We start from the raw sequence: 144179 nt of genomic DNA on the forward strand, positions 1-144179 counted from the left end.
ATGCAGGGTCAGAGCTGTGTGCTGCTGGGCAGTAAAGAGGACAAATCGTTGGTGTTCTTTCTGCACGCACACCTAGAAAGCCTAGGAAAAGGAAGTAGCCCAAGGGGAGGCAGGAAGCAGGTTGGCAGCAATTAAGCAAATGATCCAGCCGCGTCCCACGTTGCTCAAACTGAGCAAATTTGTTCTAATCCTGAGCAATTAGAGTGGAAAATGGGCCTTGATATAGCCACACACACGTACATGCACACAGTACAAATGCATACACTCTTGGTCCGTCCCCCCGAGGCTCTGTTCTCAGTGACCTGGTGACCCCTGTGAGGAACGTGAAGGCAAATAATGAAATAAACTGTGAGGAGCGTTCGGCTGACTCCAGCTCATCGGACGGACAGAACTGCTTAGGTGGGGCAGATGGAGTGTGAGTCTATGTGTGTGTGTGTGCTTGTTTTGGTGCACTTTTGAGTTAAATATATATGATATATTATGTTGTATATTATATAATATTGTATATGAAATGCATATGGAACATACTACATAAAGATACTTACATATGTACAATACAATGTATAATTTTTTCGAGACATCTTATAACATACAAGCTATATATTGTATTACATTGAATGTAAAATGCATATGTGACACATTATTGCTACATATAGGTACTTACACATGTATAATACAATCTATAATTTATTTGGGACATATTATAACACGTTATATATTATATTTCATTGTATATAAAATACAAATTGGGTATATTATTACTACATAGATGCTTACATACATATAATACAATATATAATTATATGGGACATCTTATTATAACATATGGGCACTTACATTCAGTACTATGAGGAACTCAGAGACCACCTTTCATTTATTTAATTTCTAGTCAAAATAGTAATTAAGTATGCTTTATTAATTTTTCAGTGTAAGGAAAAATGCAGAAAACATATTTTAACAGAATTGTTTGTGCACTTTCAAGTTAAAAATACATTAAATATTACATTATATTATGTATGAAATATAAATGAGACATTATTACTACGTATAGATACATACATACATATAACACAATATATAATGAATATGGGACATCTTATTATAACATAGACACTTACATGCAGTACTGTGAGGAAGTGAGAGAGAACCTTTCATTTACTTAATGTCCAGTCAAAATGGTCATTTATTAATTTTTCAGTGTGAGGGAAAATGCAGAAAACATATATTTAATAGGGAAACGGCACAAAAGCTTCAGTATCTAAAGATGATATCTGATTTTTCAGTATTTACTGTGTCCACTCTTTACCTTTATTACAGCTTCTGCTCTTTTCAGGAGACTTACTTTCAGCTTTTCAAAGAAATCTGCAGGGATATTTTTCACACCTCTAAAGTTCAGTCTTAGAAGTTGGTTTTGCATTTTCTGCTTCTTATGATCCAAATAGTCTCATACACATTCAGTGGTGTTGAGGTCTGGACTCTGGGGTGGTCAGTCCATTGCTCAGCTTCTTTGTGTGATGTGTCTGTCTCCTTTTCTCAGTGAGGTTCTTCTTGACAGCTACACATCCTTTCAGACCCATAGCGCTGAGTCGTCTTCTCACAGTGGAAGGTTGGACAGAAACACCTGTGGATGTTTTCAGATCTGAAGCAGCTTGATTTTCTCCTCTCTCTCAGAGATGAAAGCTTTAAGTGCTGTTTATCTGATGGGGGCAGTTTTGGTGTCTACCAGGTCTTGCATGGTTGTTATGGGTTCCATTTCCTCTAAGTTTTTTAGTGTTTCCTTGAACTTTTTGGAGGTTTTGAAACTCCTGTTATTTTGCTTGTTTCCCGTTGACTTTGTGCTTCCTTATGCAAGGAGATTATCGTCTATCTAATCTCATCAGAAATTTCTGCTGTGAAATTAATACCTTCATAGAACTGCATTTCACATCACTGTCTAAATGAAAAACATATCTTCAAATAGTAACTTTACAGCCTTCTCAACTTTCAATGTAGGTTAATCGAAAGCGGTTTTATTTGGAGTGATTTTGAAACATTGTCTCAGACAATGTAAAGGAAAGCCAGTATCTTCAGTGATCAGTGATGAGTATATAATTCATTTGGTACATATTATTCTTACATGTAGGCCCTTATTTGACTCCATGTCATGACAAGGGTTAAAAACAAACCTCTGTTTGTGAGTGTGTGTATGGCTTAGTAGGATGGATGGGGTCTTAGATTTCCCCCCAACAGGAAGTAGATTAGAGCAGCATTACCAGGCAGAAATCTCCTGTTTCTCATGGAGTGCTCCACTCAGCAGGAAGTGCTGGCTCTACACCAGCGCTTGTCAGCCCAAATGCTCAAGCTGGACTGCGCTGGAGACGACATCCACACAGCCTGCCTCTACAGCGCACACCCAAACTCAACCTCAAGCTGCTCTCTGCCTGCTGGGCCTTTATCTTCATACAGGATTTAAAAAGTCAGCACCATGGACAGCAACACTGAACGACACTGAGAGCACTGGCAGGCAAAAAGAACGGCTCTAATTGTTTTATGTAATGATCACTGATACACATTTATTCATTTACATTTACATTTATTCATTTCGCAGATGCTCGTCTTCAGGGCGACTCACAAAATGTGCAGACCGAGACAAAGCAGCCAGCAGGACTCAGAAATGGAATAAGTCAATCGGTTTGCTCTGAGCAAAACTAATAATTTAACTTATGACTCCAACATAATGTTCCTAAACCTGTTAGAACAAAAGATAAACCAGTTCATTTCATTTCGTTTAAGACCTTCTTTCATATAGGCCTAATATAATGAAGCAGGTGGTCAGAACAATGTGTATATTCATAAGGTTTGTATTGATTGTTTGTATTGATTCACAAATTACTCCAATATATATCTATGACACAGCCCGCAGTAATAGACCACAATAGTCGTGCATCATTCTGTAGTTCGCGTTATGCCCATATTAGAAACTCTGTGTCTAAGCTCCATTGCTCTATGGCCAGAATGAATAGGGCTTACAAAAAATCGCCTCTGTCGCACGCTGTGTTAAATAAAAACATTCAGAACCACTGGATCCTCCGAATTACGAGGTCGTTAAAGAGCCTTAATACTAATATTGTTAAATGCAAGTTAAAGCTACTGTGCATTGATCTGATATCACTAAGCTACATGAAGCTAAGGCAGGCTGAGGTGGTGCTCTGGTGAGTTCTGCAACCTTATCGAAATGTTCTACCGTAGCACCTTTTTACAAGTATTCCCATAAACAGAACCTCTAGGTGGAACATTTTGATAGCCTAACACTCCTTTTCAAAAAAATACTACCAGTATTAAAACTACGAGGCTGAATTTGGCTTCTTTTTTGCCAGGTTTCTTGTGTAAACATTAGCAAACAGGACAAAACAATTCTAATCTGTTGGTTCTGTGAAACAGCAAAAATAAGTTACTGTTGCTCAGCTGTTAAGCGGAAATAGAGAAACCTCCTCATATCATGCCTTTTAACCCTCCGTGAAGCTGAAGTCAGCTTCTTTTTCACCAGCTGCTTGTTTGAATTTTCCCATTCCACCTTAAAAGTCGCAGCAGTTCAGCATGTAACTGCCGCACCATTTAAGGTGGAACAGGAAAAGTCGACCTAGAAGCTGGCAAACGTCCTGATAATTATTTTTAAATTAGGAGTCTATACTGAATTAGCCTGAGCGCAGGTCAGTTTATAGATCATTTCAAATCAAGCTGTGTACAAAAGGGAAATATCTATCATGATTCAGTGAATATCAGATGAAGAACAGAGAACTGCAGGGAAACCTGCTTCTTTTGTTCTGACGTCTTTTCATCTGCCCTCAGTCTGTGCATGGAAATACACTACCACACTGGCAAAGCGTGCTTAAGGAGGCTGCCAGTCTAATGATGTCATTTCAGTGCATAGTAGCATTAGCATTAAAATCAACTGGCACTAAACATTCTACATTAGCTTACTTTAAAGTTACTATTTTGGAGATACATGGTTTGTTCAAGCAGCAACAATATGGAAAAACATGCAGCATCTTTGAAGTCATTATGTATTTAAATGTTGTAATTACCAAATTAATCTACAGCCTAAGCACAAAAATACCATAAAAGTGGCACAAAATATTGTAAAATGATACGCTGTAAGAAATCACGTGAGTTGTGACATTGATCCCAAAACATTTAGGAACTTAGAGGTGACATAAATAAGAAGTTAGTGGGCTACAAAGAATGAAAAAATAATCCAAAAAATAATCTCACCAAGATTTCTAATGAATGTTTCAGTTCTGGAACTCTCTCAGACGGCTGCTTTTTGTTCCTAGCAAAATACCATTTATTTCCGGGTTTTCATTTTTGTTCCTCCAACTGGTTCATAGCCCTTGTTTCTCAGAGAATGTCAGGATTTATGACCTAACAGATCATAACAGATTAAAAAATCAAAGACAGATTAAGCACAGCTTTTTGAGCAAATGCAAATGTTAAATGCAGAAGGCAAAACAAGGGGCCTCATTCACCGATATATTCCTAAGTTTGTTCTTAAATGTGTTCTTGAGAAAGACTCAAAGAAAAAGTCTACGTCTGATTCTTGATGTGCTCTTATACTGCAGCATTGTTCTCACCTTTGTGCTGTTGAGTGTGTGTAGATTCTGTTCTTATCTAAGAACAAATCCCAAATAAGAAAACACTGGTGGATGTCAGAGTCTTCGTGAAAACTGCATAAGCGGGTTGTAAGAAACCATTTTGTCTGAAGAATTGTTGGTGAACGAAGCCCAATGATTAAGAAATGAAGTGCAATGGGTGACGCAAGGTGTAACTCTAGGTATCATCTGAAAGTACAGATCTCCAGACCATGGAAGAAACAGAAAGAGAAACTGTGGATCACCACCTTTCAGATCTGAGAAGCAGAGATTTGTATCTGATTCTTGCTGCCACAGAGAACCAATGAAGTGAGCTCATTAGAAGAGTCACATGAACTTCTTGAGGTTATGGGCTTGATGAGCTGCTGCATTCTGAAAACTTTGTAGAGGATAATTAGAGGAAAAGGCCCATGAATTTGAGTCTGGGAATGACTGGATGGAAGTGAGGGGGTCAGACAGGTCCAGTGGTGGAGAATGTTTTGCAGGTAGATCAATTCCTTCTTGTCAAGATTCAGTCTTAGGAGATCATCTCCATTCAGGACAAGAAAGGCTGCCAGATATCTTCTGAGTGGCTCAGGAGAAGAACTGGGTGCCAACAGTGTAGCAGTGTTAAGAGAAGCCATGTGACATTTATCACTCATCCCAGTGATTTTGGCTAAAAGGAGAAAAGAAGTGGGCCTAGCATTGACTCCTGTGGAACTTCAGCAGTGAGACTGTAGGAGGCTAAAAGAGAGATGTTCGAGGCTATTTGGTAGGATCGATCCTGAAGATAAGATAACTGAACGTCTGAAAGTGCATCTGGTGAGTCACATTGTCAGGGGAAGCCAAAAGGTCAAGGAGGATGATAACCGAGTACAAAAAGTGCCTCTGTTACAGGACAGGAGGCCAGTTTCTGTTATTTGGGGTTCTGGAGCCACATCACAGAAACTTCTTAGCTCTGAAATCTTATCTGTTTAGTCACCATGACAGCTTCAGTTAGGACTGAATTCAGGACAGAAGCTATTACAAAACAACAGTTCTGAAGTTTATAATCTTATCCTAAATTCAGATAAGAAAACAGTCTTACAGAAACATCCTGACTAGACAAAATTTCCTAAATACTAAATACTAAATACGAACTTTAAGACAAGCCTAGAGGCGTCTTAACTTTAACTGTTTTAACCAGCTGTTTCTATCATTTCATGCTGGGACAGACAGGCCAGTTTACTATAACTGGCATAATGACATCACATTTATCTACACTGAAAACGGTGCTTTGATTTGTGAAGTTTTTTCTAACAGTGTTTTAAAAATCTCAGATACTGCAGACACGATCTCCACCATCCCTCTTATTCATATATATATATATATATATATATATATATATATATATATATTATATATATATATATATATTTATACAGTCCATATGCAGTTTGTGCTCTTATTTCCTTTGTGTGTTAATGTTGATGAAAACTGTTCAGACACAATATTACAGTGACTGTGGTGAATAATGAGGAGACAGAGCTGAACATGTGTCTGTTTATTAGGAGGAATAACATCAGTGCGGAAACTGAGACTGTGGAGCGGCGACACTCTGATAAACAGCACAAAGCGCTGTCACAATATTCTTAACTTCAGGTTTATTGTACTTTAGTTTTATTTGACCTCTTTTACCTCAGTAATGTCAGCTAATGTGAGCTGTCTGGTTAACTAACTGCATTATTTCGTTTATGTGTTTATGTTTCAGCTGTGCGCATTTAATCAGTTGCTAGGTAACCGGCATGACAGTTGATTGTCGACTTTGATCAAGTAGGTTAAGATTTCCTAAAATTGGTATAAGGTGCTGTAAGATTCCTTCTGTAATATAAATTTGTGAAGAATCTTATCTTGACCTGTCAGATCTTAACCTAAGACAAAAACATACAAAGTTTGTGTAATACGGCCCCAGGTTTATATCCAGACTGGTTGGTGTCCCAAATTTTTTTTTTCTAACAAAAATAAAAGACGTGAAATGAGTCTGTTATATACCATATAACACATTAAAGCTGCACTATGTAAGATTTGTTGGCTAAAATTGAAAGAATTTTCATTACTGAGTCAAGAGGAAAAAAAAACAAAGAAATAATAGAGCCAGGAAACTGAAAGGGACAGCGACAAAGCTCAGACCAGGTCTGAAGGGAGTGATGCTGAATTCACTTTTTTATTGCTGAACAGGTTAGTTATGTTGGTTGTTTGCTACCTAGCTACCAAAAATAGCCAGCCAGATTGTTACTATTGTGGAATTTAATGTTACCCTTGTAATTGTGAATTGTTGTAGATGTATATAGCTAATGATAGCTGGCTAATTCACTAATATCAGACATTACATGGCTATCTGTGTGTTTTTTTACGTCAGAGTTCATTCTCTGTTTGGAAACAGTTGTCTTAACTGTATAGCTAACATTAGCTGGCTAATTCACTAATATTGGCCAATTACTTTGCTAACAGTGCCTTTATTCCTTTAGAGTTTGTTCTCTGTTTGGGAAACGTAATTGTGAAGTTGTTTTAGCAGCATCGATAATGCTATCCAGCTAATTTGCTAATATTAGCTGATTACTTTGCTAGCAGTGTCTTTTTTGATTCAGACTGTCCCCCTTTATTGTTTGATCAATCAGGCTAGCCAGTATTCTCCCACAGTTTCCAGTGCTACCGTCTTTCTCTTTTCGTAAACGCGACTAATATAGATCACCAGATTAATCTGCTCTGGGAAGACGGCAGCACAACAGACATTACGAAAGGTTTTCCACACATTTTATGCAGTTACATAAATCCACCAGAGAGGTCGCCAATTCCCCGAATTTGCAAACTTACAAAGTGCAGCTTTAAGAAGAGCTGGTAAACATCAGTGATCAACAAGAACATCTGAGCAATTCATTTTACTGAGAGAGCCAATGTACTGTAACTTTTACCGCATAGAAGCAGATAAAAATAATGACTACTTTCCCCTGTAGTCCTTCACCTGAACACCAAAGATGAAAAAGCTATATTAAAAATGACTCTGGGTTCTGAAAACATATCCCATTACCTGCCAAACACCATACCTAGCAATGTAATCAAAAGGATTATGCAATCTCTGTAGCATATTCAGTGATTTTCCATTACTTTTTAATTACTTTTCAGTTTGAAAGCGGTATATTGAACTTTGCCGTGTATTTCCAGCAGATGAAATACAGAGGCCATGCTCGCTGTCAGTGTGCCACGACTTACTCCTCTTTTTCATTTTCTTTTGTTTACACTTGCCTGAGATGAGGGGGAGCTGTCTAGCCTTTTTTTCTCTAGAACATCTGAATATGAAATCAGAAATAATCACCTTATTTCTTCACAAGAACTGTAATCCGATTACTTTATTCCTATTGTTTTTTTTTGCAAAAGATTAGTTAGTTTCTTTTTGTTTTTTGGTAATAAAACTAGGAAATATTCTCCCAATTCCTGAGCAGATTCTTAAGAAATGGAGCAGTGTTTTATCACCGTAAGATAATAGATATTGTACGTTCTGGACATTATGTGTTCGTGTGTGAAGGATTGGCAGTTTGATTGAATTTGACTGAATCAGAAAGGTAGCTGTGTTGGGATCTGACTGAAGTATGTGATGCTCCATCACTGTACTCCTCTGATGGGGTGTAGAGGGACGAACATTAAAACAGAGGGATGATGATGATGATGATGATGGTGATGAAGCTGGTCTGAGTGCAGTCAGGGCCTCAGGCTGCTCTACTGCTTTACTCTAATGGCCTCAGTGATCTGTGGCTAATGGCACGAGCACAGAGAAAAGGCAAAAAACTGTACTCTTCACATGCTCTCTTTCTCTCTCTCTCTCTCTCTTTCTCTTTCTCTCTCTCTATATCTTATTTCCTCTCTCACTTTCTTTCTATCTCCCATCTCTTTTCTTTCTTGCTACCTCTCTCTCCATCTTTTTACCTGTCTCGATATCTTTTTCTGTCTTTATTCATCTCTCTTCTTTTCCTCTTACTGCTCTCTCTCTCTTATTCTCTCTCTTTTCCTCTTACTGCTCTCTCTCTCTGCCTCATTCTCTTTCTCTCGTTCCCTCTTTCTCTCTCTCTGTCTACCTCTTAGTCTCTCTTTGTCTATTTCTCTCTCTCTTGTTCGCTCTCTCTCTCAACCTCAGTCTCTGCCTCTTTCTCTCTTTTTCTCTTTTTTAATTCTGCCTCTCTCTTATCTCTCTGTCTACCTCTTAGTCTCTTTGTCTCTCTCTCTCTCTCTCTCTCTCTCTCTCTCTCTCTCTCTCTCTCTCTCTCTCGCTCTGTCTATCTATCTTTCACAGACAAAGTCATTTTGTTGCTCTCTGTGAGAATAAGAGGGCCTGGCCAGGTGAATAAATTGAATTAAATAAATGAAAGGTGTCTGTCTGAGAAATTAGAGCCAAGAGAGAGAGAGTGTGTGTGTGTGTGTGTGTGAGAGAGAGAGAGAGAGAGAGAGAGAGAGACAAAGAGAGACTAAGAACTACAGAGAGAGAGAGAATGAATAAGGAGGTAAAAGAGAAAATAAGATAGAGCAAGTGGAAACAGAGAGAAAATAAAAGGGTAAAGAAAGGAGAGGAGAGAGAGAGAGAGAGAGAGGATAAAAGGGAAAGGCCATTACAGTCTTACAGAGGGCCGAGGGTCCTCTTTAGTTTGATAGTGTTTTTACCCTTCATTGTGTTAGTCACACGTGCATGCATGCACACACACACATACACACACACACATAAACACACACACCTACACACACACACACACACACACACACACACACACGCACACACACAAACACACACACACAAACACACACACATAAACACACACAGCAGTATCAGAGAGGAAGTTCAGGCTAATTGAAATGTACATAATCAGAAACAGGAAAACTGTGGATTTTTCTCTCAGCAGGATCACAGCATACACCACTCAGTCTGGATCAGCTGTGTGTGTATGTGTGAGAGAGTGTGTGTGTGTGTGAGTGTGTGTAGGTGTGTGTGTGTGTGTGTGTGTGTGTGTGTGTGTGTGTGTGTGTGAGAGAGAGAGAGAGAGCGAGAGAGAAAGAGAGAGAGAGAATGCATGTAAGACTATACAAATGTGCAGTTGCTTGTTCGCAAAGTTTAGGGAATCCGAGGTCAAATGACATGTTTGGTTGTCATATTCATACATCATCAAATATGGGCTTGAAATATCATTTGATACCTAAATGTCGGTTCAAAACCCATTCATTTTTAAGCAGTTATCTGCAGATGCTGAAATGAGCTTGGTAGCACAATGCATCGCTGGGTAACAAACTTGAAGTGCAACCTATTATCTTCATTTATAATAGTTACTGAATCAATAAAAGTAGTAATTGAATCATTTATAGTAGATACTGAGTCAATCATAATATTTACTTAACAATTTACAGCAGTTAGTGAATCATTTATAGTATTTCTTGAATCATTTATAATATTTATTAAATGATTTATAGCAGTTAGTCAATCATTTATAGTAATTATTGAATCGTTTGTAGTAGATACTGAGTCATTTATAATATTTATTAAACAATTCATTGCAGTTACTAAATCATTTATAGTATTTATTGAATCATTTACAGTAGATACCGAGTCATTTATAATATTTACTAAACAATTTATAGCAGTTAGTGAATCATTTATAGTATTTATTGAATCATTTAGTAGTAGATACTGAGTCATTTATAATATTTATTGAACAATTCATTGCAGTTACTAAATCATGTATAGTATTTACTGAATCATTTATAGCAGTCACTGAATCATGTATAGGAAGTTGTAAATAATTTATTGTATTACTAAATCATTCACAGTAGTCACTCAATAATAAAGTTTTCAAATTGATAATTGCAATTTAAGGGGTTAAATTACAGCGTGTTGCTGAAACTCTGTGCTGCTGTGACACAGATACAGTAGCTCTGTTACAGTATAAGAGCTGGGTGCAGGCCGGCTCTCTGTTCTGTGTGTATGTGAGACTGTTTGAGCTTTGTCCAGGTCCTCCAGCTCTGCTGGTCTCTGATAAACTTGCTTAAACTCTAAAACAACAACACATTATGTCAGACTGATGTGCAGCTTGTCAAGGAAGGTTTGTGAAAACTCCTCTCGCTCAGTGACAGCTGAAGACCTCTGAGGTCTCTGACCTACATCACACACACAAGCATACACCCTGTGTGTGTCACTCAGTGGTCAGTAGGGTCATGCGTGTATGATGTGTTGGTCATATATTTAGCTCTAGAGATGATGGAACATCTACAGTTGTTTGTTGTGGGGACATTTGGTTGCTGAGGACACTCATACAGAAGAACATGGAGAAACTATACAAACACAGGAACATACGTGTGTGTGTGTGTGTGTGTGTGTGTATGTTTGTGTGTGGGGGGTCTATAGTCAGTCGACCCCTTTAGACTGCAGAACTGTTCATTCAATTTATTAACCTTAAGACTTATTATTAATATACTGCTGTAAATGATTCAGTAACTACTATAAAGGACCAGTAACTACTACAAATGATTCAGTAATTACTACAAATGATTCAGTAACTACTACAAATGATTCAGTAATTACTACAAATGATTCAGTAACTACTACAAAGGATTTAGAAACTACTATAAATAATTTTGTAAGTACTCTAAATGATTGACTTACTATCATAAGTGATTCAGTAAGTGCTATAAATGATTCTGTAACTTCTACAAATAATTCAGTAATTACTATAAATTATATAGTAACTACTATAAATGATTGAATAATTACTACAAATGATTCCGTAACTGCTATAAATAATTTAGAAACTACTAGAAATAATTTAGTGACTACTTTAAATGATTAACTAACTACTATAAATGATTCCTTAACTGCTATAAATGATTCAGTAACTACTATAACTACTGAGAGGCGAAAAGTGGAAAGAGAGAGAAGAGTGTAGCGAGAGAAAGAGACAGACAGAGAAAGAGCAAGAAGAGAAATAAAGACAGACAGATCGAGAGCAATGTGGTCAAGCGTGTGTGTGTGTGTAAGAAAGGGTAAGAGAGAGAGAGAGAGAGAGAGAGAGAGAGAGAGAAAGAGGGGAATGATGGAGAGATGGGGAGAAGGCTGGCCTTTATCAAAGTCAGACTCTGCCCTTTTCTCCATCAGCGTTCTCTGTGAGCTTCACTGCTTAACTCTGTTGACAGTGCGTGTGAGATGCAGCAAATGTGTGGATTATGGCACATGACACAGACACACACACACACACACACACACACACTGTTTAATCAGTGGACGCTGAAAGGCTGAGAGCTCATATTTTGTCGTTGACCCCTGTTATCACTCTAAATGGTTGAACATTGGAACAAACACATTAGACTACAGCTCCGCACTCTTCTCATCATTTCTCTGCAGCACTGAGCCAGAAACTCACAAAACAAGCAAATACACGCAATTACTGGAGCTCTGACACTCAGATCAACTCACAGTGTGCTGCAAACACAAAAGACAGAAATGCAGGACTTTATACACTGAAACAGTAATAACATCTAACAGTATCAATAAAAGTAATATCTAACATATCAAATGTGCAGCAGTCAAAATGTCTAACAGTCAAAATGTCTAACAGTCTGAATGTCTAACAGTCTGAATGTTTGACAGTCTGAATGTCTAACAGTCTGAATGTCTGACAATCTGAATGTCTGACACTCTAAATGTCTAACAGTCTACATTTACAACAGTCTGAATGTCCAACAGTCTAAATGTCTAACAGTCTGAATGTCTAACAGTCTGAATGTTTGACAGTCTAAATGTCTAACAGTCTACATTTACAACAGTCTGAATGTCCAACAGTCTGAATGTTTGACAGTCTAAATGTCTAACAGTCTGAATGTCTAACAGTCTAAATGTCTAACAGTCTGAATGTCCAACAGTCTAAATGTCCAACAGTCTGAATGTCCAACAATCTGAATGTCTAACAGTCTGAATGTCTAACAGTCTGAATGTTTGACAGTCTAAATGTCTAACAGTCTACATTTACAACAGTCTGAATGTCTGACAGTCTGAATGTCCAACAGTCTGAATGTCTGACAGTCTGAATGTCTGACAGTCTGAATGTCTAACAGTCTAAATGTGTAACAGTCTAAATATCTAACAGTAATGTAAATATAAACAATACATTGTTACCGTTCTGTTTGTGGGTGTTAGTGTCACTATTTACCTAGTTCTCCTTGAGAAAGTCCAGTATTTACAGTTACCACCCAGTACTTATCTGTGTTAATGCATATTTGTATTTATTCTAATGTTAGAGAGAAAATGAGAAATATGGAGAGACATAAATTGAAGAAGAGAAAGAAAGTGAGACTGAGAAACAGAGAGAGAGAGATACACAGTGAGTGAGATGGAGAGAGAAAGAGAGAGAAGTAGGTAGGTATCTCTCATGTGGTAGAACTGCATCTCTTTTCTTACTGACCACCAGTACGTAGAAAAGCACTCATTTCTTCATCTCCCTTCCTCTCTCTCTCTCTCTCTCTCTCTCTCTCTCTCCCAGCAGCACAGAGCAGAAGCCTCCTCAACATCCGACAGAAAATTACATTTGTGCTGAAAGCCATAAATATAACTAACCTTATAGCAACATAATTTAATCACGCAAGATTTCATTTTCACTCATTTCAGGTAAAATCTTTTTTCCCAGCTTTCAAAGCTGCAATATAGCACACCTCCTTACACCTCCTCATGAGCAGCTGAACACCATGCTAAAAATGGATATTACAGACTCTGTATTATGTGAAGGAATGTTCATGTCATGTTGTTGTTTTAGTTCCTCCTGTTCTCTGGCCCAGCTTGACCACAGTTTGGGCCATTTGTGTGCCGGTCATCTTTCCTCTACATTTAAAAGCCCTAGTGGCTGATACCCACACTGTTAGAAATAAAGGCTCTGTGCAGGTACAAACAATGTAAATGTACCCTCAAACGTACAACAGTGGTTTTAAGGTCCAACTGTGAACTTTAAATACATTTTTCCAGGTGAAAAGTATAATCCCATTTCCAAAAAAGTTGGGACGCTGTGCAACATGTAAATAAAACCAAAATGCAATATTGTGCAAATAATTTAAACCCTATATTTATTTGAAAAAAAGCAACATATTAAATGTTGAAACTAAGAAATTTAATTGTTTTTTGAAAAATATTTGCACATTTTGAATTTGATGCCAACAAAACATTCCAAACAAGTTGAGACCCGGCAACAAAAGGCTGGTAAAGTTGTGTAATGCACACCTGGTGGTTGATTTGCAACAGGTCAGTAACATGATTTAGTATAAAAAAAGCATCTCAGAGAGGCTGAGTCTTTCAGAAATAAAGATGAGGAGGGGTTCACCACTCTGTGAAAGACTATATGATCAAATAGTGCAACAATTCAGGAATAACTTTCTCAACATAAAATAGCAAAGAACTTTTGCTTTTCATCATCTACGGTACATAATAATATTAAAAGATTCAGAGAATCTGGAGAAATCTCTGTATGCAAGGGACAAGGCTGGAAACCAGTATATGCTGGCCATGATCTTTGGGCCCTCAGGCAGCACTGCATTAAAAACAGACACGATTCTGTACTGGAAATCACTGCATGGGCTCAGAAACACTTCTGAAAACCCCTGTCTGTGAACACAGTTCATCACTGCATCCACAAATGTTAATTAAAACTCTAAAACGCAAAGAAGAAACCGTATATAAACAGGATCCAGAAATGCTGCCGCCTTCTCTGGGCCCAAGCTCATTTAAAATGGACTGAGGGGAAGTGGAAAAGTGTCCTGTGGTCAAACAAATCAAAATTTGAAATTCTTTTTGGAAATTATGGATGCTGTCCTCTGGGCTAATGACCACTCAGCTTGTTATCGGTGCACAGTTCAAAAGCCAGGATTCATGATGGTATAGTGGAGCATTAGTGCACATGGCATGGGTGACTGGCACATCTGTGAAGGCACTATTAATGCTGAATGATATATATATGTTTTGGCAACATATGCTGCCATCCAGACTGTGTCGTTTTCAGGGAAGGCCTTGATTATTTCAGCAAGACAATGTCAAACCACATTCTGCACATATTACAACAGCATTGCTCCAAATTAAAAGAGTTGGGGTGCTAAACTGGCCTCCCTGCTGTCCAGACCTGTCAGCACTGATAACATTTCATATGTTGTCTTTGTAGTATTTTCCGTTTTAAAATATGGTTGACGTGATTTGCACATCGTTGCATTCTGTTTTTATTTGCATTCTGCACAACATCCCAGCTTTTTTGGAAATGGGGTTGTACATATTTGTACCTTTTCATAACCTAATGTTTTAAATCAGAACAATAAAAGAAGAAGCCTGGAGATGAGACAGGGTGTGTGGAGTCAGTACAACTTAGAAAATATAATTCCAATGGACTATGGTACAGTTATGTTCCCTGACTAAAGGTACTGAGATGTACCCTTGAGGATGTACCACTTTTGAGTCTTAGTTCCTTTCAGTGGTTGTTTCTAATGTTCCCAGGAAAGTTCTGCTTTTGAGTCTCAGTTTCTCTTACTAGTTCTTATTCATTTTCTTAGGAAGTGTTTCCTATTTTTTCTTGGTTTTTCTCAGTGTTCCTTCCCCTTCTCACAAAAAGTTTCTCCTTCTGAGTCTTGGTTCCTCTCAGTAGTTCTTGCTCTTTGGTCTTTTCCTTCCTACATAACGCTACTTTCTGTTAGTACCCTTATAGGATTTCTAGTAGTATGTTAGTGCTAACCTTACATGGGTGCAAATGAACAGATGTTCAGAGTAAACACAGACATTTGAAGGTTGTAAAAACATTCCACATGTTTTATTTGAAGCTTGTAGCAAACATTAAGATACACTCTATGGACAAAAGGCCCCAAACTAATCCCACAAAGTTGGAGGCATAGAACTGTCCAAAATGTCTTGGTCTGCTGAAGCTTTAAGGGTCTAGGCCATCCCCTGAAAAACAACCCCATAGCATTATCTCTCCTTCACCAAACTTTACAGTTGGCGCAATGCTGTCAGGCAGGTAACATTCTTTTGGCATTCGCCAAACCCAGACTCATCCATCAGACCGCCAGATAGTGAAGTGTGATTTGTCACTCCAAAGAATGCGTTTCCACTGCTCCGGAGTCCAGCGGCGGCGTCTTTACACCACACCATCCGACGCTTGACATTGTGTATATTGATCTTAGGCTTGTGTGTAGCTGCTTGGCCATGGAAACTCATTTTATGAAGCTCCTAATACATAATTTTGAACTCTTTAGTGAGTGATTTAACAGAGTATTGGCACTGTACACTTGTATTTGGCTGCCCCACTCTGTGAGTTTGCATGGTCTACCGCTTCGTGGCTGAGCTGTTGTTGCTCCTAGATGCTTCAATTTCATAATATCAGCACTTACAGTTGACAGGGGCAGATCTCGCAGGACAGAAATTTCACTAACTTGTGGCAGAGGTGGAATCCTATGACAGTGCCATGTTTAAAGTTACTGGGCTCACCAGTACAACCCATTCTACTGCCAGTGTTTGTCTATCGAGACTGCAAGGCTATGTGCTTAATTTTATCCACCTATTAGCAATGGGTGTGGCTGAAACACCTGAACTCAATAATTAAGAGGTGTGTCCCAAAACTTTGTCTATATAGTGTATATTTTAACTTGTATGTACAAATTATATAGCCTTTTCGGTGAGGAGGTCTGGCATAAAGCTGCCGCCTCTGTTTTCCATTTCTAACATTACATGAAACCTGGTTAGGCTACAGCTTGTGTTCAGTTAGTGTCATATCTAGGACTCACGGAGGACCTAGAGTGACATTTATTCCACATGAAGGTAAGACAAAATTGTGTTGATGTGATATGTTATTCATGTGGAAATGATGAACGCACTGAATCAAGTAAATTCAATATGACTGTATCACCATATAAAGCACTATACAAATACAATTGACTTGAACTGAATGATCTTGTGGACACATCAGTAGGCTTGCATTTAGTACTGTAATCTCACCTCTGCATCCTACCCTGGGAAATGGGCCAATGACAGTGCGCGCAAACCGAGTGACTGCACGGGCTCAGTGCAGCGTGGATTCAGCAGCATGTAGCCAAGGGCTTCTGTTCACCTCTCTCTTTCTCTCTCTCTGGTGAGCAGCCAGAAGCAGCGGTTTGTGCAGGGAGACCGTGATGCATTGCCTCGTGGTGCTCAAATAAAGATGAACATGTTTGTGATGATCCAGCTGTCATAGTGCCAAAGGCCAGCAATGCTACGGTCAGCACATAGCGTCTATGTGTGTGCGTGCACGTGTAGATTTATCATTGTTTTCCCATTTTTCTGTTTACATGGTTGCATCTGTGCCTTTGTTTTTACAGGAAGGGCAAACGAGCTCAAATGCGTTTATTGAAAACAACCAATGCGTCTCTCTCTGTCTCTGTGTCTCCATAGAGTGCATTAAACTGCGAGCTCCTCTCACTCCTCCCCCACCCTGTTGACCAGCGTACACCACTGGGCCTGTGAGAAAGACAAGCTCAGGATATGTCACTCATCCACTGATTAGACTGACTCAACTACGAGTGATTAAATGTATGGTACATCATGATGTCCCACTACATGTTTTGCTCCATCTTATGAGCTTTGAAATGGAGTTCCCCCAAAAATTTCTGCATAATTCAAATATGAAATCGAGAGTCATTCAGAGTGTTTTGGTGCAAAATGATTAATTGTAGAGAAAGTTACTCAGATGTCTTTATAGTGGTGGTGACAAGAACTGGGGTCGCCATATATACAACACAAATATAACTATTATTTATAATCCAAAACCACTGGTCAACCTACACTCTTCTTCATATTATTGTATATCATGTTGATGATGGTAAAATAGTAATAAATGTTTAAAAAAAATTACTTTGGCAATGATTTTGCCTTAGAAGAACCGTATTCTAAAAAGAACTGTTTCATGCTTAAATAATGTGTTGCATGGTGAAATGTTCTTCAGATGATAAAGAATGTTTTGTATATGGTTTAAATAGAACATTTGAAAATATGGTTCTATATAACACAAAAATTGATTCTTCTATTGTTACAAGCTTGTTGTCACTCTTTTTGGGGCTTTGTAGAACTGTTTTCAAAAAGGTTCTATGTAGAACAATTTACAACACATTATCATTCTGAAGAACCATTTCACCGCCATCCACCTTTGAGTTCGTGGAAGCACCTTTCCTCTCCAGTCCGCTGGGAGGCACTTTCCCACTTCTGACACCAGTGTGATGTTGGCATAGATTAAAACACAGGAAACATTGCACTTTGAAGGTGAATGCTCTTTTACTGAACAGGCAGTAAGGGAGAACCGCCACTCAGCACTAGCTGACATGGCTGTGAAGCAGACAGGGCGGTTCTAGCCATAGAACTGATGTTAGGCACTAACACTGCCCTAACTACCCCACACAGAATAGCACAAATAACACATGTGCACATAATCAAGCTAAAAATAACAACTTATTTACAATAAACAAATGTCTCCCCTACTGTGAGTGTGGCACTGCAATAATTGTAAAAAAGACAATTTAACACATTTAAAAAACCCACAACTTCTGACGTGTACATACGTTTTTGGTTACCATATAAAGTATTTTATTAGATCAAACTGACAAACTATTTTTACAAGATACATTAATTCCAGCTAAAGTCCTTTATTTTCCCCTATCAGTCATCTGTTCATTAACTCTGAGGGACACTCGAATATCAAAATCAATGGAAATGCACATCTACATGATCTTTTATTGTAATTAATTAATGAGTGCACATTATTATCACTGATTACAATTGAGTGTCGTTGTTATCTCAGAAATGCTATACACTTCTGTAGAAACTTCTATAGATCTTGACTGCTTTGAGTGCACAAAACACTGAAACTCTAAAGTGCACACACACACACACACACACACACACTCACACACACACACACACACACACCTGTCTCGGAGAAGGATCACCACATTTCTCACTAACCACCAACTGTGGCCTTTTCAACTGACAACAACACGGCTGCCAAACCTCTGCCGTTTCCACGGCAACCAGTGACTCCTTGGCATTAGGAGCGCTGGCGGTGTGTGTGTGTCTGACCTTTCGGTCTAAACCTCTACAGAAAGTCACTGCCACTGGACGTCTGTGTGAGTGTGTGTGATTTCGTGAGTGAGTGTGCGCTCTCTCACACACACACACTCAGCTGTACTCATGATCACGACTGCGGGGCCAGACGTGATCTCGTTTCTCCATGAGAAATTCTGAGCTAAATGTGGGCGGGGACATAGACTAAGAATGAGAGTGTGAACTTTCTAAACCAATCCAAGGACTCGTGAAGGTGGAGATCAAAGTAGGGGGCGATGGTGTGTTCGTCAGCATTGAATGCACTTAATAATCTGATCATGCAGTTATCTGATTATTCAAATGGTCAGGTAAACAGCACACTCTGATTTCTTAGATCAGAATAAGGTCTAGAAATCTGATTAAGAAATCTGATAAAGAGAGCTGGAATTTAACCAAGTGATCAGATTTCACAGTGAATGTAAACTCTTACTCTGATTTCTTTCAGATTTCTCAGTCTGTGCATGTGCGAAAACAGACTGTGGTACCAGAAATAACCAAGTAGCCTTTAACACCATAAGCGCGAGACGGCAATAAAACACTTTTGGAGCGACACTGAAACCAAATACATACTTTATAGAATGATACATTTAAATTCTTCTTTTCATCTTCCATAGATGATATATGTTCATTTTTCAGGTAAAGTGGAATGTTTTAAAAAAAGGACGCAGCATGACTTTCACATTTTACATTACATTTGTATTGCATCTTATTTTGTGAGTTTATTGGCTGGTTGCAAAGCAGAAATCCAAATATTGCCTGACTCATATAGACCTGGAGTTTTTCCATTATCTGATTACCCAAGTGCATGTAAATGTATTAATCATATTACTGATCAAATTCTGATTTTCTGCAGTTATTGCATTATTAAGTGTATGTTCGTGCGAGGAAAACTGTTCTTGCGCATGAGGAAAACCCCTCGTTCACACGGAAATAACTACTTGCGCAAGAAAACCACACTCGCGCACATGCAGAGTTTGCGCAGAAGCAGAAGCCCTCGTGCGGTGAGGAAAATTAGCCTGACACTCCACTGTTCTTTCTGTTCTCTATGAAGCTTCTGCTCGCGCAAGAGTTTCATTCACATTTGACAGCTGTGGGCGGATCCCAACTTATGATTGGTTACTACTGATTTCTGGAACTTTGTTGTGATTGGCTGTCTGCTGCGTTACAGCGGTGTTAGCCACAACACTGCCTGTAATTCCTGAATTCTGCCTTTGTGAATGTTCAGTAATCACGATTAATTAGTTTTCCTCGCGCACAAGAACAGTTTACATATATACCATACGTATGTAACTGTACTTACAGTCCCACAGACCACAAGGCTGGTGTTAGCCTATACATGTCACATAAGTTAGCATAGCTGAAAAGTGCCCCCCAAAATAACCCAATTAAGCATGTAGATGTGAGTCGTATGTGCGAAAGACACATTACTTGCAGTAAAAATAGCTAACAACATCTAGCTAGTTTTGCTTGTGTGTTCTCTACTGTACTTCAGATATTAACAACATGAACCCAGTGGGCTGCTTGGCAACAGTGATATAAATTCAGTGGGTAAAACCAGAGCTTTCTGTGTGCTACCATGTTGTCTATCACTGCATAAAAGATGCACAAGGCTTTCTTTCTTATTGGATGCACCTCACTTCTTTTCAAGTGAGTATGCAAGCTCATTAAGAGTGCAGTTTAGATTGGTAAGAGCTTATTGTTGATTTGTTTAATCAGACTAACAATAAATCATGACTGTTATATGACTAAGGCTGAGTTCAGATGTATGTATATACATGGACTACATGGGCTCCACTCATTCCACAGATTTTTCTGCTGCAAAATGTTACGAACCGTATTGAAGATGTTCAGCTTCAACAAATAAGCTCCACTCATCACTTTTCATGAGGTAAGCAATCAAAGAGAGGTGGGGATGGTGGGGAAGGGAGAACCGTGAGTGAGTGGGGGATGGCGCATGAATCCCAAACACCGCCGAGGGACGCAAGTGACGGAGGGAGGAGGAGGACAGCTGCCAGAGAGGGTACGACGACGACGGCGGCCACAAGAGGCACGAGGGTAGGATGCGAGTCCCAAACTCCGCCACCCAGGGATGGGAGTATGCCATCCTGACATTGCTAATGTTTGCATGGGCTGAGTAGGATAAATGAAACCTGGTGGACTTTTCTTTTCTCTTTTAAAAACGGAGCACAATAAGTGCTAGTTTCTTAAATCTATCCTTTTACTGTGATGTGTGATGAAGTGTCGAGCTTCCCAGTGTCACGTCTCCTGCCGAGGACGCCTCATTTGTCTGTTCTCTTTCTCCTGCGGGATCAGTTGAGTCGATTGACTATGTAGAGGACTCCAACTCCCATGAGCCATTGGAAGATCATTTGACTCCCCTCACTTCAACATCCACCAACGAGTGTTCATTCTTTCATTTCTCCTCACTGGAATTCTCAATTCACACACCTGTTCATCATCTAGTCATTAGCTAGTCAGTATTTAAGCCCAGGCTTTAGACTAGCACATTGTGAAGTATTGCCAACCTTCCCGGTTGCAAACTGAGCGTTCTGTCTTTGTTGAGCCTTTTCGTGTTTTTTGACCTACGCTTTTTTAGTGTTTGGCCTTATGGGTTTGTTTGATCTCTAACAGGTTTCACTCCCCTGATGTCCCTTTGGTTATGGTTATTGAGCTCTCTGGTTTTCACCTTGAATTGTTACGACTGTCTTCCTCGTGATTCTCCTAAGCCTCCACGTAAACTATCACCTTGTTTTTTTAATTTAGTGTCTAATCTGTTTTAATTTCCTAACACCCAGCCTTAACACTGCCTATAAGGAACGTCTCTGCTCCTTCTTTGCTTTGCAAAACGTATCACAGGTGGCTTCCTTACTGTTCAGTTGCAGATTTTTTTGTGGAATAAAAGGCAGACACATTCCAGTTGATTTTCTTTTTTAAAAAGGTAGTTTGTGGTACAAACTGAATTAACATCAATGAAGTGTCGGCTTGTTAGATCGCTTTCTTTAAATGCAACAGTAGCATTCAGACTTCATGTAAATAAAACAGCAGCAAGCCATTTTTTTTGCCTTGGGCTTACAGGGCCTACACGGCCTAAAAGCACAGGATAGAGCAGGGGTGCACAACTCTGGACCTGGAGGGCCGGTGTCCAGCACAGTTTGGGGATGTACCTGCTGGAACACACCTGATTACACTAATCTGTTAATTGCCAGGTTAAGTGGCTGTGTTTGAGTAGGGAAACCTCCAAACTGCGCTGGACACTGGCCCTCCAGTACCGGAGTTGTGCACACCTGGGCTAGAGGAATTTGTGGGTGGGTTTTAAAGGGGGCGTACCCTTCTCTGTGGCAGAGGTTGCTGCAATCCAGCACTGAAGTTTAACAAGTTGCCCCAAGATGTTTATTCTCGGTATGAGACCTCGTCTGGTCCCATGAGACTACAGGGAGAGGAGAGCAGGTTAATTGTGCAAGAACTGTACTGGGTGCCGTTTGTATTATCAATAAAGTCTCTTAGCAATAGGAGCTTCACACTAGTAATTGTTGTGGCAAAACTGGAGTGTGTGTGTGTGTGTGTGTGTGTGTGTGTGTGTGTGTGTTCTTTGAGAGCACAGTGGTAATTGAAAAGAAGCGCATTGTGGTGGGCGCGCTGCCTAATTGGGCAGATGGCTCACTGAGTCTCCCTCAGTGATGCATGCGGCCCTTTAGAGACACATACACACACACACACACACACACACACACACACACGCACAGTATCACCGGTTCTTCTTTTGTCCTCTTCACCTTGTTTCCTGATGCAGAAATCTCTGCCTCTTTTCCTCACCATAACTTCCCTCTGCTTCCCACTTCCTTCTTCCTCACAGTAACTGTTCTTATACAAAGGTCTGTCCAGTTGGTGACAGTCTCTTATTTTTTAGAGGTGCATGACCAGGCCCCTCTACTAAAATAGAGGGGTCCTATTAACCCAAAACCAAAAGCCACATTAATGTTTCAAATGCATTTGAAATTTGAAATTGCTCATGAATCTGGCAAAGAGACTTGGATTCAAGCCTGACTCAAGTTGCATGCTGATGGACTTTGACTCGGACTCGCCCTTACCTGACTTGCAACTCGGACTCACCTTTAAGTGACTCATGACTTGGACTACTAACTTGCAACTCTTATTCGTTCTTTATTAACTGGTGACTCAGACTCACCCTTAAGTGACTTAAGACTGGACTCTGACTCGACCCCTTCACTGGCTTACAGCTTGGACTCGCCATAAATGACTCGTGGCTCATGCTCACCTTTAACTGATTCAAGACTGGACCCTGACCCCCCTTCACTGACTCATGGGTCAGACCCACCCTTCACTTACTCATGACTCAGACTCACCCTTAACTGACTTAAGACTGGACTCTAACTCTACCCCTTTACTGACTCACGACTCGAATTCGCCCTTAAATGACCCATGACTCAGACTCACTTTTAACTGACTCCTAACTGAGACTCAGCATTAACTGACTCAAACCTTAGACTCACCCTTAACTCACTCATAACTCAGACTCACCCTTATCTGACTCATGACTCAGATTAACCCTCAACTGACTGCAGCTCGACTTGGACTCACCCTTAACTGACTTATAACTTAGACTCATCCTAACAGATTCGTGACTCAGACTCACCGTTAACTAACTTGCGAGTCAGACTCAACTTTAACTGAATAGCAACTCAACTTGGACTCGCCTTTACCTGACTTGTGACTTGGACTCATCCTTAAATGACTTGTGACTGAGGCTCACCCTTAACTGACTCATGGCTGGGTCAGTTCTGTCTTTCAGACTGAAGGTTTTTCTATAATGAACGGCTCAATATTTGAAACCTGACAGGTTTTTATTAGGGATTTACTTTTGTACAATGCAATGTCTGCAACTTATAACAACAATAAACTAGAATTGTGAACGTCAGGCATGTATATATCTACCCGAGTGTATGCGTGTACACAGTGAGTGCCAAGCCAACAAGAGGGACTTGCCCTTACCCCCTTATGCCTTTGCCATCAAGGCAATTCACTCCTTTCATTAAAGGGCAGGACTTTTGAACCAGTGAACCATCTCCTCCTCTGATAATGTCTGTGCCATAACTTCCTCTGTCCCTCCCACTTCCCTCTTTCTCACAGAAACATCTTTTCTTCCCTCTTTCTTCTTCAACCTCATAACTTCCTCTTGTCATTTCCCCTTCCTTCTTCAACCCCATAATTTCTTCTCTTCTTGCCACTTCGTTCTTCAACTCTGTAACTTCCTTCTCACTTCCGTCCACCTTTCCACTTCCTTTTCCTTGACCATATATTCCTCCCTCCCTCCTCCATAACACTGTATGTTCTTCCCTCCTTCCATCTCCCCTTCTTCCTCACCGTAATTTCCTCACTTCTTTCCACTTTGTCTTCCTCACCATGACTTTCTTTCCTTTTTGCTTCCTTTGTCCTAACTGCCTTTCTCTCTCTCTCTCTCTCTGTCCATCCCTTCGTATTTCCTTCCTCTTCCTACATCCTTCTTCCTCACTCTATCTATCTCTTTCCCTGTTCCTCACACCATCTTTCCCTCTTTTCCTTCCACACTGTCCCAGAGGAAAAACTTATTGAGCAAATCTTGCTTTTTGATGGCTCAGAAGACGTAATGTGAGTCTCATAAAATTCCTTAGGAAATCAGACAAACGGAGACATGAGAGTTTAGTGGCAGATAAACATGAGTTTTATTATGGTGGCAAATCTCAGCACAGTGTGCCTCTTTATTGAGATCTCTACTAAAACTCAAGAGGAGACACATGAGATTACTGGGCTCTTTTTCTCAGGAAAGACATCAGATGAGACCTCTGATCTCATTGTTGTCAAGGAGAAAGCACAGAGATGTTCATGAGATCACTGGAGGAGATCTCTTTCTTTCTTATGGTTTTTCTCCCTTTTCTCTATGTAATCTTCACAGCTCAGAGGAGAAGGCATGTTCTAATTACATCCCCCTGAAGGAGGAGGAGTGTAAAGCAGTGGTGTATATTTGAACGTGTCTTTACCTCCTGCAGCGTGAATGATTATACGTGTGTTTCGTCCATGCTCTGGTAAACACGTAAGACATCTGGCTTTACTAACATCTGTCTCAGCGCCACACCACCCCTCAGCTCTGTGGGTTCCAGGGCTTATCAACACTGGAGGCAATAAAAGTGGTAATTCTGATATTTGAATAAGAATATTTTGTGATTATTTGTGTAGCTATTGCTCAGCCCTAGTGATTTCTGTTAGATACCATCAACACTGATGCTGTATTTTATTTGTCTCTGTCTGATTAATGAAAGTAGTTTCACAAACAAAATGATGGAATATATTGAAAATACATTCAATATTTTAATTATATTTTAGACAATATATTTTATAGTTTCACTGCTGTAGCAAAACCTTCTATCTCCAAAATGGCAAGTTTACAGAAGACGTTCTTAACTTCAGTGTACTTTAATTTGACATCATTTTATTTCAAGTCATTTGGGACTGTCACTACTGCTGTGTTCACATAGTGTATAAGACAACTGTCATTTTAAAATGGTGTAAAAAATGAGATAAATATAAATTACTTATTAAATCCAACAGAAATGTAGAAATGTATGTTCTTTAATAAATAATGCATATTTAACTATTTACACCATGTAAATTGAAAAAGAAAAAATTTGCACAACACGATGTCAGTATTCAAATTCCAAAAATGTAAAACATTCAAAAAATTTGATTTGCTAATCAGAGGCTTTTGCACAAACTTGTGAAGTTCAGGGACCATTTAAGGTGGAACGGGAAAATTTGAACAAGAAGCTGGCAAATGAGAAGCGACTTCAGCCTCATAAAAAAAATAAACATTGAGAGACATTTTACAAGAAACTGTTTTACTTTTGTGGAAAAGTTTCCTGCCAGAGATGTGAGAAAAGAAGCCATAGCTGAGCTGCAAGCAGAGCAAAGTAAGTCTGTGTTTTCTTTAATATTTTCTTTTTAGCCTAAACTAGCACATCAGCACATACTGAGACATATTTACAGCCAAGATGGTAAAATGGGCATAAAATGTTGTGGCTCCCAAGGTGCTTTGATTTTTGCTGAAAGGACAAAATGACTCTTCTTTATAATTGAGCTGCCGACCCCTGACATAGGAGCAAGGTGATGTACTTCACTGTGGGTGGTGTTCTTCTGATCACACATGCAGCCCGTCTTTCTCCAAACATGATGAGCTGAATTACCGCCACATTTTTGCTTCATCTAACCAAAGTGCTGTTTTAAAAGAGTTCTGATTTGTCTAAATACATGTCTTTTTTAAAAGGAGTCTTAGGGTGTTGGGAATGGAGGTGACCTCACAGTTCACTGCTCACTGTTCTCTGTGTAACTCTGTGTAACTAATGTTCCTGCTTTTTTCAGGTCCTGCTGCAACTCATTTTAATTGACCTTGCTTCTCTGTTACTTTTCTAAACATTAGTCTGAGAGAAATCTTGCATGTCACATGTGTCCATGAACTTCCATGAACTTTCCAATTACATATTATCAGACCTTTCAGGTCTTTGCTATGGCTCTGTAGCTCTTTCCATTCAAGTGTTGTATATTAGTGTCACCCCTGACAACTTTAGGAAGCTCCTTCACCTTCATTATGATTGTTGCTTGTTGCATGAAGTCTTCCTGTAACGCTGGGTTGACGAATCAGAGGAGAATGAACTGACAGTGTTAACACCAGACCAGGTCAGCAACCAGATAAACCAATACACAATACATGGGCGAAGAGTTGAATAGACAAGCAAGGGTCTTAACTGAAAAGCAAAGACACACAGGTAGACTAAGCCAAAAGGACAAAGACGGGAATCGGTAATGAGGAGACAAAGCAACGTCATAAACGGAACAGCAATGAGACAGAAGACCGGCACAGTGTGCACTGACAATCAGGGGAAATACTTCGCAAAGACAGGGTTCAAACAGACAGGTTTATATACAGGTGATGGTAATCAGTATTCAGGTGACTGTGATCTGCTGGGTGGCTCGTGATTGGTTGCTGGAGTCATGTGACTGAAGTACAGAAGGATTCTGGGAAGTGGAGTCCATAACAGAATGAGAGTCTAAATGAGAAGTGTGACACTTCCCAACCAATGGCAGCAGTTTTATAACGACACCAGATGCAGCATTGATATCTAGAACTTTATATATTGTTGCTGTCGGAAGAAAATCTCGTATCTCCATTTTTGTTGTTTTTCAGTTTTTGACATAATTAGAAAATACCTGTTGCTCTTTACATTGTGTGTAAATTTCATGAAGAATGGACCAAAAGAAACAGTCCAAAATGGCTTGGAAAAAAGTCTGGCTCCATTGACTTACATTAAAAGAAAAGTAGGTTTTTTTCCTTCTCCTGTAAAGTTACCATTTTGGAGATACGAGGTTTCCTTCCAAAAACAATGTAAAAAACCTTTATATTCACATTTTGAATGTAGTGTCTGAATACTTTTCTTGTTCTTTAAATATATCTTGTTAAGAATATGTACCTTTTTGTTCAAACTACATTATTTATGTAAATCTGAAGTAGACATATGCACTAGATTTAGTGTCTGAATACTTGTTTCCCCTCACTGTATGTGAAATCTAACTGAATGCTTATTACACTATTATGAGCAGATTCCAGTCCTACAACTGTGAGCTGCTTTATATGTGTGACTGAACATGCCTGCACTCTGTGAACAAATCTATGAATAATATCGCAGGTTAACAGTGTGAGGCCTAATGTGTGCTGACAGTGTTTCATGTGTCCCCACATTGTGTACATGTGTGGATGTGTAAACTGTGGCACTGTGCCTCTATTCTCTCAGTGTCCTCTGGATTCAGAGTGCATTATTCATCCACACGCCTGCAGTATTTCTGCTTAGAGATCCACACGGTGAAGACACACATGTACACGCGCATGCAAGTGAGTGTGTGTGTGGGTGTTTTCTATATCAGTCAAGTCCCAAGAGAACAGGACAGTGTGTGAGCACCAGAGGTGGAAAGTAACAAATCACATGTACTCTCATCACTGTGCTTGAGCACCTTTTCCCTGTAATGGTACTTTTTGGAGTACTTTGAGTTAATATTTAATAAAATATTTCTACTTTGTTACTTTAGTTTTTAATAACATTACAGAGTAAAAATAAATTATGAGGTTATATTCTCATAAACCAATTAGAAAAAAAAGCCCAGTTATGTTAAAAAAGCCTGAGTTCTGATAGCCAATCAGAACACAGCAAAACAAAGCAACTCCCAACCGCGACAACACTTCGGCCCTGATGTGTTTACATCCAGTTTAGAGAAGAAAGAGAGATGAGAACGTTAGCAGCACAATGAGGAACATCCCTTATCCAAACGGTCATCTTCATTCATTATCAAAACAACATTATTATCAACAGGTTTTGTCACAGGTTTGGACATATGCTGTCATGTGTGGGAAATCAAGTTTAATATCGCCTATATGTAGTGGTTTGCAACCTGTGGGCTGCAGTGCCCCCCAGTAGGCTGGAGGGGTACTGCTTGAAGGCTGCAGCCATTAATGTTATATTAAATATGACTAATCATTTGCAAAAATGGAACATCATATTTAGGTCGCCCTCATTTATTAGTCTGAATGTAGTCGTGAGCTGGAGGTTGGGGAACCAGCCTTGCGACCGGAAGGTCGCCGGTTCGATCCCCTGAGTCGACAGTCTGTGACTGAGGTGCCCTTGAGCAAGGCACCTAACCTCCAACTGCTCCCCGGGCGCTGCGGATAGGGCTGCCCACCGCTCTGGGCAAGTGTGTTCACTGCCCCCTAGTGTGTGTCTTCACCAGTGTGTAATGGGTTAGATTGTGGAGGTGAAATTTCCCCACTGTGGGACTAATAAGGGTCACTTAATCTAAACGGAAAATGCTAACCAAGCTATGTTTACATTTTCGGTGCAAGTAAAACATTTCTCTTTTCGATCGTACGGAGTTTATCCATGATGGATGAATGGTTACAGCAAGGGTCTTTCAAGACACAAAAAATATCCCAAGGCTGGACCACCTACAAATGAATCAGTCACCGTATCTCAGACTGAGAAAACCCAGTATAAACCGAAACAAAGAGAAATACAGCAGTGAGTACCAAGCCTTATCACGCCGTGACAAAAACAAACAGGCGCACTGTTGTCAGGTGACAGGGATCTTCTCACAAAATGGGCAAATGGTGACATTGCGTGGGCTTCTTTCCATTCTGGAAAAGAAAAAGGAGCACGGAGAGATTCACCACTTCATTCAGGAGCTGGAACTTTATAAGAGCTTTTGCATACAACTTGGATGTCTATAATTCAGTTTGAGCTCCATTTGAGACATTGTAACAATAGCAGAGCCCTTTATGGTGCTATATAGAATCATTTACATCACGCTGCAATCTGAAGAATCTTTTCACGATGTAAAGAACCCTTTAATTATTCCAAGTGTTCTTTGAGTGTTCATACAATATACAATTCTATACAATTCGCTTTACTAAAAATCCCTTAAAGAACCATCGTCTTTAAGTGTGTTAAGTGTTTCCTGAACTTTGTACTTTTGTCCATGTTTATACAGTCGTATGTAAAAGTCAATTACAAGTCGTTTGTTGAATAAAGTTAACACATCTTCTCATGCAGGAGGTCGTCAACAGACTCTGGATGCGCACCCAGCAAACCAAGGTTTGGTTTATTTGGTTTATTCAATCATATGCGTTTATGTAAATGACGTAGCTGAAGGCAGCTTATCAGAACAGGAACTGTATCAGGTCAGAACGAGAATAATTTCATATATTTTTGGAGATTTACAATTTCATGTACGGAGTCCTGCGGTGACATCCCGTATAAATAAAAATAATACGTGGCCACGCCATATTAACATGTGGGAATGAGATCCTAATGTGAAGCCACGACTTAGTAAAGCATGGGAACGAGATCATGCCTCACTAAGTTGTGGCCAAGGCTTAATTATCTCATTCCCATGCCTTACTAAGTCGTGGCCATGACTTCATTATCTCATTCCCATGACTTACTAAGTCGTGTCCATGACTTAATTATCTCGTTCCCATGCCTTACTAAGTCGTGGCCGTGCATTATTTTTATTTTTACGGGACGTCACCAGCAAGGCTTCGTAATGATGTGACAACATGGCTTATTAAAAAGGGAAAGTCTAGCTGCTATTCCGATTTGATGAACAGCCATACAAAACACGATTGTTATACATGCCGACCAATAGGAAACAAGAGGCCTGGGGCTGAAGTGCCCCCTGGGGTCTTTCTGCGCACATGCCTGACATGGTTTAAAGCAAATGTGCCATGATTTAGGCATCTAGTTTACAGAATTTAAGCTACTGGTTGGCTTCCATTACTTAGCTACATTAGCCTCGTAGCTCCAGCGTAAAACTAAACTTTAACACCAAACCCGGCTGGTTGACTAGTTTTGTGTAAGTCTGATTTTTAGCAAAGTGCTTCTTTGATTCAGTGGGTTTTGTGCACTAGTTCTGATTGGAAATGTAGTCAGACTCTACTGCTCTACTGATTTTTGTTGCTTATTTTCTCAACCCTAGCAGAAGGCCACCCAATCCATAGGCAGAGGCCGTCATTAAATCGGACGTCCTTGTGTTTCTTAATGACAGGCTGGATGTGTGGAATGCATGAGGGAAATGGAGGGTCAGACAAAGAGATCCGAGGAGGCAGTGAAGTGAATTCAACCGGTCACTGCAGATCGCAGAGCAACGTAAAGAAAGAGTGAGGCTACAGAATCTCAGGATTATACACTGCCCATCAAAAGTTTGAGTACACCTAGCTGTACAGTCTTTTTAAATACAAATGAGCATTTTTTTTTCTCCTTCAATTTACAATTAGTGCCAGGACATGGTTATGAATATGCTGCCTGCTGCCTGAGACATTGTTTTACTATAGTTTTGAGACACATTAATGAAAAGAAGAACATGCAGGGTTTTGAAAGGCAAACTAGTCCCCAAAGAAAACATATGTTTTCAGATTCATGTTTATTTTACCATCATCAACATTACATATGTGAACTCAGAAGACACTGAAGATATGGCTATATTTGTGCTGTAGACATTGTGACATCTGGTTCCTATCACAATCACTGTAAAGGAATCGGAGTCAGTAAATTCCTCTACAATGAACCATCTCACATCAAACCACTCTGAATGAGTTCGCTTACAGCTGAACCATTGAATTATGCAGAAATTAAAAAAGTATGTGATGATTTAAAATATTGCTAGTAAATGAGCTACAACCTTCCAAAATAGTGCGAGGTGAAGTTTTGTTGGAAGTATATTTAGCACAACAGCCTTTTGTAGAGATCAATTTCACTTGTCCTAACTTACCCACTCCTGTCCTCTCCTGCTACGTCTCAGCTGAATACCTCCATGTATTATGTACAGTACAAGTGTATGTGCATGCAGTATTTGTCCATAAACCAGTACAGCAGTAATGTGCTCCTGCTCTCAGGTGTGTGTAGTCTAGTTGTTGCGCTAAGTCTGATTGTAAGCTGCTGCTGGATCAGACAGGTTAGCGGTTCTCTGGAGGCTGTTTAGAGTGGGGCAGCTCCAGGGCCGAGTGTTTAGAGGAAGAGCTCAGGGGAGCCTCACTTATGAAAGGTTAGAAACACACACAGGAGAGAAAGAAACACACAGGAGCTCCTGCTGCTGCTCTTTGTCCTGTTTTTTCTCTTTTACTGTTGTTTTTCAGCGGCTTCCCCAGAGACGCTCTGTTTTTGGTGTATGTGAATGGAGTGTGTGAGTCTGTTTGTTTTCATACTTTGTCATACTGTGAAGAAATGAAGAAAAATAAGAGCAAACAGACCGTTTTTTTTTCTGGACCGGATAAAGTGGTTTTTACAAAGGCTTGAGATGTTTTTCTGAAAGAGCAGACTGAAAGGGAAGTGTAGATATTGTCGCTGTCCCAACAAAACTTTCAATCTCCAACATGGTAATGGAAGTCGATGGAGCAGGATTATTTTATTTTAAAAGTAATTTTGGAGCATTTCTGTTGGTGCATTCATCATGAAACTGTAACATACTGTAAAGGACAACTAGCAAAATGAACATTGGGACAGCTACATATTACACCTACAAGAGCTTTAATGACATCCCATTCTAAATCCATTAGCATTAATATGGAGTTGATCCCCCTTTGCAGCTATAACAGCTTCCACTCTTCTGGGAAGCTTTCTACAAGATTTTGGAGAGTCTGTGGGAATTTCTGCTCATTCACCCAGAAGAGCATTTGTGAGGTCAGACACTAATGTTAGACGAGAGGGCCTGGCTCGCAGTCTCCGTTCTGGTTCATCCCGAAGGTGTTTGATGGGGTTGAGGTCAGGACTCTGTGCAGGCCAGTTAAGTTCTCCCACACCAAACTCACCCAGTCAGGCCTTTATGGAGCTGCTTTGTGCATTTGATGCTCAGTCATGCTGGAACAGAAAAGGGTCTTCACCAAACTGTTCCCACAAAGTTGGAGGCATAGAATTGTCCAGAATGTCTTGGTCTGCTGAAGCATTAAGGTTTCCCTTCACTGGAACTAAGGGGTCTAGACCAACCCCTGGAAAACAACCCCATAGCATCATCCCTCCACCACCAAACTTTACAGTTGGCACAATGCAGTCATGCAGGTAAGGTTCTCCTGGCATTCACCAAACCCAGACTCGTCCATCAGACTGACAGATAGAGGAGCATGATTTGTCACTCCACAGAATATGTTTCCACTGCTCCAGAGTCCAGTGGTGTGTGCTTTACACCACTCCTTCTGAGACTTGCCACTGTGCATTTTGATCTTAGGCTTGTGTGGAGCTGCTCGGCCACAGAAACCCATTTCGTGAAGCTCCTAAAGTTCTTTTGCTGATGTTGCTTCCAGAGGCAATTTGGAACTCTGTAGTGAGTGATTCAACAGAGGATAGGAAATGTGCGATTTAACACTGGGTGGTCCCACTCTGTGAGCGTAAGTGGTCTACCACTTCGTGGCTGAGCTGTTGTTACTTCTAGAAGCTTCCATCTCACAATAATAGTACTTACAGTTGACCGGGGCAGATCTAGCAGGACAGAAATTTCACAAACTGACCTGTGGCAGAGGTGGCATCCTATGACAGTGTTTGACTTGAGTTGTGTACTGCAGTTTCTCTTCAGGCTGAATGGCATTTTTACCAGTGCTTTTTCCAAGCTTACAACAGTAGAGACAGAGGAAGACATTAGTGGGCGGAGCCCGGGAAACTAAATGTGTTGATGTCATATACATATACATATACACAATCTTTATGTGTAACTGATGCATACTTTTAAATCAGATAATATCAATGTTACTGTCCAGTGTTACCTTCACCTGCTCTCTCTCTCTCTCTCTCAGGAAGTAACTGGTGAGAGCAGTGCTGTGCTGCTGCTTGGATGCGTCCTTTGGAAGTATGAAGCGTTCCTCACACACAGCGGAGGTGACAACATGCATCAGGCAATGAGTCGTATTCACAGAGAGAGAGAGAGAGAGGAGAGAGTGGGAGAAAGAGAGAGAGGGAGAGGGTCAGAGAAAGGGGGTGAGTGAGACAGAGGGAGAGAGAGGAGAGAGAGAGAGAGAGAGAGTGTGAGTGAGAGAGAGCTGCAGATGTTTTTGTTTCCTTTAGTGAGTCAGGGTTACAGCCAAGGTGACAGATAGGAGACAAAAATAGAGGTGTGCGAGAGAGAGAGAGAGTGTGTGTGAGTGTGTGTGGGTGTGTGTGTGTGTGAGTGTGTGTGTGTGTGTGAGTGTGTGAGGGAGAAACATCAGTGCAGTCGCTGACTGTCATGGACATTTGTTTCTTCTCCTGTAAAATGCAACAGCCACACAAATAAAACATTCATGTGAGTAGCTGCAGGACTGTATGCAGGACCACCGTTACGCTTATATCCAGGGTCTTAACTCTTAGATCTTTAGAGTTGTTGGTGAGTGCACAGTGTAAAGCGATCTTGTTCATTAACTGTCTTGTTCATTTGTTCATACCAATCTGTCTTTATGCTGCTGTGTCCTTATGTAACAACATGGAATAGTCCATTATAATGATCAACATGTTTACATGCACTTGAACAATCAGATAATGGGGAAACTCCAGGTCTACATGAATCAGACAGTAGTCAGATTTCTGCTTTGCAACCAGCCAATAAACTCACAGAAGAAGATATGACATAAAAGCAGTGTAAAACTCTAAAAACTAAAAAAAAAAAAACCTTCATGCTGCCATTTTTTAACATCGTGCCACTTTAGAATATTTAAATCCTTTTTGTCAAAAATGTAGTTGGTTCTAACGCTGCTTGCTTATTTCCGGTACCGCACATGCGCATACTGAGAAATCTGAAAGAAATCAGAGTAAGAGTTTACATGCACTGAGAAATCTGATTACTGAGCTAAAATCCAGCTCTCTTTATCAGATTTCTTAATCACATACACATACAGTATATGTAACTGTTTTTACATTTGGCTCAAGGGGGCTCTCGGCAGCTGCCTCCCTCTGCCTACTGCATAGACCACCACTTGCCGCCAAAAACAGAGGTGCCTATATCTATTAGCAGGATAGGTTATTATTTTGAAGTCATTTAAAGCAAGACACATTATAGAAGGTAATTTGCTCTGGAATTAATACTTTGCAGACTTGTAAAACTACAGGCGTGGCAGATTCATAGTGGATTAAAATCACAGATCTCATTGGTAATGATTCATATTGTGTAATTGTGTAATCCAGCATGAATAGGGGTTATTATAAGGTAATTATGTAATGCATTTTTAACTACATAGTTAGGTATGCAGTAAATTAGATTTACATTCAACTTCAACTCACTTAACTCTTTACATTTTCCTGTGATAACATTTTATAGTGATAGTCTTAAATAACAGTGTAGTTACACATTAACAATACATACAACAGCAGTGTAACTACTGATGATATATTACAGTATTGCACTGTTACAGATGGATTGCAGCAGTACAGCTTATGTATGTGGGCATGTGGACATTAGCTTTTATGTAATTACACAAGTTTATCTTGATATTTGTAATAGCAATTTCTCTCTTATGTAATTACACGCATAATAGGATAAACTGCTGTTTTTACAAGAAGACTTTTCTAAATGTAACAGTAGGAGCGTAATTACCTTCATTACAAGAATGCTTACACTGGAAACGCCAACTTTACTGACAATTAGCTAGTATGCTTGTGTTGTGATTGAGCCATAGAACCCTGGAATTTTGGGGAATTTTTTTGGTATTTTGGGTCAATTACAATTACAAATGCAATTAAAAAGTATTTACATGAGACAGTCACACATGCCATATGTTGTTATGTTCAGGAGGCCTAGATGCTCAGTGCCTAAACTGTGATACACAGCAAGACAGGCTTTATTTTTAATTACACATTGAGTTGCACATTTAATATCAGATATTTTTAATACTCAAAATCAATGTAAAATGAAAGACAGAGCTAAATACTATTAATTTTATAAGAGGGAAAGTGCACTCAGTGTAGTGGATTGGAACAAGGTCTTTTGTCCTTTTTTCACGTTTTCTGCTCCTCCCCCCACACTCACATCTCAGCAGCGTGCACCAACCGCATGGCTAGCAGTTAGCCTCATTTTTTGTGTGTGACCGCATTTTGAATCATTTTTACATGTATTTAGCTGTAAATTTCAGATTATCAGCACTAAACTCAGAGTGTGAGTCAATCAGAGGACTGTTTGAGACACAAGGGAAAGTTCTAGATTCGTACATGTGCAGCCACCCATTTTAAATATTCTGTAATGTGTTGGTTATTACAGGAGAGAAAATACGTTGTTGCACCCATCAAGATAAACTGTCAAGTACAAATTGAAGATAGGTACGTTAGGCTGTACTACTGTAATCCATCTGTAACAGTGAATCCATTACTAGTAGTTACAATATAGTTACAATATTGTTGCATGTATCACTAATTTGTAATTATACAGTTATAAAAGAGACGACATATCAATCAATGTTTATTAAGACTTGGAAGTACATTGAGGGTGACCCTCATTTACAGTGTAGCCGAGTAAGTAAACAGGGAACTGTGTGCAACTGAAAAAAAGATAAGATGAAGTTTATCATCTAAAACAAATCAAAATCAGCCAGATAAGAAGAGTTCTAAGACATGAAACTAATAGTTCAAATAAGAAACAAGCATAAAATAACAATAAATTATAAAATAAAAACACATTTAAAGAAGGTAAAAGAACCAACTAAGATAAAATAAGAAAACTAAACATCTTAGAAATGAAAATATTCAGTAGAATGGAACAGTAAAAAAAATAACCACAAATAAAACCTTTGTAATAAAATTGAGTAATAAAATAAAACAAAATTTTATAAAAAAGGTGAAAGGAAAAGTTAAGCTAAAACAGCTGCTGAAGATGGTTAGAGACTAAAAGTTTAAAATGATTGAGTGACACAAGTGAGACCAGCAAGACGAGTTTTAGAGACTCCTATAGTAATTTCCAGCTCACTGGTGCTCTGTAGCTAAAAGCAGAAGTTCAGTAAAAACTTTGGGTACCTGACAGGTGATCCAGTCACTGGAGCAGGTCTGAGAAATACTGTTTTTTATAAAGAACATAGATGTGACATAAACTGGCATCTATGATCTCTATAAATAAAAGTAATATAAAGTGGTTTGGATGTCAGGAAATGACAAATACACTGACAAATTAAAAGAAACTGTAAATTTCTTTCCCATAAATACAGCAACTTTTTCTGTAAATCAAAAAATAATAAAAGATCTCTTTTTCTCAACTTGTTTCAATTCTTATAAATATATAATGTAAACATATTTAGTGCTACTCAAAAGTTTAGAATCACTATTTTGAATAATGACACACACACACACACACACACACACACACATATATATATTAATGTATATAATTTGTAAAATATTACCTTTATTCATCTAATCCAGGGGTCGGCAACATGTGGCTCTTTTACTGCCCTGTTGTGGCTCCACAGCAGAATCAGATTTGTAGGTAAAAATAAAATAATCCTCCTTTACAGTAAAATAAAGCTCTGCTGATCGTTCAACACAGTTTAACAATAAATGGTCTGAAATGCTGGAGTTAATGTAGAACTGCTAATTCACCCTTTAACCCTGAAGATTGGCATGAAGACTGCTGGTCACCATAGCAACACAAACAACAATCTCACCTAGCTAGTAGCTAACGGAAAGGCAAAGAGAGAGATTAAAGACCAACATTGATAAAATGGAGATGAATGGACTTATTTGCATTTATAATCACTCCAGCTGGTTTCCTGATACATTTAATCTACAACGAAAAACTGTCAAACACTAAAGAGTCACAAAGCAAAAAAAAAAAAAGAAAGTCAATTCTTGTTTGAATTGTCCCGCTCCATCTTAAATGGTGCAGCACTTACATTCTGGCACCTCAGGAACCATTTGAATTAGAACCGGAAAATTCAAACAATAAGGTGGCAAATGAGAAGCTGACTTCAGCGTCATAGAACATCGAATGTTGAGACACATTTTACAAGAAACTGTTCTACATTTGAGGAAAAGTTTCCTGCCAGAGATGCGAGAAAAGCAGCTATAACTGAGCTAAAGCTTAAAGCAGAGCAAAGTACTGAGACATATTTATAGCCAAGATGGTAAAATGAACATAAACTAACATTTAACTTTGTTTTTTTCAAATGTTTCATTTGTTTCTACACTGTTTTATTCACAGTATCTATTATGTAAGTTGAATGAAAGCAGTTAAATTACTTGTTTCCTCATGAACTTTTTTTTCAGTTGGATGAACAATTGTTCCTATGTGTTAAATCATAGTAAAATTAATGTCCTAAATTTCTAATATTTGAAAAGCAGTGTCCAAACCTCACTAATAAAATAGTTATTCTTAGATATTTTATGGCAGGAAACTACTATACGGTTTATTACATAATAAAATAAACTACTTTTTTCTTCTCATTGTTCCCAAAATACTTCAAAGTGTAAATTGTGTCTTGTTTATAATATTTCAATTCCCACTGTATATATATATTCATGACTGAATATCAATTATTAATACAATAAATGATTCTTCAGTCTTTTGCATAGTGGTGTGTGTAAAGTAAATAGTGGAATTGGCGACATCGTAGAAAATTAACAGACCACTGACTTTCTGAAGTCTCATTTATTAATTAAATTCCTTTAACATCTCCGAAAGATAAATCAGGACTGACAAACATAAGCATAGATTTCTCATTTCAATTTACAGCTTTACTGTTCTCGTATCTTCTCTGCAGTGGCTGCACTCAATCCCATCTGCTGCACTCTGATTGGATGAATAGAGTATCTTCTATTGGCTGATGTGTTAGTAGCTATATTTATGGAACCGATATAATGTGGCTGAGACGAGTTACAGTACATGCGATGATGTTTGAGTGAACGCACACCCACACACACACACCCACACACACACACACCCACACACGCACACACACACAATTTGAACAGATAAACTTCATTGGTCTGTGCGCTGTCACCCTGTCGTGTCACATTAATGTCAGCTCTTCACATTGTTGCAGTTGTTAGTGAATGAGTGTAGGTGACCAGTGGGGGATAGTGGGGGCTGGTGGGGGTTGGGGGGGTGTACACACAAACAGTTTAACTAGATCCAGTCCTTCTCCTTCTTCTCTCTCTGTCTCTCTGATATAGGCTTCCCTCTTTCTCTCATCCACTCTTTCTCTATACAGTCATATGCAAAAGTTTGGGCACCCCAGTTAAAATGACATTTTGTTGATTCTCTGCATTTTATTACAGCATTTTTCTGCATATTTTAGTAGACAATTACTAATAATATTGCTGAGTTTAACATATAACATTTAAAATGTGTTATAACACATTTATAACAGGCCACATTTTACACATTTTTCCCCCCATATGTTCAATTTAGCAAATAAACCTAACTGTGCATTAAAATGTGCAGAACTGTGTCCTCCATAGATGATGTGTTAATTTATTGTCACATAGAAAATCAACAAGACAAGTAATTTGACTGGGGTGCCAAACATGTTTTTTTATACAACTGTACATCATTTAGAGGTCAGAAGTAACTTGTGTGCAGCTGCAGATAGATGGTAAGCCTCAGTTGGTCAGTATCATCTCCAACAGCACAAAAACAATAGCTAGAAAATAATAATAATAATAATAATAATAATAATAATAATAATAATAATAATAATTAAGAGATTACTGCTAACATGGGAGCATGAACTGCCCATTACAGGTTACGTTTTTCCATGGGGAGTTGCAGTACAGTATGGTTCCTTATCCATACCCTGCTTGTCCATACCTGTGTCCATTTACCATCGCACAACAGAATTGTGAAAGTGGGCGGAGTTCCCTGGAGGTTGTGTGGTGGTCGCATGATTTCTCTAGCTTTAATAATAAACAACAACAGTAGTAACAATGGAGGAGCTTCACATTCTGAAGTACCTCTTACTTGACATTTGGTTTCATCCAGGAAGTTCCAGATTGAGATGCTCGCTTTTGTTTTTACAAGTGGTGATCAGCTGACTTGAGTGATGACGTCTAATGATTATCTGATGTTTGTTTTTGACCAATCGGTCTGTTCCAGTCATTTGCTGTCAGAGAAAAGGTTTTTAGTCCCTCAAGATATAAATAATGTGAATGTGCCCTCAAAGATACATTATTCTTACTCTGCACCTTAAACGAGTTTTAATGATGCACTATATTCACTTTCCTCTAGGAAAGTTACACATCGCTGTTAACTTTACAGGAGAAGGAAAAAACATACTTTACTTTTAATGTAAGTCAATGGAACCAGATGTTTCTCCAAGTCATTTTGGGCTGTTTCTTTTGGTTCAGTCTTCATGAAATTTACACACAATGTAAAGAGCAACAGGTGTTTTCAAATTATGACAAAAACTGAAAAATGCAAAAATGGAGATATAAGGTTCATTTTGGCATTAGGTCACTCTAGATCACACCATGCTACCAACTGCGAGAGTGACATATGCCTCCTCACATGAAGCCAACCACTGCATCTTTTCAAACATCATTAGACTTAGCTTAGCTTAATGTGCTTGGAGGAGAATGCTAACTGATGGAGCAGAGAGTGAGGTCAATTATGCAGCCAAGACACAGTGTATGGAGGCAATGCAACTTTGAAAATTTGGAATCTCTTGGACTCCTGGCCATGGGTGGCTTTGGCATCACCTGGGGTTTGAACTCTCACTCTCCTGATGATAGGGTCAGCACTTAGACAGTTGCACCACATGGGAGCTCTTAACTTTGTTTAAATAGTAAAATAAAATGAAAATAGTCAAGACACAGTGTGTGGAGGCATAAAATATAACTGTAACAGAATATTATAGTTATGTTCCCTAACTCAGAACTGAAGACCTATGCTTGAGGGTGTTTTTGTACCTTGAAAACCATTCTTTTTGGCTTGGAACACTCGGTACCCCAACAAGAAGGGTAACCAAATTCAGCACAGATACTCAGGGTTTGGGTTATGGATTACTTGGCAACAGAAATGGAAACAAAATGCATGATCAGGGGTTTGTAATCACATAGTACTGTACTGCACTGCCCAGTGGAAAAAAACCTTACCTGACAGTCCAAATGCTACAGCACTGATGCATCACTGAGCATACACCAATGATGTATACGCCAACCATAACAATGGACAATATGGCACCATGTGTGGACGGGGAGACTTTCCATAACTGTTGGCTAGCTAACAATAAACAGTTTCACTCAATTTCCCCGTAAAACCATGGTGTCTCTTTCCTCTGCAACAGTAACTACTGTGTTAATTCTCTTATATAACAACAAAAAGGCCTCTTAAGTTTAAGCTTTCAATTTTCGCTTTGCACCAAATGGTCACCTACAGATTGATCGTATTCCCAATGGCCATTTTGCTTGTTATGCCACACTCAAAGTTCAGGTTGATCTGCTATGTCTCACTGCTGTGTCCCAGGCATTCATTGGTATACCTTTACCAACATTAACTGTCATTAACCTTAACACTAGCTAGCCTACCTAGCTAACTTAGTCTAACTGCAGTGTTTATGTATGACAAATTGAATACCATTCCCAACATTAGCTGTCAATAACCTTAACTCTCGCTAGCTAAACTAGCTAACTTAGTCTAACTGGAGTGTTTTATGAACAAACAAATTGTGTACCATTCCCAGTGTTAGCTATCAGTAACCTCTGCTAGGTAGCTAACCTTGCTAACTTAGTCAATCTGCAGTGCTTTAAGTATGATGAATGGAAAACCATTCCCAATGTTAGCTGTTAATAACCTTAACTCTTGCTAGCTAAACTAGCTAACTTATTCTAAATTTGTACAACAAATTAAGTGGCGTTCCCAATTTTAGCTTCCAATAACCTTAATATTAGCTAGCAAACTTGCAGAGTTTTAAGTATGACAGATTTATTAATGTTCCTAATGTTAGCTGTCAGTAACCTCTGCTAGGTAGCTAACCTTGCTAACTTAGTCTACCTGCAGAGCTTTAAGTATGAATTAAAAACCATTCCCAGTGTTAGTTGTTAACTCTTGCGAGCTGAACTAGCTAACTTATTCTGACTGCACTATTTTGTACTACAAATTTAGTGCTGCTGCCACTTTTAGCTTTCAATAACCTTAATATTAGCTAGCAAACTTACAGAGTTTTAAGTATGACAGATTTATTAATTTTTCTAGTGCTAGCTGTCAGTGACCTTAGCTGGCTAGCTAACTTTTACTAACTCCAGTGCTTTAGGTATGACAAACTGAATACCATTCCCAATGTCAGCTGTTAATAACCTTAACTCCAGCTAGCTAAGCAAGCTAACTTAGTCTGACTGCAGTGTTTTGTACTACAAATTTAGTGCTGTTGCCAGTGTTAGCTTTCAATAACCTTCACATGAGCTATCTAACTTTGTTAGTGTTTTATGTATGACAGATTTATTGTTGTTCTCAGTGTTAGCTAAGAGTAACCTTAGCTGGCCAGCAAATGTTTTTAGCAAACATTAGTCTAACTGCAGTGCTTTCAGTATGTCAAACTGAACACCATTCCTAATGTTAGCTGTTAATAACCTTACCTCTTGCTAGCTAAACTAACTTAGTCTGATTGCAGAGTTTTGTACAACAAATTTAGTGCCGTTCCCATTGTTAGGTTTCAATAATCTTAACATTAGCTAGCCAATTTTGTTACAGTGTTTTATGTATGATAGATTTATTGTTGTTCCCAGTGTTAGCTAAGAGTAACCTTAGCTGGCTAGCTAACTTTTGCTAACTAAATATAACTCAAACTGAATACCATTCCCAATGTTAGCTGTTAATAGCCTTAACTCCAGCTAGCTAAGCTAGCTAACTTAGTCTAACAGCAGTGTTTAAGTATAACAAATTTAATACCATTCCCAACATTAACTGTCAGTAACCTTAACTCTTGCTAGCTAACTTAGTCCAACTGGAGTGTTTTATGAACAAATTGAATACCATTCCCAGTGTTAGCTATCAGTAGCCTTAGCTGGCTAGCTAAGTTTTTGCTAACTCCGGTGCTCAAGGTATGAGAAACTGAATACCTTTCCCAATGTTAGCTGTTAATAACCTTAACTCTTGTTAGATAAACTAGCTAACTTGGTCTGATTGCAGTGTCTTGTACTACAAATTTAGTGCCGTCCCCATCGTTAGCTTTCAATAACAAATAACCTTAAATAACTTTAACATTAGCTGGCTAGCTAACCTAGCTAACTAACTGGGTTGAGGTAAGTTTCTTTGGAAACTTATTTAATGCTAACTTCAATGTATTTCAATCAAACGTTTGCTCCACTTTCCAAGTGTTGCTAACTATTTACCCTGTTCTAACTCTGTGTGTGACATAATAAGCAAACTGACCACTGTGTCAAATCAGGGTAAATGCTGATTGACGTATAAGAAGAACAGGAGGAGAAAGATGACTAGTGAAGCAAAGGGAGCGACAGCGTCATCGTTTTCTGAAATGACCTTTGTGAAATGAAGACATTCAGCCACAAGTTACATCTGCTACAGTGATACAAACAGCACAACACTCAGCGAAAGAACGCAAGAGGAACTCAATGCCGTGTTAGTCATTAGTTATTCAGGAATGGGAAATGAAGAACACAAAGAAAATAAAAAGCTAAGGATGGCACATATTTTCATGGGCACAAACATTTTTCAATAATCTGAAATATGATTTTAACTAGAGCTAAACTCAGTCTCAACCGATCGCTCAGTCAATAAAGCAAGCCTTCAAAAAATATTCTTTTTTTTTTATCCATGAGGGACAGATATGTTGGAACAATCTCGTTTTTTTCATAGATAGGTATTCGAGGACGCAAAGTGAGATATGCTAGGGAGAAGCACGAGAAACGACAACGAGAAAAAAAGGATCTCTGCCGATCAAAGTCACTCCAGAGGTCTCTGAACAAGAAAGAAAAAGCCCTGGTCTTTTTTCACGAACGAAAGACAGAACAGTTTCTTCCTTTTTTGTTCGAATAAGGTGATTCAGTCAAGAAACAGAGAAGAACCAACAACCTCTGTCCGACGAGGGCTTCTCAGTCCGGTCCATCTGTGGAAACTGCATTTGAGCGAAAAGATGGTTGAAGCAACGGAGAGATCCTGTGAAAATAAAACGCTTGGATGGTCAAGGTTCCTTCTTTCTCTTTCCTTCCTGCTTTTCCCTCCCCCAAAGTCCTCCTCTTCTCCCTTCCTTCTCTCGTTTACTCTCTGCAGTTCAGTCAGTGTACAGGATGAAGCCAGAAAAAGTGCTGTATTTGTTGTTGTTGCCGCCGTGGGCTTTGCCTCCGTCCAGTTTGATGTAGACTTCATCTCCAGCGTCCAGGTGAAGGATCACACTGTTGGAGGCATAGTCATAGTTCTGATCGGCGTCCTGGGCTATAGCGCTCGCTCTCACCTGATGACGAGAGAGAGAAAGAGAGAGGGAAGGTGAAGGTTAAGCGTGGTTAATGTGCAGTAACATGAAACTAACACATCAGGCTCTGGAACGCTACTGAAGGCCTTCATTATGTCACAATATGCATGCCTATTATGTCTAATATACTTTTCATAGTAATCAGCATCCTTCACTGAATAACTACATGCATCATGAAAAAGACTTGAGATTTAGACTGAGCCGCGGTCACATTAGGCACAGCTGAGGCTGGTCTGGAAGACTGGCGACCCAAAAACCTTGTGCAGTTAGTCAGCTGACCATAAATAAGACCTGACTAAGTTTAAGCGTCAAAGAACCTTATAAATGCAGACGCTCGATTTACACCAGCTGTTAAGAACATTCTCTATTATCAATGTGATTAATATAGAATTAGATTCTCAGACTGAGATTACTTTCAAATTTAGATTCTCAGGCTGAGATTGATGTGAGATTAATCCAGGTTCTGAGATTAAGACAGGTTTAGATTCTCAGACAGAGATTAATCCATGTTTAGATTTTCAGATTGAGATTCATTTCAGGTTTAGATTCTCAGGCTGAGATTAATCCATGTTTAGTTTCTCAGACTGAGACTAATCCAGGTTTAGATTTTTAGGCTGATATCAATCCAGGTTTAGATTCATAGACTGATATTAATCCAGGTTTAGTTTCTCAGGCTGAGATTAATTCAGGTTTAGATTCTCAGACTGAGATTAATCCAGGTTTAGACTCTCAGGATGAGATTAATCCAAGTTTAGTTTCTCAGGCTGAGATTAATCCAGGTTTAGATTCTCAGGCTGAGATTAATCCAGGTTTAGATTCCTAGGATGGGATTAATCCAGGTTTAGATTCTCAGAATAAGATTATTTCAGGTTTAGTTTCTCAAAATGAGATTAATCCAGGTTTAGCTTCTCTGACTGAGATTAATTCAGGTGTAGTTTCTCAGGCTGAGATTAATCCAGGTTTAGTTTCTCAAATTGAGATTGATCCTTGTGTGCATGAACGTTTATGATGAACAGCCAGTCGCGTGAAACATGATGAGGAGTCAACAAAAACCTTTTACCTCTAAAAAATAACTTTACAGGAGAAAGAAAAATCTTCACAACTTTCAATGAAAGTTAATATAACAAGATTTTGTCCTGAGTCATTTTGGACCTTGCATAGTGCACCATTCGTCACAATATTTTGACAAAGTCTTAAGGGCAGCTTTTCAATTTATGTCAAAAAATGAAAAAAAATGTAGATATACTTTTTTTAGACGCCGATGATATATAATGGTAAAAAGCAACTCCACTGCCGCCAAACTTAGACTAAACTATGACTTTAAAGTCTTTAAACTGTAACTTATTAGGACCCCAACTGAGCATCCAATCATCAGCAATACACAAATCTGCCACTTATAACTTTAAATATTTTTCACAGCTTGTGGTAGTCACTGTTATTAGTCAGCCTAACATTTTACAGTACATCAGCCAGCAAGATGGAGGCCCTAAAAATCCTCCTGAGACCCCTAAAAGGCCACAGCCGGCATTGCTAATCTGTCACTGTCATTTTCAGTGAAGAATCTCACAGTGCAGTGACGTATGTCCATTTAGGAGTTGCAGACACTATAAAACCTCATTCTCAAGCAAAATGTTTCCACTCCAGTCGGAGCTTTTTTAATTCATATGGGATTGAATTGATCTCCAGAGATGCAACAGTGTGAATCCAGGATCCACACACACACACACACCGAGATGGCAGATAACAATCAGTGTTAAGCAGAGCAGGAAGAGGAGCGGAGGATTTAAGCATGATCAGATTTAATAAGCCTGGATTTGTCTGAGCATTAGATTTGGGGACGGGGAAATTGCAGAGGATTTCTCTAATCTGTTTGGCGAATGAGACTTTGAGCTGAAGAGGCCATGAATATGTACAGGTGGGTGCCTGCGGCATCTTTTCTAATTCACAGGTGAAATGTAATGCACTTCAGAGTGAGTTCGTCACCTGCTCTGAGGCAGCCGGGCTTCGGTCCGAGTCTGGGATTCTGACAGTCTGCGATTTTGTTAATATTCTCATTTTCAGAGGGAAGTTTTGACGACTTTGGGTAAGTGGTAATGTGTGTATGTGTGTGTGGGCATCTTCATGACCTCTGTTATCTGTCTAATTAAAAGCTGTGTCTGAAAAGTTCTCTCAGACTCTAGGGTGAGCTGTGTGGGCTGAGGTGTGAAGTCAGCGCTGCACTGTGTGTGTGTGTCTGGCGTGTTTTCATACGTTTTAAGGACAAAAATGTCCTGACTTTGTAGGAAAGCAGGGAAACAAACTTACAAAAGCTCCAAGTTTCATTGAAACTGAAAGAGCACACTGAAAGAGCAAGTTTCAACTGAAAGAGCACACTGAAAGAAGACTGAGGTTAAGATTAGGGTTAGGCCTAGAAAACTCACTGCATACAGAAACTTCTATATACATATATAAAATATGCACTATGGTGATCACAAGCCATTTTTTTTTTGAAAATAAGGAATTTGTCTTACTTTTTTCTGTATTTATGTTATTTGTATTTTTTCTAATGACATATGGTATTTTTTACTGGCAAACCACACATATTGCCATGAGACATAGTTTTATAAAGAACATAATTACATATAGATACATATATAAAACATATTGCATAGATACATGTATAAAACCATGTATATCTCCATTTTTCAGTTTTTCACACAATTTAAAAATGTTATCTTTTACATTGTGTGTAAATTTCATGAAGATTGGACCAAAAGAAACTTACTTGGAGAAAAGTCTGGTTCCACTGACTTACATTAAAAGTAAAGTAGGTTTTTTCCTTCTCCTGTAAAGTTACCATTTTGGAGATACGAGGTTTTGTTCTGACAGCAGTGATATATTGTTTTGATGTCTTGTCTAGTGTTTATTGCCTGGTGCATTTATTGTATATTGTCTACTCATTTCACACTGTTGTGTATCTGCATTCTATATAGTCCTGTGTAACGTGCTGCTGTTGTTTGTTAGTCCTTGGGACCTGAAGAACGGCATTTTGCTCCAATTCATACAAGTTACATTGTGGCATGACAGTAAAGACCATTTGACTTCACTTCAGCAACTTTTTCATTCGGTCATTTTGAGCCTGTTTCTAACACTAAAGCAAAGTGGGGGCAAACAGAGAAAGCATGTAGGGCCCTATTCGAGCTGGATTTGTTTGACCTTGGCAGGTGCTGTAATTTGAGTGATCACTGCCAAGATCTGTGATTTTACTACGAATCTGTAGTTTTTACAAGTCTGCTAAGAAATAAGTCAGAGCAAATTACCTTCCTTAGTTTGCTGAAGTTGGAGCTCCCTCAGTAATAGAAGTCCTGTTCAAATCAACATCACAGTAATGTAATAACAAAAATGTGTATTACAAAATGGTGCCTCCATTTTTTTCTTTGTTTGTGACCTGAAGACATGGCTAACATCTAAATGGAGCTTAATTTAATTCCTTAATGATCGAACACATGACAAGACTACTGAAATCCATAATATTTTTATTGATGGTCAAATTATAAGGAGAAGGAATGTGAATATCTCAACCATACCTCTCACAAGGCAAGAGGTTTTCTGCCTTGTTGGGCAGCACTCGGTAAGTTGAATGAACCCACTTTACTGGCCTAATGCTGGCCTATTTTCCACTGAGCCACACAACGTGGTGTTATTGTTGCAAGTGTGGTGTCTGCCGCCTAATGCTGAAGTAAACATTCACACAAATCCAACATTTGGGGAAATTACACAGATCCTTTATCATGTTTGAATCGGCCAATCAAATCACACACAAATTACATTACTAGAGCTTCTCTGGTGAAACTAATCCAGCACAAGTAGGGCTGAAGTTAAAGCTTAATGTTTGTCACTTTAAAAGAAGATAATAATAGCACAGCTCAGTAAAAGTTGTGGTTGTTGTGTATTGTCTTCTTTAATTTTGCCACAAAACAGTAATTAATCTAGGAATAAAGAGCAGCAATACAAATGTAATGTGAAATTTACCATCACAGGCCGCTTAGCCAAGACTGAAGACATGATTTTAGTCATATTCTTCCACTTGAGGCTGTTTTGTCTGATGTTTGAAAACTGACACTGTGGTCTGAGGATGTCCTAAAAATGTGCCTGCTGCAGTGACCACGTTTAAATGGCCAGGACTCACTGGCGGGTTTTACTACACACTTTTATAACCTAATAATAACTTAGACAGTTTGTATTGTAGCTTGTGTAGTTATTGTATAATAAAGCTTAGTATATTTTAAGCCTGGGATTTTAAGGGGTTCACTAGAGCAGCTAAAGAGCTGACTTTTTAGGACAGTCTCATCTTTATTAGGTACAATAAATATGGTATTAATGTAAGCTATTAAATAACTCAAGTTCTGTTCTATTCATGTTTGCATTAAATAAATCAATAAATGAAAACAGTAAAAGTGGCAGTAAATGACTTTTTACCATCACTGGGGGCTGTTACCATGGTAACTGGTAACATGGTAAATATAGTCCCCACAGGTTAGTGTGTTATATGAATAGAGAGTCTGTTTTTACATGCACATCTATGCACACACACACACAGACACGTATTTGTATTGCTTGGGTAAATATCTGGATTGATTAGCAGGGCTCATCCTGCCACCTGTCTCACTGGCATGGCTTTTGGAGTGTGTGTGTGTGTCCGTGCCCATGTGTGTACATAGGCTGGCACAGCTCTCACTGGCAGAGGGGTTTTCCCAGAGGTCAGGGCCATATGGAGGTTGAGGCTGGGGTACGGTGGCTGTGGTGGGACACATATGGCTGCAGAGTCAGTGAGTGATGTGTGCTGGTGTAGAGGTTTGGTCAGCTGCTGCTGGGTACACATACCAGCGTGGGCTGACTGAGCACATGACCAGCCACCGCTGTGATTCCTCTACAAACACCATTTAACAAACCGTCAGTAGAGATTTAGCACCGGGGCCAACTCACTCAACCTTACAGCCAGACAGAATAAAAACTCTAGCTTGTACTCAGCGCTACACTGCAGACACCACCACAACACTGGAACAGGGTGAATTCAGGTATTCAAGGAGAATTCCTCTGATTTTTTAAAGGAATTTTAGGGCTAAATCGTTAAGATTTTAACAAAGTAACTGAGTTAATGAGAAACGCTCCGGTCTGAACAAGAAAAACGTGTTCAGAGTGGTGGTGATAGGAACCAGGTGTCTGGAGAGCTTAACTAGGCCTCTGAAAGTTCGCTTACAGAAAGTTATTACTTGAGGTGATTATGAATACGCTGCCTAATACCTGAGACATCGTTTGGGACATGGCTTTTGACGTAAAATGTGTTTATTCATATCTTTATCACTGCTCTCGGAACAAAACCTTGTATCTCCAAAAAGGTAACTTTACAGGATGAGGAAAAACGTTCTTAACTTGGGAGTGACATGGAAGTAAATGGAGACATATTTATTTTCAAGTAATTTTGGACCATCCATCTGTCTGTCTGTCTGTCTATCTATCTATTTATCTATCTATCTGTCTATCTATCTATCTGTCTATATGTATGTCAGTCAGTCAGTTTCTCTATCTATCTATCTATCTATCTATCTATCTATCTATCTATCTATCTAAATAAATGGAATCTAGCCAAAGTTTATCCAGATACGATCCTGACATGAACCATGTTACTGCAGGAGGTAAAAAGGCTCAAAACTGCTGATACTCAAAGTCTGGCCAACTTGGTTGTTGCTATGACAACCACAGAGACAACAGAGATTGGTTAAGTGAGATTCTTTTGTATGTATTACAGAAGGCTGCTATGTATTCCATTAAAAGCCAGGTCTGATTATTAGTCATAGACAACAATGCGGTGCTGAAATGTAAACTCTGTAAACAAGCAAGTCAGATGTTTTTGCGTTCATGGAAACCAAACAATAAGAGGAATAAAAGAGGGCACTTTGAAAAGAGAGAGAGAGGGAGAGAAGGACAATGGAGAGGAGGGGGGTGAAGCTGTCAGTTGTTTAAAATTGAATAATTCCGCTCCTTTCCTCATCCATTTTCTGCTGAAGCAGCGCTCGCCAGAATCGCTCGGTATTGATCGGACCATGTTTACTGAACGCATCCGCCTGAGGGTGCAGCTCCATCTTAGTGACATTGCTGAACATCTTGACTGTGCTCTAATATGTGCACACATCTTCTAACTAGAACACCTAACTAGTGTGTGCTTGTGTTCTGGAATGCTTAAGCTAGTGCACTGATTTTTCAAAATTTCTGGTTGAGATATAAACAAAGTCATTTAGAGTGGTTTGATGTGAGATGGTTCCTTTGTAGAGAAACTACAACCAGATGTCCTGATGTCTACAGGGCAAATATATAGCCAGTTTATTTACTATCGGAAATCACCAGTGAACCTACACATCTTCTGAGTTTTCATATATACTGTTAATGATGGTAAAATAGTGGTTTATCAGAAAAAAATAAGTTTAATCAGTTTTCTTTGGGGACTATTTTGCATGACAACACTCTTCTGGGATCTTCTGGTGTAGTAAAACATACAAGCAGTTTATTCATTACCATTCCATATAATTACTTTCTGTGAGGAAGCTTTCAGAGGCATTAAACAATTCTGACTCGGTCAGTTTCTCTGGAATGGAGAATTTTACACCAATTCATTCTGGATGATTTTGTTGATGTTAACAATTTAATTATACAGAAATTTTGAAAAACTCCTCTTTAAGGAGTGTATAAGTGTGTTTTATGACTCTTAGTATGTACTTGATTGAAAATACTTTGATATCTAGAACACTTAGCCCTCAGAGTCCCGTAATCTAGAAAGTTTACCTGGTGTGTATTTGTTGTTAGATGCTTGAATGCTTAACTACTTTGTGCTTTGTTCTAGATAACGTAGTGCGTATGTGTTCTAGATTACTTCGCTAGTGCATTCATGTGTACGTAAGCCAGTTGAAAGCAGTGATTGCACTAATTAAATCTAACAGCAGTGGGTTTAACACTTGGAAATGCTAGTTAACTGAAAGGTGGATAATGGTTAGCCTTAATTCAGGCTTATTGCAGTGGACTGGATAGTGTAGCAGTAAGCTAGACAGATTGGGACACAGCCTCTCCTCTCCTTCCACAAACAATCCATCATTCTGCCTCTACGTACAGCCAATAAAGGACTACAGAGTTCTGTTTATTTACACAGAGTCTCAGTGCTGTCTCACCAAACTCACCAAACTCACAGCAGCCTCAGAGAGAGAGAGAGAGACAAGAGAGAGAGAGACAGACAGACAGACAGACAGAATATTTGTTAGACAGATGCAGTGAGGTGTTAATTATGTCGGACGAAGTGAAAGAACAAATTGAAAGCCTTCTTTAAAGGCCAAGGAGCAGAGCGAAAATAGCAGCTCCACCACCCTCTGATCAATCCCTGAGAGAGAGAGAGAGAGAGAGAGAGAGAAAGAGAGATAGAATCTATCTGTGTGTCTGTCTGTCTATCTATCTGTCCATCCATTCGTCTATCTATCTATCTATCTATCTGTCTGTCTGTCTGTCTGTCTGTCTGTCTATCTATCTATCTATCTATCTATCTATCTATCTATCTGTCTATCGGTCTGTCTGTCTGTCTGTCTGTCTGTCCATCCGTTCGTCCATCTATCTGTCTGTCTGTCTGTCTGTCTATCTATCTATCTATCTATCTATCGGTCCATCTATCTGTCTGTCTGTGTGTCTATCTATCTATCTGTCTGTCTGTCTGTCTGTCTGTCCATCCGTTCGTCCATCTATCTGTCTATCTATCTATCTATCTATCTATCTATCTATCTATCTATCTATCGGTCTGTCTGTCTGTCTGTCTGTCTGTCCATCCGTTCGTCCATCTATCTGTCTGTCTGTCTGTCTATCTATCTATCTATCTATCTATCTATCTATCTATCTGTCTGTCCATCCGTTCATCCATCTGTCTGTCTGTCCATCCGTTCATCCATCTATCTGTCTGTCTGTGTGTCTATCTATCTATCTATCTATCTGTGGGTCTATCTATCTATCTATCTATCTATCTATCTATCTATCTATCTATCTATCTCAGTACTGAGAGGACAGACAGAAAGGACCGCTCAGACTGAGGTAAACGAGTGCAGACGATCGATGGCTCAGGTGAGACGAGCAGTCAGTCAGCAGGGGAAAGAGGGATGGAGAAGAATGGAGGGAGGCAGAGACGAGTGGCAGACGGACACAGACACAGACACACAGACCATCTGCCCACTGCCTGTCCTCGGTCCTCTCCCTGCGCTCCCCTATAGCGCCCTGTTGTCACCTGCTATTGTCTATGAGTCATCGGCTTCCCCTCTACAGTGAATACACTATAGCAGGTGTGATCATATCTTAGACTCATTTCAGTGAATCTCACTACACTCTACCTCTTAAGCAGAGACGTACAGTAAGCAGACACAGTTCCTCGCTGTACTGCAACTTACAGCAACTTTCACTTTTACTTCACTACTTTTCTGAGCCAGATTTGTGTTCTACTGTGATACGTTTCCTGATATCCTGGTCACTCATATTTAACATTATTTACTGAATTGTCTGTTAAGTATAGTACAACATTTAAGAAGTTCATCCAACAGTTGCCATTAAGTAGTGCAGTTTCCACCTGTTTTGGAGGTCACTGAGTTGATCTATGATTTTTTTTTCTTTTATAATGTTGATGGTCAATATTTTGGATTCTGGATTTTCATCTTATCAAAGTGTTATTATTATGTTTACTTCTGATGTGGCAGCTAACATTACTTGCTATATTACAGAACTTTTGGGATGGCATCTGGGGTGGCCAATCAGATTTCAGGAAAGGCCCTGACCACTCCGGCCACTACTTTAAAATCATGTATGACTTTACTTATTTTAATTACTTGATTTTAATCATGATTTTACTTAACTCTGCTAACTTTGCTTATTGATCTAAAGTATTAGCTAATTCACTAACTAAAAGCTTTGCCTACCAGCCACAATGAGTTGTGTGTTACAGTGATTTTACCATGGTTAAGGGATGTTGTTAGACACAATGCTCAAAATACGAGCTAGATAACTTAGATAGCTCATTGGAGTTTTTAGGCACACCAGTATAGCTGAAAGCATAAACGGTTTAAGAAAAGAAGTTGACATTACTGTTTATTTGAAATTTTAGATAAAGCATAAAACTTAATTATAGTGTTAATATAATTATCATACTATCCTAAAATACTAGTATTATATACCAGTATTAATACTAGTATATTAGTATTATCAATATTAATATTGTCAGTATTAATAAAACTCAATACAATACTTAATATTACTTAATACTTCATACTTCTAACTTTTACTGAAGTCATATTTGAATAGGTTTCTTAAGTTTCCTTTTATTTAAAGTAATTTTCAGTTACAGGATTTTTACTTCTACCTGAGTCAGCCTTTTTTTTTTCCATCACTACTCCTAATGTTTCCAAACAAGTTCTGCATTTAAAGCTACACCTGGGAGGTCCAGCCAATCTCCTGGAGATCTACTGCCTGACATAGATTACTCAGCCTAATCTAATCAGAGAAGTGTAGAGCAGCCTTAAACCATCCTCAGGTACAAAATATAGTTACATCAATGCAGCACCAACTCAAGTAGAAGTACAAGCAGTTACCGAAAAACAACTAGAGTTAAAAAAAAAGTATCAGGTCCCAAAAACTGCAGTAATGAGTTCTTTAAAGAACTGCAGTGGAAACTTTTAGAACATCCACAATCTATCAGCATAGATTATTTTGGTCTAAGATCAAATGCTAAACTCCAAAGTGAGATTTGAGAACAGCAGTAAAAGCCAATCTTTAAATGAACCAACAGAACAGAATGAAATGAACCTGAAAAAGGACTGAGGAACTGAAGGTGAATGACTACAATAAAAGGGGATTCTTTTCATCACAATACACTTGATTAGACGTAAGAGTAGGTTTATTTTTGAGAATAGTTGGAGAAGTGCAGGTAAATTTGGAGGAGCAGGTTTGGACTCACCTGAGCTACATAATATTAGACTTAGAAAGGAAAATATTTCATTAATATTAAGTGTATTAATATTAAATGTATTAATATTATAATACATTCGTATTTACATATGAAATATTTAAGAATAAATATTTCATCTTCATTTTCAGTGTTGTCCACGAATTTTGAATGTATGACATGTCAAAGTGCCAAATTGTTTATTGGCAGTGAAAAAGATGTTAAATTACCATTAAATATTGATGATTATGTTAAATATGAAAATAAAGATGCAGATTTAACATCTTTTGAGTGGTACAGAGTATGCTAATGTCAATTTAATTTGCAAGCTAAACTGCAAAATGGTATCTTGTCAAGTTTAGACTTTAAAGAAGTTGGTTCTTTAAGGGTTCTGTAGTCAAGAGTATGGTTCTGTATAGAACCATGAACACTCAAAGAACCCTTTGCATGCTTAAAGGCTCTTTGCATTGTGAAATGGTTCTTCAGATTAATGGGAAAAATGTGTTGCCCATGGTTTTTTATAGAACTTTTCCAAAAAAAAAAGGGTTCTATATACCAAAAAATGTTCTTCTATTATTGCGATGCAAAGTTTGCAACAACAGAAAAATGCTTTTTGGTGCTATATAGAACCATTTTCAACAACCTTCCATATAGAACCATCAGTCCGAAGAACGCTTTCACAATGCTAAGAAGCTTTAAGCATGCAAAGGGTTCTTTGAGTGTCCATGATTTCTACATTAGAACCTTTCTGAAAAGCGTCCTATATAGCACCAAAAAAGATTCTTCTATTATTGCGATGTCAAGCTTGCAACAATAGAAGAACCCTTTTTGGTGCTACAAAAAATCCTTTTCAAAAAGGTTCCATATAGAACCATATACAACACATCCTCCATCAATCTGAAGAACGCTTTCACAATGCAAAGAACCCTCCAATCAGGGTTCTTTGAGTGTTTATGGTTCTATATAGAACCATCTTCTTAACTTAAGACCCTTGAAGAACCATCCTTTTTAAGAGTGTAGTTGATATATCTAATATTTCTAATTCAGATTGAATATTCTTAGATTATTTAGCTTATTTATAGACATTTTACTACTTAATTTTATCAATCAAACTTATTTGGCAGATTCTTTTTGTGGGAAACAAAAAAAATATCTGTCAAGGTAGTAAGATCATTTTACATCATAAAATTGACTAAAAATGTAAAAATTTATAAATTATATAATTTCACTATAAGCTTACAAAAATCTCAAAATGAGAAAAATGAGATATTTTGACAACATTTAAGATCATTTCACTTGCCAAGATGCAATTATTTGAATGTGGGCCCAGAGCACATCAAGCTGATGTTGGAGTATGGCCATGTATTTGCAGTTAAAATAATAAAACTAGAGGACGTGCAAATGTGTAGACTGACCAGCTTAGCAGATCATCTGAACATCCATTGGGCTGTAGGCTTTTACAGATGTACTTTTTGTCCCACCTGGAAGCTCAGCTTCTGTATTTGATGATTGGTGGAGATCTCAAAGGGGCGAGATCACAAAACAAGCTGCCAATACAGACACTGCAATGTCCCTGACTGACATCATCTCAAGCAAATACAGTCTGGTGTTTAATATGCTCAGTGACACAGGGGAGTCATTCGAAAACTACAGGGAGATTCACTCAAAAGAGGCCCCGAATGTTCTGCTGTAACTCCCGTTAGGATGAAGCAACCTGAACCAAAAAAATTTGTTATATACCTTGACGGACGTGTAAGGGGTTGCATTACATACAATGCTGGAAGTGATCTCCGTTTTCTGCCAGACACATGAAGGAGTGTGGGGGTATGCACCCGGAAGTTGCAAACTGAGGTTAAATATCCCGATGGCTGTCCGGTGCCTACCACATCGCTCTGATGCAGGGGCATCCCGGGCTGTTTGAAGCTCCATATACTGAGGAGCACACTTCACGCTGTTTTGTTCGGATTACTTCGTCCTAAAGGGAGTTATTACAGAATATTCAGGGCCTCTTTTGAGTGAATCTCCCTGTAGCATTAGTGTCACTGGCTCAACGACGTCTTTTTCAATCGCCTTCTGGAAAATACTGTGAATAAACTGTAAAGGTGGGGTTCTGAGTTCAGTTATTTTCTTTTATTTTGTAAAGTAACTGTTAACTATAAACAGTAAGGTTTAAACTGAGTGTTTTTGCTCATATTTTCATATTTGATAGAAAAATGGAAGCTTTGATTGATTCTACATATGATTCTATAGAAATGTAGACATTTGTGTGACTGCATGTGGAAAACAGTGCAGTGCAGTTTCATATCGGACAACTAAGTAAGCTAACTACCTAGCAGGGTAGCTAATTAGCTAAGTTAGATGCATTAGAGTGACACAAAATGACCAAAAAGTCTATTAAATCATTAATTATGGCTATTATAAACAGTTCTCTCAAGCAGGTTGGAAATGAACTAGAACTAGAACCATATATTGGTTCAGGTTCGGGTCAGTTTTTGTTTTTTGAATGTGCTGTAAAACAACTTTATGTAGCAAATGCTTCTTTACTAAACTCTACAATGAAATGTGTTTGGTGGAAGTTCATGATTATATGATAAGAATGAACCACACAGCTGTGAAGTTAAATAACTGGGAAGATCAGTTTAGAAAGCTTTCAGTTTTTCCAGTATCTTGGTTAAATAACTCAGGATTAGCATAAACCCCCGTTATACCAGTGCAGCGCTATCAGCCAGAAGTAAGTTCTTCGGTGTTGTGATGTAAGGCTGACTCGATAACGCTTTTCTGACTGCCTCTTGAGATGGCGCAACATGATTTCGTGGAAATGAAAGTAACGCTATTCGCATGGCCACAGTTTGTTGCTAACTAACTTGCACACTTCAAAGACTGGCCTTATGTAGGATGTTGCTAACGCACGTGCTGTGGTTTGAGCGCTGACAGGTGTGAGCTGTGTCTGAGTCATGAATGTGCTTTGTCTGGATATTTTAAGTCAAGCTTTCCTTCTGAAGCCTTAATTGCTGAAGGTCACCTCCACAGGCTGAGACACCTGCAGCACACCTGGAAACAGGCGAATGACAGCTTGGGCCTTCGCGCGAAACAACATTTCTCATCCTGAGCAGTTGTGAACTCCACTACCGCTATTACAGTCACGATCACACAAATATCACACCTCAGCATCGCAGCCGTCACTCCTCACTCACTCAGCCTCTCTCTGATCAGCAAAGAAAGACTCACATACAAAGAGAGGAAATCAGGAAACACATCAAAACATCAATAGCATATACAATTAAAATTCATTTAAACGAGTCAATAAACAATCAAACAAATGAATAAATCAAGAGTCAATAAATCCATTGCTAAAAAATGAATAAAGCACAAAACAGAGTTACATGCAAAAGTTTGGGCACACCTGGTTAAATGATGTTTTTTTGCTTTTCTAAGTGAAAATAAGTGAATGCACCCTCTATAGTGAACTCACTTCTGCACATTTTAATGCACGATTACTGTTTATTTGCTTAGTTAAACATATCGTAAAACATAAAACAAGACATTTTATATTTTATTTTGTTTCTAAATATGTTAAACTCTATTAATTATTATTATTATTATTATTATTATATATATATATATTTTTTTATTATTATTATTATTAACTTATTTTCACTTAGAAAATCAACAAAACATGTCATTTGTCTGGGGGTGTTCAAACCTTTGCCTATGACTGTAAAATGAATAAATGAATTAATAAATATAGATAGAAATAAATGCATTTACAAACATACGTGCAAAAAATGTTGTAACATATACAAAAGAACTGAAAAAAAGCAAAACAATACATGAGAAGAAAACAAATAAATAAATATAAAGGGAGGAGAAAGGTAAGAAATGACCAAATAAAAATACTCAATATACAAAATGAGCTAAAGTTTTAAATAATAGATCAATCAAAAAAATCAATCAATAAAAACTACAATAAATAAAAATAAATAAAAATAAATAAATAACCTGCTGTTACAAATCTGGCTCTGCGTCAGGAACTGTCGAGATGGGAATACAGAAATGAAGGTGGCAGTGATGAATATTCAGGCTGGTATTTTTCCGAAGCCGCTCTCCTGATCTATGATCCGGCCGGGATACAACCCGATCCGCTGAAATTTGCTGAGCTCCTTTAGGTCACCTGTGACATTTTCCCACCTGCAGTCCATCTGCAGCCAATCAGAGGAGAGAGAATGGCTGCTGGCCATTCGGCTTCTAGCAGCAGAGGAGAGCGGTGAAGTGATGTAATGTGGAAATGATAAACAAAGTGCTACAATATGTCATATTGTAAATACAGTTTAAATCCACTGTATTATTAATATGAGGGCCATATTTGCATCAGCTGATCCTGTGTGAGTCTAATATTGTCTTTATTTCATTCCAGCTGCCACTGGTTCAAACAAAGGGACGTCTTACGTTCAGGTTTACGCATTATAAATCAATCAGGTGGCACTGCTCTAGTGTTAGCACTGAGCTCAGTAACTACTAAATATTTACACTCTTAACTCTGCACATGGCGTTAACATCCACAGCTCCAGGACAGTGAGGCTCTGCAGACACTGTAACGTCTAAACTGAGGCTGCTGTTGTGGTTAACTTGTATCCATTCTCCTCTATACTCGATATGGAAAAAGTCAATGGTGCAAGATGCTGTTGTGTCTCCATTATGGCACATTTATAGATTGTTTCTGAACATGCTTTTGTCACGTTAACCCTTATGACCTGTAAAACGTAGGTGATTTCTAGCCTTTATAACTTCAGAACAGTTCAAGGTACAGATATGATCCACATATCAGGACGTTCAGCAGACCCGCCCCTAACTAACAAGCATGGCATCATCGAGCTGTGACAGCATCAGTGAGTAATTCGGCTCCGAAAATCACCTAAAATCCTGATATTATTGCTCTACTGTTTGGCCTTCATATTCCAAAAAAGGGTTGATTCACACATCAGATCACTCATCAGACTCTGCCTCACCAATTTGTAATTAAAAATAAAGCCTATCTTGCTGTGTATCAGAGTTTTAGCACTGAGCATGAATCCAAGAGGACAGAAAATCAATAAAAAAACATCCGCCTTCCGCTAATTGTTTATATTTACTCATAATAACCAACAGAATGAATCACCATCAAAATTATTGCACTTTCAGCTCACAGACACTGCAAACTAACAGTTTCTGATATGATAACTACTATTCCACTTGTTTTTAAGATCTCTATGATTAAGAAAATCCTAAATTTAGCAGGCGCTAGGTACATTTTTGATCAGAAATGACCCAAATTCATAAAGATATCAAACTTCTGTTAGCATTTACATGTCAAACAATGGCATATCTGAGTAGCTCAGGGTCTCCTGAAAATAACAACATAAGGCATGTGTGACTGTCTCATGTAAATACTTTATGATTGTAATTGTAATTGACCCAAAAAATACCAAAAAATCACCCCGAAATTTTAGATTTCTAAGCGTTAAAATGATGGTTGCATTAGTTAATCCTATAAAATTTCAGGCTTATTTCATACTAAGGGACTTCAATACAAACTGGTTGAGCTATTCTAAGCTAGAATAAGTGTGTAATAAAACTTTGGGCCCACTGGTGAGACCTGACCATAAAAGGGGTTAAGGATACGACTTCAGCTTTGTTTAAAAATAACTAGCATTAAAGGACTTAGTAAAGACTTTACACACAAGTATCTTTTCCTACGAGATTTGAAGAATCAGCTGCAGTGCGTGAAATCAAGTGCCTACCAGCACCTCATTTACATATCATTTACATGAAGCACAACCTAATTCATGCAGCTGTTTTGGTTGGGATCCAATAAAACTATCTGCGGCTTGTGAGCCAATAACTGTGCTCGTAGGTGGAGTTTGAGGCTAGGCAGTGAGTGCACGGCTCCCCCTATAGACCAAAATTTGTGGTGTTAAAATTATGACGACAATAATCCATGAAAAAAATAAAACATCTTAATTTTTAAGACTACAACAACATTTAAACGCGGTGTAGGAGATGCTTCTGCGCTAGCTGTGTTTTGTACTGGGCGGAGTCAGTCGTATAAAACAAAAGCACAGTGTAATATGTCTTTAAATGCAACGTGGAATAGTTGTAACGTGTTTATATCAATGTGCATGTAAAATAAGTATATCTGCTTTTGTACTGAATTGCCATGCGCACAATTATAAGTATTATTAGTATTTTTGTTTTCTCTTTTATTCTGGGAAGCCTTTATTTTAGATCTTGGAACATTGCTGTGAGGATTTGATTGCATTCAGCCTGCATTATTGAAACCAGGTACAGGTACTCATGTTGGATGATTAGCTCTGGGTGGCAAATGTCACTCCAGCTCCTCCCAAAGGTTTTAGACCTTCATCACTCCAGACATCACAGTTCCTCTGCTCTTATATCTCTTCCTCTCTTTCTTCATCTTTCTCCATCTTTATATTTGTATTATCTCTCTTTCTCTCTCTCTCTCTCTCTCTCTCTCTCTCTCTCTCTCTCACACACACACACACACACACTCCCACTCTTTCCTTTTTTTCTATTTCTCTCTCTCTCACAGTCTTTCACTCTCCTCCTCTTTCTTTCTCTCCTATTGTCTTCATCTCTTTTTCTCCCTTTCTCTCTCCACTCCAATCTCTCTCTGTTATATTTCCCTATGTCTCTCCTATATCTCTTCCTGTCTTTCTTCATCTTTATCTTTTTATTTTACAGTCTTTTTTCTCTGTCTCTGTCTCTTTCTCTCCCTCTTCCTCCTTCTCTCTCTCGATTTCTCTCTCTCTTTCTTACACACTCTCTCACTCTTCCACTCTACTCTCATTTCTTTCTCTCCCAAAATGTTCCCATCTTTCTTTCTCTCTCCACTCCCATATCTCTCTCTGTATCTTTTCCTACGTCTTTCCTATATCTCTTCGACTTTCTTCATCACTCTGTCACTGTCATTCTCCTTATCTTTTATTTTACTCTCTTCTCTTTTTCTGCCTCCCTCTCTCCCTCTTTCTCACACACTCTCTCTCCTCCCTTTTTATTTTACTCTCTTTTAGTCTCCTCTCTCTCTCTCTCTCTCTCTCTCTCCCCTTCCCTGTCTCTCTCTTTTCCTCCCTCTCTTTCTCTCTCCTTCCCTTTCTCTCTTTTTCTCTCCTTCCCTCTGCTTCTCTCTCTCTCTGTCTCTCTCCTCCTCTCCCTCTGAGACTCTTTCACTACTCTCTTCTCCTCTCCTCTCTCTCTGCTTCCCCACCTCTCTCTCTCTCTCCCCTCCCTCTGAGACTTTCACTCTTCTCCTCTCTCCTCTCTATCTCTCTTTCTTCTTCACTCTCACTCTCTCTCTCCTCTCTCCCTCTGAGACTCTTTCACTCCTCTCTTCTCCTCTCCTCTCTCTCTCTCTCTCTCACACACTCTCAGTCTCTCCTCTCTCTCTGTTCCATTCTCTCCTGCTCTCCCTCCTTCCCACTCATTCTCTCTCATTCTCTCTCTCTCTCTCTCTCTCTCTCTCCCTTTTTATGCTTTTTCATTGTTTACCTTCCTGATTAAATCTGGTGAGTCTAATATCGATGTGCAAACAAAGGATGCTATTCTGAATCCGTGGTGACGAGCGTCCAGTGCATATTAATATCAAATAATCCACCCTTAGCACACACGCAGGCAGAGCGGGAGTCTTATTAGAAGGTTAGCGCTCAGCGCCCGGGGGAGTGAGTGGGATTTGTTGGAGAGGATTTTGATGAAACCAGTTTTAATCTTTTGCTGTGTGTTTACTTTTTAATATTGGTCTCTTCTGGGATCGTGGACTTCCAGTGGCGTCTGGGTTTGGATATCATTACGAGGGTAATTAAAAAGCTATTGGGTGGCTGTTGAAACCTGAGCTTGTACAGACTTAACGGAGCCTTATCAAGATTGGCGGAGACAGCGGCTTGTTTGAAGTGATGATTTCCATTGTAACTCGACTCATCTCATTTGTAAAAATCACTCTAGGACAGTTAAAGATACCCAGGATTATGATAACACACCACAGCACATGCAAATTACTTTGGTTTGATGAAACGGCACCAGATTTATCACTCGCTGCTTCGAAATGGTCCACTAATGCTGAACCTCATAAACTTTGCTTTTGAAAAAGGCTTATTATGGACAAAAATATCTCAGTTGCTGGAAGTACTTGTTGAATTAAAGGAATGGTTTGATTTAATTGACTACATTTTAAAAAATGGTGAATTAAGGTTTCTTTTGAGGTTCTAAATAAAGGGCTTTTTAATGTTTCAAGAACCTTATAATGACAGATTAGAGTTCCTTTAAAAACCCTTAAACGCTCCCCTTTGGAAGCCAGGACCCCCCAGATCTCTGACTGATAAAAAAAAGCTGTTCTTAGATGATACAAACAGTGATCGTGAGATTGTAGCTGAGCTGTGCTAATTGCTATAGGCTATCTACCAAACTAGCCATCTGTAGCAGTGCTGTGGTAAAGAAAACAAAGTAAAAAACTGTAAAAAAAGCATCAAGAACACCGCAATCATAACCCATCCAGCCCTGATATCTACTCCTAGGGCTGTACAAGAGAGGCCTCTGTTTAATGAGCCATTAGCCATTGTGGTATGCCAGCAATGCTCGTCCTTGGTCAACTTGGTCAAGAATGAGGAAAAAACAGCTCTACGAAAATGCTACACTCTTAAAAAAGATGGTTCTTCAAGGGTTCTTTAGTAAAGATAATGGTTCTATATAGAACCATAATAAGACAACAAACCATTTGCATGCTGGTCCTTTGCCTGGTTCTAGATTCTTCAGATTGATGGCGAATGTGATGTATATGGTTGTAATGGTTCTATATAAAAGCCTTTTGAAAAGGGTTCTATATTGCATCAAAAAGGGTTCTGCTATTGTAATAATATTAAGCTTGTAACAATAGGGGAACCTTTTTTTGGTGCTATATAGAACCATATACAAAACATTCTCCCTCAATCTGAAGAACAATTTTACCATGTAAATTAAGCATGCAGATGGCTCTTTCAGTGTTCACGGTTCTGTATACACGTATTGTCTTAACAAAAGAACCTTTGAAAAACCATCTTTTTTAAGAGTGTGTGGTCTAATAGAACCCTGTGAGATTCTGCTAGTGTGTTAGTGCTAAGCTTACAATTCAGAAAAACGTTTCTGCCCAAACTTGTAAAATATATTTCATATGTTTTATTTGAAGCTCATAGCAGACAAAACATATATTTTACCTTGTGTGAAGCAGTTTTACAGTGACTCCTTCAGTACAGAGTCCTGATTTAGAGCTGCTGCTGATTTTCATCGCTAACAACTGATTGGATGGTTAGATTACAGCTCATGTTCAAAGTCAGTGATGTATCTAGGACTTCCAGAACGCCTAGAAGGATGTTTTTTTCTGATGAAATGGGTCCTACCTATTGCAAAAACATCATTCCATTGTCACGTCCTAATTATCATCACCTGTAAGATCAAAACCTCATATCTGCAATAAAGTAACTTAACAGGAGAAAGAAAAACGTTCTGAACTGTTAATGTAAGTTAATGTTATAAGACTGTATTCTAAGACTTTTTAGATGATTTCTTTTGGTTCAGTCATCATGAAATTTCGAGACAGTATAAAGGGCAGCTGTTGTTTTTAAATTATATTAAAAAATTAGAAACGAGAAAAGGGTTTTTTTTTCTGACAGCAGTGTTATTTTGGTGATTGATCTGATGTCAGGCCATCAGTCCAGCTGCTGAAGGCCTAACCAATGAGAAATGTGTTTGTTCTTTCTGCAAAACAAGACCGTATACACAAGGATAACTTCTCATTAAATTTAAAACATAATAAAATATCTCCTCTTCTTAGAATTTGCACTTTCAACAAAATACGTGTACATCAAATAAATGTACAACAGGCTGTTGTTTCTTGGCGATTGCTGCGATTTTGAAAGAAAAAACTAAGAAAGAGAAAAAAATCTCACCAATGAAGCAGAAGACTGCCATTATCTGAGGTCAGCATGGCTAACCTGAGTGGTGCTTTCTTCGCTTGGTTTTGAAAAACCCTTACTTTCATTAAAATGGTCTGTGCTTTCTAAAGTGGCTGTGCCCATATGGTGCTGGTCATGGCTCTGTGTGGAACATGGCCTGCTTGCCCTTGAGCTTTTTATCCTCGCCTTATGATCCTTTCTGATGCAGCTGATGATCTTCAGTGCAGTCCTTGGCTCTCTGAGCTCCAGCTACACACCTAATCATTCAGTAACGAGCACCTGGGCCTCCACCTCAGCGTTTACTGCCGCTCGTGAAAAATCCTCTCGGCTACTGGAAGCGAATCAAGGGAGAACATTACTGGGAGCACAAGGGAGTCGCTTGTCTTTTTAATTTTCTTACATCTGCATTTCTTTCATCCTGGTATTTTTAGCCCTTTAAGGTCAGAACACACTAACCCAGTGTTCTCTAACAAACACTGACAAACACAAATGTTCTCTAACAAACACTGACAAAGCCAAATGTTCTCCAGCAAACACCCACAAACCCAATTATTCTCCAGCAAACACGTACAAACCTAAATGTTCTTCAACAAACACCCACAAACCCAAATGTTCTTCAGCAAACACCCACAAACCCAAATGTTCTCCAGCAAACACTGACAAACCCAAATGTTCTCCAGCAAACACTGACAAACCCAAATGTTCTCCAGCAAACACCTACAAACCCAAATGTTCTCCAGCAAACACCCACAAACCCAAATGTTCTCCAGCAAACACTGACAAACCCAAATGTTCAACAAACACCCACAAACCCAAATGTTCTTCAGCAAACACCTACAAACCCAAATGTTCTCCAGCAAACACCTACAAACCCAAATGTTCTCCAGCAAACACTGACAAACCCAAATGTTCTTCAACAAACACTGACAAACCCAAATGTTCTCCAGCAAACACTGACAAACCCAAATGTTCTCCATCAAACACCCACAAACCCAAATGTTCTCCAGCAAACACTGACAAACTCAAATGTTCTCAAAGACTGACAAACCCAAATGTTCTCCAGCAAACACCCACAAACCCAAATGTTCTTCAGCAAACACCCACAAACCCAAGTGTTCTCCAGCAAACACCCACAAACCCAAATGTTCTCCAGCAAACACCTACAAACCCAAATGTTCTCCAGCAAACACCTATCAACCCAAATGTTCTCCATCATCCACTGACAAACCCAAATGTTCTCCAACAAAGACTGACAAACCCAAATGTTCTCCAGCAAACACCCACAAACCCAAATGTTCTCCAGCAAACACCCACAAACCCAAATGTTCTCCAGCAAACACCTACGAACCCAAATGTTCTCCAGCAAACACTGACAAACCCAAATGTTCTCCAGCAAACACTAAAAAACCCAAATGTTTTCCAGCAAACACTGACAAACCCAAATGTTCTTCAGCAAACACCCACAAACCCAATTATTCTCCAGCAAACACTGACAAACCCAGATGTTCAAACTGTTCTATGTTCTCCATCATCCACTGTTCTACAATGCTCCTCGTTTCAGACTGTTCTAGAACATTCCCCCATTTAACTTTAGAATGTTTTCACCTTTAGCACCCTTATAGAATGTTCTCCATCATTCACTGTATTCTAGAATGTCTTCCTCATTCATACACTTGTAGAAAGTTCTCTTTGAATCACACTATTCAAGAATGTTTGACACAGTCACAATATTCTACATTTCCACCCTATTTCTACAGTTCTAGAATGTTCTCTCTAAATCAGACTGTTCAGATTGAGAATGTTCTTCATTCTTCACACTGTTCTATGTTCTCCATCATCCACTGTTCTAGAATGCTCCCTGTTTCACACTATTCTTGAACACCCCCCCTATTTTACACTCTTCTAGAATGTTCTCCCCATTAGCACCCTTTTAGAATGCTCTCCATCATTCACACGAGTTCTAGATTGTTCTACCATAATTCACACTGTTTTAGAGTTCGGCCCTGATTAAATTGCTCTGTTCAAGAATCTTCTCCTTCATAATATTCTTCCCCATTCACGCTCTTCTCTAATGTTCTCCCCATTCAAAATGTTCTACAATGTTCTCTTACATTCGTATTGGTCTAGCAATTTCTCCCCATTCACGCTGCTCTAGAATGATCTCTTTCACACCTGTTCCAGAATGGAGTGTTCTCTTATTCACACTGTGCAATAATGGTCTCCTCCATTCACATTCCTTCTAGAAAGCTCCCCATTTCACATAGTTCTAGAACATCCCCCCATTTCACACCGTTCTAGAATGTTCTCACTATTAGCACCCTTTTAGAATGCTCTTCATCATTCACTCTGTTCTAGAATGTCCTCCTCATTCACACTTTTGTAGAATGTTCTCTTTGATTGCACCATTCAAGAAATATTTGACACAGTCATGATATTCTAAATCATTCCACCCTATTTGTACAGTTCTATAAGGTTCTCTTCATTTAAATTGTTCAAACAGAGAACGTTCTTCATCCTTCACACTGTTCTATAATGCTCCCTGTTCTATAATGCTCACTGTTACAGAACATTCCACCATTTCACACTGTTGTATATTCTCCATCATTCACTGTTCTAGAATGCTTCCTGTTTTCACACTGTTCTAGAACGCTCTCCCCATTAGCACTCTTATAGAATGTTCTCCATCATTCACTTATTCTAGACTGTCCTGCTCATTTAGCCTTTTGTAGAATGTTCTCTTTGATTTGCACCAGATCAGGAATGTTCGGCAGGCACAATATTCTAGATTATCCCACCCTATTTGTACAGTTCTAGAATGTTCTCTCCCATTCAAACTGTTCAGATTGGAAATGTTCTTCATCATCCACTGTTCTAGAACATTCCTCCATTTCACACTGTTTCAGAATGTTCTCCATTGTTCACTCTGTTCTAGAATGTCCTCCTCATTCACTCATTTGTAGAATGTTCAGTTGATCCACACCGTTCAAGAATGTTCAACATAGTCACAATATTCTACATCATTCCACCCTATTTATACGGTTCTAGAATGTTTTTTACCATTCAAACTGCTCAAACTGAGAATGTTGTTCATCCTTCACATTGTTCTATGTTCTCCATCATTCACTGTTCTAGAACATTTTTCCATTTCATACTGCTCTAGAAGGTTCTCCTCATAAGCACACTCAGAATTTTCTATATCATTCAATCTGTTCATTTGGTTTGTCCGTTCTTATTCTAGAACAGCGTAAAGACAACAAACATGGCAGAATGCTGGTGGGTCAGTGTTTAGAAAAACACTGATAAACCAAATAAGTCAGTCAATGTGAAGCTTCTGAGTGAACATACAGTGAACATGCATTGAAGAGAGGCAGTAAGATGAAGCAACAGGATCAAATACACAACGTACACCATGTAGATGTGAGAGCCAGTCAGAGAGAAGAGTGAGCTTTCTGTGACTAGAAGAAAGAGAGAGGGAGAAAGAGAAACAGAGAGAGGGCATGTGCATGCCCCAGCAGCATGCATGTGAAATTAGACACAAAGTCAAAGAGTAAAAAGAGAGAGCGAGGGAGAGAGACAGAGAGAGAGAGAGAGAGAGAGGGAGAGAAAGAGAGAGAGAGAGTGGTGGCAGATGCTCTGTCCTTTCTACAAACTGCTGGAAGGAATATTCTCTGATTCTCTGTCTGTGTGTGACACATCGACTCTCAACATGGGTTCATTTATATCATACATGTTCATAAGAAAAAGCGGCTTTTAAATTTCCACCAGAATTCCTGGAATGCAGACTTGCATGAGCATTGGTGCAATATAAACATCATAAATCACCAAGAGCAATTCTCCATAGCAACTTGAACTTCATGATCTTCAATAACATATTTAAACACAACAGAAGCTGAAATGAACTCTTGACTACAGGCACTATGACTATATACTCTGGCTTGAATGCCTTATACATTTACTGTCCACTTTAATAGAAACACCTACCGCAAACATCCACTCACTAGCCACTTTAATAGAAACACCTACCTTTTACGTCCACTTACTGGCCACTTTATTAGAAACACCTTCCTTGTGCTTCCACTAACTGGCCACTTTTTTAGAAACACCTACCTTTTATTTCCACTCACTGGCCACTATATTAGAAACACTTGCTTTGTACTTCCACTCACTGACCACTTTAATAGAAACATCTACCTTGTACTTCCACTAACTGGCCACTTTATTCACAACATCTGTTGCTACACTGTTTGTCAGTTGGAGTTTTTTTTACACATGAAATGAAATGAAGTGAAATGAACCTTTTTTTAGCCAACTGTGTCTGAACAAATTGGAATTAGACCTCCGCATTTAACCCATCTGTGCAGTGAAACACACTAGTGAACATACACACACACACACACTAGGGGGCAGTGAGCAGCCCTATCCACGGCGCCCGGGAAGCAGTTGGGGGTTAGGTGCCTTGCTCAAGGCACCGAACCAGCGACCTTCCGGTCACAAGTCTGGTTCCCTAACCTCCAGCCCACGACTGCCCCAAGGAGGTGCACCATTCCTGGAGGTACTGCAAAACCAGGTCGATGCGTGGAGCGAACGGAGCAAACTCCTCTTCCGTCTCCCTGTTCTAAAAATCAATTTAATATGTAGTCCTCATATAGAGGACGTATCAGATATTAAACTGATAAGAACAGATACTACACTTGATCTTAGCCAAAAGGCAGAGAAGCGATAACATGACAGTATCACTGCCAGAGTGGGTCAGTACACAAAAATATCCAGACAGGAGTGGCTCTGCGGTCAGTAACTGATCAGTTATGAAGGGAAACAAGATAGTTAATAATAACTATTCATTTAAAGGTGGGCTGCTGTCTCTAACTGTACATCACCAAAGTGTTTCTAATAAAGTGAGATGAGTCTCAGACTGTCAGTAGCCATTAAGCACACAGTAAATTCAGTAGATGAAAAGAAGACCAATCCTGATGGACACAGCACTCTCTTTTCTTCCTATCTCTCTCTTCCTCTTTCTCTATCTCTCTCTTATTTTTTCTCTCTTTTACCTTTTCTCCCTCTTGCTTTCTCTGTCTCTCTCTTTGCCCCATCTCTTTCTCTGTTTTCTCTCTATCGTTCTTTCTCTCTGCTCTCTGTTCTCCCTGTCTCTCTTTCCCTCTTTCACTTCTCTCTCTCAGTCTCTCTCTCTTTATTAGGTGATAGGTACTTGTTGCCTCCTCAGAGAGTTTATTTCTGTTTGTGGAGCTCAGTGGTTTAAACTGAAGTGTCTGCTCACCCTAATTACTTCTAAACGGTAAACCGTGACTCGCACACCCAAACGATACTTAGAGGAAGCCTCCAACCATCACTGAGAGAGAGCGAGAGACAGAGAGTGAGAGCAAGAGAAATCCCACCTGTATCTCAAAGAACACATAGGACACAAGAAAACAGGGGATTTTGTGGCCAGAGGGATTTTCCCCTGTGGTGGACAACTGAGAACCTCCTCCTCTCTTCCTCCGACTGCCAGAATCAGGCCTGATTGAGACCCTGATAGGTTCTAGAGAACAAGAGCGGAGGTGCCGCAGTCTCTCCACCATCTGCCACTTCCTCATGAAGTAAAGCGGGAGGAATTAATCTCACCAGCTGCTCAGAAGCGCTCAGATAACGCAGATGTAATGTTTGAACAATGATTAGATGTGCTTGGCGAGAAGGAGTGGAAGCTTTGGGATTAGGAGTGGAGGAGGTTTGGATCAGAGAGCGTTCGAAAAGACCACTCAGTGGGAAGCCATCCTGTTAGAGCTGTCTGCTTTCAAATGCTTGAACATACTTATCCTGTGGTCAGCAACACCTGGACCAGGTGAGGTGGCCCGCAAATGCAAACCAGCCAGAGTATCTGCAGTTTCCACCAAAACTGTCCCCATCAGATAAACAGCACTTAAAGCTTTCATATCTGAGAGAGAGGAGAAAATCAAGCTGCTTCAGATCTGAAAACATCCACAGGTGTTTCTGTCCATCCTTCCACTGTGAGAAGACGACTCAGCGCTATGGGCCTGAAAGGATGTGTAGCTGCCAAGAAGCCTCACTGAGAGGAGACACATCAAACAAAGAAGCCAGAGAGTCCAGACCTCAGCATCATTGAATGTGTTTGGGATTATATGGATTGTGAAAAGCAGAAAAACAACCAACTCCTAAGACTGAACTTTGGATGTGTGGACAAATACCCCTGCAGATTTCTTTGAAAATCTGAAAGTGAGACCCAGTGCCATTTCACTCTTGCCCCTACCACTTAGCCCTTACCCCTTCATTTTGCACATTCATGTCTAGGGGGTCAGGTGTCCCGATTTTTGTTGAGATGGCCCTCCAAACAGAGACACCCTCTAAACGGATAACCATTGTATTATCTTAGTTTAATGTCGTTTCAATGTATTATAGTGCTTTTCTCCATAGCAAGTATAAAAAAATTGCTAGCAGTATGCTGATGTCTCAGTGGCTAGCTAGCTAAATTCCCCTGTTCCACCTTAAATAGTACCATGGGGCCCAAACTCACAACCTCCAGTTGGGGTTGATGGCTTAGTCCACTGCACCACTCAGTAACACATGAAGCAACTCAGATTATGTGTCTATAAATGTTTAATACACTGAGAAAAAATATTGTCGTTTCAGCTGTAAAGCATGGCTTAGTCGCATGTGGTGCAACTGTCTAATGATTCATCCCAACATCAGGAGGTTGTGAGTTTGAATCCCAGCAATACCATAGCTGTCCATATCCGGAAGGTTTGGTTTATCTAACTGAGATGCAGGACTAGAAATAGCAGCTGGGTAGACTTTTTTTACTCAACTAAGAAGTTTGAGTTGGGTCACCTCAACAACTTTAGAATTCCGAGGGGATGATGTGCCCAAATGATGAGCAAATGATTGATTTCCTGCTACAAAAACTCTGATACAGATACTTTTCGTTGTTTCATTTAGAGAGTAATAGTGGATTAATGCAAACATTTTCAGGAGCCCATTTCAAGGGAAACTAAGCTTCTATCACTTTCTTGAAATACAGGAGTCTGACGTAATATATACACATCATTACAGTGTCAAAACATATGAATCACTACTCAGTCCATACAGTCCATATATGAAAACCAAGATGCAAAAACAGCCCATTTTGAATTAACTGTTTATGACCCAACTCATTAACATATATCCACCTCTTCAGCCTGCGGCAGTTTAGCCCCGCCCACTCACACTGAAGCTCTAGGGAGTGTTTCCCAGCTCAAACTGCTTTTTGAATGAGGCACAATACAAGGCAACCAATCAGAACAGAGCTCATTTACATATATCACAGTCAAAGTCACTACAACAGCCACTGTAATTGTAAGGGATAAAGAGAAGTTGGCAAATGGTCATGTACAAATGACCACATTATGACCACTTTCGCTACATAAAACCACCCAAATGTTAGAAGTGGGTCTCCAGGGAAAAAAATTAAAGAAAGCCCTTTAAAAGAAGGTGAGTTTCCAATCTTTTAACAGCCACTTCAATGGATTTTAACTACTGGAGATCCAACAAGTAGGCGCAGTAGATGAACACGCACTGTGCTGTACAAACGCAGCCCTAATGAGAACACTGCCCGCCCCATAAATTCTCATAAACTCTTTTGCTGAACAGTTCTGCTCTTCGCCACAGTGTGTACAGTCTCAGCGCTTATGAATCTTCATCAAGTCTAAGTGTGTAGAACAGCGTGAGAGCCTTAAGAGAATAGCATTAGAGCTGCGCGTGTATAATGATGCGCTACTCTCTCTTAAAGGAACACTCCAGCATTTTTCAGCCTGCGACTGTAAGCGTGCGGTCGATTACCACACACAGTAATTACGATGCACTTCCCTGAACCTGCCTTTGTAAAAGAAAAATGCATTTAAGTGTCCTTTTCAAAAGTGTTTAATATAAAAAGTGTATATTCTTCATAGTTTACACTTTAAACACTTTAACACAAACTTCATTTATTATTTTGGAGCAACATAACAAAATGTGTATAAAGTACTCAAGTACACCAATAGTATACTTGGATAAGTATACTAAGTACTTTAAATACTTTAAATTGTAATTAAGCTATGGTTCAATATAATTCTTAAATACATTTAGTTGTGTTTCTGAGTGTTTTTTTTTAACAATTTAAGTTGCACTTAAGTAGTTTTAAGTATGTCATTTGTAGACAGAACTCTTATCACAAAAGGTATATATCTTAAAATACTACTGGATGTACTTCAGTGTTGATGCACTTTAAATTACATGCATTTTATATTATATTGCAGCATCAGTAAGTACTTTTAAATACATTTAAAATATAAAATGTGTTTAAGTGCATTTATATAAAAGATAATTAGGTATTAATTATGCACAATGCAGCTTGTATATACTTACATTATATTTAAGTAATGTTGAGAAACATCTTCTGTGCCTACCAGTGCTTTCTGTTCTAAATCAACTTAAGTTGCAATGAAGTTACTTAAGCAAGACACAAATTCTACTACCCTTGAAATCTGTTTTAAATGTAAGCCAATGTTTGATTACTGATTAGTTTGAGCTATATTTACATTAAAATCATTGGTGTAAAATATGCGCAATTAATAATATACTTAAGTTAAGGACAATTAAAATATGTTTCAGTATGTTAAGAGATACAGTTATACAAGTGTATTTTTTGTCATTTTTCAGTTTTTGACATGATTTGAAAGTACCCATTGCCCTTTACATTGTGTGTAAATTTCATGATGAATGGACTAAAAGAAATGGTCCAAAATTACGTGGAAAAAAGTTCCATTGACTTACATTAAAAGTAGAGAGTAGAGTTTTTCCTTCTCCTGTAAAGATACCATTTTGGAGATATATATGGATATATATGTGGTGTCTTACAATAAAGCTGAACACACTGTACATTTTCCTGCATTGCAATTACAGTACAGTTACAGAAATTACAGAAATTCTCTGTTTTCTTACAGGAAAAAGTTTGCATTACTGTAAGAAGTTACTTTGTACCATGTTAATCCCAACACTGCTTATAGCAGAAGCCAATGGGCAGGCACTGAAACACCACTGCAGCAACTGCCCACTGGATTTTATTAAGTATGTTTTGAGTCACTGTGTTTCTAAGCACAGGAAAGTGTGCTTAAAATGGTCTATTGTAATTGAGCGTACGCTACAGACGCGCGCGGATAGAGATTAGGCCGACAAACGTTAGAGTATTCCTTTAAAGCGGTCTCGGATTGATGGAGTGGTCTTCGCTCCTTAATGAGAGGAGCTGCAGTAATTCTAGTCTTCGGGGGGACGGAGGGAGAGAGGGAGAAAGATGAGGAGAGGGAGCGAGGGATGGGGCAGGGAGAGAGAAAGAGGAGGATTTTGCTGCAGCATACATTTTTCATGAATTGCCCTATTCATCATGTATCGCTGGGCGGAGGCGCTGTTACCGTGGAGTGGCTCTTGTTTATTTCCAGAGGTGAATGAGGTGTTAAACACACACTCACACACACACACTTATGCATGTGTGTGATTGTGTATGTGTGTGTGAAGCATTGGAGCTGATGAGCGTGGCTGTGAAGCATCATTGAAGCGTCAAGAACTTCACTGAGCTCAGCTGATAGATTCAGTCCTGTCAAACATGAGGATGTGTTTCAGAGAGGAGCTCTCATCAATATGTCCCTGTATGTCTGTGTGTCTGTATGTATATAACTGTGAAAGTGGGTGTGAGGGGAGCGTGCAGTAGTGTGCAAAAGTTTTGGCACCGCTAAATATTCTGTTTAAAAAACCTGTTTATCTGGTCTGGAAAGCCGAACCTACCCTACATCTTTTAACCCTGATTCACAACAAATTTTAATAATCTGAAGCAGTTTTTTTGATCGGAAGCTTGATTTAAAGTGACTGACAGATGATCTCTAGTGTGAGAGGTGAAACGAGTCAATGATGGGTGAATGAACATTGCTTGGCAACAATCATATACTCTAAAGGAACTACTTTCCTTGGCAGAATAATTCTTTACTGAAAATGTGTTTATTTTATCAAGGGTAAACTGGTTTTAGATCCCTTGCTTTGCGCCGTGCCTAACAACACCCTTACCCGTGATAAAATCACTGTGTTGCACGGCGTCTTTGCAAAACCTTTTAACCTAAAATTGTCCATAAAGGGCAGGCACAGTTTAATTCCATCCAAAAATGTTTAAAATTGTTAAAAACAGCCACATGATTGCACAGCTGTAACAATTCTATGTAACAATTCTACACAATTCTTTTAGTTTTTAACAATTCTATGTAAAATAAAAATGTGTATTTTATTAAGGGTACATGGCTTTAGGCATTCCTCATCGCACCATGCCTAACAACATCCTTACCTGTGATGAAATCACTGTAACACACAGCCTCTATGCAAAACCTGATCAACTTAAAACTGTCACTGAAGGGCAGGCACAGTTTGCATCCAGAAATTGCTAAAAACAGCAGCTGGAGTGTTTCTTATGACTTTCTTATGACTCCTGCTTCCAGATTACATCATACAGCAGTGTCAGCATTGACTTCAAAACACTATAATGGTAGCTTAAATATCATTGCACGTGAGACTGCGAGAAACTTCACTTCTATTTGGCAGTAAATTTGTCATCATAGAAACTATATAAAACGATACCAGAATTAAGATGACTTGCTTTGAGAGTCTATGTTTATGAATAAACTGATGAAGCTTATTTTAAGCACTGCAGTTACACGTGAAGTCGGCTTCCTATTCACCTATTACTATTAAAATTTATTCAAATTCTCAAATTTTCCATTCCCCCTTAAATGGTGCAGAATATTCTCTCCAGGTCCAGCCCGACCCAACACACAGAATCATGTTTTGAGCCCAAACCCGAAGGGCCGACAAAACTCTGTCTAAACACGGCCTGACCAGAACCACGTCATTACGTTTTAATGTGAGTCTGAAAAAACTTCTGACCGAAACTGTGCCGAACTGGCCCAACCATCACCAAAACACAATTACAGCTTTCAATAGAGTGCAGATAAATAAAATATAAAACAATATAAAAGAATCTGCTATAATAAAATAATCAACTGTCTGAAATGAAACTTCAGTTCTGCTTTAATGAATTTATTCATTAAATAAAGCTTTTGAATAACATTACAAACATTTTTAGTCTGAATAAACTTTCCAGACTGCGCTCTCCTCTTGCTGTAGTGTTTGCATGTGTAGCACTGATATATATCAGTGCTGCTTCTATGGTTGCTTAGATGCTCATGCTGCATAACGACTGGGTGTTAATGTGTACAGTAATGCACCCATAATGCTTCAGGAAAGGAGACGGTGAGGTTTTCCAGTAGCTGCAGTACAGAATGCGATATTTACTTTGAAGTTCACCAGTAAACACTATAAATTCTACTGCACACACCTGTGTGGTCATCTGTATGCATATCTAGTGTACAGTCACTGTGCGGCGCTCATATAACGAGATGTTCATGTGTTTAATACTAAAATGATATTTCTAAACATGCAACGTCCTTTTGGCTGCACTAAACTACTGTCCTGAAATGATTCACTGTTTATGTCCTGTTTTCTCTCGAACGTGGGCCTCAAGAAGCTGGGTGCTGAGTCAGTGACCCCAACATGCTAGAAAAAAAAGCCATTTAAGAAATTATTTACAGAGCTCTTTTATGAGGAGCCTGGCTTCTTCCTATTTCCCCCATTATATGGAGGGAAATATGGAGCTAAACAGCTAAAAATGAAAAAATTAAAATAGTTTCTAATCACTTTCCCAGAACTTTCCTTTAATTGTAGAAAGTAGAAGGATGTATTTCACTAAAGCAGCAAAGAAAACGTACCTGTATGTTTCCTTTTCTCTACAGCAAACGGGTTTTGGACAGTACAATGCTAGCATTACTGCTACTGGGTGCGAGAGGAGCAGCTCATTGGCTGTTCGTGCTCACTGACGTCATGAACGTACATGAGGTGCCGTTTTAAACTCCTATAACTTGAGTTTAAAAGCTCTTAAAAGTCTAACAGCAGTGTTTTATGCTATGTATTCAGTGTTCAGGAAACAAATGTATCCATTTATTAAAAATGTTTAAGCATTTAGAAACTATGTTTTTGCTCAAATGTTCCATCTTAACCCATTCATTTTGGACTCGCTCGGGAGCGCCCTCTAGTGTTTGAGAAACACAGAAGACATTACAGAGTAATGTCTCCTCTCTACAAGTTCTCTGGTATTTAGGTGAAAGTAGTGAATAATACAGTAAGACGTAAAACTAAAAACAGGATGTAAAATCTGTTAAAAATGGTTAAGAGATGAAATTTGAACCCAAGAAGGACACTTTTTTGAGAGATGACGTCCAAAACTGACCGAACCCGACCTGAGCAGCTGGGTGAGTCCGTGAGAAGTATGTGTGCATGGACCAGGTTTATGCCACATTGTGGGGACCAAAACCTGTTAATACACTCAGAATGTAAATGATAACATTTTAAGGTCAGCGTAAGATTAGGGTTAGGGTTAGGCTAGTAGTAGTTCTGGTTAAGGTTTGGGTAAGCAATAATAAAAAATGGAAGTCTATGTAATGACCCAACGATTCACAGAAACAAGATTGTGTGTGTATACCAGGATTAAGCTATCTTGTGGGGACCAAAACCTGGCAATACACTCATGTTGTGGGGACGTTTCACCTTTGCGGTCCCCACAACGTAAATGATTCATTTTTAAGACGAGAGTAAGGTTAGGGTTAGGGTTAGGCTAGTAGTAGTTCTGGTTAAGGTTTGGGTAAGTCTCCAGCAAATAAAAGGAAGTCTATGTACTGGCCCAACAATTCACAGAAACAAGATGGTGTGTGTGTGTGTGTGTTTATTTGTGCTCATTATACAGAGAGACGCTTCATGAGTCGGTGTGTGCCAGCACTGATTCAGTCAGGCAGAGCAGCCTATTTTAGTGCATATGCTGTGTGTGCACTACCACTACACTCACTTACACATATGTCAGTGTTACTGTATTTATGAGGACCTCCACTGACATCTGTGCAAGCAGTGCTACACCTAAACCTACACCTGACATTAAAGGGGAATTCCACTGATTTTTCAATCACACTTCTATAACCTAAGAATAGCTCAGTCAGTTTGCATCGAAGATGACGTTACATTATAAATACAGCATCCTGTTTAACTGTTTAACATTCATATGTTCATGGCAGAGAGGTACATGTAGGGTGTTGTAAGACAAAATAGCACCCAAAGACCTTTTGGATAGTAAATAAAATGGCTGTATTTGTGTTGTAGACATTGTGATCCCTGGTTCCCATCACCACCACTGTAAAAGAATCTGAGTCAGTAAAATCTGTGCTGAATCCAGCATGTGTTCCTGTGAGGATCAGTGAAATATGCTCACTTTTACAATGTTTTTCCTCCATCAGGTTGATGTTTGGTCCTCACAAAGAACTAAAAACAAACCTGCACTAACGACGTGTCTCTACGCCAACACACACACAGTTATCAGCACAGCTCCGCCTGCAGCTGTGTGACTGATATGTGTGTGTGCGTGTGTGTGTGTGTGTGTGTGAAGAGGCTGAGGTAAGAGGGAGCTCTGTCTTCAGAAGTACGGGACCCTCTCTCATAAATAACAGATGGGTTTCTAGGGCCTCACTGTGTGTGTGTGTGTGTGTGTGTGTGTGTGTGTGTGTGTGTTGCTCTGACACATTTCTGTCATTTCTTCACAGCCTGAGAACGAAGGGACCACCGCTAATAACTCAACACACGGCCAATTAGAACACTCCTAATGTTCCACTCTACTGACTGACAAATACATCAACCAATTAAACAACAGATCAGAGGCAAAGGCTCCACCCCCTGCCTGACTCAACAAGCTGAGAGGAGAAGAAGAAAAAAAGAAAGAAAGAAAGAAAGAAAGAGAAGAAAAGACAAGAAGAAGAGATAAAGAGAAAGAGGAAGAGAGAGCAAGAGAGAGGGAAGGTGAGAGACAAAGAAAGAAAGAAAGAAAGAAAGAAAGAAAGAAAGAAAGAAAGAAAGAAAGTGAAAAGGCCAGTTAGGGTGAGAGACAGAAGGAGATGAAAGTATGAGAGAGAGATAGAAAGAGAAAGAGGAAAATGGAAGAGAAAGTAAACATTAGAAAGGAGCAAAAGAAAGAAAGAAAGAAAAAGAAAGGACAGAGGAAAGAAAGAAAAAGAAAGGGCGGAGAAAGAAAGTGAAAAAAAATTGGAGGGTGAGATGCAGAAAAAAGAATGTGAGATGGATATAAAGAATGAGAGACAGAGAGGAAAGAAAAAGAGAAAGAAATAGCAGCAATGAAAAGTAAACATTAGAAGGGGGTGAAAGAAAGAAAGAAAGAAAGAAAGAAAGAAAAGAAAAGAAAAGAAAAGAAAAGAAAAGAAAAGAAAAGAGAGAAATTGAAAGGGAGAGGGAGGGTGAGAGGCAGAAGGAGAAAACAGATAGAGAGAGAGAGAGAGAGAGAGATAGGCAGCATGAGAGAGAGAGGAAAGAGAAAGAAATGGAAGGGAAAGTGAACATTATAAAAGGGAAAAAGAAAAAAGAAAGAAAGAAAGAAAGAAAGAAAAAGAAATAGAGGGAGGAGAATAATAAAGAAAGAGAGAGCGGCAAGAAAGAGAGGGTGACAGAGAGAGAGAAGGAAGAAAGGGAGAAAGTGGAAAAAATAAAGAAAGTAAGTAAAAAAGAGAGAGAGAGAAAGAAGAGAGAAAAACAGACAGAAAAGAAACAGATGTAAATGAAAGAGTGATGGGGGCATTTCAGTCTCTGTTAGGCTGCTGTTATGGTTTATCTGTCCCTGATCACTTAATTAAACAGCAGTTCTATTAAAACCTGGACGCTGTTATTAACCCTTCACCTGCAGGCGCGTCATTCGGGCCTCAGTCTGAACTCTGATTCTGATTCAGCTGATTTAAGCGTCTCTGTGCTGGATGAGGCTTCGTCTAAAGCCCTGCTGGATGCACTGCAGTTGTTTAGACTGTAAGTTTCTACATGAGTAACTGGTGTGACTTTAATACCTGAACATGCTGCTTAATTAAAACACGGCTCCTGAACATGAGCGCCTTCTCCTCCAGATGGTTTGGTGTGTTTTGCTTGGTGTGTATAAATTGCCGACACACTCAGAACACATGCGCTGTGTCAGGAGGGAACACACCCCCGTGGAGGACAGAGATCACGTAGCGTCGTTTGTGCACCCACACATTTACATGAGAGAAATAATTTTTCTGATGTATGTACAGAAATGTGTGATGGTAACTACTGACATAATGTATGTAGCTTCCCAAATGTATTCTATATTTATAAGTAATTATAATATGTCCTACATGTATAATGTATTGAACTCTAAGTCAGAATACCTTTTAATTATATAATTTACAGTCAAAATTAACAGAAAACTACACAAAAACTAAATATAATATCTGATTTTTCAGCATTTACTGTGTCCACTCTTTAGCTTTATTACAGACTCACTTTCAGTTTCTTAAAGAAATCTGTAGGGATGTTTTTCCACACCTCTAAAGTCCAGTCTTAGAAGTTGTTTCTGCATTTTCTGCTTCCCACAATCCAAATAATCCCAAACACATTCAGTGCTGTTGAGGTCAGGACTCTGGGGAGGTCAGTCCATTATTCTGAGAACAGCAGCAGCTTTTTTTGCTCGATTTGCAAATTTTCAAAATTTGCAAAAGTCCCATTTTCTCTCTGTCTTTTAACACATTTCAATACAAATGTATTTATTTTTCAGAAATACTTCATGGCCATTTTGAGTGGAACGTCCATACTATATATATATATAATCCACTCAAAATGGCCATAAAGTTTTCTCAAAAATACTCATTTCTTTTGGTCCATTCTTCATGAAGTTTACACACAATGTAAAGGGCAACAGGCATTTTCAAATTATGTCAAAAACTGAAAGATGACAAAAATGGAGACACGAGGTTTAGTTCCGACAGCAGTGAGATACTGTGGCAGAGGAGAGGAGGACTAGCCACCTTTCCTACCTGCTCCTCCCTGCATCATGGACAGCTGTGGCTCATCTGGGGAGCACCAGCAGCATATAGACAGGCTCTCTCCCTGGTGTGTGAGTGAGGTAAGGATGCAGGTCTCCTGGCCACATGCAGAGAATTAAAGAGCACAAAACACTCTAAAAAGGACTGTTGAGTAACATGTCACACTGACAATAGGTCTCACATTGAGTTGATATATATATATATATATATATATATATATATATATATATATATATATATGTATATATATATATATATATGTATATATATATATATGTATATATATGTATATATATATATATATATATATATATATATATATATATATGTCAATAGAACCAGACCTTTTTCCAGGTATTTTTGGGCTGTTTCTTTTGGTCCATTCATCATGAAATTTACACACAATGTAAAGGGCAACAGGCATTTTCAAATTAGTTCCGACAGCAGCTCTAGTAGACACAGACACAGTACCCCCAAGTCTGCATGCCCTAATTCTCTGACATCACTCCATCACTCTAATTCTCTAATGCTTTACAATGTCAATCAAAAACCATGCAGATGCCTGACAGTGGTTTAAGAGAGTGACAGAGACAGGGCGGGGGAAAGAGGGGTTGGAGGGTGAGTGGAGGGGAGGGGGCTGTGTTGTTCAGAACAGCGAACAGCTCCCTGGGGAGAAAAACCAGCAGCCATCCGTGTTCAATGTCATCCTTATCCTTGTTTAAAGTCTACAACCCCTCATCCAGGCCTTTTCAAACAGAGAGAGGGAGAGAGAGAGAGAGAGATAGAGAGAGAGAGAGACAGTCACTCTGTCGCTCTGGTCCACCTGAACACCTCAGGAGTGCCCTGGTCCTCTGAGAGCCTCAGACATGGCATGAAGACGCATTAATGTGACACAGCTCCAGTGGCAAACAGTGACCATTAGAGCTGAGCCTTCAGTTTGGGCCATAAACATCAAAACTCGGGCAAAAAAAAACAAGAAAGAAAAACACACCTCTGTGATATTGCTGATTTCTGATAGTGGCTATATGGGTTTTATGTTAGTATGTTTGTGACAGGCTAACGGAGGTGCACATTACACATTTTTTGACCATTCTAGATGAAGCATGGACATTTGGAGCTTGTAAAAGGCATTCAGTATTTTTTATTTGATGCTTTTATCTTATATGCTGTAATTTCACAAGAGTCCTGGTTTAGAGCTGACACTGTTTTCTATTTCTTACCATGGACTGGATCTACTATAAATCAAAATGTGCTTGTCAGTTTCTAATTATGTTTATGGCTAATCCAAAGTATAAGGCCTTCTGTCCAGCTCCTAAAGTCCTAGCCAATGGGAGATGACATTTGGTTGTATCTACCAAAATACTTAAATACAAGAAGTGTGTCCATGTGACTGTAGGGTCAGAACTTTAAGTACAGTACTACTTATGATTTTTCACAGTTACAAAAACAATTTTTTCCACTAATTAGGATTTATACTATGCTACAACACCTTAAAACATTTGAAGCACCAGTGCTACCTGCTCAAAAAGTTTCTATACAGACCTAATAGGGGTTTAAATCTCTGACCTCACAAGGGTTCAATGCAATTACAGTTCTTTTGTTGTTTTGTAATACAAGTCTTAATGCTTAAGTCTTTATATTCACCAGCTTTGTGTTTGAATTTTCCCATTCCACCTTAAATGGTGCCTGAGGAGCCAGAATGCAACTGCTGCACCATTTAAGGTGGAACGGGCGAATTTGAACAAGAAGTGGGCAAATGAGAAACTGACTACAGCTTTATGATTTTTTGGCGTTTGACAGTTTCTTGCTGAAGATTAAAGGTATCAGGAAACCAGTTGAGTGATTAGAAATGTAAATAAGTCCATTCGTCTCTAAATTATCGATGTTCATCTTTAATCTCTCTCTTTGCCTTTTCGTTAGCTGCTAGCTAGACGAGACTGTTGTCTGCATTGCTATGGTGACCAGCACTCTGCGCAAAAAAGGGTGAATTAGCAGTTCTACACCAACTCCAGCGTTTAAGACCATTTATGGTTAAACTGTGTTGAACGATCAGCAGAGCTTTATTTTACTGTAAAGGAGGATTATTTTATTTTTACCTAAACATCTAATTCTGCTGTGGAGCCGCAACAGGAGAGTAAAAGAGCCACATGCTGCTTCGGAGCCTCAAGTTGCCAACTGCTGGAGACAAATGTGCATAGACAAATGTGACTGGGGGAGGCATTTACACAGTTGTGAAACATAGACAGTATAAACACCACAGTAAGCTTTTTTATTGGCATTTTACATTTCAATATAGCCCTTTTATTTTATTTTAGCCCAAAACTGAGCTTTATCGAACACTGCTAATATCAGTGCAGTTGAATCACCACCTTCAGATCGATGCATTTTTATACCTCCAGCAATAAGCGGTGTAGTGAATGTAGCTGATGAGCCTGTAGGAGGCGTCTCCTGAGACCGAGACTGGATGCTTTCAGTACTAACACAGTCCGAAGCAGTTTGGGTGGATTAATGGCAATATTAACAGAAGGAGCGGAGGGCCGGCTGCCAGCACAGCCTGGACCGCGTTCAAGGTTTTTAATTACGATTAAATAGAATTCCTGGCACACTACGAGTGTCTTCGCTCACACCTTTGTCTTTTCCTCTCACTCTCTCTCTCTTTCACTACCTCTCTCTCTCTCTCTCTCTATCCTCTTCATCAGCTCAGAAGCGGGTTCGGGGTTTGATTGCCGTTGCCTGGGCTGCGCGGCAGAAATCCTGGTGGGGAGAAAGGAAGACAGCTGACAGGTCGGGCTGGGAAGAGAGGAAGAGCTTCTTCTTTTTGAAGAATCTTTGGCATGGAAAGAAAACTGTTCGAGAAGAAACATATGGAGGGGTGAAGGCAGTGAGCTCAGAAAGAGGATGAAGTGGATAGAAAAAGTAGGAATAGCACTGCTGCCAGAGTGTGTGTGTGTGTGTGTTTGTATGTGAGACTGTGTGTGTGAGAGAGAGACAGGTTAAGAGAATGAGTGAGAGAGAGAGTGGAGGAAAAGTAGCCTAATGTTAACAAAATCACATCCTCACAAACGAGCATGTCTCAATGGAATATGACCGGCGCACTGGGGCAAAATAAAAATAATGTAAAAGCATGCGAGATAAATTTGGGGCTTTTTGAGTGACTTTTCCGCAAAGTCTCCCACACCAGTGATATCTCATCGTCACTAGCTGTGTTTACATGCAGCCTGACAAGCCGTAATAATCCAACTAATACAGAGTCGGCAACATGCGGCTCTTTTACTGCCCTGTTGTGGCTCCACAACAGAATCAGATTTGTAGGTAAAATTAAAATAATCCTCCTTTACAGTAAAATAAAGCTCTGCTGATCGTTCAACACAGTTTTAGCAATAAATGGTCTTAAATGCTGGAGTTAATGTAGAACTGCTAACTCACCCTTTAACCCGGAAGACTGGCGCACAGACTGCTGGTCACCATAGCAATACAATAACAGTCTCACCTAGCTAGTATCTAATGAAACGGCAAAGAGAAAGATTTAAGATAAACATCGATAATTTGGAGACGAAAAATGTATTTGTTTGCGTTTATAATCACTCAGCTGGTTTTCTGATACGTTTAATCTGCAGTGAGAAACTGTCAAACACTAAAAAGTCACAAAGCTGAAGTGAGTTACTTGTTCGAATTCGCCCGTTCCACCTTAAATGGTGAAGCAGTTACATTCTGGTGCCTCAGGCACCATTTAAGGTGGACCTGGAAAATACAAACAAGAAGCTGGTGAATGAGAAGTGACTTCAGCCTCGTAAAATGTCGAACATTGAGAGACATTTTACAAAAAACTGTTATACTTTTGAGGAGAAGTTTCCTGCCAGAGATGCGAGAAACGCAGCTAAAGCTTAAAGCAGAGCAAAGTAAGTCTGTGTTTTTGTTTATTTCAGATTTTTAGCCTTTACTAGGACATCAGCACATACTGAGACATATTTACAGCCAAGATGGTAAAATGGACATAAAATGTTGTGGCTCCCAAGGTGGTTTGATTTTTGTTGAATGGACAAAATGGCTCTTCTTTACATTTGGGTTGCCGACCCCTCAACTAATAGCTCAATCGGAATAGAATACATCCATGTATACCCCTCAATCAGAATAGACTAGTAATTGAGGCCATTCCAAGTACATTTTTCACTGATTAGACGAGGTGGATAATCCTGTAAATAAATAAAAGAATAATAGCCATGTAAATGTCTGTATCTGATTACATTCCCCATTGGAAAGTACGTTCTGCGCATGTGCGTTTGTGTCATAACTAAAGTTTATAACATTCATCACGGCGGAAGCAGAAACTGGTCTGCAGAGGAGACGAAGTTTATGCTTCAAACTAAAAAGTGAAAAGTCAGCTTCGCTTAAAATTATAGGGTAACTTAGAAAGTAGCTTTGCGTTAGTTAACTCGACCAGAGGGCACTAGAGTTCTGCCAACACAAACTTTCCCCACTAGCTGGAAATAGCTGGGTTGTTTTCTCTTTTGCAGCAGCCACTTATGGATGGCTGTGGCATCACTGGGTTCAAACTCACAATCTCACAATCAGTGTTAGGGAAGATGAGAGCTGCAGCACTCAGGAGCCACTAAAGTTCCTCAAACTAAAGTTCCTCTCCATATATGTTTAACACACACACAAAATGTCTGGTTTGATATTTGATATTGATGTTTATTCTGAGGAGTTTCAAAGAATGGAAGAGTTTGAAGCTCAGGAGTCTGATTGGCTACTGACCCACAGTTATGAAGTCCATCAAATTTGAAAAAAGAAAAGAAGTATTCAGACCTTAAATTTCAGAACTTTACAAGGATTATGTTATAATATTGTGTTAACTATTTAATCCTTTTTAAACAATAATAATAATCAATTATATGGTACTTTCTATTGGGACATCCCAAACATTAACCCCTACATTTTGGGAAAACAATACTTTTTTAATTGTTCTTTTTTTTAATTCATTTTAAAGTGAAGTTGAAAAATTTCATGAGTAATCGTGAGTTTTATTTCATTCAAATACATAAATTAAAATAAATAAAAAAAATAACTTTATTAAAAAAAAATGGTCTCACATTTTCCACAATACAGTCAGTGTGGAACATTAAGGATTGTCGCTGCCCATTTCACATATTTTCTGCAATTAAGTAAACTGTTGTAATGAAAGATATTATGATTTGTGTGGACAAATGTACAAACGAGCTGTGTTTGCTTGCATTGCTGATAACTTGTCAGATCAAACTTTTAATAACAACTTTTCTGGCAGGAAAATAAAAGACAGTGTGTTTGAAGTCAGTTCAGCTAAAAAGCTAAAAATGAATAAATAAATAAATAAATAAATAAATATGCACGGAATATGGGTCAGTGATGTTTCCTGACTGAAAGCATACTGAAAAAAAAAGAATCTTTAAAAAAACAGTAAAACGTCCAGCAGCAGGGATGCAAGACAAAACCTGTTAATTAACAACAAAAGGATGTTTTCTCAGTGATGGTAAAAATCTGTAAAATTAGAGTCGTTTCAATTCTCAAAAACTATGCCATTTACTGTAAACAGTTTCACCAGCAGCTAATTATTCTGATGTATAGTATATTTACCAGAATAATAACAGTAACAATTAAAATAAATACAAATATCATATCTGTGAAACAAAGATAATTAGTTTTTGTGATTTTACATTCTATTTCTGTAAATTAACAGCAGCAGTGATAAAATGCAGTATATCACTGCTGTCGCACAAACACCTCAAATCTCAAAAATAATAACTTTACAGGAGAAGAGAGAATGTTCGTAAATTTGTATGTAATTTAATGGACCAATTTTTATTATTATTATTGTTTTGGGGCATTTCTATTGGCCTGTTCATCATGAAATTTTAACACATTGTAAAGAGTAACATCCTGTCCTGCACTGCCCCTGTCTTCTTCTCTTTCTCCCCTCTTGTTTACCTGCTTCAGTTTGTTTAGGCTTCCTTGCTCCACCCCTTTGCCCTGCCCTTCGCTTGTCTCTCGTCTGTGGCCCCGCCCTCTCATCAGCCCCAGGTGTTTCTTGTTTGTTCTCCATGTATTTATTCCTGTGTTTTTACCCTTGTTCTTGCTTGCCATTGTTTAGTGTTTGATGTTTGTTTTGAATGTTCTCAGATTCTTGGTTCTGTCTTTTCTTCTCTGTTCTGTTCTGTTAGTAGTTCTTTTAGTTTCTTTGGTGCTTTTCTAGTTCTGCTTTTTCTTTGTTTCTGTTTATTGCTTGCTGCCTTCACAGTGGACCACAATAAAACTCCCAGCTTGCACTTGCATCCTGCCTCCTCATTTCCCACCAAGTAATGGGACCATCACAATGACAGCATTTTTACTTTCATTTTTTTTGACAGCGTATATGCTTTAGTATCTTTAATTGTATATAACAAACATCCAGGTACTATAGATGTTTGTTTTATATTATTTATCACTTAATAAACACTTCTCGGTGTTTCTGGTGTCTACAACTTGTAGTATTTCAGTGTACATTGGTGAAGAGATTCTTCAATAAAATATCAGAAATTATTCATATAAGAAATGTTTCCAATTTTGTATTGTATGTAGGAGTATGTGTGTGTGTGTGTATATATATATATATATATATATATATATATATATATATATATATATATATATATATATATATATATACACATCTGTGCTCATACATTAACGTACAGGTAACACCCCACAAAGACAGGAATACACATTAGTGTGTGTGTGTGTGTCCAGCCGTATGGTCAGCATCAGCTTGTGGAACGAGCTGTACTCCACAGGGACAGTGCAGGCCTACTGAATGGCTGTTGCCACTCTATCACTGACAACAAGAAAAAAACACCTGCGCTCGTATTCACCAACACACACACTCACATTCACTCACATTCACAAATACACACACACACACACTCACATTCACAAATACACACACACACACACACACACATTCACAAATACACACACACACACTCACATTCACAAATACACACACAAACAGAAACAGCACACATGAAACACTGCATTCATATTAAACCTCACACTTGTTTTTATTTACATTACTACAGAGTCTCAACAATGGATGTCTTATATTATGACATCTGCACACACTGCAGGCCCCATATGTTTTATATATGAAAGTACTTATATGCAATAATAATATAGGTATGTATTTTAAATATGTAAGTACATATGTGTAAAAACAATATGCTCCATATGTATTAAATATGTTCATGTATGCAATAATAATAATAATAATAATAATAATAATAATAATAACAATAATAATAATAACAATAACACATACAAGTATGCCCCATATTTATGTGTGTCTGTGCGCATCACTACATAGTTTTGTAATATGACCTCTATGTGATATATCTATATTTATATGTATATATATATATATATTTATATGTATATATATATATACGTACCTACAGTCATAGGAAAAGTTTGCACGCCCTTTGTCAGATGACATTGGACAAGTGGACATAAGTTAACACATCCTCTACAGAGCACACTTTAATACACAATTACTGTGTGTTTGCTAAATTTAACATATTTGGGAAAAAAGCAAAAAAGGTGGCATATTTTCATTTGTTATGTTTTATGTCTAATATTTATTATATATTATATTTTATATATTATAAGTGCCTATATGTTATAGTATGTTCTATATAGATGCATATGTAAGTGTCTAAGTATAAAAATAATATAAGCTATATGTATTATACATATGGGAGTCCTTATATGTAACATATGTATATGTAGCTGTCCAAAAGAATACAAGTATCTCCAAAATGGTAAGTTTACAGCAGAGGGCAAAAACGTTCTTTACTTTTAATGTAAGTTAATGTAAAGATATTTTACTGTAAGTAATTTTAGAGCATTTCTATTGGTCCACTCATGACGAAACCTTCACAGGAGCTAAAAGACAGCAATCATGTTCAAATGAAGCAGAAAACTAAAAATCAACAAAAATGGAGATACATATTTTTCTTGGACAGCAACGATATGTATAAGTAATATGCAACAGTCAATAGTGAATGGAATATGTGTATTTTTATGTAATGAGAAATTTATAAGTGTAATCTTAAACATAATCCTAACTATAACACCAGTAAGCAAAAGGAATAGTTTTGATTTCTCAGTTTTCAAAAATGAAGCATGTAGCGTCCGCTGTGCTCATGTTGTAAGTGACTGCTCTCATTTTTGTCCTGAAAATGTACAAACACACACACTTTTTCCGTCTCTCTGTCTCTCTCTCTCTCTCTCTGATCCGAGCAGGCTGTTTAATTAGTGAGGCGGTAACCGCTTTATAAAGATTAGCCGCCTCTCTGAGGGGGTTCGTCTCCAGTGTTTCTGTAAGTGCCTGTGAGACGGCTCTCAGGGGAGACTCCGGCAGACGGAGCTTTACAGCAGCATATGCTCTCCTGGTCCTTCCATGGCTCCTCCTATACATCGGCCGTAAATGCTCGCAGCAGCCGCACCACTCTTTGTCCTGACTCTGCATTAGTGCTCCTCCATAATGCCTCTGCTTTTGGCAGCCTGGCAAGAACAAACACTACAAAAGACCTTAAGCGGCACAGACTAAGGCCACGAAGCAGCTGCGAAGTTTTCACCCAGCAGCAAACAGTGACTGCACACGCAGCGACACACAACCAGGACTGCACACGCAGTGACACGCAACCAGGACTGCACTCGCAGTGACACGCAACCAGGACTGCACATGCAGCGACAAGCAACCAGGACTGCACGCGCAACCAGGGCTGCACACGCAGTGACATGCAACCAGGACTGCACATGCAGTGACAAGCAACCAGGACTGCACACACAGCGACATGCAACCAGGACTGCACACACAGCGACAAGCAACCAGGACTGCACACACAATGACACGCAACCAGGACTGCACACGCAACCAGGGCTGCACACACAGTGACAAGCAACCAGGACCACACACGCAACCAGGACTGCACACGCAACCAGGACTGCACACACAGTGACACGCAACCAGGACTGCACACGCAACTAGGACTGCACACGCAGTGACACGCAAACAGGACTGCACACACAATGACACGCAACCAGGACTGCACACACAGCGACAAGCAACCAGGACTGCACACGCAGCGACAAGCAACCAGGACTGCACACACAGCGACAAGCAACCAGGACTGCACACGCAGCCAGGGCTGCACACACAGTGACAAGCAACCAGGACTGCACATGCAACCAGGACTGCACACGCAACCAGGACTGCACACGCAGCCAGGGCTGCACACACAGTGACACGCAACCAGGACAGCACACTCAACCAGGACTGCACACGCAGCGACAAGCAACCAGGACTGCACACACCAGTTGCTCTGATTTACATACACACTGGACCCACTATGTGCTCTTTACCTGCAGTAGCCTTACTGTTATTTTTCTCTTTCTACTATTATTTATACATTTGTCTTCATGTTATTTCACAGCTACTTATAATGTCCATATAGTCTCAACCCTGCTGCTGTTTACTGTTCACAGATTGTACTCTAAATTGGGGACTTGCTGAAAGTACAAACTGCATAATAACACACTGCAGATAATCTCTCAGTGAGGGGAAGAACAGAGTGATGGACGTTGTTTCATCAGCTTTGAAACAGGTAAACTTTCTGAGTCACAGACTGAGAAAACTCTTCAACAGGTTTAGAGGGAACTGTGAGTTACAGAGCCAGGAAGAGTATGTGCGAGAGAGAGAGAGAGAGAGAGAGAGAGAGAGAGAGAGAGAGAGAAAGAAAAGTGAAGAGAACAGAAAGAGAGAGTAAAGCAGAGAGAGTGAAGACAAGAGAAGAGAAGAGGAAAGAAGAGAAGAGAAGAGAAGAGAAGAGAAGAGAAGAGAAAGACAGAAGAGAACAGACAGAGAGAGTAAGGTGAAGAGAAGACAAGAGAAGAGAAAGAGAGATTAAGTGAGAGAAAGACAGAAGGGAGACAGAGACAAAAGCAAAGAGACAGAAAGAGAGAGGAATTAAGGAAGAAAAGAGAAGGGGAGTGAGGAGAGCGAGGTTAAGAGAGAGAAAGACAGAAGAGGGGAACACAAAGAGAGAGAGGGTAAGGTAGAGAAAGAAGAGAAGATTAAGGTAGAGAGATGGGGAGAAGAGAAGAGAAGAGAAGAGAAGAGAAGAGAGAGAGCGTAAGATTAAGAGAGAAACAGAAGGGGGGCAGAAAGAAGAGCAGGGCAGAGAAAAAAGAAAGAAAGAGTGAGAGAGAGGCAGAGCAAGGCAGAGGAAGAGAGAAAGAAACAGAATCAGAGGAAAAGAGAGCAAAAAGGAGAAAGAAAGAATGAAAGTAAAGAGGGAGAAAGAAATGTAATAAGAGAAGAAAGAGTGAGGAAAGATAGAAAAGAAACAGAAACTTCTCTTCTGCGACAGTCGTCAAACACTTGCACACTGAAATCATCCTGATTTAACTCGAATGCTTTGGCTCCGCGTCTTTAATAGGTTCAGACTTAAACTGAGCAGAACACACATTTTGCTGAATGTCACACAGTGAAACCCTCAGTGTTAATGAACACAGTACAGCACTGAACCCACTGACTGTATACAGTGATTTACCACTGTATCAGACACCCTCTCCTGTAGCGCCACCTTGCTGGTGTCCAGTTAGAGACTGTAGCTCATGTGTTGACGCACAGTTTGTGTTAGTCATCCTCTAGTCCTTCATCAGTGGTCAGTTCCTCTACAAGCCTACAAAGTAGGGCTGAGCAATATGACAATATGTTGTTGTCATTATGAATTATGTCACGTTGGGTCACAAGAAGGTCTGAGCACATTGTGGATATTGACAGTACTTAAAAAAAACACTGACCAACTGTTTGTTCCACTACAAACAGAGCACAACCGTTTAATTAGATTTAGTGCAGTAAAACGCTGGTTTCTCTTTATCGTGTCTTACAACTTATCAAACCTTAGGACAACTAAATCTAGTACAACTAAATCTAGTACAACTAAATCTAGTACAACTAAATCTAGAACAACTAAATCGTGTGATCATGTGTTCAAGTATGTTGAGGTTCTTTGCCACATCAGCCACCCCTACAGTACTGTGCAAAGTGTCAGAGACACTGCGAAGTGTTCTTCAGATTGATGGAGAATGTGTTCTATATGGTTCTATATAGAACCTTTTGAAAAGGGTTCTGTATAGAACCAAAAAGGATTCTTCTCTCATTACAAGCTTGATTTTGTAACAATATCAGAACTCTTTCTGGTGTCACACAGAACCTTTTCAAAAAGGTTCTACATAGAAACATCTACAACACATTCTCCATCAATCTGAAGAACACTTCACAGTGTTCATGGTCCTATATAGAACCATTGTCTTTACTGAAGAACCTTGGAAGAGGCATTTTTTAATGACCGTTTTGGCTGAAAATTAAATTAATGATGGTCTCTAACTTTTCTTAAAAAAAAGATGGCTCTTCAAGGGTTCTTTAGTACAGACTATGGTTCTATATAGGACCATGAACGCACAAAAGGAACATTTCATGCTTAAATGGTTCTTCGCATGGTGAAATCGTTCTTCAGATTGATGGAGAATGTGTTGTATATGGCTCTATGTAGAACCTTTTTGAAAAGGTTCTATACAACACCAAAAAGAGCGAATGTGTCGTATATGTTTCTATATAGAACTTGTTTGAAAAGGGTTCTATGTAGCACTAAAAAGGGTTCTTCTCTTGTTACAAGCTTGACTTTGTAACAATAGCAGAACCCTTTTTGGTGCTATCTAGAATCTTTTCAAAAAGGTTCTATACAGAACCATGTAGAGCACATTCTCTATCAATCTGAAGAACCAGTTCACCATGCAAAGAACTATTTAAGCAAGAAAATGGTCCTTATTGTTTATGGTCCCCTATAGAACCATTGTCTGCACCAAATAACCCTTGAAGAACCATCTTTTTTCAGAATGTAGGCTTTTTCTCTTGAGTATATGTTTTCTGCTTGTTTGTTTGTCTGTTTTGACTGTAAAATGTACTGAAAGGTGGTCTCTGACTGTACACACTGTACCGTGTATGGTAGGAGTTTCTGATAAACAGTGCCGAATGACTGTTTACAGTCCTGAATCCACTCTTACAGTTTTATTCGGGCCCAGCTGGACTTATATAAACACTGTAGGTGTCAACGCCGGAGAGTTGTTTTTTTTTCACTCTACATCTCTTCCTGGAGAAAAGTGACTTTCTCAATCGACTGGACTCGACCTCTGAAGTTTGAGGGAAAAGATGTGTGTTTGTTTGTTTCTTTTTTCCTCTCAACCCACCTCCCTTCCATTTCATCCTCTCTCACCATCCTCTCTTCCTCCACATGCTTTTAATGGCCACCCGGCGTTTGGGGCAGTGACACTCTCTTTGTGGAAGTCAGACAGTTTTTCTCGGAGAGGCTAACCCTTCGGTAATTGTGTTTATCTGACTGAAACTCGGTCCGTCTCGCCGGGGAAAGCGAACGCGCGAGTGTATGATGGAGATTGCTGACCTCCAGGCCACACGGTGACCCTTCTTATGTGTCTTTTTTTCAGTTTTAGGAGACACAAGACTGAGGATAACGTGTAGCAGGCCTTACCTGCTTTCATACACACACACACACACACACATGACCACACTGGATTATTTTAGTTGCGCAGTAGCTGGGTAACGTGTTGAGCTTTTTATAGGTCATCCGTTAAAAGTGTGCGCAGGCTTGTCGGCTGTGCCTTCTGACCCGCTGCTTTTATTCACACCAAAAATAGATGGATACTGCAACCATGGTCAAACGTTCAGATTAGAAAAGCAACCAGTGATGCATTTACAACCTTTATGGTACCTGAACACGCTACACTTCCCAGTTCCTCGGTTTCTATGACTGTGGTTTAGCAGTGAAGGGCTAAATGCGTGAGAACCAGAAGGCCAGAAAAAGCAACACTGACCTGCAGTCCTGCCCTCAGCTTTGACCACTTTGGTCTGAAACTGACAGATTGTGTTTCAAAAGCTGCTGAAATTCCTGCCAGAGTTGCAGGACTTCGTGCCAGTGAAAATGTGAGCAGAGTAAAGGAGACGTCCATCACTGAGTAGCAGCATTTAATCTAACTGGTAAATAGCTACATAGAAAACAACAGAAAATTAGTTCTTATTGAAAACCTCTTAAACCCTTAGGGCCAGTATGCTGGCCCACACTGTGGTTTCACATGTTTACATTGTTGTTATGGAATAATTCTTTTACATTACAGAATAAAGGAGCATTCAGATGATGCCTTTTCAAACTCTCACAAGCGCAATACTTTTCACTGAAATGCACTAGCCTTCGTGTTTAACCCGTCTCACAGCAGCCAAAACAAGCAATTTCTTCCTGTTTTGGGGGTCTTTCATGCAGTGTGCATATTTGCTTTAAACACATTGATGCAATGTATGATGGAAATGGGTATAATTACAGAACTATGCAAAAAAAGTATATTTTTTATTGTGCTATTTTGTGGAGAGGTGTGAATTGTTTTCACAATTGTTCTCACTCTTCCTCTTTCACCCCTCATTGCTCGCTAGCAACATAATGAGTGCGTTTACATGCACTCAATAATCCGATCATAATCGGATTTCTGCAGTTATCTGATTATTCAAATGGTCATGTAAACAGCACACTGATTTCTTAGATCAGAATAAGGTCTAGAAATCTGATTAAGTAATCCAATTAAGAGAGCTAGATTAGAATCAGATTTAAACTCTTACTCTGATTTCTTTCAGGTTTCTCAGTCTGCGCATGTGCGAAGAACAGGCCGCAGTACCGGAAGTAAGCGAGCAGCGTCGCCGCGAGACACAACAAAACACTTTTGAAGCGACGCTGAAACCAATACATGCTTAAAGAGATGAAGGATTTAAATATTCTTCATCTTCTAGATGACGTATGTTCATGTTCAGCTGAAGAAAAAAGCCGCGGCATGAAGTTTGAGTTTTACATTACGTTTACGTCACATATTTTTCTGTGAGTTTACTGGCCAGTTGCACGGCAGAAATCTGATTACTGTCTGACTCATGTAGACCCGAGTTTCCCCATTATCTGATTGCTCAAATGCATGCAAACATGTTGATCGGATCACTGACAAATCTGATTTTTTGCAGTTATCAGATTATTAAGTGCATGTAAACGCACTCACAGAGAGCCAACAGTGTCCTAGTTAATCTGATAACAGAGTTATGGGGGAAGATGTTTTATTATTTATATTAATTAAAAATATACTGGTCACTAAGAGGAGCTGTGAAAGAGGCTACACTGCATGTTTGAGTTAAATCTATCAAATTTTCTAATCAACATGGATGATGTCTTCTCTTTAGTCCATCATCCAAACTGGAGGAAGATCTTTTTGAACCGTAGGAGCTGTACAGCACTCCGCACAAAGATGACTACAATCTAAATGTAAAAAGGATTTTGAGTTATTATTATTATTATTATTATTATTATTATTTTATTATATATGTTATTTTCTAAATGTTCTAAATGCTCTACTGTTTACCCACTTGTCAATCAAATGCTCAGAACTGCACCCTAAGAAACACATCCTTCTTCTTTATAAGCGCGAGATGCATCACCTGTTTAAAAAGGCATTAATACCCCCTAATAATTCTTTATTAATTCTTTTTTTAAAATTCATAATCAGTCTTTATTATAATTGGGTTCAAAATAGTAACAAAAATAGGGATGTTTTAAAATATATTTATCATGTAAAACACATATTGGACACTGCTACTTACTGAATTATGATTCGGATAAGTTTGCCTACAATAATGACCAATAATACTACCAATAATACTAACAATACTAATACTAAATAACAATAATAATAATAATAATAATAAGAAGAAGAAGAAGAAGAAGAAGAAGAAGAAGAAGAAAAAGAAGAAGTGGGCACTTCTGAATGTCGTCTACCACTTCACCCCTACAGACACACTCATGATCTCTATGTAAAATATTAGAAAGCTTCAATAAGTGGAGTGTAGTAATAAATATACAGTCAAAGTAGTTCAGATTACTGTAGTGATCACTGAGCTTCAATACCCTCATTAACTGCATTTAACTGGGCTCATCATTAAAACAATTATTTCATTTAGGCCTCAGTTTAATGATATGTGCTGTATTATTATTATTATTATTATTATTATTATTATTATTATTATTATAACTATAACTCTCCTCTCTTTAAGAACTGAGGGAAGCCCTTTAGACATCACTTACACAGAGAGTGGTGTTATGACATTAAGAGTTGCTTTAATAACTATAATAACTGTGTTAAATGATTGATTAATAACTGTCTTGTTTCTGTGAAGCTGTGTTTTCTCTCGTGTTACTTTCACAGCGATCAGATGGAGGAGTGGGATGCAGTTGGAGGAGCAGGAAGGGCTGAAATGTGGAGAGAAAAGCATGTGCTGACAGTGTGGCGACGCTCCTAATGATGAATTAATAATAATAAAGGCGCTCCAGGCTGTACATACGGCAAAACCCTCAGAGCGCAGGAGCGAAAATCCCAACCCCGGGAATACCGGCTGAGTACGGAGGCTGATGAAGAGCGCAGAGTAACGAGGCTCGTCAAGCCCATCACACACACATACAGACATACATACATACATACATACATACAGAGAGACATACATACAAACACCCCCCTGTACCGAAACTGTGTAGAGTTTTAAGCAGAAACCCATTCGGACCCTTTTCTACTCTGCGCTGGTGAGAAACAGAGCCGCACTCCGCTTCACTTCTCTCTGTGTGAGCATCTGCTCTCTACAGCCCTCAGCAGCAACGGAGCGGAGAAAAGAAAAAAGAAAAAAGAGACACAGACAGGAGCGCATGTACGAGAAGAGGCTATGATCACTAATGAAATAAAGAGAAACTCTCAGGGGAGAGAGAGAGAGAGAGAGAGAGAGAGAGAGAGAGAGAGAGAGAGTGTAAATGTATGTCAGAAAAGAGAGGGATAGACAACAAATGAGAGAGAAGAGAGATAAACAAAAAGAGAGAACGAGGAGGAAAAAAGATGGAATGTATAAGTAAAAAGAAAGAAAAGGAGTGAAAAGCAAAAAGAAAGAAAAGGAGCGAGACTGAAAAGAAAAGAGAACAATGAGAGAAAAAAGAAGTAAGAAGCAGCATCATAGAAAGACAAACAAAAAAGTAAGACAAAAAAAACAGAAGTAAACAGAAAGAAAAAGACAGAAACAGATATAGAAGAGAAAGAGGAACAACGTGAAAGAAAGAAAGAAAGAAAGAAAGAAAGAAAGAAAGAGGAAAGAGAGGAAACAAACATAAGAGTAGAAAGGAAAAGAAAGAAACAGATGAGAAGAGAAAGAGAGAAGGAAAGACGGTAAGAACCTCAGAGAAAGAGAGACCAAAAAGCAGGATAAAAGAAAAAGGGAATACAAACAGTAATACAGAGAAAGAAAAAAGAAGAAAAGAGACAAAGTAAGAAAGAATGAAAGAAAGAACCTCAACGAAAGAGAGACAAGAAAGAAGAAAGATAAAGAGCACACAAATGTAAGAGTAGAGAGGAAAAGAAAGAAACAGATGAGAAGAGAATGATAGAAAGAAAGAAGGCAAGAGAGAAAAAAGACAAGAACCTCAGAGAGAGACAAAAAAGAAGGAAAGGAAGATGAAAGACAGAATACAAACAGTAATATAGAGAAAGAAAGAGAAAAATTAAGAAAGAATGGAAGAAAGAAAAGGAGAAAGAACGCTAGAGAAAGAAAGACTGAGGAGTAAAGGGGATCACACTGACTGCTGCAGCTGGACCCGTGTGTGAAGCTCAAACCGACCAGCAGAAGTTTTTTCTTTGAGCCCAAACTAAAAGCCTCTGATCTGGACACACGCCTGGTCTGCCTCACCTGTCCGTTCTTGCACAAGTCGGCCCACATGCTGGTGCCGTCGCCGCCTCTCATCAGGACGTGGTAGATGAAGAAGTAGGTGCCCGGCACGCTGCAGATGAACTTCCCGGAGACGCCGTCGTAGTTGTTGCCGAGGTTGGTGACCACGTCGTCGAACTTGAGGATCTCGTAGCCCTCGTGGGGGTTTTTGAGTCCGGCGTAGAAGGCCACTCGCGGCTGTGTGTTGTAGGTGACCGTGCTGATAGCTCCGTTGCTTCCAGACCCCATGACGCTCCGACCCCGGTCCCCTCGGTCCCCCGGGGGCCCCATCGGACCCGGTGGGCCTGGCTCTCCGGGAGGTCCCGGAGGTCCCGGGGGTCCCGGTTTGCCCGGCCGTCCCGGCTTCCCCTGCGGCCCCTGGACGAGCGTGGAGGGCGGGAGCAGGTTGGTGCTGCTGTGGTCGGCCGCCAGCGCCTCGGCCTCGGCCTGAGCGGAGGAAGATGAGCCTGTGCTGGCGGTTCCCGTGGCGACGGCGGCGCCCCCTTTGCTCAGGTAAGGGTCACACACCATGCGGCACGTGCCAAGCATCTCATAGTGGCCGCTGCTGCTGCCGTCGGCGCCCACGGAGCTGACCAGCACTGGGATGAGCACCACCAGCACCAGGACCAGCATGACCCCGACAGCGGCCGCCACCAGGGTCTTCCTGCCCAGGCTGAGGCGCGGCAGCGGCTGGGCGGCCAGGGTGGGTCTGCCGGGGGCCGAAATTTTGACTGCTGGACGGGGCAGGGGGGTCTGAAGACTGAGAGACAGTCCGGGTGGGTGGAAGGTGGGTGGATGACCAAAGGAAAAACTCTTAAGTTCCTCGCTGGATGGACTGCAAAAGGAATGTGAATGAAAAAGACAGTCTGGATGGGAGACGGACGGGAAACGCTCCTCGCTGGACGACTGCTGGAGAAAGAGACAGTCTTGGAAGGTGGTCTGACGGTCAGAAGCTCTAAGATCCTTGCTGGACGACTGCTGGAGAAGGAGATAATGAAAAATACAGGTGCATGCTGTACAGAGTGAATGGATGGATGGACTGAAAAAGAAAAATTCTAAAATCCCTACTGAACGGCTGCTGGAGAGATGGAGAAGACGAGTGAAGTGAAGAAGCTCTAGGTTCCCGAGAAGTGTGCTGAGGAGTGCGTGAGGGGGAGAGCGACGCACACACACACAAGCGCACTCGCTCCAGCGCTCTCCAGCGCTCTCTCTCTCTCTCACTCTCTCTAGGTCTCTCTCTCGTTTTCCTGCACCCTGCTCCTGGCTGGCTCGCTTTTTGCTGGACTGGAGAAGAGACTGAAGTCTTGCGCGCCTCCTACATCCCCGCCCACACGCCAACACGCCCCTAAAATAAAGTCAGTCCCAGCGTGGGGTAGGGAGAGAGAGAGAGGGAGAGAGGGAGAGAGGGGGAGAGAGAGGTGCAGTCGCATATAGCTCTGCTGTGGGGGAAGAGAGTGGCTGAGAGAGAGAGAGAGAGAGTGAGAGGAGTGAAGGAGAGAGAGAGGCTGGGTCTGTTTGCAGAGGCGGATTCTCAGATGGAGCGATTCATACTGACCCTCCCTCTCTCTCTCTCCCTTTCTCCTCTCTCTTTTGCTCTTTCGCTCACTCTCGCGCTCTTTTGCTCGTGCCGTCCTCTCTTCGCTCCTCTGTTACAGCGCTACAGCCAGAGAACCGAGGAGAGCAGAGAGAAAGAAGAGGACAGAGGATGGAGAACAAGGAGCAGAAAGAGAAGAGGAGAAAAGATGACAAGAGAGGAAAAAAGAAGAGAGAGGCAGAAAAGAGGAAATAAGAAAAGAAGGGGAAGAAAAGAGAGGAAAGGAGGAAAAGAGCAAGAAAAGAGAAGATGAGAAGACAGGAAAAGAAGAGAGCAGGAAAGAGGAGAGAAGAAAAGGGAGGAAAGGAAAAGGTGAGATTAGAAAACAGGAGAAGAGGAGAGGAGAAAAGAAGATAAGTAAAGAAAAAAGGAGGGCAGAGAGGAGCAGAAGAAAGAGGAAAAGCAAAGAGATAAGAAAAAGAGCAGAAAGAAAAGCGTAGGACAGAAAAGAAGAGAGGAGAGTAGAAGAAGAGAGCAAAGGAAAAGAGGAGAGGAGAGGAAAGGAAAGGAGAAAAAAGAGGAAAGAAAAAGAGCACAGCAGAAAAGAAGAGAGGAGGTGGGCAGAAGGAAAAAAAGGAAAGGAAAAGAAAAGATGGGGAGCAGAAAAGAGAAAATGAGAAGAGAGGAAGAGTGGACAGGAACAGAGGAAAGCAGGAAAGGGAGGAAAGGAAAAGATGAGAAAAGAGGAGAAGAGGAGAGGAAGTAAGAAAAACGCAGAGCAAAGGAGAGCAGAAAAGAGAAGAAAGAGGAAAATAGGAGAGCAGAAAAGAGGAGAAAATAGAAGAGGAGAAAAGGAAATGATAAGAAAGAGGAAAAGAGGAGAGCAGAAAAGAGGAGAAAAGGAAAGAAAAAGAGTAAGACAGAAAAGCTGAGAGGAAAGGAGAAGAAGAGAGCAAAGGAAATAAGGAGAACAAAAAAGAGGATAACAGAGGAAAAGACAAGAGAGGAAACGAAAAGAGAAGAGGAAAGCAGTGTGCATGCGGGGAGAATAGAGGAGCATGTGAAAGTCAGCGGTAAAGACAGGAGAGAAGAAAAGAAAAGGTTACTATAATAAGAAAACAGGCAAGAAGATCCTAATGGATCTGACTGTGATGTAAGCTGGTACTAGATCAAACCCTGTTTAATACAACCTACAGAAATAACCTACAGCACAGCGTGATCAGTGATCCCTGTTATGGAAGTGGATTGTGTCCATAAACTCGCTCCTCCCACAGCTCTTAATGTAGTAGTGGAGTAATGGGAAACAGGGGGGCGTTAGTCTGAAATGATGCCAGAGTAAATGAATTAAACTCAGAGCGAAGAAAATGTTTCTGTGACTGTTTAATTCTGACATCAAGACTGCTTTAAACTCTGATTATGAGTTTTGATGCAAACTCAAACAAGCAAAAGACACTCATCTTATTTACTAACCATTAAAATGTGCTTTTTTCATTGTTGACTCCTCTTGGGTGGCTCATTCGGATTACTATTTGGATTATCATTATTCTTTTTACAAACTTAATATTTTTTTCCCAAAGAAAATAGATTTTTTTTTTTCAAAACTATAACATGACCAGTTAGCAGCTATGTGTATGTCACGAAATGGGTTTAAACCTATCATGGCTCAATATACTAAAACATGCTAATGAGTGAGAAACGATGTGGTAACCGTAAGCTTTTATCTACAGAACATGTGTACTTGTGTTTCTGTGACGTGGACAGTGCAGTTAGCAATTTACCATGTGAGACTGGCCATAGTTAAATAGCTAAGAACATGACGAAGCAAATCAACTCTGAAAACTGAAGTCCCATTGCGTCTGCCTGCGACAAAAACAAACTTGTTTACTAGCAGTTTACTATTTGCTAACATTAAATGCAGTACAACATTACGTTTGTACAATGGCAACCAGAAATGAGTAAAACTTCCCAGATACATTAACAATTCCCAAACTTGGAAAACTAACTCCAGTGATGAAAACCTGGTTGTAAATGGTTCTTTTCTTTAGAGATTCACTTAGTATATATATATATATATATATATATATATGTATATGTATGTATATGTATGTATATATATTTATATGTTTATGTATGTATATTATTATATATATATATATATATATATATATATATATATATATATATATATAGCTACAAAAAGGGTTCTACTACTGTTACAAGTCAAAAACACATTTTTCAGTACAGCCATTTTTGCTAAGAGTGTAATCTCACAGCATAACCAGGAGGCAGTGGGGGCTTTTGGATAGCAGGAAGGCATAAGGATTTTTCCTTATTTACTCTCAGTTATATGTAGAAGTTTGGGCAGCCCTGGTCAAATTGGAATTTTTAATAGAAAATAAACACACATCTTATTATAGAGAGTAGACTTCTGCACATTTTAATAGACAGTTACTGTTTATTTACTGAATTTAACGTATTAAAATAACACACAAACTCTGGCCTTCATAAAATTTATGGCACATTTTATGTCTATTTATTTAAGTAATGTTTCACCATCTTGGCAGTAAATATGTCTCAGTATGTGCGAATGTACTAGTACAGGCTAAAATATGATATAAATGAAAACGCAGACTTATTTTGACCTGCTTTAAGCTTTAGCTCAGCTATAGCTGCTTTTCTCACATCTCCGACAGGAAACTTTTCCTCGAAAGTAGAATAGCTTCTTTTTACGAGACTGAAGTCGGTTTCTCATTCGCCAGATTCTTGTTTGAATTTTCCCACTCCACCTTAACTCTCAGTCTGAGGTTCCAGAATGTAACTGCTGCACCATTTAAGGTGGAACGGGAAAATTCAAATTAATAACTACAACTTCACGACGTTTTAGTGTTTGACAGTTTTTCATTGCAAATTAAACGTATGAGAAAACCAGCTGGAGTGATAATTAATGCTAGCAAGTCCAAATTATCAAATTAAATCTTTCTCTTTGCCGTTTCGTTAGATACTATCTCTGCAATTGTGTAAAATGTGTTAGAACTGTCAGCAGAGCTTTATTTTACTGCAAAGGAGGATTATTTTCATTTTTACCTACAAATCAAATTCTGTTCAGGCTCAGAAGTCCCATATTGCCGACCGCTGGCCTAACTGATGGAAAAGCTTGCTTGACTGTGTCTTGTGGGGGACTGTATCCTTTCGTTTCCAAATAAAAAAATATAAGAAAATTACTACTGCAGAGCATAACTACAACAAGCATGATGATTCTATTAGCTAAACTTAAAATTGACTAAAATGAACTACAGGGGTGACTGTTTTAGAATCCCACAGTGAAAATTACATATGTGTGTAATATATATATACATAAAACATTGGCATTGTTGAATAAGGAGAGTTCAGTACATCAAATGTGTATTCTGGGAACCTTAAACATTGTTGTCTCCTCCCTCAAATACAAATCCATGCAGAACAGGGTGCTAAAATGGGCCAATTTCAACATCCTGAACTGTTACGTAACAGTTTTGGCTCATTAATATTTATGCACTCCAAATTTGCATACACCAGCCCACATTCTAGCCCAGCAAGTATTGAAAAGAACAAAACAAGGACAATGGAGCAACAGCAATGAAAATGGCAGACTGTGCAGAAATGTACTGTTCCAGGCTGTAAAGGGATGTCAGCACTTTTCATTCCCTTCCCAAGGAACCGAACTGTCAAAGACGTGGTTGATATTCATCTTTAAACAAGACTGAAAATGGCTGCCTATTTACCAGCTTCTTAATGTTCCTTTCCACCCTAAATGCTACAGCTTGTACTGGGCCAGAATGTGACTGCAGCACCATTTAAAGCAGCATTATGTGAGAATGTTTTTTGCTCCTTGGTTCCTCTTATAGTTGCAGTGTGTATCTCCCTTGTACATCACTGCCGTGAATACAGATCACACTGTGAGGCCCCTAATGGACACGTGCATTTGTTGACGAGCTGTAGGATACAGAGACCCCTTTGCATGTAGATGCTACAGATTACACTCAATACCTGAAATTGTGAGTGTAATCTGCGGCATCCATGTGCCAATGTGATGTGCATGCACTTAGGGCAGTTGGATTCTGCTGGCAAGACAGAATCTGGCACAACACCGGCAAAGACAACAAAGAAAAAGAACCATGTCGACTTAAAAGGTAGAGTAATAATACAGGATTTTATTACAGAAGGTTGCAAGCTTTTAAGGCTTATTTGGTGTGAGATTGGCAAAGACTGACCAAACCTTCTGGTGTGAGGTAAATTTATTTCTTTGCATGCTAGTTTGACATGGGACTGGGAGTGAGGTTAGATGACTTTTGGCATCTGGAAGAACTAGAAAACTCTGTGAGACAGGGATAACACAGATAAAGTTACAGCCTACGCTGCAATCTTTCATTAAACACTCTTTCATGAACACTCTGCTGATGAATTCTCATTGTTTTCTTGTTAGCTGTGAGACTCTCTTGCATCCTTTTATTTCTTTTAGCTCTCACCAGCAAGTAAAAGCCAGTACGATATTTAGTCCAGTCTCTTCCTCAGTCACTCTTTCCTTTTCTCTTCTTGACATCCCTAAACTTGCAGAATGTATCTTACTTTTACATCACTGTTGTGAATACAGATCGCGCTTCCCTGTCTTCTTCTGCTTTTGGCAGCCTCTGCCATGATGTCCATACTGGGAATACTGAGCTAGCTTCTTATAGCTAGCTGAAAAGCCATAATTGTTAATGTATGACGTGGTGCTGCAAACCAATACATAGTATCCTCCAAGGTTACATAGTGCTACAGCAGGCATTCCGGACCTGGAGTGGCAAGACAGAGATGCCGTTCTCCCTAATATAAACTAGGTCATCATACTATTTTAGTTAGCTGTGCTAGTTACTTGGAGCTTGTCAGTAGCTAACATTACTTACACTAGCTACTTGCTTTTGATCCCAATAACACAAAGTAAATCAAAGTTATTAGCTCACTGTGAATCTTTCCATTTAAAATGATCTGGCTTCAACCATCAAAAATCACTTAGCATTGCTAGCTACTGACCTACTTGCAGGTTGCAGTTGGGGTTGTGATGCTAATGAAGTTGGAACTGCCCCTCCTTCTCTTCAGTGTTAAACTGCTGAGTGAAGCCCCCTCGATATCGTCCAAGGTTTGAGAAACTGTCCGGAGCAAAATTAACTGTCTGGAGTAAAACTAACAACTTTGAATTATCCGGGATCCTGATAAAGATGTGGGAGTTGAATCTGGCTTCCTATTCATGAGGTTGTTCTGCGAATTTTCTGTTCCACTTTAAGGCAACATTATATAACAATTTTACCTTGCAATACACACACATTATCTAAGCCTCTTATCCTATAGCAGTCAGCGAAAGGCAGGAAACACCCTGGACAGGCCGCCAGTACATCACAGGGCAGACAGACAGACGTGTACATTCACTTACACACACATTCACACCTAGGGGGAATTTAGCATGTCCAAGAACATGCAAACTCCACACAGAAAGAACCCTGGTTGCCTGGCTGGGGAATTGAACCCAGGTCCTTCTTGCTGTGAGGCAACAGTGCTTACCTTACAAAAACGGCTTCAAAGTCATTTTGATGGTTCATTGACCTGTTTATACGAAGGTTTATTTTATTTATTTTATTTTTTTTTTATTTTTGAGTCTGTTTTGACAGGTTGCTTCAGTGTGAGCCATCGCAGTGCCTCGCCTTAAACCAGCACACCTATACTATTCTTGAGCCCACCCAAAAAGGGAAAACAGCATGTTTCATTCTAGGGCCAAATCATAGGACAGAAAGTGGGCATGTAAAACCACATCCAGGCATTTTCTCCCCAATCAAAGTCACATACCTTCTATGTAGACATTAGGGAACAATTTAACATGCATTCTGTGGCATCTTTAACATTTTAAAATTGAACATTTTTAATGGTTTACTCTTTTAGTAGTATTTGAACATGTTTACAAGCAATAAGCAGTATTTTGGGTTAAAAAGTCCACTCTGAATTATCCTCTAAAGCACTGGTCACCAACCCTGCCCTCGGAGATCTACCTACCTGCAAACCTTAGCTCTTCCCCACCTGATCCATCTAATAACAGCCTTCAGAAGTCCTAATGAGGAGTGTTAGATTTGGCTTAGAGGTAAAACCTGCAGGAAGATAGACCTCCAAGAGGAGGGTTAGTGACCACTGCTCTAAAATGATAAGTGTTGGTCATTTGAAAATATGATGTAAACTTTCACAAAAATATATGCGCAGATGTGATTTGTAGATTTGAACAGATTATCACAGATCTTATTACTGTAGATACTGTATTACGGCTTATTTGTATCATTTCCTAGGAAACATCTTACGCTTCACATTTTAAGGAAGTGCACATGTCCAGGTTCACCTTCATCTGTGCGTGTCTGCTGTGCAGTTATTGCATTTTGACTTCTCTTTTCTTTCAGCTGCCGATACTCGTCCCCGGTCCCCCGTCTCCCCTCCCCCTTCCCCCTGCTCTGAAATGGTTTCTTATTGGCCTGCGGTGCGTTTTTGAGCGGCCTATCTATCGATCGCCAGCTTTGATTGAATTAAGGGTCCCATGTGAGAACAAAATCCATCTATGAGGACGATGCAGGACAGCTGACATTTTTACACTTGCAGCTGATCAATGAGGGGGGTGGAAGGAGGGGGGCGTGTGGAGGAAAATAGTACAGTACTGTCAAAGACTTATGAAGGTTTGGGCTGCGAGAAAGGAAAAAAAAAAAAGAACGACAGTGAGGAGACCGCACTGGGTTCCGGTTTGAACTTGTGATGAGAAGATGCTGGTAGATCAAGGTGTCATTTGAACATTTGCATGACAGAAGTGTTAGTATTATTAGAAGCAGCAGGCTGGTAATAGTAGCAGGGCTTCAGACTGCAGTGTGGATCTGTGAAATGCAGGCTTATGTTCATGTAAAGTTTATCGAAATATGACTTACTGAAGGATGGTTTATGAATGTATCCAAAAAAAACAATTAGTCATGAGGCAGGTCCTTTCTCCTTACCTGGCCTGCCCACTCCAGGTAAGGTGAAAGGACCTGCCCCAGGTGGGGGAGTTTAAGTATCTCGGGGTCTTGTTCACGAGTGACGGGAAGAGGGATTGTGAGATCGGCCGCAGGCTGGGACAGGCGGCAGCAGTAATGTGGTCACTGTACCGGACTTTAGTGGTGAAGAGGGAGCTGAGCCATAAGGCAAAGCTCTCTGTTTACTGGTCGGTCTACATCTCAACCCTCACCTATGGTCATGAGCTTTGGGTAATGACTCAAAGAATGAGATTGCGGATATAAGCGGTGTAAGCAAGCTTTCTTTGCAGGGTGGTGGGCTACACTGTACTTGACAGGGTGAGGAGCTCGGACATCCGGGAGGAGCTCAGAGTAAAGCTACTTCTTCACATTTAGAGGGGCCAGTTGAGGTTGTTTGGGCATCCGATCAGCCCCTTGGATGCCTCCCGGTGGGGGTTTACCAGGCACTGCCTACTGGTATGAAACCCCGGGGTTGTCCTAGGACATGCTGGATGGATTATATCTCCAAGCTGGCCAGGGAGTGGCTCAGCGTCCCTGGGAATGAGCTGAAGGAAGTTGTCATGGTCATCTGGGATTCTCTGCTCTCCCAACTGCTACCGTGACCCTGGATTAAGCGGTTAAAGATGATGATGATGATGCCAGTTGTTTTTTTACACTGTGTCAACATTTCATGATGAATGGAATAAAATCTTTTCATATTAACTTGCATTGAAAGATAAGAATATTTTTGCCTTCTCCTGTTAAATTACTAATTTGAAAATTCAAGTTTTTGTTCCGACAGTGACCATATATAAACGGTCTGTACATAAGGGCTGTCAAAGTTAACGCATTAAAATGCGAGAAATGATCAACACCACTAATTGTTTCATGGCTGTTATCTCATTTTCCTTATTTGACCCTTTAAACCATTTGTAGCCATTCTGGCTGCAGCACACTGAATGTTACTATGTTAGAATCTGCGATTAGCCCTCTCGTTCAAATACAGCTTTTAAAGCAATACTTTCAGCAGACTACACTGGACAGAGCTTGTGGGAGAACTATGGATAAATCAATGAGCAGCAAACTAACAAAAGCAGCAGGAAAGTGGTGCTCCAGTTCCCCCCGAGAGCCACTACACTCCAACAAGCTGTATTTACAAGAGTGATAGCAGAAAGGGATTGCTGACCAGGCCTGTAGGGCCAGTGCCCAGGGGGCTCAAGTGGCCTCAGGCCTTTTTTGATACAGCTTATGGCTCAAAAGTCTGGGAAGAGTCTACTGCAAATGCATAAATTAGATCAATAGAATGGATCAATGACGTTGAATATGTGGGTCTAGGTAAAGGCTAAATAAATAAATAAAAGCCCCTCAGTCTATAGCCTACCACTGCATTTAAAATAACTAAAAGCCTCCAAACATCATAAATGTGCTGAAATATAACTGCACAGGAAATAGTAGGCTGTTGCACATTAATGAATGAATCATTTTATTGACATTTATCACTTTTCATAGCGCTCATAAACAAACATGACATGTCTATTACAGTTATCTTTCAGGTGTAGGTATTTTTTGCATTATTGTCCAGGGCTCCAATGATATTTGTGTCCAAAGATCCGTTCCTAAAGAAGGGCTACAGTTATGGAGTTGGAACTACTGACTGTATATATGATATGAACGATACATACACTGACTGGTTGGAATATGCGGCTATTGTGACTCTCACTGGATGTCCAAGTCTTTACTCTGAGGAAATCACATGTTCAAGTCTGATTTGTAATTGTTTTCTGATTGGATTAAAGTTGGTCTTCTGGTAGAAACAGATACATTTATTCAGCTAAAAGGACTCCAGTAAAATTTCAAGATATGATACATTTACATCTATTCAAGTGTATTTGAGGCCTATTTACATGTACTCAAGTGTAAAAGGATGTTTTTATGTTATTATGTTTCATTGTGAGAACATCTGGACTGCTTTGTGATTGGTCAGAACTCCCACTTTTGAGGTAATATCAATTTATTTTTGACCAAAGGGATCCCAAATAGAGAAGAATAGCCCCTAAGAAACATCAGGTCCTGTGCTGAAATATGTACTAAGAAGTTCCACTGCAGTTTCAAAGGGTACCCAGTACTTAATCTCCTCATTTCAAATGTCCAGCAAACTGGATTTTTTTGTACTCAGGTGTTGTAGCTGTGTAGAAACAGGTTTTTGACATACCTACTTGTGTCTTTTTAATGGTTGATAATTTAATAGAATGCATTTTTTCATCGTTATAAACAAAAGCAAACACGGTCGCTGTGAGATAGTCAGGCTGTTTCCAAGGCCAAATGAAATACACACACATTTTCTAAACCACTCCTGCTGGAGCCTATCTCAGTGCTCACTGGGCAGAAATGAGGAAACACCAAGGACAGGCCACCAGTCAATTGTAGGCTATACACATATATTCACACCTAGAGGCTACTTAGAATCACCAGTTTGCCTGACCACATGTTTTTGGACTGTGGAAGGAAGCCCTCACAGACACAGGGAGAGCATGCAAACTCCACACAGAAAGGACCCTGGTCACCCACCTGGGGAATCGAACCCAGGCCCTTTTTGCTGTGAGGCATAACTAAAGTCAACTGCATATACAGCTTTCAATGAAAGAAACTTGAAAGTCCCAATGGACAATTTCATCAACAACATCGAAATGGAAGTGCTAAAGAACATTCATAACATCATGTGGCATGTTATATCTCTTCATGTAAAGATACCAAGCTGTATGGATGTGTAATTCACTCTTTTTTCCTGAAAGGTATGTACAATATGCAAAACATGCCATGTTTCATCTCAAATTAAATGTTAAATCATGCCTGGAACATTGAGATGATTTTCAAGGTTTGGACATGATGTAGTGTATCACAGAACAAGCCTAGTGGGAGTGGTGGAGACTGATCTATCACCCTGATTGCTGCCCATGCTGAAGGAAGACCAATCAACAGTTAGGTACACATGTGACAGGAACTGTGAGGCTTCCCAGGCCTAAACTTCATTAAAGTCGGAGCAAGTTGCAAACTGGGTGTCTCCTGACTTTCAGTCACCAACTTCTGAGTTGGTGCTTCTGGCTTCAACTCTCTGATTGATCCCACTCTGAACTCAATCAGAAGCTTTCTCATCAGAAGACGAAACAACACAACCTTCTGGGTCTAGTGCAGTGGTTTTCGCCTGCGACCCCCAGAGGAAACCGATCAATGACGGATGCTAGCAGCCAAACCTCTCAGTCCCAACCCAAAGACCACTGAAGCGTAAATATGTAAAGCTTTTCTCTGCTCTCCTTTCCAATACCGGGACCGTGGCAAGATGCTGTAAACCCTGTACAATCGAATTTGGTGTGAACTCTGGGTGGATAAGTGTATTGTTGTTGTATGCCGTCTTTTATGATGTGTTAAGTAGCTGTACTGCTGTGTTTCATTTCAGACAGTTTAATACTGTCTGGTTTGATTTTACCAATAGCGATACATATAAGATTTCTTATAATGCTTTGGTTCAGTCAGTTTATTTTACTTTGTTTGCTATTTCTGTTCTCTTTTTCTACACTTATCCTGCTCTCTTTTTACCAACTGCTTTATTATTAAACCTTGTGCATGTGTGTCTTGTGTCACAGATGTTCTCATAGCTAAGAAAAGAGCTCCACTACAGTTGAGTAATCCAATTTCCTTCAGCTAATGAAAAAATGATTACTATTCTTATAGTTATTGACTGTCTCCTTGGGGTTAACTATCGAGTATACCTGATTCTGAGACTATTTAGTCCTGTTGGACAGGTGTCCTGCTTTTTAGAGCTATTATTATTAATAATCATAATTTCTAATACCTTAATTAACTAATAATAATTGACCCGCATCTCCTACATTGTTAGAAATAAAGGTTCTGTGCAGGTACGTTTTTCATGCATCAAGGTACAAACTATGTAAATGTACCATCAAAGGTACAACAGTGGTTTTAAGGTCTGATTGTGAACCTTAAATAAGTTATTTCAGCTGAAAAGTACATATTTGTACCTTTTCATAACCCAATGTTTTAAAACAGAACAGTAAAATAAAAGCCTGGAGACGAGACGGGGTGTGTGGAGTCAATAGAACTTAGAACATATCATTTCAATGGATTATGGTACAATTATGTTCCCTGGCTAAGGGTCCCACCCCAGTGATAAGAGGGGCACTGCCCCAGTGACAGTTTACTACCTTTTTCTCTGAGACGGTACACAAAACTCAGCTGTTTTATATTTCATTCAAACTTTGTTTGTCTGGAACTAAAATGGGATTAAAATGAAGGGTAACTGAACGAGCTTACAAAAACAGAGAACCGTAGGTTTGAGTTTATTCATGTAAAGTTTACTGAAATAGCAGCCACTTTGTCATTTGGCTGTGGAAATCCTGCTGCGTTATCCATGAAGAAAAGAAGGAGAGATGACAGAGACAGAGTGCAGGAATGATGGTGAGAAAACGAGTGCTAAAAAAGAGCTAAAGAAAGGGTCAGGTGGTGAGAGCAAACTGAGCAGAGGGGACGAGAAAGGACAGTGATAATGAATCAGCGAAAGGTGGAGAACAGCAGGGGACAGTGGAGAGAGAGAGAGAGAGAGAGAGAGGGGGGCAAAGGAAGAGAGAGATCATGGGGAGAAGAGATGAACAGACAAAGAAAAGGAAAGGGTGAGAGTGTTGATAAAGAGGGAGGGAGGGAGAGAGAGAGAGAGAGAGAGAGAGAGAGAGAGAGAGAAAAGAAAAAAGGAGAGAGGAAGACAGGGAGAAAGAAAAAGGAAACAGAGAGAGCAGAACAAGAAAACAGAGAGAGGACAGGAGAAGACAGTGAGACAGAGAAAGAGAAAAATAGGAAGAGACAGGGAAGAGAAAAAGTGAAAGACAAAAAGGAGAGAGAGAGAGAGGAAGAGCATCACAGAAAAGGGAGAGAGAAGGAAGAGAAAAGGAGAGAGAAAGAAGATGGGAGAGAGACAGAGAAAGAGAAAAAGGAAACAGAAACAGAGCAAGGAGAGGAAGACGAAGAGGAATGGAAACAGAGAGAGAGAGAGTCAGATAGAAAGAAGTAAAGGAGAAGACAGTGAGACAGAAAGAGGAAAGAGATTGTGAGAAAGGGGAGAACAAAAGAGAAAGAAAGAAAAAGGAATCAGAGAGAAAAAGAGGAGAGAGAGAGAAGGAAGGAGAAAAGGAGAAATGAAAACAGAAAACAAGAAACAGTGGGAGAGATGGAGAAAAAGGAAAGAGAGAAAGGAAAAGAGAAAGAGAGGGGGGGGCAGAGAAGAGAGAGGGACAGAAAGGAAATGAGAGAGGAAGAGATTGGGAAACAAACTAAGTGACTAAGAAAGAAAGAAAGAAAGAAAGAAAGCGAGGGATGTGGAGAGAGATACTAATATTTGTCTGTCATGTTTTTATTAGCTGTGATTGGTTGAATACAGGGGAAGTGTAGTCCAGAGTAGCGACCTTTCATGCCTGCAAACAATCAGACGTCTCAATTTCACAGTGATAAGATGATAAGATCTGATCTCTCCCTCTCTCTCCCTCCCTCCCTCTCTCTCTCTCTCTCTCTCTCATCATATTGCCTGTAGTAATTGGGAGCTGTTCAGCTGGCTGTAGTGCTGAAATGAGGCTGTAATGAGCCAGAGTGCTGCTATTTTTCTTAATGCTGAGTGTCACTGTCCTCTTCCTCTGTTATCAGTTCAGTTCAATTCGCGAGCTTATTGGCGTGACTGCGTGGTTCAGTGTCTGATGGCATAGAAAAGAACAGTTTATCCATTTTATCCTGAGGCAGTTAAAGGAGGCGGCCTGAAAATCAGCTGATTCTGAAGTGCTACTTAAACACTTTCAGGCAACATTTAGCATGGATCTTTTGACATTTTTTTAATGTGCTGTGCTGTTTCAGTAGAAAACAAACAAACAAACAAACAAACAAAAAAAGCATGCTTTGCACTTTAAATCTAGTTTTGCTAACTGGTTTTATTGAGTTCTTAATAGAACTCAGCAAACAAGCTGCATGGAGAATATAAGAGCAGTAAGTGTTCCTTGAGCACAAGATTTTCTGGTTAAAACAGAAAACAGGTTTAATTGACTGAACTGCAGCTCCTATTTGAGTAATATCTATTTTAACTGAAGAGTACATTTTATGGGGCACCTGCTATATATTACATATTCTACCACTGTTGCCACCACTGCTCAGCTGGTTGGAGACCAGGGACCCATATTACAGAAACACCCTAACTCTGAAATCTGATCTGTTTAGTCACCATGACAACTTTAGTTAGGCCTGAATTTAGGACAGAAGCTATTACAGAATAACAGTTCTGAAGTTCATATTCTTATTTATTAACTCCAGATAAGAAAACAGAATTATGGTAGAATAGAAAACGGTATTACAGAAACATCCTAACTATCTACAATTTTCTGCTGTCCAAACTTTTGGACAACCTCAGTCGTGTCGTAATTTCTGTTTTAACCACCCGTTTCTACCATTTTTAGGCAGCTGATACAGGCAACATAGTTAATTAATAACATAATGACATTATATTTATTTACATTGCACAATTGTGATTTAAATTACGAGAGATTTTGTTTGCTAACTCAGTGTTTTAAAAATCCCAGACACTGCAGACACGATCTCCACTGACCCCCTGTGACAGTCAGTGATGCTCATCAAATGTTACAGCTATGGCAGTGAATAATGAGGAGACAGAGTTGAATGTGTGGATGTTTATTAGGAAGAATAACGCCATGCCGACTAAAGCATTTGGGAAATGGAAACTGAAACTGGGGGCAGCGACGCCCTGATAAACAGCAGGGGGCGCTTTCACAATATTCCTAGCTTCCAGTTCATTGCACTTTAGTTTTGTTTTGACCTTCTTTACATCTTCAAAAGTAGCTGTATAGCTAAAAAATTTTTTTTTAACATTATTTTGATTATGTTAGGCCTTTATTGACTTGTTAGGACTGGTTAAGCAGATCAAGAAGGCTTTGTTCAGACAGGCAGCTCAAATCCGATTTCTCTGCATATCCAGTTTGAGCAGCAAAATGGCAAAAACATAACATTTCAGTTGTGCCCATATCGCCAGTTGCTTGGTAACAGGTATGACAGTGGATTGTCGACTTTAAATGAGTAGTTTAGGATTTCTGTACTTGAGATAAGATGCTGTGAAATAAGAAAAATCTCCTGTATAAACATAAGATTTGCTTCTGCACTTTGAATTTGTGAAAAATCTTATCTTGACTTCGTCAGATTTTAACCTGGGACAAAAGATAGGATGTATCTGTAATACAGCACTTGAGAGTGTGTTGTTTCTGTGGACCACAGAGAGAAAGACCTGCAATAAATGTAAAAGCCCTGGATTGTTGTTTTTGAACCTTTTGTTTGTTTCTGTTTTCAGCTGTCTGGTCTCTCAAGGCGGGGAAAAATAAAATCACTGAAATTTTCCTTCATCTTTGGTTCTGCCTGTGTCCTGTGTCACCCCTTCTAGTTTGTGTTTTGCACAGTGTGAGAGCATAAAAACACTACACAGTGCCATAGTAGAGCTTGAAATGTGTAATCAAACCCAGTGCAACCCCATGATCTAATTTGATTTATTTGATCTAATTTGGTTTATTTTCTTGGATTACAGAATTTTGTCAGCTACAGTCGAGTTCAGACAGAATTCTGTCAGCTACAGTCGAGTTCAGACAGAATTCTGTCAGCTACAGTCGAGTGTGGACAGAATTTTGTCGGCTACAGTCGAGTTCAGACAGAATTTTGTCAGCTACAGTCACATTCAGACAGAATTTTGTTGGTTACAGTCACATTCAGACAGAATTTTGTTGGTTACAGTCACATTCAGACAGAATTTTGTTGGTTACAGTCACATTCAGACAGAATTTTGTCAGGCTGCAGTCAGACTGGGACAGAATTTTGTCTGATGCATTTAGATGGAATTTTGTCAGACTTTATTTGAGTTTGGGTTCAGAGATGAGCTTGGCTGGAGTTGCATAGACCACATTCTAGGGCTATTTTTGAATTTTGGTCAAAAATTTCCGGCCTAGTTAAAGCCATACTACACAGGAACTGTGGGAGCAGGACTGAGGACCGCTGTAGACCACAGGACAAATACATTAGTAGCCTCTTGAGTGTGTGCTGGATGACCTGAGGACAAAGCAGTTTTACAGTCTGAGTGCTCAGTCTGAGTTTGGAACACAGAGATTTTGTCAGAGCCTTCAATATTCAGCCCTTGACTTCTAGGCACTGCGTCCCATTTGGAGCCCCTAACCTTTACTATAGCAGATTAAAAGGCTGTTTGCTAGAAAGGCTTATGGGAAAGCTCCTCAAACAACATGGCTCACCCTTGTGTTTGCCATGGCAACAAAACAAAAGACAAAAAAGAGATGGATGAAAATGGACTGAGAGGACGAGAGTTTTTTAAAGAGCAGTCTGAAGACAAACTGCAATAAAATGAGCGAGAGAGAGAGATAGAGACAGATCGAGAGGGAGAAAGAGAGAAGTGGAGAGAGAAAGAGGGGGAAAAGAGCAAGATAAAAGAGAGAGAGAGGAAAAGCAGATAGACAGGAAGAGAGAAGTAAATGTACAGTGAGAAAGAAAGAGAAAAATTGAAAGAGAGAAAATTAAAAGGAGAAAAATGAGAATGAGTGAGCGTGTTAGAACGAGAGAGAGGGTGGGAGAGAGAGAAAAGTGAAAACAAAAAGAAACAGAAAAAAAACAGAAACTCTCTCTTTCTCTCTCTCTCTCTCTCTCTCTCTCTCTCTCTCTCTCTCTCCTTAACAATATTGCCAAAGCAATCTCTCTTCCTCCCTCTGTCGTTTCCTTTCCTCCGCTGTTCGGCTGTGTTGTGGGGTTTCATGTCTGATTGGTTCTTTCACTTCCACTCTCGGCTTTGGCTTTATCAAAGAGCTCCTTTCAGCACTGATGCAGACGCAGGCAGAGGAGACAGACGGAGAGAAGAGAGAGTGTAGAGTGTGTGTCTGTGTGTGTTTATGCGTGTGTGGGAGAGCGAGAGAGAGCGAGCGAGAGTATGAAAGAGAAAGGTGTTACTGAGTTGTACCAGATGGGTGTTTAAAGATGTGTAAAGATGTGTACTTCACTCTGTCTGCTGGCTTTTTATAGTAAAGGATTAAAGCTTCACCACGAAATGTACGTCATAATATTCCCATACAAAAAACCGATGCATTAAAAATGTATCAATAAGTTTTGCCCTAAAGCAGTGCTGGTGCTATGATTGGACACAGGGGGCCAGGCCCACCCAAATTTGTCACCAGCCCACTGCAAATGACTTGGCATGTTTACTTTTAATATCAAAATATTACTAATAAACCAAAACCACAATTAAAAAAGAGAGGAAAAGTGAGAAGGAAAGGAAGGACAGATCAAGAGAAAGGGAAAGAGAAAGAGAAAATGTAGCAATAGACGAGAGAGGAAGCGTGTGTGAGTGTGTGTGTGTGTGTGTGTGTGTGTGTGTGTATGTGTGTGTGTATGTGTGTATGTGTGTGTGTTAGGAGCTAGAGAGGAAGAGTGGGTCTAGGGGGTCTTTATTGTCATTCCTCAATATAATTTCTATACAAGAGAGAAAAGGAAAAGAGAGAGAGAGAAAGAGAGAGAGAGAGAGAGAGAGAGAGAGAGAGAGAGAGAGAGAGGAAGAACAAAACAAAGAAAAAGATGGAGAAAGAGCGAGCGTGAGAGAGGACAAAAATGAGAGGAGGAGGATAAAAAAGAAAGAGAAAAAGAGAGAGGAAGAGACTGAAAGAGGGGAAGAGGAAAAAGAGGGAGAGAGAAAATGAGATAGCGGGAGGAGAAACAGGATGAGAGAAGGGGAAGAGAAAAAAGAATGAGAAAGAGAGGGAGAAAGAGACTCTGAGAGGGGAAGACAAAAAAATAAAAAAAAAGAGGGTGAGAAAAGAAAGAGGGAGGGAGAGAGAAAGAGCGAGAGCAAGACAGAAAAAGATGGAGAGAGAGAGCGAGAGGGAGAGAGGGATGAAAAAGAGGGAGAAAGAGAATCAGAGAGGAGGATAAAATGAAAAAAAAGGGAGAAAGACAATGAAAGGAGGAGAAACAAGACAGAGAAAAAGAGGGAGAAAGAATGAGAGAAGATAAGAAGATAAAAGGAAAGAGAAAAAGAGGGAGAAAGAGAATGAGAGGGGAGGAGGAGAAGAAGAAGGGGAGAGAGAGAGAGAGAGAGAGAGAAAAAAAAATCAGCTTCCACACTGAAATGTAAAACAAACACAAGCAGGAAGCTGAATCTGTGTTCCCATCATTACTGCTGTGGTTTTGTTAGCACAGCTCCAGAATAATGACTGAAGTTAGCAGCGGTCCTCTGTAAGTGGAGCGTCCCCATGTCCTCAACACGCCTCCGTGAGCAAACTTTTATGGCTTGTAAAAAAAAAACCTGGCTGTATGATTTTGCCTGGTTTTGCCTGAGCTGAAAGCTTTTAAGGGCAGACGAATGTAGCGCAGCAGCACCTGCTCCGCTCCACCTTAGGACAGTTTTAGAGCGGACAGGCCGGCCTGGACTGCCAACCTGCTGGAAGGCCCAGTGGGGCTATCCTATCTTAACCCATCCTCACTACTCAGCGCACTCATCCACATTAAAGACATGAGATGAAGACGAAAGGCAGTGAGAGAGAGAGAGAGAGAGAGAGAGAGAGAGAGAGAGGGGAGGAACAGATAGAGAGAGTATAAGTATGTGTATCTCTGTTTGTGTCATTTAACCCTTTGGAGTCTAAGTTAATAACAGTGAAAACAAAAGCATGCTTTAATTTTGTATTTAAATAATTGATGTTTCATTGAAAAGAGGAGAGAAATTCTGTGGAAAATGCAGATTCTAAACTTCCAATCGATTTTGAAGAGAAGAATTTTAATTATGATTTGAATTTGGGGAAGTTATTGCTGTGAGCACAGTGTTGATTTGCATGGTGTGCAATGAAGTTAGGAAAGAGACCTCTGTGTCGTCTGGATGTTTTAGGTATGAATATGTATATAGTGACACCTAGATTTCTGAAGATGTCATAATACACATACTAAAGTGAAAGCAATTTGAGTTGAGTTGAAGTCGGTTTGAGTTGAGTTGAAGTTTGTTTGAGTTTAACTGAAAACGTTTTGATCTGAGCTGAAGTTAGATTTAGTTGAGGTCAGTTTGTGTTAAGGACATTTTGAGTTAATGTCAATTTGAGTCGAATTAAAGTTGTTTTGTTGAGTTAAAGTTGTTTTGACCTGAGCTGAAGCAAGACTCAGCTCAGAGAAGGTGGGAGAGATTCAGTTGAGGTCAGTTTGTGTTGTGTTGTCATTTTAAGTTGATGTCAGTTTTATTGTTGAATAAAACTGAATAATAAAATAATAATAAAAAGTTGAATTAAAGTTCATTTGAGTGGAAGTCTGTTTGAGTTGAGTTAAAGTTGTTTTATTGATTTAAAGATTTTGTGACCTGAGTTGGTTACATTCATTTGAAGTCGGTTTGTGTTAAAGACAGTTTAAGCTGAAGTTAGTTGTGTTGAGTTAAAGTAAGTTTGAGATGAATTAAAGTTTGTTAGAGTTGAGTTAAAGTAGGTTTGAGTTGAGTTAAAGTAAGTTTGAGTTGAATTAAAGTTTGTCAGAGTTAAGTGAAAGACAGTTTGAGTTGAATTAAAGTTTGTCAGAGTTAAGTGAAAGACAGTTTGAGTTGAGTTTAAGTAAGTTTGAGTTGAATTTAAGTTTGTTAGCGTTGAGTTAAAGACAGTTTGAGTTGAAATGAAGTTCCTTTGAGTTGAGTTGAAGTTAGATTCAGTTGAAGTCAGTCTGAGTAGAGTTGAAATCTGTCTTAGTGGAGTTGAGCTGATATCTATCTGAGATGAGTTGAAGTTAGTTTGAGTTGAGTCGTAGCTTGTTTGAGTTGAAGTCAGTTGAAAATCAGGAAATATGGGTATATACTCTGTATCACACTGATCGCACTGAAGACAAAATCATCCAAACCCAAAAAATGCTAAGAGACATTCAGTTTCTGTTTCTGACACACGTTTCTGTTAAGGCTGATGCTTTGCTTAAAAATGTATTTATTGCAGTATATACATATCTTGCCAACAAATAATTACTTTTTAAATCAGAAAATGTAATATTTATGGAAATAATAAATTATCTGATTTAAACTATTTACTATTTCACCTAGACATACAGGCCCCCTAGTGGTAGATATGTATGCATTTATACTATTGTCCAATGTTTAAAGTGAAAAATGGACCTTTCTGTTTTCTGCTGTGTTATTTATTGCTATATAAAGTAGCATGATAGTCCCTCTTTTCTCACATTGATAGTTTGTGACAAAAACGACACATTTTTAGTTTTGGTCCTTTTCAGCAGGTCATGTTTGTTTCAAATGAAAACAAGTGTATGATGACATCTAGATATGACTTTACCTAAAGAAAGAGCAGTTTGAAAGGCTATTTTGGTCTTTGCATAAAGATAAACTGTGGTGTTACAGGAAAAGTTTTCAAACCAAAACCACATATGTTGAGAGCAGAAGCCTGACAAAGACTGCGTCTGTAAGAAAAGTACCAGCCTGAAGTCCATGAGACATGCAGCAGCCTCCCAGCTCTGCTGTATGATGTCTGTGGTTCCTATAAATCTATACTGCAAGTTTCTTCAGCCCCTGTGTGTCATTGACATTTCACACTCTGACTACTTTAAAGCTACAGATGGAGTCTGCATGGGCACTAATGAGTCACTCAGACTCAAGCTGAGAAAACATGTGTGACCAGTGTGGCAATTCTGTCCATCCACCCACCCATCCATCCCTCCATCCATTCATCCATCCACCAATCCTTCCATTCCTCCTTATTCCCATCCATAATCCATTCATCTGTCCTTACATCTATCATCCATCCATTTATCTATCCATCCATGCATCAACCAGTTTATACATCCATTCATCAATCTATCCACCAATCCATCCACCCATCCATCCATTTATGCATCCATTTATGCCTCTATCCATGAAACCATCTTCTATCTTTGTTGTATTTGCAGCTATATATTGTATCTATTTATTAACATAAGCTGCTTCATATAGCCATCCACTCATCCATCTACCAATCCTTCCATTCATCCTTATTCCCATCCATAATCCATTCATCTGTCAATACATCTATCATCCAGTCCATCCATCCATCCATCTGCCCATCTATTCATCCTTCCATCAATCCATCTGCCCATCATCCATCCATCTTTTGTTTGTCTATGTTTTCTTTATATTTACAGCTATATATCTGTTTAGTAACATAAGCTACTTCATTATGTCATCTATTCATCAGTCCATCATTCAATCTATCAATTCATCATTCAATCCATTGTTCAATCATCAATTCAAGCGAACATTCATTCAATTAATCACTTAATCTCTCCATCCCCCATGTGCTGTCTAAGTCTTTTTCAATCTATACAGATGTATATCTATATTGAAACTTCAGAGAATCCATACTTCACATCATCCATTCATCCATCCATCCATTCATCAATCTATACATTCATTCATCAATCTATCCATTCATCTATTTGACCAGCATCCATCCATTAATCAATCAATGTGCCAATTGATCAACCCATCAATCTATCATTCAATCCATCATTCAATCAATTCAAGCAATCATTCAATCAATGAATTATTTAGTTAATCCCTCCATCCATCTATGTGTTTGTCTATGTATTTTTCTACCTGTACAGATGTTTATCCATTCATCCATTCTTCAGGCATCTGCCAATCAATGTGTCAATTGATCAACCCATCAATCCATAATTTAATCCATTGTTCAATCATTAATTCACCTGTACAGATGTATACCTATGTAGAAACATCAGCTATTTCACAGTCATCCATCCATCCATCCATCCATCCATAAATCCACCCCTCCTCTCATTGTCTTCTTGCTAGAGAGAGCAGTGCCCCGTAGGGAGAGCTGGGTGTTCATGTTGAGTCCTGAGCACTGAATTAGATCGAGGCGGACTGGTGCACTGAGGCTGGAAGAAACACGCAGGTGGAGCCCTTCACTGATTATAATCCTAATTTGGCTGTTCCACATGATGATTGTACAGGGACCTTTCCTGTGAGTCTGACTGGGGAGCGATCCTGACTTCACATTATTACATTATTATGTACTTGTTTCACAGTTTCATGCTTTTGAGCGTTTCTGATGAAAGGAAAAGATAATTGGACCATACTGGCCATACTGCGAGCTATCACAGCACTCTCACCATGGACCAGATGCTTGCTGCAGCACACCTCCCTGTTTCACGTCACTTGCATCCAGGCTCCAGGATGTTTTTGGATCACTCATCACACCTGGCACGTGTAGCGTATTCGTGAGCTTCAAGCATCAGCTTTGACTACACTTGACCTCTCCACGCTCCAACTGTAAAAGAGTTATTTCGTAGCCACTGTTGCAAAGATGAGACAAACTTCAGAGAAAGCTGGAAAAGTCCTATTCAACCCAATAAGCCTGCAGTACAGAACTCAGCTTATCAAAATACCTGCATTCAGAATGTTATTCATTTCAACTGATATTTATTTTGTATGCATATGAAAGGTCACACTGGTAGAAGAGATCAGTGAGGTTTTTTATTCATTTGGACCCAAGATTTCTGCTTGTATTTGTCTTTCTTTTGCTGTCGCCAGATAGATTGAATTTATTAATACAGCACAAGGATTTTCTATTTTTGCCATATTGTTGGCACACAGGACAAGTACTACAGGGAAAATGCTGGCAAATCTCTTCAAGTCACTTCAGCCATGCTGCACTAGCTAGTGGAGTAGGCTATGATGTTAGCTTAGCTTGCTACAGCTGAAGTTGGTGAACTTTCTGCTTAGACTACCAATCAGATGTTTAAAGACCTCATTTATAAGCCAAAAAAAGCTACACTTGATCTTCAACCCTTCGAACCTGAAGCCTTTATATGGCAACCAAAGGGTTAAAACAGTGATGCAATTCACACATTACAGCTCAGCAGGACTTTCTCTGTGTGTCCAGAGTGACTTGATGAAGATTCAGCGAAGATTTCATTAGTAATCCAGTTCAGAAAACCACCGTTCAGATCCTGCGTTTATGTCCATTGAAATGCCCCATTCCAATGCCTTAACTGCACATGTAAGATCTAGAACATTTCCTTGTGTTTCAAACAGTCCTCTGATTGATTTTAGTCCTGATAATCAGAAACTTACAGCTAAATACATGTAAAAAAAGACTCAAAATACAGTCACACTTATAAAACTGAGGCTAAATGCTAGCCATGTGGTGTGTATATGCTGTCTGTGCTGTTGGGGGGAGGGGGGGGGGCGCACGAAACAAGGTGCGGTTCCGAATCACTACACTGAGTGGACTTTCCTAACACATTTCAACAGATAAATGACAATAAATATGACACATATGATTACAAAATTTATTAATATTAATATTATTAATATTTAGCTCTGTCTTTCAGTTTACATTGATTTTGAGTATTAAAAATATCTGATATTAAATATGCAATTTGTAATATGCAATGTATAATTAAAAATAAAGCCTGTCTTGCTGTGTATCAGAGTTTTAGCACTGAGCATGAATCCAAGAGGACAGAACATCAATAAAAAAAAAACATGGCCGCCTTATGCTAATTGTTTATTTTTACTCAATAATGACTAATGACCAATAGAATAAATCACCAATTACATGTCCAATTATGGCACATCTGAGTAGCCCAGGGTCTCCTGAATATAACAACATATGGCATGTGTGACTGTCTCATGTAAATACTTTATAATTGCAATTGTAATTGACCCAAATACCAAACAATTACCCTAAATTACTGTAGGGTTATAAAGGTTAAAGTTCATCTTAAAATCATTGTGAATATGAGATTATAATACATTTTTCTTCCCTACTGTAGTGAGTGACATACAGTATCAGGGATGATCTCTCAGCTAGCTGAGCATTTTCTCATTAAAATTGGTGGGGGTGGTGTGAGGGGGAGCTGAAACATTACATTATTAGCTGTTCTTTTGTTCCACCCACTGGTAAAAACTCAGATGATGTTTTAGGGGCGGGGCAAAAGAAAATGAGTTGAATGTTGCTTAGTTGAGGAACATGAACTAACAGTTAAAATCAGTTTTGATTTCTTTGAAAAGAAAGGTGCCAAAAAGAGGTTCTTTAGTGCAATGCCACAGAAGAGCCGCGTTGGTTCCCTAAAGAACCTTTAAATGGATATATATATATATCCTAACACTCATCCTGGACCTAATCCTAACACTCACCCTGGACCTAATCCTAACACTCACCCTGGACCTAATCCTAACCCTCACCCTGGCCCTAATCCTAACCCTCATCCTGGACCTAATCTTAACACTCATCCTGCACCTAATCCTAACACTCAGCCTGGACCTAATCCTAACCCTCACCCTGGCCCTAATCTTAATCCTCACCCTGGCCCTAATCCTAACACTCATCCTGGACCTAATCCTAACCCTCACCCTGGCCCTAATTCTAACCCTCATCCTGGACCTAATCCTAACACTCATCCTGGCCCTAATCCTAACACTCACCCTGGACCTAATCCTAACCCTCACCCTGGCCCTAATTCTAACCCTCATCCTGGACCTAATCCTAACCCTCATCCTGGACCTAATCCTAACACTCACCCTGGACCTAATCCTAACCCTCACCCTGGCCCTAATCTTAATCCTCACCCTGGACCTAATCCTAACACTCACCCTGGACCTAATCCTAACACTCACCCTGGCCCTAATCCTAACCCTCACCCTGGCCCTAATCTTAATCCTCACCCTGGACCTAATCCTAACACTCACCCTGGACCTAATCCTAACACTCATCCTGGCCCTAATCCTAACCCTCACCCTGGCCCTAATCCTAACCCTCACCCTAGCCCTAATCCTAACCCTCACCCTGGCCCTAATCCTAACCCTCACCCTAGCCCTAATCCTAACACTCACCTTAACCAAAACCTACAGAATGGTGTCCGTGTGTCTATAACAGCTATATGTGCCCACAATGTGCCAGAAATGAACGTTTGATTCAGTGATGCTGTGCTCACATGCTGGCTGTAGATGGACGACGGCAAACTGAGTATCGCATTGTTTTTAATGGAAATTCTGCCACCACCAGCGGCAACATTCTGCAGACTGCAGCGCAGAGGAGTTTGATTTGTTCCCCAACTTTTGCCGTTGACTGCAGTAGAGAAATAAACCAGATGCTGATTTTTCTGGGAGTCATAGATGCCAAATCTCTTTGTTGAATTCCAGATGAACCCTGTATTCAAAAATAATACAATAGTAAAGAGTGTCTTCCTGCGTTTCTCCTCCTTAAATAAAGAATGTCCACTGTAAATCTCTCCTCTGATAATCATCCATTTTTGCCAGTAATGTTGTCACCATGCCAACGATTGCGTGGCTTTATACCACAGTCGATCGTGTACTGATATGAGGCGTGTAACTTTTTTTTTTGTCTTTTTCTTTCATTAAATGTGTCACCACAGCATAAAACTGCAGCTTATCATGCAAACTGCACATAGCTTCGCCCACTAACTGCAGACACAGGGTTTAAATAAGGCAGTGAAAAAAACTGAGCTGTCAACCAGCTGGAAACAAACAGAAAATGATAATAAATTAACTTAATTACCAACAAACAATCCTATAGTGGTGCTATTTAACTCTGGCATTTATAAAGTGATAATATGGATGTGCATTCATGTTGCAGCCATGCTGCCATGTCTTCTGAGGCCCCACCTTAAAAGGTGGAGGGAAATTGAGTCAAAACCAGCCGGCCAGTGTTGCTTAAAAAGGCAGAATATGTAATTAGCCACACGTGTAAGCTTTATCTCACATTTTGTATATGCATCAGGAAAAGAAGCACATTTTGCATTTTAACAGGCACAAAGTGCACATATATGCTTGTGGATGTGAAGCTAGAGCAGCAGGCTTTTCTGCATTTCTGGTAAAGCTTGAAATATTTGCCCAAACTCAATGTGACGTGACCACCCATGTCTAGTTCGCTCAGGTTCGGATGTTGGGTTGTGTATATATGTTTCAGGCTCAAGTCCGGTACAGGTTTTACATTCAGGTTTTCCCAGCCCACCTCCCATTTTTCCTCCACTTTAATTTTGCTCCTTACTTTATTCCCCATCACTTTCACTGCCTAAAATCTTTTTTTAATTTGGAAACTCTCTGTGAGGCCCACACTGAGAAAATTGGAGACAAGCAAATCAGTTAAGGAGAGTTTAGTGTAGTGCAGCCAAAAGAGCATTTGATTTGCTTGTCCAAAAATATTTTTAGATGTTCATTAGGTTATATAATGTGTTCTATGTACAGAAAGAGTTTTGGGATTGAACAGGTGAAGATGACATCTCACTATATCAGCATTACAGAGTATGAGAACAACACAGTATGGAAAGGTTATCCACACCGTAAAAAAAAAAAAAAATCTGTAAAAAAGGGGTAAATGTCCAGCAACAGGGGTGCCAAACAAAAACTCATATTGAACAGTAAAAGAGATTCAGTCATTTAATTTCTTAGAAATGCTGTCTTAAAAATCAATGTCTCAATCACCAGTTTAACTAGTTATTGTGATGTACAGTATTTTACCGTTATATCAGTAAAAATTAAAATAAGTGCAAAAGTCTGTGAAAAAAGGCGATGACTTGTTTTTGTGAATTTATGTTTTATTTCCTTAAATTAACAACAGCTGTGTTAAAATATAGCATATTTTGACATGAGTTTCACCTTTTATTTTGAAAAATGACTATTGACCAATATTTTTACAGCAACTTATCGTCAAAATACTTTCAGGACAGACTGAAATTTTTGAGAAAAAAATTATTTGATGAGTAAATTTGGGACTTAATCCTTAAATGATTTTTTTAGAGTTTATTTAATTATTTCATTATTTTGTCACTACATGTTAACCTGTTATACTGTCAGTTTTAATTCAACACTTTTGGTGATGTTGTGAAAGTTTAGGTCAGTGTTGGACAGAATATTGTTGTGTATCAAAACATGATTAGGTTCAAGTCTGGTCAGGTTTGGACAGAAATTTGTCCAGCTTGGGATGGGTTCAGAATGCAAATGAGATAGTATGTTAGGTCAGGTCGAGCAAAAAAGTCTTGGACTGTACTCAAGTTTGGCCCAAAATTTTAGGTCCAATTAAATCCCTCATATCTCTCCCTGAGAGCACTATATTTTTCATTAGGTTGAATGGGGTTTTTACAAATTGTTGCTGTCTAAATGATGAGTTTACAAGAGAAAGCGAAATTAATCTTAACTTAGAATGGTATTTAGATTTTTTTCCCAAATAATTTTGGGCCATTTCTGTTCATCCAATCATGTAATTTTCACACAATGGAAACGGCAGCTGATATTTTTTTATATCATGTCAAAAATTGACAAAAGTGGAGATTTTTTTTCTGACAATGACAAAATCTTCTGCAGGTTTTGTCCAGTCTAGCAGAGGCCCAAGGAAGACACAGCATGGATAAGTTAATTACGATTCACACAGTTTCAGTTTCCACATTTCCGGCACACAAATCACACAGCACTGCAACTTAGCACAACCGAGTAAACTGCTCAGATATTCCCTCTCTGAAGCATGAGAAAACACAGAGGCAACTCTCTGCAGCCTCGCTCTTTTTCCACGATAGACACATGACTCCTCTGTCTGCACTGTGGAGACAGCTGTCAAAATATATCTTTAAAGAAATAAATTAATAAAAGAAAACTTTTGTGTGTGTTTTTTTTTCCTCTCTCTCCTTTTATCTGACCCTGGGGAGGAACTGCAGGACGGTTCCTGTCATCCAGCGGTGGAGAGACAGAGGCTGTCAGAACGAAGCCACAATCCCAGCTGGGGTGCAGTGTTTCTGGCCCCTGCCCGCGGCGTCAGGACGGGGGCGTTCTGGAGCGATCCTCGCCCTCCCGGGAGGGGGCACAGGCCAGCCCAGATGGCCTGGGGTGTTCTTTTCAATATAGAACATCCTCACCACCCCATCTGAAGGAAAAATAAAGAAAGAGGAACACGCTATCCTCAGAAAACCTCTCAGCGGGTTTACCACAGTTTAACCTTACAACAATCCAATAGCGTTTGATCCTGCACCCAAGCGCAAAGTGCTCTGCCCCTGAACCACTGCTTCAGAGAGTAGAGTCAAAAAGCAACACGCTTTTATTCTCATTTGAAGATACTAGCCTATTTACAGGTTGTCCTGTTTACCAGCATTTGTTGTCCAGCAACTGCAGTGGATGTAGAATATAAACTCTTGAGTCGCCATCAAATATAACCAGAAGTTGGTAAAGCCGTCTAACTGTTAGAAGTCTAGAATTATGAGTGAACCCTACTGTTATCCAACTATACCCATCACACAGTTTTTAATACTATTCCAACATCGGAATGTCTAATCTGATCAGGAATGGCGAGCAACACCCTAGCAACCACTTGGGATACCATTGTATCCACCTAGCAATACACTAACAACCACCTGGAGTACCGGAGCAGCCACCAAGCAACACCATAGAAATCACTAGACATCCCATAGCAACCACATAGGAACACCTTAGCAACCACCTAGCAATACCCTAGCAACCACTTATAATGTCAAAGCAACCTCCTAGCAAATCCATAGCAACCACTAGAGATATCATAGCAACCCCCTAGCAATACACTTTTTGACACAAATCCAACTTTGGGATGTCTAATCTGATCAGGAATGGTGAGCAACACCATAGTAACCATAGTAACTGGGTACCATTGTATCTCCCTTGCAACACACTAACAACCACCTGGAGTACCAGAGCAGCCACATAGCAACACCCTAGCAACCGCTTATGATGTCAAAGCAGCTTCCTAGCAAACCCATAGCAACCAACAGAGATGTCATAGCAACCCCCTAGCACCCTAGCAATACTGGAGAACTGCTTAAGCTGAGCAATAACCCTGCATTTTACTCAGGAAATGCACTTTTATAGTTACCTCACTTTTTATACTCTTCATATGTAATTAATATGTAATTAATAGTAATTACATACTTAACTACATACTCAGCTTTGTAATAAATTACATTTGCATTCTGTATCCACAGCTTTGACTTCCAACTTATTTCCTTTTGTCTTGAAGTTGAATGTTACAAACATGTGACAAAAAAATGTAAAGTCTTTTTGGAAAACAAGACTGAGAGCACAACTTTTCATCAAATTCAAATAATAATAAAGAGAGAATAAACCAGGTACTGGGTTGTAACTACAAATAACACTGGGCGTCCTTGAAGAGAAATGGTTGAATAAATATTGACATACATGAATCACCACTTACTGTATTCATTTAATTGGTATTGATTCTAAAAATGTTTTTTTTTCTGAGCAAATATATGCTTATTGACAAGATGCATTGCTTTTTATATCTGTTCCTTAACATTCTGTATGTGTTTAGATTGTTAATGTTAGTTTCCAGAGCTAGGTTGGTAACATAATTTGCTTAAAAATAAAGATTCATAAATGGGTCTTGGTATATATGATTGTAGAACAGAGGTCGGCAACATGCAACTGTTTTACAGCTCCACAGCAGAATTAGATTTGTAGGTAAAAATAAAATAATCCTCCTTTACAGTAAAATAAAGCTCTGCTGATCGTTCAACACAGTTTAAACAATAAACGGTCTTAAACGCTGGAGTTAATGAACTGCTAATAGAAATGCTAATTCACCCTTTGACCCTGAAGATCGGCTTGCAGACTGCTGATCACCATAGCAACGCAGACAACAATCTCACCTAGCTAGAATCTACTGAAAAGGCAGAGAGAAAGATTTAACACAACCATGGCTAATTTGGAGGCGAATAGACTTATTTACATTTATAAACACTCCAGCTGGTTTCCTGATACATTTAATCTGCAGCAAGAAACTGTCAAACACTAAAAATCCGTAAATCTGAAGTCAGCTTCTCATTCAAATTGTCCCGTTCCACCTTAAATGGCGCAGCAGTTATATTCTGGTGCCTCGGGCACCATTTAAGGTGGAACAGTAAAATTCGAATAAGAACCTGACGAATGAGATGCTGACTTCAGCCTCGTAAAAAAAATTGAACATTGAGAGATATTTTTCAAGAAATTATTCTAGTTTTGCGGAAAAGTTTTCTGTCAGAGATGTGAGAAAGGCGGCTACAGCTGAGCTAAAGCTTAAAGCAAAGCGAGTCTGCGTTTTTGTTTCTTTTATATTTTTAGGCTATACTCGGACATTAGCACATACTGAGACACATTTACAGTCAAAATGATAAAACTGACATAAAATGTCGTAGCTCCCATTTAACATTTGGGTTGCCGAGCCCTGGTTTGGAGAAATCTTTAATTGGAGTGATCCTATTTTCACAAACAACATAAGAGTGTGCTTGAAACATTTTTATTTCTGCATAACTTGTAAGATATCTACCTTGCTTAGAGTGCAGCACCAACACAAAGGATTAACAAGGCAAAAAATCCACACTTTATGACTTCAGTGCAAATGGGTGGGGCTAAACTGCAGATGGCTGAATAGACAGATATAGGTATGTTTGTTGTTTTTTAATGACATCATATAAACAACTAATTAAAAAGGAGCTGTTTTTGCAGCTTAGTTTCTATATATGGACTGGAGAGTGAGCGTAAATACATGGAACTGAGTAGATGTGACTAATCACTACCCACCTTTGTCTATGACTAACAGCAGTGGTAGCTGTTCAGCCGTGATCTTTACATTGGAGGTGTAATAGTGGCTATTTTCAGTGAGTTCACTGCACAGCTCATAAGTGAATATAGTCCTATATAAGGGCCTGCTGGAGATTATAACCACATTAAACAGACTCTGAACTTACTTGGCCAAAAATGCATACGGCTGTTATGGTCAGAGTGAAGATGTGGTGAATTGACCAGAAATTTTCATTCAGAAATGATCCACTTCCTCCTTCACTTACAAAGGAGGTACAAGGTTTTGTTAGGAGAGTGACAATATACACCAATCAGGCATGACATTATGACCACCTCCTTGTTTCTACACTCATTGTCCATTTTATCAGCTCCACTTACTATATAGGTGCACTTTGTAGTTCTACAATTACAGACTGTAGTCCATCTGTTTCTCTGCACACTTTGTTAGCCCCCTTTTACCCTGTTCTTCAGTGGTCAGGACCCCCATGGACCCTCACAGAGCAGGTACTATTTGAGTGGTGGATCATTCTCAGCACTGCAGTAACACTGACGTGGTGGTGGTGTGTTAGTGTGTGTTGTGCTGGTACTGAGTGGATCAGACTCAGCAGTGCTGCTGGAGTTTTTAAACACTGTGTCCACTCACTGTCCACTCTATTAGACACTCCTACCTTGTCAGTCCACCTTGTAGATGTAAAATCAGAGGCGATAGCTCATCTGCTGCTGCACAGTTTGTGTTGGTCATCCTCTCGTCCTTCATCAGTGGTCACAGGATGCTGCCCACAGGACGCTGTTGGCTGGACATTTTTGGTTAGTGGACTATTCTCAGTCCAGCAGTGACACTGAGGTGTTTAAAAACTCCAGCAGCACTGCTGTGTCTGATCCACTCAGACCAGCGCAACACACACTAACACACCACCACCACGTCAGTGTTACTGCAGTGCTGAGAATGATCCACCACCCTAAATAGTACCTGCTCTGTGAGGGTCCATGGGGGTCCTGACCACCGAAGAACAGGGCTAACAAAGGTATGCAGAGAAACAGATGGACTACAGTCTGTAACTGTAGAACTGCAAAGTGCACCTATATAGTAAGTGGAGCTGATAAAATGGACAATGAGCCTAGAAACAAGGAGGTGGTCATAATGTTAGGCCTGGTCGGTGTACATCCACTACATGGACTGAGTTATGCTAAGTGAGTTACTTCACATGCCCCTCAAACACTTCCCAATATCTGTATTTGTTGGACATCAACATTTGTGTATTCAGACGAACTCCATCGCCTTGTAGCTATATGAATGTTAAATGTATTTGCAGGGTGGTGTAATAAACTTTCAAGTCTGTTTCACAAACAGGGGTCCTGTGAGACGCAGTGGCACAATACGACGGCGGAATATTAGCTGTGCGTTTGTTTATGGCCCTCAGGACAACAGCAGGGGCAGAGCAGCGTGTAGCAGAGAGCAGTTATGGACATCAGTGTGGAAACAAAGGAAGAAAAAATATTCAAATATGACATTAGCACACGCTAATAAAGATTCTCTTTATTTCTCTCTTTCCCTCAGACACAAACACACAAATGTGACAGTATACAAAGACAAGCAAAACAGTGAGGAAAAAGGGCGACTATAAACTCGATAATGCTAATTCATGTTAGCAGTCCTATGGGATTTCTAGTAGTTGATTAGCACAAAGCTAATGCTGGTGCACACGAACAATGTTTGGGCATTCTGGATTAAATGCAGACATTTGAAAGCTTGTAAAAGACATTCATTATGCTTATTTAAAGCTTGTATCAGAGATTCATATATATTTGACCTTGTAGCAGTTTTACAGTGACTCTTTCAGTAAAGAGTCCTGACACAATCAGTGATGTATCTAGAACATCCAGAAGGCCTAGAATGGTGTTCTGTCTCACACAATTGGTCCCAGCCATTAGAAATCAAAACACGATTGGTTGATTCTGCTGTCACTTCTTAACTATGAGTGCGTTTACAAGCACTTAATAATCCGATAAATGCAGAAAATCAGATTTTGTCAGTAATTCGATCAACACGTTTACATGCACTTGAGTAGTCAGATAATGTGAAACTCTGGGTCTACATGAGTCAGACTGTAATCGGATTTCTGCTTTGCAACCAGCCAGTAAACTCACAGAAGAAGACGTGACGTAAACATAATGTAAAACTCAAACTTCATGTCGCTGCTTTTTGAAAAAAATACATTGTGCAACTTTAGCTGAAATATGAACTTACATCATCTGGAAGATGAAGAATATTTTAAATGCTTCACTTTGTCAGGCATGTATTTGGTTTCAGTGTCGCTCCAAAAGTGTTTTGCTGCATCTCGCAGCAACACTGCTTGCTTATTTCCGGTACCGCAGTCTGTTTTCGCTCATGCGCAGACTGAGAGATCCGAAAGAAATCAGAGTAAGAGTTTACATGTACTGAGAAATCTGATTACTGAGCTAAAATCCAGCTCTCTTTATCAGATTTCTTAGTCGGATTTGTAGACCTTAATGCGATCTAAGAAACCAGAGTGTGCTGTTTACATGACCATTTGAATATTCAGATAACTGCAAGAATGATTATGATCAGATTATTGAGTGCCTGTAAATACACTCTATCTTGCTCCTGAAGTTCTAACTGACACGCCAAATCAGAATGTGGCTATATTTAACCAACCAAGTGGATAACTTGCAACCAGTGGGCATAGTAGCAGCTCAGTTTATGAAACATAACACAAAACATAGGTGATAATGTTAAATCGTGTTGTGTTTGTAAATGATGGATATTCCTTATGTTTTTCCTGTTTTCCAGCTTTCAAAAGAAGGTAGAGCTGCTGCAATAGTTTCACCCCACTGAGGGATCCTCTGTCTTTGCTAACACTAGCAGCTGAAGTCAATGACAATTTAGCAAATAATCTACTTTGCCTGATGAAGACGAAGTTGCCAAGCGTAATGCCAAGCTAATGCTGTTAGCATTATACACCAGTCAGCCACAACTTTAGCCCTCTGGGGTCTGAGGGCATTTTCTTGATTTGTGCCTATCTTCTTAAATTCACCTTAAAGGCTCTTGCATATAACATGAAACCCATATGTTTCATATCAAAACGCTCCGTTTCTTCGTCGCTATGCTCCAAAACCACTACAGCAATTTCAGTGGCTGTGAGCTTTTTGCATACCTCGTTCTTGTATCTACGGTCATTGTCCACTTTCTCATTTACCATATAGGTACACTTTGTGGTTCTAGAATTACAAGCGCAACACACACTAACACACCACCACCACATCAGTGTCACTGCAGTGCTGAGAATGATCCACCACCCAAATAATGCCTGCTCTGTGGTGGTCCTGTGGGGGTCCTAACCATTGAAGAACAAGAAATGGGGCTAACAAAGTATGCAGATAAACATGGACTACAGTCTGTAATTGTAGAACTACAAAGTGCTCCTATATGGTCAGCGGAGCTGATAGATTGGACAATGAATGTAGAAAGAAGATGGTGGTTTTGATGCTGATCAGTATATACATGTTTCTGCTCATTTTCTACACAAAAATGTGAAACGTTGATTCTAACTTTACGCATGATCCTGCTTAAACAAGAGAGCCTGAGTGTGTCCACAAAACATTGCAGTGAAAAGTATAACACTGACCAATAAGATAAGCCAAGTAGCAAGCAAGGTAGCTAATTAGCCAAATTAGATGCCTCAGTGTGGCATAAAATGGCTAAAGAGACCATTAAGAAGTTATTAGTTCCAGCTGTGTCTTGAGGTAGAAACTAGAACTGTGAGTTCAGTTGGTTCATGTTTGGGTCAGTTCTTATTTTTGAGTGTGCAGTTAAAACACCTTTGGAATAAAATGACCCCGCAATGAAATGTGTGTCTGGTGTAAGTGTTTATATGATAAGAATGAATCATACAAGTTGTGAAATTATAAACCTGGGAAGATCCGTTTTAAAAGCTTTCTCTTTTTCCAGTGTCTTGGTTAAATACCTCTCTAGACTGGTCTAAAACTGTTGTCTCAGTGCAGTGCTATCCCACCCAGTAAGCCCCACCCACCCAAAGTAAGTTCTTTACTATTGTGATGTAACACTGATTTGTCCACTGGGGGAGCTTGCTTGGCTGTATCTAATTAAAAAGCTTATTGGAGATATAAGCTTCATATCAAAAGTAATGATATTGATTGTGTCTATGTAACATTAGTCCAATGAACCAGATGCTCGCAGATGTTAAAGGTCAAAAAGGATGTATTGACAAAGAGTGGTGTAACAAAATGAGGGCCAAAGTCTAACCAGTTCAGGACAGCGATTAACAGAAATGTAAATATTACCACTAAACGATAAGAGAAGGTCAAACACACGTGTGGGTCAAAGCCAAAACAGCAAATATTTTGAGGCAAACAATACTAAAAAGGAGAATCCAGAGGCACGAAATGAGAAAAAGATCATAAACACGGGAATATCAGACAGAGAAAAGTATGCTTGGTATGCAACAGATACAGTTGGAAATACTTCGCAAAAAAAAAACGTTACAAACAGACTAGTATTTATACACAGAGGGTAGTGAGAGACAGGTGACAACAGTTCAGTAATCAGGTGACTTGAATCTGGGAAGTGGTTCATCGCTGGTTGAGTTCTTGGCATGTGAGTCCAGAGAATCATGGGAATTGTAGTGTGTGGATTCAATAGAGGCAGGGAAAAGACCCTGAGACATGTCAGTCTACAGGTTATCAATACCAATGTAATCAATGGGTTAAAAATCCATGCATTTATTCCCCATAGATTAGGCCTTTATTACAGTTTAAAAAAATGACAATATCACTAATAAAGATTCTCTTTTTACCCTTGCTTTCCCTCAAATAAACACATTTATACATGCATACATAAACATATAATAGTAATCAGATACAGCGATAAGCAACAGAATAAAGAATAAACTGAGAATGAAGAAGAAAAAAAAACAGCTATTGCTGCTATTTTTCACTGCAGTAAATGCAGCAATATGGATTCTACTACGAGGGGCAGCAGAGAGTCATTCCAAAGCAACAGGCTTTCATTTAAACCAGTGTTTCATAGTGCTGCTCTTGGGTCCGTCTGTACTGCATGGTTTAGTGCTTCAGTGTTTGCAGTTTGAAATGTTCAAAATAACTAATACACCTCGTCCGTGCTGAAGCTTTTTTAAAATTGCCGATTTGTATGTATGGAGACAACTGAGGCACAATTCAGCAACCAAAGGCCTTCATACATTAAGTGCAATGGCACAATTTATTCATTTATTCAAACCATTAGTGAGATGCCCTCCAAAGATCCTGACCGTAGCTAGAGAACTAAGTAGTATGCATGGCTATAATACACTGTATAGTGCCTGAATTGAGACATAGGCTACATTATGATGTTTCAGGACTCTTTTGCCATCATACTGTGAATAGGGTTGCCAGGTATCTGGAAACTAAAGGTGTTGCAGAGGTTGAACAAATCTTTGTGTACTAACAGCCACCCTCTCAGCAAACTACTGTTTACCCAATTATCATTTGTCATCTTTTCACATAGAATAAACACTGCATTACCTCAGATTCGGAAAAAAAATGGTCTGATAGTTGTTTGTAAATGAGTTTTCAACCAATCTGCCAAATAAATTTTACAAATAAAGGAGCCAAACAGGATTCTTTAGAGCGATGCCTTAGAAAAGCAAAAGTGCTTCTTCTTCCTAGCTGTGAATCAGTGGATAACAGGCTGCAACAATGTGGTGACGGGCAGAGAGTTAACAGCTGATATCCATTATTATTATTATTATTATTATTATTATTATTATTATTATTATTATTATTGTAATACCTTCACAAGCACAAATAACAGCTGCGATTTGATTTGGCATGGACTGGACATGATTCTGGATATAGGCGACAACAATGTTCAGCCAATTGTGAAGGACCTGCGTTGACTTCTAGAGACAATTCTTGCCTGGAAACACGCCGGCGGCCCCTGTTCGTCAGTTTTGTTTTTCGGCTACAATTCTGATGAGAATTTCCTGTAGACTGGGATTTTTGCCACCGCTGGTCGACCCGTATGACCATATGCTTCGACACACCTGCAAATTCATCTACTTCCTTCACACTATGGCCTTTGGCACGCCCAAATGCAACTTTTGCTGCTTTGCGACCCATTTTCCACACATTGGATGAAACATTCACTGCACTGTACCACCTCTTCTCAATCTATGAATCCCATCACACACCCCACAGGTATTTATAGCCCGATCATCCTTGTGCAACACCATCTGCAGAAGCCTTAAGTTACTACCACCATAAACATGCAAGGTGACTAATTTTTTTGTCCAGGAAGCTTATCAGATAATTATAAACTTGCAAGAGTGTAACACTCCAAACAAATCTGTAGCAAAAAAGTGTAGATAACTGCTGTCGTTGGTGGCACAGGGGTCACTTGTGTGCAGCTGCAGTTAGCTATGGAGCTAACATAACAGTTAGCAACCTGGCTAACTCACCTACATTAAGTAAACACACAAAAGTAAAGATAAGAATACAGCCAAACAGTAGCGCTATTGGTTGAAGACAAATTCAAATGTCATGTATGCAGAGAGAAATTAGCTAGCTAGCGAGGCCATAGTTTAGTTTTCAAAAAAGAGGATACTGGGGACAAGAGGGCAGCACAGGGCTGTAGAAAACAGTACTGTTAAATTGTTAACATAAACGCAAAAGCAAATCCAAAACATTTTAAGAAATTTAGAAATCCAAGTCAGACGTGTTTTTAGGTCCCAAAAGGAGGACATGTTCTGGAAAAAGAGGACATATGGTCAACCTAAAGCTAAAGTTGATTTTATAAGCTCATTTACACCTTGAATTAACCCTTTACCAAGTCATGGGCCCAAAGTTTTATAACGCGCTCCTATAACCTAAGAAAAGCTCCATTAGTTTGCATTGAAGTCCCTGTAGTTACCAAATAAAAAGCCTTAGTATGCACTTTCATATGTAATAAGCCTGGAATGTTAAGGGGTTAAGACATGTTTAGTCTCTGAATTGTATTGGGATAAACTTTTCCATTTTTCATTCCATTTACACTTTTCACTAAAATGCGTCCACATATCCTCCATTTTTCACAACCTTTCATTGTTTATGCTCTCACCTGCTGGTCAGCATTGGACAGACATGGATAATGAAAACATATTCTGATATACTTTTGTTAAATGTGTTCGAGATCAATCTCTGACCTCCTCCGAATTTAGTTTGTGCGATCCAGTCGTAATCTGGGTGTGTTTATACCTGCCGTTTCACGCGGTCAAGTGAAATCTGAACATGGTCTGATCACTAATACGCACATTAACGCAAGGTATAAACAGACCCAATGAAGCTGTCCTATTAGCCATTTTAAGTCAAAACATTGGCTGATCATGTGTTGCAGTATCACCATATCCCCTCAAGCTCATCAGCCACTCTGTCAAAGCTTTCGTGGGCTGTGGCTCAGTGAGCGCTGTTAAAAAGAATCCCTGCTTTTAAGAGTAAATGAGAGCTTTAAAGAACATCCACATAATATAGAGGTTCTACACTAATACCTCCAAGCTTAGAAATGCCGGAGCAGAGCAGGGGTCTCAAACTAGCAGCTTGTGGGCCGGATGTGGACAGCTTTGCACAGACTGTCATATATTTACAATTTATCCTTAAATCCAGCCTGCAAATCATTTATTTTTCATTTTCTGTAGTTAAATGTTACATCTAATGCATAGATTTGATGAGTAGATTGATAGATTTATATAATTAGCTTTGGCTGATGCTTAAATTGTTACAAGCAGAAATTGAACACTGCGTGCAGGAAGATGCAAACAAAAACATGACGCATCATGAGTGCTGCATACTGAGCGGGCAGAGCTGTAATGTAGCTACAACTAACTTAGATATTATTCTAATTTAGGCTACCAGTTAGTTAAATCTGCCTTCATGGGTTCATTAATGGTGCAGATACAGCCTGTCAGAACTAAGAAATGAATGGAATGACCTGAATCCACTGAGAATGCAGGATTAAACACTATTACACTTCACTTGCAATTACTTCACTCACGTTGAGCAGGAATAAAATGCTGTCAAAATAAGAGCCCTATGTAAATTTACTGCTTCAGTCCGAGTCCATGGTCCTAGCCCGAAGTAGGATGGCATGACCCCTCCAGGTAAGGGGAAGGGACCTGCCTCAGGTAGAGGAGTTTAAGTATTTTGGGATCTTGTTCACTGATGGGAAGAGGGATTGTGAGATCGGCCGCAGGCTGGGACAGGCGGCAGCAGTAATGCGGTCACTGTACCGGACTGTAGTGGTGAAGAGGGAGCTGAGCCATAAGGCAAAGCTTTCTGTTTACCGGATGGTCTACATCCCAACCCTTCACCTATTGCTATGATCTTTGGGTAATGACCGAAAGAATGAGGTTGCGAATACAAGCGGCGGAAATGAGCTTTCTTCACAGGGTGGCGGGCTACACTCTACTGGACAGGGTGAGGAGCTCAGTCATCCAGGAGGAGCTCAGAGTAGAGCCACTAGTCCATATTGAGAGGAGCCAGTTGAGGTGGTTCAGGCATCTGATCAGGATGCCCCCTAGACGCCTCCTGGTGGGGGTTTGCCATGGATGGCCTACTGGGACGAGGCCACAAAGTCCTAGTCCTAGGGCCTGCTGGAGGGATTATATCTCTAAGTTGGTTTGGGAGCGGCTTGGGGTCCCTCAGAATGAGCTGGAGGAAGTTGCGGGGGACAAGGTCGTCTGGGATTCTCGTTGGGAAAGTGGTGGGGAAAGTGTTAATCACAGAAACAATAGTGTTGTGCGTGAGTAACTGCGTGTAAATGTGCCCTCAAACTATATATCCACTTCAGATACATGTACACTCACGTATTTATATACCATCCCAAGGTCTTCCAGAAGCGTCTCTCTTGCCACAAGGCAAAGACTTAGTGTCATTTAGAGTGAATCTCAGCTCACATCTCTCTCTCTCTCTCTCTTTCTCTCTCTCTCACACACACACACACACACACACACACACAACACAGGCATTCTGGGATTCCTGCCCACTCCCACGCTATGAGCCCACCCTACCCATTTTCTCTGTCTTAATCTCTGCCACACACACATGTACTCGCTTCTGGGCACAGTTCTGTCTGTTTACATATTAATGAACACCAGCCATCTCCTTTTAATTATGAACATAGATCTGATGAGAAGGAACAGGAGAACCTGCAGGTCCCGCAGGCCTCACCAGGAGCTGAGCATCGTAAACATCATGAGATTCATAAATATGTACTGCGTGTGTGTGTCTGACAGTGGGACACACCCTCCAGCACAAATGTATATGAATAAATATTTGAATGGAGTGGGCATCATATTCTCATATTGCATTTAATATGCTGTGACAGTCTGACAGAATTATACACTGTAACAAGCCATCATCATACATCATGATTCGTAGACTGCAAGTAGGATAAGTAATTTCGTTTTAAACTAAACATTTATTAAACGAATAGATCCTGTCCAAAAATCTGATTGGCTTAGCCGCGTTCAAAGCTGCTGTAATTCTGTATTAATGTGAGATCTCAGTAAGTGCTGTGAATGGACAGATATGCTGCTTGGATGAGCCACCAAGCATACTGATGTTTAAACAGAGGGGCTGTAAACTTCATTTCTTAAAAAAATAGGCTATAATGTAAGGCTAAACAGGCTAAATGATAGCTAACAGGCTAAACCGCACCTCTATTAATATTCAGTGGCAGGCTTCGAATGTACTTTTACTGAATGATTCACTGTAAACCTGCAAAAATAAAAATGTCTTTCAACTTTCAGATCCATTTGTTCCATTTTGCCTTAAATACTATTAAACTCAGTGAGGGAAAATGAATGCATGGCATGGTTAGCTTGATGCTAACACCCCTGCTGACTGAAATGCACAGAACAGCATAAATTCTATGCTGTCAGTTTATTCCAAAGTCAGTTTATGCTGGTCTACTGTTGATCTAGTGCTGGCTAGTGCAGGTAGACCAGCATCCAAAACACAACATATGCTGGTTTTGCTGGTGAACAGCCATACTGGTCTAGTAGGGACCACACTGGAATTACATTGAGGTGCTAGCAGTAACTAGCATTATCATTGCAGTGGTAATTTGGTGAGCAAAAACTATGTATACGACATTATATAGTCACATTTTGTGTTGTCAACCTTTTATGAAAGCGGTGAGCCACTTGAGGCAACACGTTACAGTGATTCTATACCCTCTTGTGGCTTATAGCCTGAACAGCAGTAATATAGTAGAGCTGCACAATAAATATATTATTTATGTATTGTTGATATTACAGAAGGCTACAGTATGCAAATGAACCCTCTTATTTATTAGCCTTATTTTTGTTTTTTTGTGAGCATCATGATCAATCACAGTTTCAGATGAATGTTTCTGTGGGTATTTTGATAATTCAGCCCTGTGATTATCCAATAATAGATTAACCAATGCACTTTTAATACATTGCAAGACATAGTAAAACCACAATATGCACCAATATAATCACAATTCTAGTACTTGGTTCATATCCTGCAGCCATATCGTTTAATCTGGTATATAAAATAGTAATAACAGTACCTGAATAAAGTGGTGGAGATTGATTTGCACATTCACCTGTTCATACTGCCAGCCCACCACTAAAAATAAGAATTTGTTCTTATTTTGTTCTGCCTGGTTAAATTAAAGGTTAAAAGTGAGACTGTAGTGCTACTTTTCTACTTTCACCCATATCTAGAATCAAGCAGTAAAACAAATGTCAGTTATAGGTGTTATTCACATATATTACCATCTATGCAGTAATATTTGTAGCGTTTCAGTATGCTACAAATATATTTTTAGATATTTTGGGAGTTTTTTATCCTGTGTGCGGGCAGCATGACAATGCCAAACCTCCCACAGTCCCACACAAGTGCTGTGAAGGCTTAGCAAACCTGTGCAAATGTGCTTAACTACTCATTGTTCTTCATGCTGTCAGCAAGTGGCATTTAATACAGCAGAGAATAACATTTTTAAAAAATCATAATTCCCTAACTGTGATGTTCTTTTCTTTAGATTGTTTAATATTAGATGAAGCCTTATGCCTAAATGAGAACTGTTATGATTGGTCTTGTATACTATACACTTGCAGACTTTGCAATGTGTATATTATTTATGATACATCTGTAGAAATCTGTGATGCAGAGTGGCCCTCAACAGACAATGAATTCTCAACACCATTTGACTATTCGACAAAAGCGTTCTTTCCTTGGAAACGTTGCTTGGTTTGCCAAGCTTGACAGAATGTTGGTAAAAATCCCTTTTAACATAATGAGAATCTGTAGCACTGTAGAGAGTTTGTTTACAGATGCTGCTCAACGTTCACTGGCATGCTTTGGGACCACTTGTCCCCTTAGAGCCCATGTGCCAAGTCAGGCCCGTGGTACAAACCTATTCACCCCAAAAAATTATTTAGGTTTTCTATTATTATTAACCTGTTTCACCATGAACTGCACTGCAGTTTTGACATATTTCAAACAAACAATGGCAAAATGTAAAATAACAACAGCTGGCCCACGGATTTGTTGAGATTTTTTGAAATGGCCCTTTTAGTGGTTGAGTTTGACACCCCTACTTTAGAAAAAAGAGTCCCTGTTGTTGTGTCTTTATTTATTTTTTTTACGAGTGTTTTTCAGATATCTCATAACACTTTCATTGTGATTAGCATGTCTATTGGTTTATATAGCAGAAAGTCAATGCTTTTGTTTTAATTCTATAGATTGACTCTTTTTAAAAATCATGTATTGATTTAGATCAAAAAAAGAAAGGAAAGAGGATAAATGTTGTCTTTTTTTTTTCTTTGAATGGACAGCATCCCCTTACATTTACCCTGATATCAAGCCCAGCCTATGAGAGATATTGGACCATCATGTTGGATATCAATCAAAAGATCATGCATTCTGTGTGATCATCTGTTTATGACTGCCTGTGCCAATAATGCACAGATACTGACAGTACTAATGTACTAATTCAAACGCAAACAATGCAGAAGCAAAAAGGGAGATGACATTCTAATACACTCTAAAACAGGGGCATCTCTATGTTAGGGGCCAGTGGGACCCCATGAAATAATCAATAATATAGTAGTATAGCAACATTATATATATATATTTGTCATTCGTCTAACCAAGTGAGCAGTCAAAAAACACTCTGTGCATGTTCAACATACTTTTAATAGCCAGCTGTGAGGCCCGATCCCGTTGGCTCAATGCCATTAAAAAATAATACATTTACACATGTCCAGACGTTTAGTAAGTGTTGTTTATGGTATGAGTGTCACTACGCAGCTAGCCATTGTTCCTCATCAGTTGAGGTAGCTACTCCTAACAGCAAGGCAATGCAATGAGCCAAGTCAAAAATGCAATAAATTTAAAATTGGTACCAGCCATTAGTGCAAAAATTAGAGATTAAACGTTTGGGACCACAGCAGCCAGAGGATTTCAACATCATTCAGTCTAGAAAGGACAAAAACTGCTCCTTCAATCCAGAGAGGTTCAAGAGAAAAACATGGCTAACTGTGAGTGTAGCTAAAAACACTCTTCTGCTTTCCTTGCCTGCGCCTGCTGTGCTATCACTCCAATTCATTCATGGATTGGTGAACTTTGAGAGAAAGGTTGTTGACAAGTTTGTCCAGATAAAAGATCGTTGTGGCAGCAGTGAACGTCACTGGTGAATCATTTTGCATTATTACAAGGCGTGTTATTCCTAATGCCGTAAAGCAGTGTGTTTCCCTGCTCTGGTATGTTGCTTTGGAAGTGTATTTGCAGACCACAATGATCGTTTACTGCTAGATAACTTTGGGTTTGTAATGCGATGCTGTATAACACGGTCTTGTGAGATCTAATGTAATCATATCACTCATTCTCCTCTTCCACTAACTCCTGCACCACGTTACATTAATTTGTGAATTTGTGATTTCATTGATGGAGTGCGTTTGTGTTTGGATCAGGTTTGTGTGTAGTTTCATTGACGAGTCGGCTGCTGCCCCTACAGTTTTTCGTGCCCCACCAGGCTTTCTGTGCCAGAGACGCCACTGCTCTCAAAGTTGCCTGTAGGCATTCACCAAGGAATTGGGCTACTGTACGAATCCCTGGAAACTGAAATAGATCGCCTTTCGCGAAGGCAATTCCCAACTGACATGCTTCCTGGTACTGAAGAGCTCCAAAGGAGGCCAAGAAATTTCAGCTCTAGGGAAAAAAGGACTAGGAAAACAAAACCCAAACTAGGGTCAGCTGGATCAGGATGGTCCCGGATACAAATTGAAAACTGGCCTTATGTAAACTGAACCTGCATCCCTAATGATCAATCACGTTAAGTGGAATGGCATTGAAGGGTACAAAGAACTTGAGAATAACGCTGAATTATTCCCCGCGACGCCGTATAAAAAGGCCTCATTACAGAAACAGCTCTTTTCAGTGCGTCTGAACAGATCATTACCATTTAGAAATCTATTCAGTGTCATGATTTAAGCCATCAGCTTCAGACTGAGGCTAATTCAAGCATGAGCCATCCAAGTAGAATCGTGTAAGATTGGGCACACTTCATAATCTCACAGCGCTCACCGTACTATACTTCAGGCTAATGCTGTCACAATGCAGTCGGGCTCAGGCTGCAAATACCGACTCTTAGACATGTGTCGTTCCATTTTACAGCGTTTTGTATCTTCTTTTTTTCCCTTATTGACATTTCTTTTTTTCATTTGCGCCAGACAAAAGCCCAAATTTCAGCCCATGTGGCACAATTGAAAGAATTAACAACAGAGAAAGAGTGTTGATCTTTTAAAGAAAGTAGAGGTCTGCTCAGCTTGCACCTGGCAGGAAAAACCCAAGGATTCAAAAGTCTCAGCCACATGCAGTCGATTCATTATCTAAGGAAACTGCACACTCAGAGCTGTTTTTTGCTAAATAGTGTTCTTGATAATGCTGAGACAATGCTATCTAATTCTAAGGCCAGACAATGCTTCTGCGAGTGCCAGAATAGTCTGAGGAGAGCAACTGAAAAGAGCTAGCCACTTCAGTCTGCTTTAGATACTTTGTAAAGAGAAACTAAGAAAACGGACTCTTAAAAAGGCACCACTCAGCAACGAACATCATTTTGACTTATAAGATAGTCCACTACATATAAGGTAAGGAAGAAGAAAGAAGAAAGTCAAAGGAATTAAGTGAAAAAAGATATAGAGCAAACGCTACTGTGAAAGACCTGGTAGACACCAAAATTGCCCCCAGATAAACAGCACTTAAAGCTTTCATCTCTGAGAGAGAGGAGAAAATCAAGCTGCTTCAGATCTGAAAACATCCACAGGTGTTTCTGTCCATCCTTCCACTGTGAGAAGACGACTCAGCGCTATGGGTCTGAAAGTATGTGTAGCTGACAAGAAGATCTTTCTGAAAGAAGGAGACAAACCCATCAAACAAAGAAGCTGAACAATGGACTGACCACCCCAGAGTCCAGACCCCAACCTCATTGAATGTGTTTGGGATTATTTGGACTGTGAGAAGCAGAAAATGTAACCAACTTCTAAGACTGAACTTTGGAGGTGTGATCAAACCCCTGCAGATTTCTTTTAAAAACTGAAAGTGAGTCTCCTGAAAAGAGCAGAATGCTGTAAGAGCTGTAATGAAGGTAAAGAGTGGACACAGTCTAATGCCGAAAAAGAAATATATTTTATTTAATGGCCATTTTGACTGTAAAGTAACTGTTTGGAAATATTTCGGAGGACGTCATTTTCATCAGTAACATTGATGGAATATATTTAGAGGGAAATTTGAATTTCATCTTTATTTAAGGCAACATGTATAAAAGTGTTTCTTTACATTTAAATGTTATTTTTTATTGCAGCACTATTGTTTGATATGAAGAAAGCTGCAGTTGTCTGTTTTATTTCAGCATGGCAGTCTTTGTGTAGAGGTGTCAACTTTGGTTTTGCCAGCAGGGGGTTCTCACCCCTCCCATTTTACCCCTCATTGCTCACTAGCAGCTCAGTGTGGGGTGAAAATATTTTATTGATTATAGAAATCAATATCCAAGTTGATTTCCAGGCCGCCAGCAGAATGGCCACTAGAGGGCCTGCAGAAAGAGGTTAGGTGCATGAAAGGTGGTCCCTAACTTGTGCATGGTACTGTATAGACGTTTGGGTATGTATGTGTGTTTGTGTGCTGACACATTTGAGGGCAAATGTCACTTCTGCTCAGAGAGTACACACAGAGAGAGAGAGAGAGAGAGAGAGAGAGGGAGAGGGAGGGAGAGAGAGAGAGAGAGAGAGAGTGTCCAGTGTGGAGTATCAGAGCTGCTCGTCCACAGAGCGGTTCATTTACATTCAGCACAGGGACGTGTCATAAATCACCTGAGCCGAGAGTAATGGGGCCTACACCGGGGAACTCTCTCCACTGCACCTATAACACACACACCAACCGTATGTATTTCTGTCTTTGTGGGGTGTTTCCTATGCACCCTCTTAACCCATACTCACCCTTAACCCCAGCAACCAAAATATTAGCTTTGGTTTCTTTAACTTTTTACAATAAAAGCTGCATTTTTTGAGGAAAAAAATCCTTTTTTATGTCCACAATGTTAAAATATTAATACTGTTATCATCCTTCAGTCCCCACAACGAGCTAAATGCACACACAATGCAAAAAAATAATGTAGGCTAGCCCACACACCTTAACTCTTTTTCCAGCATTCAGATGCACATCTATTTATTCACAACAATATACGTGCACACTACAGTAAACAAGCAAAACACATGCTCTGAACATAAACATGAGCACATACAGTGATAGATCAAAGTTAAAAACACTAGCTCTTCACTTTATCTGAGGTTTGAACTGTACTGCACCATTTAGAGCAGGAAAAAGAAACGTTATGGATATTACAGTTTGTTTCATTTTATAAGAGCTATTTCTATGAATTAAAAAGGCCAAAATCTCACATTTTTCTTGTATTTGATTTTCCCCTGAAGACCTCTAGCAATAGCGCATAATTCATTTTTCCATGACCAGTTTTAACCTCTCTTTATCCCCTAGCATTAAACAGGCTGTTTTTGTTAATGTGCCTTTATGACTGATAAATGTAAATGAGCTCTGTTCTGATTGGCCACTCTGTATTGTGCCTCATTTCAAAAAGCATGGGCTGTTTTTGAAGTTCAATTTCCATATATGGACTGTTGATTATGTAGTTGATTATCAACAACATTATGGTTAGGGTTAGGTTTAGGAGTAGGAGTAGGTGTAGGCTTTGCCTTGAATCTAAGTTTAGGTTTAGGAATAGATTTAATAGAA

General features: G+C 39.5%; 1 protein-coding gene and 1 non-coding gene across 2 annotated transcripts; both read right to left on the bottom strand.

Annotated features, from left to right (window-relative positions):
• Positions 1–43070: 43070 nt before the first annotated feature.
• Positions 43071–97838, bottom strand: LOC118821805 (C1q-related factor). Its single transcript, XM_036590533.1, has 2 exons — positions 96575–97838; positions 43071–43696 (listed from the first exon to the last, which is right to left on the bottom strand). Exons 1-2 carry the CDS (start codon positions 97223–97225, stop codon positions 43517–43519), a joined length of 831 nt encoding a protein of 276 aa, XP_036446426.1. The 5' UTR covers positions 97226–97838; the 3' UTR covers positions 43071–43516.
• On the bottom strand, positions 68213–68403 carry LOC118821861. Its single transcript, XR_005008367.1, has one exon. It is a non-coding gene; the product is annotated as a U2 spliceosomal RNA (small nuclear RNA).
• Positions 97839–144179: the final 46341 nt, after the last annotated feature.

Source organism: Colossoma macropomum, unplaced genomic scaffold, assembly GCF_904425465.1.
Source record: "Colossoma macropomum unplaced genomic scaffold, Colossoma_macropomum, whole genome shotgun sequence".
NCBI classification, from domain to species: domain Eukaryota; kingdom Metazoa; phylum Chordata; class Actinopteri; order Characiformes; family Serrasalmidae; genus Colossoma; species Colossoma macropomum.

Coding starts and splice junctions, on each gene's coding strand:
- LOC118821805 (XM_036590533.1), bottom strand. CDS start 97,225: ATGCTGGTCCTGGTGCTGGTGGTGCTCATCCCAGTGCTGGTCAGCTCC. Junction 43,697..96,574: donor ACTTGTGCAAGAACGGACAG/GTGAGGCAGACC, acceptor TCTCGTCATCAG/GTGAGAGCGAGCGCTATAGC.